This window comes from Neltuma alba, unplaced genomic scaffold (assembly GCF_004799145.2).
Source record: "Neltuma alba isolate B1F8T4 unplaced genomic scaffold, ASM479914v2 tig00010931_pilon, whole genome shotgun sequence".
In the NCBI taxonomy this organism is placed as follows: domain Eukaryota; kingdom Viridiplantae; phylum Streptophyta; class Magnoliopsida; order Fabales; family Fabaceae; genus Neltuma; species Neltuma alba.
The window spans coordinates 88693-220473 of record NW_021635706.1 but is presented as its reverse complement, the minus strand read 5'-3'; the positions used below and the strand labels follow the sequence as shown (position 1 = coordinate 220473).

Genomic DNA, 131781 nt, shown 5'->3' with positions numbered 1-131781 from the left:
AGAATTCGGATTATTTAAATGTCTTTTAAAGGATTTTCCTAATAAATTTTCTGGGATATATACTAACATGGAATATAATTTGTTTCAAAAATAAATCAATAATTAAACAACCTAACATGATTCTTTTTTAATTTGGTTTTAAAATATACCACATCTTATCTTTAATATAAGAGTTAATTTGACAAACTAAATATATGATTTTAATTTATTTTATCTCTCATATTTACCTCTTCTCTTTTTTAAGTAGACTAGCAAAACTAGTTCTAAATATATTATTTGTATTTTTTCTCTTTGAACTTTATATAACTTTTGGGTTAACATAATTTTTCGTTTCTTAAATTTGTTTTATTTTTTTTATTCCTCAATTCTCAATTGTTTTTATTTTGCTTTTGATTCCTCAAGTTTCAAATTATATATTTTAGTCCTTCAAAAACTAAAATAATTTTTTCATAATTTTTTTCTTTTAATTTATATTCATTTTAATTTTGATTTCTTAAATTTTAAATTATAGGTTTTGATTTTTAAAATTTTTTATTTAAAATATTAAGCCTTATAATTTAATAAAAAAATCTAAAAAATTATGATTTTTGACTCTCAAACTTATCATTATAAATCATTTAGGTTGTTGTGAGTTTTTTTTAGTAATTATTTTGAAACTCATTATAATTTCTAAAAAAAATTCATATTTAAGATTCACGCAGGCCCGCGTCGTTAAAAGTGGACCGGCGTTGCCAAATCAGAGATGACGCTGACATGGGAAATGAAAGGGAGGTTCCATTAATAACTGAGAAGCAATAGACGGCAAAAGAAAAAATAAAAAAAAAAACTGACAGATTTAAAAAAAAAATTAAAAAAAGGGAAAATCCCAATTAAATCTATCTAATAATAAAATTCCAATTAAGGCTTATACTTTTAACAAATTTCTAATTAGGCTAAGAGGCTTATTAGGGATTTTTAAATGTTGCTAAAAGACCGGAATGTCTCTTTGTAATCAAAAGAAAATTGAATGTGGTGTAAATCTAATTTTAGTTTTAATTATTCTAGTAGATTTACTAATGAGGACGTGGTCTTTCTTAATTTTATGTGTCAATGTGTGTTTTTGTAATTGTGAACCTGATGTCAACTCTAGAATTTATAGCCTTTTATTTTTTATATAATAAAAATTTGATATTGAATAAATGTTGAATATCGGAAAATTGAAGATGAATTAATGAGTCTCACTGTAAGTTGTGAAATAGTAAAATAATTTTGATAGATATTCAAAAATTCCATGAATCTTTGATTTGGTCTTTTCTTCATACAAACAAAAAAATCTTTGATCTTGTTAATCTTTTACATTTGAAATAGTAAAATTTTTATTAGTTCCCATATTTTTGCAATTCTATAGATATCTAGAAATTATTAGTTTTTTATCTTTTAATTTTCAATTATTTTTATGGCTATAATCGTTATTTTATTTTTTTGTTTTTATATGATAATGTTTTTGGCCAAGTTTTCATGTGATAATGTTTAAAGAAAAAATGTTAGTTAAATTCAATTAAAAGATTAAAACGAAAATTAGGCTTTTTAATTATGAGAGCATTTTGGTCTTTTAGCAACATTTAGAAATCCCCAGTTAGGCTCTTGGCCTAATTAAGAATTTGTTAAAAGTGTAGGTTTAAATTAGAATTTTGCTATTTCAAATAGATTTAATTAGAATTTTTCCCTTAAAAAAATAACTGTTAAGTTTACAATTATTTTATAATAATTTTGACTTCTTTTATAATAATTTATTAAGTTAAAATCTGTCAAATCACTTATTTACTATTTTAAAATTTAATAAGTATTTTTTTTAATATTCTTTTATTAAATTTTAGGTAATATATTGTCCGCTCATAAGAATATGAATTAAATAAATAAGCTGATAAATTAAAGGTAAAATTAGCCAAAAAAAAATCCCTGATAATAAAATTAATTGTGCAAATATATCAAGAATTTATTTAAAGACTCACGTACAACATATTTTCAATTACATTCAGAATGAAAACATTTACATACAGTTAAGAAATATTGCGCACAAAATTGAGTTATAATCGTTCAAGAACTTCGTTCATAAAGTATTTTTGCGTAATTAATTTTTTTAACTAGAGACTTTTGCTGATCAATTTTCCTCTGAATTAAATTGAGTATTACTGGTGGCAATGTTTTGGATCAAACGTTGAAGATAAGAAGAACATTAATGACAGTAAGGAAAAACATAACAAAGGTGGATATGACTTACAAGAGCAGCTTAAATTATTAATTGTAGCGACCAAACTACGAAATGATAGGTAGATGAGGAAAACAAGAGTACAATTTGTATTGCGCGTGACACACGCGGGTACATCTGTACAAGAAGAACCTAATTTAAAAAATGAGAGCAAGCAGAAGGTGGAGCTCGTGCCATTAATCTAAAGGATATCTTTGGTCCACCACACCACATATATATATATACTTCTTCAGTTCTTAATATAAGACATATTTAACTAATTTGATTAGATTAAAGAAGTTAGGTAAGTTAATTAATTATAAAAAATATAACATGTTTGTCCTAAAATACTATAATCATCTTCTTTAATATCCTTCCTTCCTTTTCTATTTGATTATTGTTAAGGTAGTATTTACAAGGATAATTTAGAAAAAATTGATAAATATATCTTATATTTATGATCAAAATCAACTCAACAATTAGATCCTATATGAAGGATCGGAGGAGTATATATATATTAATTTGATAATTACATTAAACTCCAACAAGTATGAAACAAATTAGGAAGGACCACAAGAGCCATTAATACGACCCCCGTTAGTTAAGTTGCGTGCATGTTTATGTTTAATATGATGGAAAAAGAAGATGACTGGGGCCGAATTAAAGTGAAATGACTAAATAATCCCCCTTGTTTTTCTCTGGGAGATTGATTGAGTGGGGATATAATAGTCTTTCTACTTCATTCATAGTTGGATGAAAAGGTTTGGGGTCTGTCTTTCCATGGATGGTGTTATGGAATCGGTAACATGGAAATTGGTGTATTTTGTGTGCCTTTCCATTTCATGTTCACTATATTCACAGGCATCAAACAGTTTGTTCTCATATATACATGTTGATACTATTATTACAAGAGAATCTTGATCGTTGCGAATTCAGTCATAAAAATAGGTTCCTCCAATTTGTTAGAAAAAATGTTTGATTTCTCATTACAACGAACGAAGAGATATTTCATATCAAGTGAACCACTTTAAAAACTCCCAGTTCATTGGGTATTTAGAAGCATCCAGAAGTGTTTTTTCGTAAAACGAAACAAACTCCTCCATATATTTACTTTGTATACTGTAAAAGTATTTTTAAAACTATGGTTTAGTTTCTATTCAAGTACCCCCTTAAACTACAATGTTGGGTCATGTGTGATTGACAGGTATTTTGCCCCTAATAAGATTAACCTAACCTTTTGCGTAAAATTTATTCACCGATATGAGAAAATCGCATTTGAAGCATTCTCCTAAATTCCTAATGGTACCTTATGAATGTGGGTTACTCAACTTACTTCACATTCTTAACACCTAAGTGAATTAGCATCTTAACAACATGATTGACTTATTAGCTTGTAAGTTTTAACCTAAACCACAGAAAAAATCACAACAAAAATCAGAGATACTATTTCTAGTAACGATACACATCATTCAAAATCTACAAAATAATATGAATTAATCTATAATTTGTATTTAAACTTCTAATTAATATGAGTGTGTATGTTAAGTTGCATTGGACACATATTATGAATATTAAATAATAATCTTTTAATTCTAAATATAAAACCTATTTTATATGTAAATTACATTACAAAATGAGTCTTATATTTAAAATTAGAAGAGTATAACTTAGTAGAAGTTCTCATAAACATATTTATTTATTTTGTTGACCCATCACACTTAAGCTTGGCACATGAATAATGTACATTCTGTATACGTTTTTTTTTTCCAGGCACATGTATCATTTTATTGTAGAAGGTTTTGTTTAAGATATTATTAGATACTAAATATGAGTACCTCTTATAATAAAGATTTGAATCTTAATTTATTACATTGTGAAATACTCCTCCAGTCCTTAATATAGGACACAATTCTTGAGTTGGTTTTAGTCCTAAATATAAGACCCATTTCTCATATTTATTAATTTTCTCTAAATTACCTATATGGATACTCTATCAACCATAATCAAGTAGAAAAGGGAGAGAGGTATTAAAAAAGATGATTATGGTGTTTTAGGAACCGAAAAATGTGTCACTTTTCTTATAATTAACTAACTTACCTAACTTTTTTAATCTAATTAAATTAGTTAAATAGGTCTTATATTAAGGACCGGAATAGTATTAGCCCATTCTATGAGACTCAAATCATTGCTCCGTATATATTTGATTGAAGTCTAAGGCGATTCAAACCCAACTACAAAATTTGAGGCTTGATTTGAATAGCTTATTTGGGCCAAAAAATGAAGGTTTTGAAGGCCCGTTTTCCTGGATTGGATTGATCCATCATCTCCTTGGCGAGCTTTCAGTTGTCTTTGATCCTATAGGTGTTTGGTGACTCTGGCACCGTGTTAGTTTATGCGAATCAGAGTGAAACAATAATATCATGCATGGAGGAAAAAGGAACCAGGGAATGTGATAGGATGACTTCTATAGTATATTTGACGCTAACAGTGACTAATTTTAGGGGGTCCAACGGTAATGATGCTTTAACTAGACACATATTATTCAGCTTTGATTTGATTGTGGAGGGCATCGTTATTTCTTTTCATAACTAATCAAATACACTCGTTTTATTTTGTAATGTAAATTATACTATAAAATAAATCTTATATTTTTTTTTATACTATAAAATGAATCTTATATCTAGGACTGAGGAAATAAAATATAAAACTCTATGTATTTCTAAATCATAACAAGTGTGACATATAATCTCCATGCGTAAGCTATATATAAAAGAAATTGAGAATTATCAAACTGCAATAGCCCTAGAGAGAAATGATAGTAGCAACTAATGAGCAAGCAGCTTAGCTAACAATAATAAAGGCTTGTTTTAACTAATGGCCTCAAGTTCAAATCATGATATACAATTGTGTGAGAAGATTCTCTTTTTTCACGAGTAATATTCCTATATACTCCCCTGATCAGATATAGACATAGAGAGAGTATTTTTCCCCCCCTTAATTTAAGTCACTTTGTTAAATTTATTATATAAATATATAATTTTACTCTTAATTTATTATTGGATTAATATAAACTTTGGTCCTTCAAGTTTACTTTCATTTTGGTTTTAGCCCCTCAAGTTTTAAACTATAAATTTTGGTCTCTCAAGTTTCTTTTCATTTAAAATATTGGTCCCTATAATCTAATAAAAATTTGGACTATTTTGCTTTTTAAGAAACCAAAACCTATATTTTGAAATTTGAGGGACTAAAACCAAAATAAAGGCAAAATTGAGGAACTAAAAATTATATCAATCATCTATTATTTTATAGTTTGCAATTTTCTCCAAAAAAAAAAAATTAAATTGGAGTAAAATTGAAAATTTATTAAATGTTAAGACGAGTTAACAAGATCTTTCTTTTTCCAATAAAACATATTCGGATTATCTTATACATATTTTCAGCGACAAAATAGTAAATACTTAACATGATAAAAGAATGGTTGTGAAGTTGAACACACTTGGAAAAAACTGGAAAAGCGAAAAGGAGAGAATCACTGGCCATGTATCTGCATCATGGGAACCCGGTCGAAAATGTCATTGTACTCCTCGTATGTGTTTGACTCGGAGTGGATTTGTCCGGTTCAATGTAGCTATACGGTCATACGTTGCATGTAGAAAAAAGGGAGGACGGGACGGAGAAAAGATGAGAGGATCAGAAAAATAAATTTGGATTTGTTAGCTGCATGAAGAAAAAGAAGACACAAAGCAGTTAAGGAAATCAATCACCGGAAGAGGGGCAAGAAGAAAAAGGAAGAAAAAAGGTGGTCCACAGCCGTAAGTCATGGCTTGATGAAGCACTTTTTCTTCTTCACAACAAAATCATGTTTTGTTACAAAAGCCTTCTCTTCTTTGGGACCCTTCAGTCTTCACACTCTTTGCTTTCTCAACTTGTCCTTCCATGGCGGAACGAGCTCTTCACTCCTCATTTTTCTTCTTCAGTATCATCTTCCTCAGCTTCTTCCCCTCCGCATTACTGCTTCTTAACCCAGAGGATCATGAACCTGGCCTCGCCGTCCAAGCCGACGACATCAACATTGTCCAGACCCGTGGAGATTTATGGAAGAAAAAATGTGACTTCTCCGTGGGAAAATGGGTTTACGATCAATCTTATCCTCTCTACGATTCTAGCTGTCCCTATCTGAGCACTGCCGTTACTTGTCAGAAGAACGGACGTCCTGATTCGGGTTATGAGAAGTGGAAGTGGAAGCCAAACGGTTGTTCTATCCCAAGGTATCTTTCTGTTCACATCACTATAACTGTTTGCTTAAATGCTCGATTGAACAGTTGCATTGTTGCTGCTTTGCTAGTTTGTCTGAAAATTCAGCCATTGCTCAAAACTTTTAGCATAGTGTACAATCTAATTGCTATATATTTTGGTATTTGATCGAGAGTTGACAATAAGAAGAAATGGAGAAACCTGTAGCAACTCGGTTTTAGTTTGCAGAGGTTGGGAGGATCAAAGCTCATAATTCTCATTTTTTCCCTCTAATTATCTGTGTTCAAAGCTTCTGGTTGAGACATGGGAATCTCGTGAAAATACAAGGCTGTAAATCAGTTTCATGCTAATGTCTAACTTACAAATGTGGCATCTTGGTAACACAGATTTGAGGCATTGAGGTTTCTTGCTAAAATGAGAAGGAAGAGAATAATGCTGGTGGGTGATTCTATCATGAGAAACCAATGGGAATCTCTTGTTTGCTTAGTACAAGGAGTTATTCCAACTGCTAGGAAGAGGGTAACCTACAATGGTCCTTCAATGGCTTTCCATGCTATGGTAAGACATCGATCAAACATTCTCTTTTTCCTCTCTAGTACTATAAGTGATTGATCCTGTAATTCTCACCGACAGGATTTTGAGACTTCAATTGAGTTCTTCTGGGCACCATTGTTGGTAGAACTCAAACGAGGGGCTGGAAAAAAGAGAATTTTGCATTTGGACTTGATTGAAGAGAATGCAAGATATTGGAAAGGAGCTGATGTTCTCGTGTTTGATTCAGCTCATTGGTGGACTCACTCTGATCAAACTAGCGCGTAAGAAAGCTTTCTCATAATCTCAATTTTCCCATTGAATTCTGCTTCTCAAGTTTTCTTTCCTTAAGTTCAGCTTCAGTTATCTATAAACATTGGTCTCTTCAACTTCTTCACCTTGAATGGTCGCCAAATTCAACATCCCAATAATCAAATCTTTTTTGACATAATCAGATGGGATTATTACATGGAAGGAAACAGTTTGATTCGAAACATGAACCCCATGGTTGCTTATCAGAAAGGACTCAGTACATGGGCAAAATGGGTGGATTTAAACCTTGATCCTCGTAAGACCCGAGTCATTTTCCGAAGCATGTCCCCAAGGCATAACAGGTACGAGTTACTCTCATTTGCCTCATATTTCACCTTGATCATCTCTTTCCTGTTAAAGATCACAGACACAACTCGAATAGAATACAAATCGGATAATTTACATCATCCATTCAAAAAATAACACCAAAAGTAAAACGGCGTATAGTTTACTTTACATCTTCACATCTTCACGCGCATTACTTTCCTATATATATATATATATATATATAAATATCATGCCACTGTCCAGATGCAATTAAAACTATCGTATTATACTTGATGGGAGTGTCAGACGTGCAAAATGATTCCAATATTTGCTGTACTCTGCTTTTCTGGATCATGGATTTTTCATGTGCAGGCAAAACGGATGGAAATGCTACAACCAGAAGCAGCCTCTGCCATTTTTCAGTCACCAGCATGTTCCTGAACCACTTTTAGTTCTACAAGGAGTGTTGAAGAGAATGCGTTTTCCAGTATATCTTCAGGATATTACAACAATGACAGCTTTCCGAAGAGATGGGCATCCTTCAATTTACAGAAAGTTGATAACCCAAGAACAGAAGCAGAAACTAGAAGGAGTTTCCTCCGATTGCAGCCACTGGTGCCTCCCTGGGGTTCCTGATATTTGGAATGAGATGTTGAATGCAATGCTCTAACTGTGGTCGACCTTTTCTGTGGTTTTTAAGTTTAACCAGTACAGTTCAACTACTCCAGGTCAGGATTTATCTTTATCATCTAGCTGGAGCCTCTCAAGGTTGGTCTGCTCTTGCTGGTACATTGGCTGATTTGGGTTTTCTATTTTTAGTTAATGTTATCATATGGATAACACTATGCTTGGATTTGTCAATCTAATTTTCACAAGCTGCCAAAGTATCTTCTCTTGTCATTTTGGAGCAAATGTTACATTTCATATATCTTCATGAGTGTGATGTAAGTAGAGTGGTGGATTTATTTATCATAAGTTACAAGCTTGTGAAATGTTTTAAAAGTAAGAGACATTTAAAGAAAAAGAAAATTGCATATAAAAAAGTGAGTTTCATACACAAATTAACATTGAAAAAGGCAATATATCCCTGGAAAGTCTTTGTTACCCTTTTTTTTTTTTTAGCGAAAAGGAAAAGAAAAGAAGGGTTAAAAATCAGTATTTGATTGGTGAAAGAGAATCAAAGAAAATGAATAAAAGAGAAGAGTCAATCAATCACTTTTTGAAGTTGATGACGCCTAAGATCACGGTTAGTTTGGTCCTCCAAGCTAAGAAATGGCACCAAGATGCGCATGGGAGACTATAAAGTCAGTCAAATAAGTGCAACAACCACATGTCCAACAAACACAATAGCATCATGCACCACAATAGCTTTTAGAGCAGTTGCCAACCCCCTTGAAATGATGTTGTCTTTTTGTTTTTTTGGCCTCCGAAATCATGTTCTCGATTAAAGGCACATTCATAGTATTAGCATCATATTTCAAATTCTCCAAATTATTGAAGTGTGAATTTGATTCAAGGGCGGATTATGGGAGACTCTCAATAACATAAGTACAGCCCAATTACTAGAATCACAAATTGACATGGCTAGATGTAGAGGATATTTGGATAGAAAGCAAGCAATGATTTTAGAAGTAATTTTATGATATACGAAATAAATATGTAAAAAAGTTTATTTCGATTATGAAAAAATGCTTTTAAAAAACACTTCTCCTAATTCCCAAACACCCTCATAAACTAGAATCACAAATTGGATTCACTAATTAATTGGTCTTAATGTTAATCATTTTCTTAAATTTATTTATGACTAGAAATCTAGAATCACGCAAAACTTAAAAAGGAAAAATCTGCATGTTCCAATAGTTTCATTCACGTGATTTTTAATAAGACTTTTGTAGTTTTTCTATGAAGTCCCTATAATTTTATCTAACTTTCTTCATAATTTATATTATATCTATAGTTTCACTTGATTTTTAATAAGGTCTTTATAGTTTTCAAGTAACTCCTAAAAAAACTATAGTACGTGATTAAAAATTAGTTGTAACTATAAGGATAATAAGATATGATAAAAATAAACAAACTATTGGAATCTAACCAAGCAAAACTACAATAATCTAATTAAAAAAAATGCAAGAATTTGATCAAAAGTTAAGTGAAATCAAAAAGCACAGATTAATTTTTCCAAACATTAATTTTATTATTATTATTACTACTACTACTGCTACTTTTTTGGGTGAGATATTATTATTACCACTGCTATTATTTTATAGTTTAAAATATCCATCTCTCTCCCTCCCTCCCTCCCTCCCTCTGACTTTAAACTTTAAAGAAGTCTTGCTCTGTCCTGTTATTCAGAAGGCAAGTGATCATCTTCCACCCAACACAAACACAAAAAGGAAGGACCAGTCTGGAAGTGGAAGACAGTTATGGTAACTTCGCAATGCAGCAAGATCAAATTATTTGAAATTTTGAATGGCATACAAACATTCAAATATACTTCCTCTGGCGAGCTCTTTTACAAATAATCATTATCAAGAATTGCTATGAAACATATTTTGTACTGTGTAAGATTCAGATCATCATTCCTGAAGCAACTTCTCTTTTGTTTTTCCCTCTCTGGCTTCCATCAAAACAATGAACAGATTATATTATAATATCTCTAAGAAGCAACAACACTTACCTTATACTTTCAGATTTCAGATTCACACAACACTTCATGATTATTTTTTAATTCAATACACATTTCTGTTTCCGTGTGTTTGTGTGAAGAATTGATGCGTGGCTACGCAAATCAGCTAGAAGAAAACCTTTTCCGTAACTTGTAAAGCTCCTTGGGGTTCAACCCAAAAGCCTTTTCCAGAAGCTCCATCTTGATTCCAGATCCAAAAACTGCACTAGGGATCTTCTGCAACCCAGGATTCTGGCTATCGAAGCTGCCCAGGATAGCCGCCGGCGAATCTCCGACGTTCATCTGGAAATGAAGCAGACCCCTTGGGAACACCATGACCTCTCCTTTCTCAATTACTTTCGCGAAAATCTTATTGTTCGTGTCAATGAATCCAGAATAAACCTTACCTTCAAGCACGTAAGCGATTTCCGTTGCCCTAGGATGGAAATGAGGCACATTGACGCCTCCAACATCGAAATCGGCACGCACGAACGACATTCCGAGAGTGTTGAGACCTGGAAAGAGCTTGTAATTCACAGCCGTGGCAGAAAACCCAGATTCCTTGAAGTTGCCGGGAAACTTTATTCCGGAAAATGTGAAGTCGTGGACTGTGGCTAAAGATGCGTTTTTGCAGGAGAAGGGGTTGGATGGTGAAACGGGTAAGCAGAAATCCATGACTGGATCTGAGTCAGAACCAAAAGCAACAATGAATTGAAGCAGGAAAAGAACTAACAGAGCCGTAATCTTCATTGCTAGTGTCGGCAATTTGAAAATGGCCCGTGAAAGAAATACAAGTTTGGCTCACAAAGATGGTGATTCAAACTGAGCTGAGACGACTACTGGTTGATTAGTGCGTCAATTATTGGGGAATGAATCTACTTATAGACTATAGTGAGAGGAACTGTTTGTTTGGATTGCAAGAAAGAGCCAAAGAGGGGCTAGAACTAGATGTACCAACTCAGCTCAGATTGAGTTGTTCCCTTCTCTTTTGAATTGATTTTAATATTGCTTAAAGCACACCTATCACATTGGCATCCCGGGGACCAATCGAGACATATCTCTATCTTTATCTTTATCTTTAGTGCTTGAAATTATTAGGAATTTGGTGGAGGGAAATGTATTCAAAATGATAAAGAAGAAAGAGTATTAATTGCTTGTTAGTTTGAGTAATGAATTTGATGTGAAAATCAAGTATCAAAGTAGTTGCAAAAGTCGACTCCTCTTTTTCGGAAGATGTACTTCAAGTATATTTGAGAGAATAAATCCTTTCTTACTGGTTCTAATATGGAAAAAAGACAGAAAAATGCAACTCCAACTCTAAAAGCCCAGAAACGTCCGTCCAATTCCACAAATCCCATTTTGGTACCATGAGACCAAATTGGGATTATTATGTGAAAGGAAAAGACCACATTGCCCTTCATTTTAAATATTATTTTTAAAATATCACAGCCCCTACTGGCCGGCCGGTCACCGGACCTCCGGTAGCGGCGGTCACCGGAGCTCCGGTGACCAGCCGACAATTGGTCACCGGAGCTCCGGCGGTCGGAATTTTTTTTTTGAAAATTTTTACAACTTCAATATAACGGTTAACAACTTTTGTAATGCTATTCACAACTTCAGTATAACAATTAACAACAGCTTTTCTGGAAAATTCAACAAACTCCGACGACCGGAAACAATTATTTTGAAAATTTTTACAACTTCAATATAACCGTTAACAACTTTTGTAATGCCATTCACAACTTCAATATAGCAATTAACAACAGCTTTTTTGGGAAATTCAACAAACTCCGGCGACCGGAAATAATTTTTTTGAAAATTTTTACAACTTCAGTATAGCGGCTAACAACTTTTGTAACCCTATTAACAACTTCAATATAGCGGTTAACAACAACAAACTCAAGCGACCGGAAACAATTTTTTTGAAAATTTTTACAACTTCAGTATAGCGGTTAACAACTTTTGTAACCCTATTAACAACTTCAGTATAGCGGTTAACAACAGGTTTTTGAGTTTGTTAAAGGCATTACTGAAGTTATAAAAATGTCACTTTTTGAATTTAAAAACTTGTTGTTAACTGCTATATCAAAGTTGTTAACCGTTATATTGGAGTTGTAAAAATTTTCAAAAAAACGTAATTGTGAACGTTATACTGAAGTTGAAAATTTTTACAACTCCAATATAACCGTTAACAACTTTTGTAATGCCATTCACAACTTCAATATAGCAATTAACAACAGCTTTTCTGGGATATTCAACAAACTCCGGCGACCGGAAACAATTTTTTTGAAAATTTTTACAACTTCAGTATAGCGGTTAACAACTTTTGTAACCATATTAACAACTTCAGTATAGCGGTTAACAACAGGTTTTTGAGTTTGTTAAAGGCATTACTGAAGTTATAAAAATGTCACTTTTTGAATTTAAAAACTTGTTGTTAACTGCTATATCAAAGTTGTTAACCGTTATATTGGAGTTGTAAAAATTTTCAAAAAAACGTAATTGTGAACGTTATACTGAAGTTGAAAATTTTTACAACTCCAATATAACCGTTAACAACTTTTGTAATGCCATTCACAACTTCAATATAGCAATTAACAACAGCTTTTCTGGGAAATTCAACAAACTCCGGCGACCGGAAACAATTTTTTTGAAAATTTTTACAACTTCAGTATAGCGGTTAACAACTTTTGTAACCATATTAACAACTTCAGTATAACGGTTAACAACAGGTTTTTGAGTTTGTTAAAGGCATTACTGAAGTTATAAAAATGTCACTTTTTGAATTTAAAAACTTGTTGTTAACTGCTATATCAAAGTTGTTAACCGTTATATTGGAGTTGTAAAAATTTTCAAAAAAACGTAATTGTGAACGTTATACTGAAGTTGAAAATTTTTATAACTCCAATATAACCGTTAACAACTTTTGTAATGCCATTCACAACTTCAATATAGCAATTAACAACAGCTTTTCTGGGAAATTCAACAAACTCCGGTGACCGGAAACAATTTTTTTGAAAATTTTTACAACTTCAGTATAGCGGTTAACAACTTTTGTAACCCTATTAACAACTTCAGTATAGCGGTTAACAACAGGTTTTTTCAACCGCTATACTGAAGTTGTTAATAGGGTTACAAAAGTTGTTAACGGTTATATTGAAGTTGTAAAAATTTTCAAAAAAATTGTTTCTGGTTGCCGGAGTTTGTTGAATTTTCCAGAAAAGCTGTTGTTAATTGCTATATTGAAGTTGTGAATGGCATTACAAAAGTTGTTAACGGTTATATTGGAGTTGTAAAAATTTTCAAAATAATTGTTTCCGGTCGCCGGAGTTTGTTGAATTTCCCAGAAAAGCTGTTGTTAATTGCTATACTGAAGTTGTGAATAGCATTACAAAAGTTGTTAACCGTTATATTGAAGTTGTAAAATTTTTCAAAAAAAAAAATTCCGACTGCCGGAGCTCCGGTGACCAATTGTCGGCTGGTCACCGGAGCTCCGGTGACCGCCGCTGCCGGAGGTCCGGTGACCGGCCGGCCAGTAGGGGCTGTGATATTTTAAAAATAATATTTAAAATGAAGGGCAATGTGGTCTTTTCCTTTCACATAATAATCCCAATTTGGTCTCATGGTACCAAAATGGGATTTGTGGAATTGGGCGGACGTTTTTGGGCTTTTGGAGTTGGAGGTGCATTTTTCTGTCTTTTTCCCTTCTAATATTGGATGATGATCATTGTTGCTACTATATAATAGTGCATGTTTGGAGCCACGTTTAAGTAGCTTTTAAGTAGCTTTTGGTTTTTAATACATTTGAATGTATTTGGAAGCGTTTAAAAAATTAAGAGCTTATGCTAAAATCACGTACTTAAACCAAAAGCTATAAATTGCCCTTTACAGAGTTGAAAAAGTGGAGAGAGAAAGACAAAATGTAGGTCTCATTTCTTTTACTCAAATAAATTTATTTTTACTCAATCATAATCAAAATAACTTTTTACTAATATCACTTTTATAAACTAACTTTTTTAAACACAATTCACTTTATCCAATTTAACTTTTACCAAATCTTATTTTTCTAAAAGTCAGATTAGAAATAAACTGATTTTTCTACTGCGAATCCAAACGGACCCTTAACTTTTTAACTCATCAAGCTTAGAAAAGTACAAGTTATTATTATAAATTTTATTATATATTGATATATTTTAATATAGATAAAAAGTATGAAATATGAAAGGAAAAATTATTCTTTTAGTTCTTTAACTTTTAATTTACTTATAATTCAGTCTCTCAACTATGACTCGTTGCGACTCAATTCCTCAACTTTTAACCCGTTTATAACTCAGCCTCTCATCTTATTTTTCAAAAAATGATTTTTATCGTTAATAAATTAGCCCAACTCATCCAACCTGTAGAAAAACCTTATTAACTCCGTTAATGATTGCTTATGTGGGTGCCAAGTCAAAGTCATGTGGAATTCATTTAAGATTTTAAAAAAAATTCAATTAAGGTAGGATTTTCAAAAAAAAAACAAGAAAGTGAAATAGAGGTGACATAGTAAAGACTACAACCAGAGAAGCGAAGAAAAAGGGGATAGGCAGAGGAAATACTAATTCAGACAAAGTGTAATGTAGACGCTACAGACGAAAACTCCCCACTATGAAAAAGACATACGGACACAAAGGACAACAAAGAAGAGAAAGCCAGAAAAGAAGAAGATTAGATGAAGAAGAAGATAAGACTTTAGAAGACTGCAAAGGAGTATTGGCAAGTGAAAATTATCTACTTTGTAGTAGTTTATCTATGTGCTTTATGCATTATAGGGAAAAATAATTCGCTAGTCCTTATAATTTTACCAAATTTTGAATCAAGTCCTTGTAATATTTTTTCTTTTTATTCAATCCTTATTGTTTGCACAGTTATCAGCACAAGTCCTTTTGTTTATAAAAATTCCAAGATTCCGTTAGTTTCCTTTGAGATGGGTGATGTGGTCCTTTGACAAAGGACCTACACTGATTTTCTAGAGTGATTGAGTACCATGTCCAATCCCTTCCCCTCAAAATGCAGCATTACAATTGGAATTTTTTGTTCATTCTTCACCTTCTCCATAAAACGGCAGGGTCCGAATCCTATTTCGTCTTCAATCTCACTCGCATGTTGTGAACTTGTTCGTCTTGGCAATTGAACTTGGCCACCATCAAGTCATATACGCTCACTAGCAATAGTGTGAATGGCATGTTGGAGCCAACAACCATACTGTCATTTCCCCTTTGGTCTAACCTCCTCAACATCTTCGATGTTGGAGTAGTTTTCTTCCCCATGAAGATTCTAGACCAACAATGTAAAATAAAGGTGTTTTGGATTTTCAAGCATCAGTGTGTATACAAATTGAACCAGTTCCCTATCAGTTCTCTCCTCGTCCTCCTCTCGTAATTGGAAAGAGAACGTCGCCAATTGAGCAGGAAGAGATAGCAATCCGTGATCGAATCTAGTGACTCCAACGAGTTTGTCGAGTGTGGTGTGCACACATTCAAAGGTGAAATTCTTGAGAATCAAAAAACACAGAGACAAAATCGTGAATCTGATAGAGACAAGCAATCAAGCTTCCAAGTTCCATCGACACACACGTGGCAAAACAGAGGGCAAGTGAAAGAAGAACAATTGTAGGTCTTAATGGATTCCAAGAGACACCAAGAAATTGCACAAAGATTGGAGGACAAGGGGGAAGTGTGAGCAGTGGTACGTGCAGGGTATTTATACTGAAGGGTGATGACTTGCTAGCCATGGAAGAGGTGCCTCGTAGCTTAGTCTTATTGTCCACTTTCTCAAAGGTGGATTTTTTTAATAATCTTTTTAATGACTCTCTTTCTTTGCTCAATCACTCATTCTTTCCTCCGCGTGTTAGTTTGCATGCTTGGTCAAATGCCACATCAGCCTATCTCAACATCAACTAACAGAATCTTCAAATTTGATAGACAGAAGGACTTGTATACATAACTGTGTAAACAATAAGGATTGAAAAAAAAAAGAAAAGAAACTATAGAGACTTGATTCAAAATTTAATAAAACTATAAGGACTAACGGATTAGTTTTCGCTCCATTATAAGGGCCCATTTAAAGCTCTCTTGTTTGGTGTGTCAGAGGCATACGTTCCTAGAACTTTTTTGCAATATATATGTGACAAAAGTATTTCTATTTCACATGGCAGAAGGTTTTAGTGGTCCCACTGATTTATTTGAGTAATACTTGTCATATTCATCGATTTTGGCTCTATCTTGACTCTATTTGGTGGTTCTTTTGTCTAATTTGACTGTATCAATTATCCATCTAGATTAATGAGAAGAAAATATATATAGAAAAATATTGATTTGCAATACATATAAATAAAGCCTTTGAATGATCATATGTTAGAAAAAAAATTGATGAATAATTCATTTAGCATCAGCATTGTCAATAGAGTCTAATATATTTTATGGTATTAGCATGAAAAACTTGTTCATTAGTTTTTGTTAGTTCTTGGCCAAGATACTAGAGTGTAAGATGCCTACTTTGTGTCCCTTGGTTTATGCAATCCAAATTCTAGTTACATCTTTTTTGCATTGTAACCATTTTATTAATTGTTCTGTTTTCTTTTTTTGGGCGTGAATATATAGATTTTCAAATACATGGATGTTTCAATTAGTATTGGTAAGTGATAGGTACTTCTGATTTATGTTAATATTATAATATAATTTGTGTTACTTAAGTGATGCCTACCCATATGAAATGAAAAATAGGGGGTCATGAATGGAGTAGTGACGAAGATGATGAGTCAAGTATTGAGGAAGATGATAAAACTTATTTTGAAGAAGATAACATGTCATTAGATAATGTGGATACCTTAACATTGGTTGATGAAGATGTGGGCTCTTTGTCATCTAATCACAAAACTGATTCATTAGAATCTATAGATGAAACTTGGATGAACAACTTAAAGAAAAATACTGCAATAAGGATGAACAACTTCTGTGCCAGATATCCCGCATCCCGCTCATCGACATATTCTGAGATACAATTATCCATGAGGTATTTATATGTCTACAATCTTGTTCCCAGGTACTCATTCGGTCCTAAATATAAGACTTTTATATTAGTGTGTGTAAGGGTCTTATATTTAGGACAAGAGGAGTATAATGTTTTGCTTGTTCATATAGATGCATCCAGAGACCATTATGCCTACATATAAATGTTTCTCAATATTAATTTTCTTACACTTTTGGAACCATTTCTTACATTGGTTAACCTTTTGGCGATTTTATATTAACAAAATTATTCGTTTTGTTGTGCTTTGGATTCCAGCGCGTTCTCTTCCCCTCTCTATTCTTTTAAGCCTATTTCTTTACCTTGTTTGTTGGTTTCTTTTTCATCGTGTCGATATTAATATAAATATATTGAGAAAGATAGTAATCAGAGAAAAATAGTATGATTACTATCTTTAGATACATTTAAATAATTTTTTTTAGAAATTACTGTGCACCAATTATGTGTGATTTTTTTTAAAACCTGAATTGAAAATGCTCCTTGTTGATTTGCATCTTGACAAAATCATTGTTATGAGTTCGAATGATGAAAATGAACAGAAATTACAATTATTTTGGTATTACCTGTGTTTACTTTTTGTATCTGTAATACAATATGTTGTATATATTTAACTAGTAACTTTATATTCTGCTTGTGTTAGTTTCCTAATGAAATTTATATGACTATAATTTGCAGCTTCATGAATTAAATTGAGGTAGCAATCTCATGTGTTTATACTAAATTAAATTATTATGAATATTTGATGACAGAATATAATGATGCAATTCTAGAAAACATTTGCTGTGCTTCAAAGCATTAATTCATTACCGTAGCTACTTTAATCACATATCCTACACTGAAACATTAACGATCTCAACGCTGTCCATTATATTCACAATTTCATTACTCCAAATGTTAGTTTAGTAACCCACTTGGTCTCAAATTTATGCAGGGATGAGGCTTCAGAAAGTTTTGTTTCTGCATCAGGTGTTTTGTGGCTCACACATTATTCAATCACGTAATGAGAAATTATTCACAAATAGTAATCATAAAGGTACACTTCTTGACAAGTTTCCTTCTATATAACAGATACCATTTCTTTCTCTGTTTTTTTTTTTTGTGTGGATAATTTATCTTACTTTGATTGAGTTTCTTTCTTCTTCTTTTTTCCTTTTTTTTATGGTGCTGGTGCAGGTAGAATCCAACATGGTCTGTTAGATCTAATCGATAAAGGAAACACAGAGTGACTCCTCTTCTTCTCAAAGTGTAGTGCTCTAATTAAGATCCTTCATATATTCATTCCCACTCTGAAGAGGTTTAAACGGAACTAAAGCCTTTGATTTTTTCTTTCTTTGGTAATCTGCTTGTTCAGTTATTATGCCCTATATTTGCTTTGATTGTGATTAACTTAGCAAGTTACTTGAGGATAATGGATTCCGATTTCCATTTTTTTAAATCTCTCTTGTGTTGTCTCTGAACTTCCCTTTCGTGTGCTTAAAGCACAGCATCAACAAGAGGGACAGAAAGGGATTTGCAGATTTGAACCTGCACTAAGAAGAAAAGCTCATCAAAATCCGATGAAGTCCATCATCTTAGCCTCTTGACAAAAAATTCTATGATTTGCTGGGAGTGTCCTCTGTATGATTCATCTGCATTAATTTTTTTTTTTTTTAACTTTTGAAGATACTTGCTGGGTGATTGTGTGCTATACATCTGTATATTGTTTTTCTTCTTCTTTTCTATTAGGTTTGGTGTGTAAATGATAGGAGGATGAGTTATGTATAATGTATTGTGAATATTCATTACTTACGAAAATTCTCAAGCTTCATGCTTGGGGAGAGGATGTAGAATTCAATTTTTTGAATCTGACCCTCTATTGTCATCTTATTTTATTTTCTTTTTATAATTTTAAATCACCAAAAAGATTATATGTTGAAAAGCAAGTAATTAGGTATATCACTTTGTTCAACCAAGTGAACAAGCTTGTTATGTTGAAAAATATATAACAGGAGTGAAGATGGAGCAGCTATGCCTAAGTTCTAAAGAAAAAGTCTTCAATGCCAAAAGCGTGTAATACAAATCTCTGGATTAGTCAGAAGTTTGTTGGATTCAAACCAGCTTCATGTACTACACCTTTAGAATATTTTACTCATTAATATAAAAACTAGATAACTAATTTAAAGATATTAAAAAAAAATTAGCTAAGTTAATTAATTATTAGTGTTAGTTTTTTTAAACTAACATTTTTAATCATGTGTATTGGGTGATTATAATTATCCCTTAGTAATAATTCCTTACAATTAAAAAATATTTTTGAAAAAAATAAGAGATAAAATAAATTGAGATTTTATAATTCCTGACTAACTCTTATATTAAGTATCAGAGATAGTAATATAAAGCAAAACTCCTATAAATAAACATAAATATTAACACAGCACATCAAAGGTCTATGTGGCATGGTTTAGCACCGATTGAATTATTTGGTTCCACTCGTTGTCAATTGGGCTAGCCAAAAATCAAAGTTGATATTACTGCATATATTCCAAGATGCTAGCCATATGGCAAAAGATGAGGGGTATATAAGTAATTTCACCATTAGATTTAGATCTATTCTTATGCAATCGAGACGCTAATCCTTTTCTCAAAAGGCAACGCGGCTTTCACATAGATCGATTACCGCCTGCTCTTTGCCTGTTTGGTATGGTGGAAGGGTTTTTGACGGAAGTGGAAGTGGAAGTGAAAATGAAAGTGAAAGTGAGTTTCAAAATATGTTTGGCAGGGTGGTGGAATTGGTATATAATTTTTAATTGAAATTTGTATTTACAATGTAAAAATACCAAAATATCCTTACCCCCAGAAAATCACAGCCCCCATCGGCACCGGAGGTCACAGCCATCATTGTTTCAGATCTATCAAAGACAAGAACCACCTTCGCTAGAAATATAGGAACCAAAATCGAACAGCCATTGAATCATAAGAAGCCAAAATCAAATCAGAAAAAAAAAGAAGGCTTCCACTGCAACTCATCACGAACTAAAAGCAAGGAATCGAACCTACACAAGCAAGAAAGCAAAGTTGATCTCATTTTTCAAAAAGCAAAACAAATAACTTGTAGTGGTTGGACTAGATCGGACTTCGAACTCGTGGTGGACGCTAGATCGGACTTCGAACTCGTGACGGAAGGTAAACGACGATGGTATGCCTGTTGACGGCAATGTCAACCATGGAAGGGGATGAAAGGCGACAAGCTTCAGCTTTTTACTTTGCGGTCGCAGCTGGAGGGGCTTGATGGTTGTCTCCGACCACAGCTTTGTCGTTGTCCATGGTTACCGACGCCACTCCGGTCATCCACATCTCTATCATCGTCATCACATGTCATTGTTTATGGCAATTGAATGTCTCTTGCACCGAGGGCTATTTGGTCTTTTAATTTCCAATTCCATGGAACTCAAGAAAGTTCCCTGGCTTAGGGCATGAAACCCACGTCCATTGTTTTTTATGGAAGTGGCTTCCACAAAAAAATGGAATCCATTACACCAAACGTGCTTAAAATGATTTCCATCGCCAGTTACACTTCCGTCTCCTTAGTTCAAATGTATCAAACGAGGCATACGTGTCTGCATCAAAATATCTCTTCACTTCATTCCCCCCAAAAAAAAAAAAAATCTCTTCACTTTTACAGTTTACTATAATTGTTTCCCCCATCAATTTAACTTTAGTTATTGCTCTTTTGCATTATTTTTATTTTTTTAAAAAAATATATGTAAATAAATTTAAAATAATATTTTATTATTTTGAAAGGTTTTAAGTCATGACCAGAGTGATAAAGTTGGCTGGTATGATTTGACACATGAGGGATAAAATCCCGAAGATAATTAATAATCCCCAGAAATTGTTGGATTTGTTTTGTGGTGAGATTATCGTCTGGGAATTTGAGTAATTCTTCTGCAATGTGTGGTCCAGGATAATACTGACCATTTTCAAAATGCATTCTACAGCACCATTTAAGAGGCTGCATCTTGTTTATTTCGTTGCATCACTTCATGGCCTTAGTTTTGTCACGGTCCAACCCACCATTCGTTTTTCGTTGTTGCCAAAGTCCAACCTATTATTCAAGGATTAGTTTTGCACCAAATCTAAGTTATTTTATTTCAAATTTTTAACAATTTTTTGTTTTCATAAATATAAAATCTTAAATAAAAATTATGCTTCTAATTGTTGTTATCGTTTAAAAGAAAGAACTTTTCAATTTTAAAAAAAATCATAAATAGAAAAATTTTAAATTTAGGCTATCTAACTTTAATTTGCAGTTAGGCATCACAACAATAATATTATTCTATTTCTGGGTCTTTCAAGAGCAGAAATCAGTACATTTGCAATGTTCATCCATACAATAATCTCTTCGGGTGGAAAAAGATTTAAAGGATATAAAAATGAAAATATTTAATAAAAAATATATCAGCAATATAAAGCCACCTTGACTAATGGCACACAAGGATAGGATGGAACATGAACAGTAGTATTGTTCAATTCCTCGTTATGCAATAAAGTAATTTATGTTCGTTCCGAGGAAAAAAATGAAGCTAAAATTCAAAATCAGGTTTTACAAGGACACTTTATTTAATGCTCACAATAATGAGTTTGTAAATTTAAATTCCAAGTGCTTTAAGGTCAAAAGAGTAATGTACATCCAAGTGCTTGAGATCGATGGCCAACAGCCTACTAATAGCTCACATTGAACGAAATTCGACATGGTTGGAATTCAACAATTAAAGCTTTTAAAGTCAAATAAATCGAGCCCAGGCCTGCATATTATTTCATGTGCCTTTTTGTGCAAAGTTCGCGAGCATTTTCACTATTTTCAGAAATATCACTCATCCCAAAGAGGTTATGGCTAGATCACTTGTAGGTGAAGCTCTTCTCCCCGGAGTTTTCAATGTGCTTCTGGACAGGTTAACCCCTAAGCAGGCTGACTTGATCAACTTCATTTGTGAAAAGAAGCTGGATAACAAGTTACTTCATCATTTGAAGCCATCCTTGATTGCTGCAAGAGCTGTGCTCAATGACGCGGTATTGAAACAGTTCACGGATCATGCTGTGAAAGATTGGCTAGATGAACTCAAAGATGTTGTTTATGAGTTGGAAGGCTTGATTGATGAAACTTTCACCACAGATGCCACTGAGAAAAAGGTGTGCTATTTCTCATTTGCTTCTCTTAATTTGCGTGGCACAAGCATGGCAAACAAGTTAGAAGCTTTCACTGACAGAATTGAACATATTGTGAGACAAAGTGATTACCTTAAATTGGAGAAGAGTAGTAGAAAAGAGACTATGTCATGGAGGCGTCAAGTTCCATATCGTGAAACGGAACTCTCTAATGTGTATGGAAGGAAGAAAGAAAAACAAGACATAATTAAGCTTATGTTTAATGGGGACCGTGATCAGTTGTTTGTAATCCCAATTGTGGGCATGGGTGGGGTTGGAAAGACCACCTTAGTTTACTTGGTATATAATGATAATTATGTGCAGCAAAAATTTGATTATACTGTATGGGTGTGCATTTCTAAAGCATTTGATCTCTTGAGAATAGTACAAACTATAATAAAATTTATCAGTCCTAATTTTGTCTGTGATAACATGGATGTAAATCTTCTTCAACTTAATTTGGCAGGAAAGTTAGAAAGAAAAAGGTTTTTAGTTGTTCTGGACGATTACTGGAACGAAAACTATACTGATTGGTTAATTTGAAAAATTTGCTTTACAATGGAGTGGAAGGATGTACAATTCTTCTCACAACTCACATAAAGCATGTGGCTTTGATGTTTAAAACTATCTCATCATTTTATCACCTAGATGCCTTGTCTGACAAAACTTGTTTGTCAATTTTTGCTGCACATGCTTTCAGTTTTAGAGATTTAATTGTGAATTCATCCTTAGAAAAAATTGGATAAGATGTTGCTAGCAAGTGCAAAGGATTACCTTTAGCTGCAAAAGTACTTGGGGGGCTTTTTCGATCAAAGTGTGACTTTGATGACTGGAATAGTATATTAGAAGACGCCATGTGGGATTCCTTGGACAATGAGATCATTCTAGCTTTCAAAATTAGTTATTATTATCTCCCTCGCCATTTAAAACAATGCTTTGCTTATTGTTCTTTATTTTCGGAGGATTATGTATTTGACAAGAAGGAACTAATCTTGATGTAGATGGCAGAAGGTTTGTTTTTTTTGCAATCATCAAAAAGGAACATGACTTTATAAGTTGGTTATGGGTATCTTGATGATTTAACTTCAAGATCATTCTTTCAATCCTTACCTAAAAATTATGTATACCTTGCACATGGGTATAATAAGAGAGATAGGTGCTTTGTTATGCATGATCTCTTCATGCATTAGCAACTCATGTTGCTAGAGACGTCTACCTTAGATTAGGGGAGAACATAAATGAAATTGGCACCATGACTCGTCATTTGTCTTGTGACTTTCAAAATTGTGATTGCTTAGACCAGGAGGTTTTCCAAAATTCAAAAGGTTTACGAACATTTATAGGATTTAATTTTTCCTATATCCTTAAGACTTTTATCGAATCTGAAGTACTTGCAACATTGTCACTTGCAGAATTGTCTACTTTAAAGATAGCTCATGAGTCAATTGAAAAATTTGTCCACTAGTGCTATTTAGATCTATCTGGCACAAGCATTGTAAATTTGCCCGATTCAATTTGTAAATTGTATAATTTACAAAGGGAAAACCATATTGGAGGTACCTGTATTTTTTGTAAATTTTCAATTTGGTACCCATGTGTTTTTTGTTCTTAACTAAATCTTTAATTTTGCTCAATTAACATCATTAATCCTTATATAGAGACTAAAAATGCCAATAGAACAAAGTTATGAGAGCTAATGTTGCTAAAAAAAAATAAAATTAAATGTTTAATCAAGAGGAAAAAACACATAGGTACCAAATTAAAAATTGAGAGAAAGTAGAGGTACCTATGATATGGTTTTCCCATTTACAAACACTGAAGTTGTGCTATTGTTATTTTCTCGTGTTCCTACCAAGTGACATGCAAGATCTTGTAAATCTTCGCTATTGGATTTGTCTTCATCAAGCAATATTGCAAGTTTGCCTCACTCGCTATCCAAATTATACAATCTACAAACATTGAGGTTGAAACATTGCAAGTCTTTAGAGATGCTACCAAATGATATGCAATATCTTGTAACTTTGCAGCATCTTGATGTTAGAGACACTAAATTGAAAGAAATGCCAAGGAGGTTAGGTAAATTAAAAGATTTGCAATTTCTAAGTGACTTCATTTTTGGCAAAGAACAAGACACCAAGATTGGTGAACTAGGAGGAATTTCAAAATTGAAGGGTTGGATTGCAGTTAGTAAGTTAGAGAATGTCAAGAATGGAAACAAAGCCTCTGATGCGAGAATGATGGAGAAGAAGCGAATTAAAAATTTAACACTATCATGGTCGGATTTCGGTGATGTGGAAGATACACGAACTGAGAAAGATGTTTTGGCCCATCTTCAACCTCATTGGGATTTAGAAGAACTCGAAATCAAATGTTACAGGGGCACCATATTTTCTGATTGGTTGGGAAGTCCTTCTTACCAAAAAATGACTCCTGTGCGACTGGAGAAGTGCACAAACTGTTGCATGCTTCCTCCCCCTGGGCAACTCCCTGCTCTGAAGAAATTATACATTATTAGATTAGAGAGTGTAGTAAGCATTGGTGATGAATTTTTGAAGGGTGATTATTGTGCTTCAATGATGCCATTTCCATCCCTTGAATATCTTCACTTTTCAAGGATGACTTCCTGGGAACAATGGTATTCTGTTGATACCGAAGCTTTCCCTAAACTCTAGGTAGTCACAGTATCATTTTGCAACAAATTAGCTGGAATTCTACCTCACCAACTTCTTTCTTTAGAAACTCTGGGAGATTAAATTTTGTTCATTGTTTTCTTCTTGTATTCCAAGGTGTCCCAAACTTCAGAACTTACATACATTCAAAAGTGGAAATATGGTATGGCAAGAGCAAGAATTACCTCCTTCCCTTTGCACTCTATATATTTCAGGATGTTGGATGTTGGAATCAATGTCGGAGGCACTCGCTAAACACTCGCATCTGCAACAATTAACTATCAGTGATTGCTCCAGCATATCACATTCAATGATTCATTTGCCCCCTTCATTACAAGAACTAAACGCACGATGGTGTAAAAATGTTAATTTTGTGATGAGTTCAACTGGTCCTCTTCAAAATCTCCAGTCTATTCATATAGGGGGTTGTGTTTTTCTGAAGTTTATATCAGATGACACGGAAAGTCTCCTCCCAAGTTTAAGAAAGCTAGGCATATATGGTGTTCGCAAGATGGAAGCATTTCCAGAAGGGATTGTGGTGTCGAGTTTGAGAAAACTTCATATTGAATGGTGTAATATGGAGTTCATGTTATCGCATCAAGCAGCATGGCACCTCCTAAGTAATATCACTTACCTTCGTATTTTTTTCCCACAAGATAACGATGTCAAGTGTTTCCCAGAGGGGTGTTCTCTTCCTACCACTCTTACCACCTTGGAACTCAATTCCTTTGGTGACTTTGAGACATTGAATTGCACAAGACTTCAACACCTGACCTCTCTCCAACATCTAAATGTCAAGTCTTGTCCCAGGCTGGAGAAAATGTTAGGAGAAAAGCTGCCTGCTTCTTTAGGCAAGCTTGATATTCAAGATTGTCCGTTGCTTGAAAAAAAATACCGTAACAAGGATGAACAACTTTTGCGTCAGATATCCCACATCCCACTCATCAATTCATCTGAGATATGAGATACAATATAATCATTCATGAGGTATTAATTGTCCACACTCTTGTTCCCGAGTACTACGTTTTGCTACTTCATGAACTAAATTGTGATGGCAATCTCGTGTGTTTATATTAAATTGTTACAAATATTTGATGACAGAATGAAAAATTGATGATGGTTCATATCATTAATTTGTTACTGTAGCTACCTTAATCACATATCCTGCACTGACATATTAACGATTTTAACTCGTTTATGTAGTCCATGATATTGACATTTTCATTACTTCAAAGATTAGTGAAGTAATCCATTTGGTTTCAAATTTATGCAGAGATGCAGACTCCACGAAGCTTATATCAAGAGCTCTTCTAAGACATGCTTCAAAGTTTCGTGTCTCATACTTTATTCAATCTTGTAATGAGGAAATCTTTGCAAATTGTAATCATGAAGGTACACTTGCAGACAAGTTTCTGTCTCTATTGCAAATACCATTTCTTTGTTTCTTTAAGCATTTTTTTCTTTAATCTTACCCGTTTGAGTTTTTCTTATTATGGGGTTGTTGCAAGTAAAGTCTGACATGGTTTTTTAGTTCTAATTGATAAAAGAAATGCAGTGCTTCTTCTTCAGAAAGTATAATGCTCAAATCAAGATCCTTCATATATTCCTATTGTATAGAGGTTTCAACTGAACCAAAGCTTTTGATTTCTTCTTTCCCTCGTAATTGCTTGTTTCATTATTATTGGTGTTGTCTCTTGACTTCCCTTTTGTTTGCCTAAAATGCAGCATCAAGAAGGACAGAAAGGGATTTGCAGACTTGAACCTGCACTAAGAAGAAATGCTTATCATCTTCTTGGGAAAAGATTCTCTGATTTGCTAGGAGTGCCCTTTGTGTGCTGTACATCACTCTATTGATTTCTTTCGTTTTGGGTCTGGTGTGTAAATAATAGGATGAGTTATGTATACTCATTACTTATAAAAATTCTCAAGCTTCATTCTTGGGGGTTGGATGTAGGATTCAATCTTTTGAATCCGAACCTCTATATATTATGGTGTCATCTTATTTTATTTTCTTTTTGAATTTCAAGTCATCAAACGGATTATATTTCCATTCAATAAAAGAGAGAACCATGGACTGATGCACAGAGCAGATCACTATGCATGTGCTGTTAATTTGATGCCAACATCCGGCTTATTCAAAGAAGCAGACAACCTCAATGATAAAATGCCCGTAAAACAGAGTAAACTCTTTTGGGCATCCTTAAGAAAATGAAAGAGGAGGGATATGCCTCAGACACAAACTTTGTCTTGCATTTGGAGTCGTTTCAACTCCACACCATGAACACCAATCAAGTTTTTTAAAAACCTGAGAACCTGTGTAGACTGTCACAGTGCTATCAAATATATCTCCAAGATTGTTCAGGGAAAGAAAATTGTGGCACATCAACTTAACTGACTTGCCAAGTGCAGTTTATGGTGTTCAATAATGACCAAGATGCATGCCATACAGGATTGGGCAACGAGAGGTCATCCAATGATATCTCATCTTTGAAGAAGTTCGCACTAAAAATCTTCTTGTAATAATGGATTAAAGACAATATATGTCAAGCCTTCTGTATTGATTTGTTGAAGAAAATTGAGGCAGGAAATTGTGGCTACTGAATAATTATAACAAATTATCTTAAACAAGCCATTTAGTCTTAAATATCATTTCATCTGTTTAAAGGACGGAAGAAACTTGGCCACCCTGAGAGTTATGACTAATATTCATGTGAGCATCTCACACATTGCTCATTGTGCGTTGGTGCTATCTCCCAACCTCCTAGGATCCTCTGGATTTGTCGTCGATGATGTCATTTCACTCAGAAAGTTCAATCTCATTTAAATGTTTATATTCGTATGTTAATGTAGTGGACAATAATTAGAATTCTCAACCTTTTATTTTAATGACATTTGATTTTTTTTCGTTCTTCATAAAAAGTAGTTATGATTTATGAAAGCAAGTGGGAACTGATTTATTAGTTTCAATTTGGAGAGGGATATTCTTGTGGAATCAGCACCAAGTGCGTTTACATTTTCCATGAGAATGACCAGCTCGAGCGTCACATTTTTCTTCGATCATGTTTAATTATTTATAATTATTTTGCTTTGGTCGGTCCACGTGGCCATGCTTATCACCAATCTCTTAGCCTAGTTTGTTTGCTCAGAGGACCTTGACGTTCCAAAATACCGAAACGACCGAAGATTAGTAAACAAAGATTAGGTATGTTAATTTTTTAATGATTCTTTTAATATATATAATACTAATTTATATTTGACTCATTACAAGTCTAAGTAAAGTTGATGTTTTTTACTGCCGGACAATTTGAGTTTTATATTCAGTAGATTAGCTGGAAGAAACTGACCGCATAATTTTCTAGTTCAATTTGGACGGAATATTTAATGCTTCTCACGTCCTTAATACGAGATTTTTTTTAGAAAAATAATGCAGAGTATCTTCAAGTTGATTGAGATTATCTCTGTTAGGCCAAAAGCATTAAAGTTAGAATCCTTTCAACAAGTATGCTTTTCGAGATTTGAACTTGTTTTTTTTTTTTATGGAGTGAGATTATTTACCATCTCAACTAACAACTTGTTGGTTTTAGATAGATCAAGAAAGTTAAAAGACTAGGCATGTTAATTTTTTTGACGATTTTTTTATGGTATGACACATGTTTTTTTACTTTTAAGCTTGTTGTTTAAGCGTTGTGTTCTTGTCAAGGTTTGTTTGATAATTGATACACAAGAGACGTGCACTGTCTTGGAAAAAGCAGCCACTCGCCTCAAATGTATTTTACATCTAGGAGAATTATAATGATATTTCAAAAAAAAAAAACTATTATAAAGTCTCAATGATGTGTTAGAAATTGTCATTTTTTATTTTAAAATTTGTTATTATAAGCTTTTCAGTAGTTAATAAAATTTTTTAGTAATTATATTTTTCTAGAGACTTTGTTACAGTTCTCCCTTTATATTTATGTTAATTTGAATTTGACGCATTGCAAGTCTAAGTAAGTTAGTAAGGTTTATGTTTTTATTGCCGGACAAATTAAATTATATATTGAGTACATTTAATGGGATTTATGGAAGAAAGTGACAGCATAATTTTCATTCCATCTCCCCGGCTGAGCATGCGTGACATATGCGTTACGTTTTAAAATCTACGAGTCAATAAGTTTGTGCGATCCCTTCGTGATTCTATATTATTCAAGGATTAGAAAGAAACAAAGCCCGACCCACTGTAAAGCGGAAAACCAGGACTTTAACCAGTTGTGGGGGCCACCTTTTTGTCATTTTCACCATTTTTTCCCCCTAGCTTTTGAAATCAGTCCCACCTGCATTATTTTATCTCTCTTGCTGTACGAGTTTATTTAATTGTTGAAGCTATCAAGTACAAAAGAAATATTGAAGGAAACTACTACGCGTTTGCAAGAACCCGTGAGATGCTAAAGTTTGATTGGCAAGTACAATTCAGCCATGTGTACAGAGAGGGCAATCAATGTGCGGACAAAATGGCTACTATAGGATTGGAACAAGTTGGAGAAAAACGCTACTGGCAGGTCCCCCGGATGAGCTTCAAAAGCTGCTACGTGATGATCTCATTGGCTTAGAAACTTTGGTAGGAGTAGAAGTTAGCGTCTTGAGTGTTGTCTTTTTGTATCTCTTGTCAACAAAAAAAAGAAGAAGAAGAAATATCACTCGTTCCCAAAGAGATCATGGCCGAAGCTCTACTTTCTGTTGCCTTCAATGTGCTTTTGGAGAGGTTAACCCCTGAACAGGCTGACTTGATCAACTTCATTTGCGGGAAGAAGCTGGATAACAAGTTACTTCATCATTTGAAGCCATCCTTGATTGCTGCAAGAGCTGTGCTCAACGATGCAGAACTCAAACAACTCACAGATCATGCTGTGAGAGATTGGTTAAATGAACTCAGAGATGCTGTTTATGAACTAGAAGACTTGATGGATGAAATTTCCACCCAAGCTGCCACTCAGAAACAGGTGCAATATTTCTCCTTTGCTTCCCTTAATTTGTGTGATACAAGCATGGCAAATAAGTTAAAACGTATAACCGATAGAATTGAATATATTGTGGGGCAAAAAGATGCCCTCAATTTGAAGAAGAGCAGTGGATCAGAAACTTTGTCATGGAGGCCTCCAGTTACATCTCATGTGAAAGCCTCTGAAGTATATGGAAGGAAGGAAGAAAAAGAAGAGATAATTAAGCTTATGTTTAATGGTGACGGTGGTCAGTTGTCTGTGATCCCCGTTGTGGGCATGGGTGGGGTTGGGAAGACCACGTTGGTTCAATTAATTTATAATGATGAAGATGTGAGGCAAAAATTTGATCTTACTATATGGGTTTGTGTTTCTGAAGCATTTGATCTTTTGAAAATTGCACAGACTATAATAAAATCCATTAGTCCTGGTTTTATCTGTGATAATATGGATTTAAATCTTCTCCAACCTCATTTGGCGGAGAAGTTGGAAAAAAAACAGTTTTTGGTTGTTCTTGATGATGTATGGAATGACAAATACACCGATTGGGATACTTTGAGGAATTTGCTTGACAATGGAGTGGAAGGATGTAAAATTCTTATTACAACTCGCCTAGAATGTGTCGCTTTGATGGTTAAAACTATCTCATCATTTTATCGCCTAGATGTTTTGTCTGACAAAGATTGTTTGTCAATTTTTGCTGCACATGCTTTCCATTTTAGAGATTCAACAGTGAATTCATGCTTAGGAAAAATTGAAAGAGATGTTGCTAACAAGTGCAAAGGATTGCCTTTAGCTGCAAAAGTACTTGGAGGACTTTTTCGATCAAGGCTTGACTTTGAAGACTGGAATGATATATTGAAAGATACCATGTGGGATTTATTGGACAATGAGATTATTCCAACTCTAAGAGTTAGTTATCATTATCTCCCTCCTCATTTAAAACAATGCTTTGCCTATTGTTCTTTATTTCCAAAGGATCATCTATTTGATAAGGAAGAATTAAGCTTGATGTGGATGGCAGAAGGTTTTTTGCGGCCATCAAAAGGGAACATGACCTTAGAAGAAGTTGGTTATGGGTACTTTGATGATTTAACTTCAAGATCTTTCTTTCAACCCTTACCTGAAAAAGATGTGCACTTTCCTCTTGCTCTTGGGCATGAAAAAAGAGATGGGTGTTTTGTCATGCATGATCTCATTCATGAGTTAGCCACTAATGTTGCTGGAGATTTTTACTTTAGACTAGAGAAGAAAGGAAACAAAATTGGCACCATGACACGCCATTTGTCATGCAACTTCCAAAATTATTTGTGCCTAGATCATGAGGTTTTTCCAAAAGCAAAAGACTTGCGAACATTTATAGGTTTGAATTTTTCCAATATCTCGCGGTTTATTGGAAATGCTTCTCATGTTCTACTATCAAATCTAAAGTGCTTACGTACATTGTCGCTTCGAGATCTGTCTGCTCTAAAGATAGTTCCTGAGACAGTTGGGGAATTCATCCATTTACGCTATTTGGATCTATCGAAGACATGTATTGCGGGTTTGCCTAATTCAATTTGTAAGTTGCATAATTTACAAACGTTGAAGTTGTGTGATTGTACTTTTCTCAAGGTTTTGCCGAGTGACTTGCAAGATCTTGTAAATCTTCGCCATCTGGATCTCTCTTGGTCAAGAAATATTGTAAGTTTGCCTTGCTCATTATGCAAATTATACAATCTAAAAACATTGAGGTTGCAACATTGTTGGTCTCTGAAGATGCTTCCGAGTGATATGCAAGATCTTGTCAACTTGCAGCATCTTGATGTCAGAGGCACTTGGTTGTTACAAATGCCTAGGGGAATGGGTAAATTAAAAGACTTGCAATTTTTGAGTGACTTCATCATTGGTAAGGAGCAAAGTACTGGGATTGAGGAACTGGGAGAAATCTCAAATTTGAAGGGTTGGATTGCAATTAGTAAATTGGAGAATGTCAAAAATGGAAACGAAGCCTATGAGGCGAGGATGATAGAGAAGAAGCACATTAAAGGTTTAATGTTAGCATGGTCAGATTATAGTGACGTGGAAGATACAAGGACTGAAAGAGATATTTTGGCAAATCTTCAACCTCATTGGGATTTAGAACAACTGAAAATTGATTGTTACAGGGGCACAATATTTCCAGATTGGTTGGGAAGTCCTTCCTATCACAACATGACTTGGTTGAAATTAGAGAATTGTAAAAGCTGTTGCATGCTTCCTCCCCTTGGGCAGCTCCCCGCTTTGAAGATATTAAAAATTAGCGGATTAGATGGGGTAGAAAGCATCGGTGATGAGTTGTTGAAGGGCAATGATTATGCTTCCATGATACCATTTCCATCCCTTGAATTTCTTCTATTTTCATACATGACTTCTTGGGAAAAATGGCATTCCGTTGACATGGAAGCTTTCCCTAAACTCCGACAGCTCAAAATATCATGTTGCGAGAAATTAGTTGGATATTTACCTTGCCAGTTGCTTTCTCTAGAAAATCTGCAAATAGGAGGTTGTCCATTATTTTCTTCTTGTATTCCAAGCTGTTCCAAACTTCAGAATTTAGAGATAGAACGAAGCGAAAATGTGGTATGGCAGGAGCAAGAGCTACCTCCTTTCCTTTGCAAGCTAGTAATTGTAGGTTGTCGGATGTTGGAATCAATGTTGGTAGCACTGTCCAAACATTCGCATCTACGACAATTTACCATCGATAATTTATCCAATATATCACATCCAATGATTCATTTGCCCCAGTCATTAGAACATTTAAACATACGCTGGTGCGAAAATGTTGACTTTGTGATGAGTTCAAATGCTCCTCTTCAAAATCTCCACTCTATTACTATTGAACGTTGTAATTTTCTGAAGTTTATGTCGGATGACATGGAAGGCCTTCTCCCGAATTTAAGAAAGCTGAGCATACAGAGTTGTCACAATGTGGAAGCATTTCCAGTAGGGGTCTTTATGCCCAGTTTGAGAGAACTCCATATTAATTGGTGTAATATGGAGTTCATATTATCCCTTCAAGCAGAGTGGCACCTCCTTCGTAATCTCACTTACCTTTCTATTTGTCTTCCACATGGTACTTATGTCAAGTGTTTCCCAGAGGGTTGTTCTCTTCCTACAACTCTTACTACCTTGGAACTCGATGGCTTTAATTGGTTAGAGACATTGAATTGCACAGGACTCCAGCACCTAACCTCTCTCCAACAACTCAAGATCATGCATTGTCCCAAGCTGGAGAAATGTCTGGAGAAAAGCTACCTGTTTCTTTGAAAAAGCTTCACATTTGGGAGTGCCCGTTGCTAGAAAAAAAATACATCAACAAGAATGAAAAACTTTTGCGCCAGATATCCCACATCCCACTCATCATTCCATTCCAGATATGAGATACAATAATGCACGAGGTATTTACTGGCCACACTCTTGTTGCCAAATACTACCTCCGGTCCTTAATATAAGAGCTAGTTAACTAATTTAGGAAGATTGAGAAAGTTAGTTAAGTTAGTTATTTGTAATAAATAGTTGTCTTTTCTAAAATACCTTTGCTAATAATGTGTATTAGAATTATTCTTTCATGGCAACTTTTAACATGTGCAACCAAATTGAAAGTGGTCCTATATAAGGACTACTTTGGAAAAATATGGATAAATATAAAAGAAAAAGTGAATTGGATTCTTATATTTAGGATCAAATTGAATGTCAAACTAGCTCTTATATTAAGAACTAGAGGTAATATTACATTTTGCTACTTTATAAATGCATTCAGAGACTATAAGTGTGCATATGCAGAACTAACTTATTTAATTTGTTATGTTTGATAAATTTAGACTTTATACTCTGTTTTTTATTATATTCCTAATGAAATTTAGATGACTATAAGTGTGCATATTCAGAACTAACTTCTTGTAATTTGGAAGTTCATGAATTAAACTGAGGTAGCAATCTCGTGTGTTTATGTTAAATTTATTTTTGATATTTGATGGTAGAATGATGGATTTTAATAAACAATTGATGTGGCTCAAAGCTTAATTCATTGCTTCAGCTGTTTTATATTACCTTTCTTTTACCGAAAGTAAATGATCTCACACGTTTACTTTTCCTACTCTTATATTTACATTTTCATTACATCCACTTGGTCTCAAAATTATGCAGAGATGAAGATTCCGCGAAGTCCAGATCATGCTTTAAAAAGTACTGTCTCCCCATCCACTGTTTTGTGGCTCATACAATATTCAATCATGTAATGAGGAATTATTGGAAAATGTAATTATGGAAGGTACACGTATACGCTAGTTTCTGTCTCTATAACAAACGCCATTTCTGTTTTCTTTTACACAAATTTTTGTTTATCTTCTGTGTTTGAGTTTTTCTTATTTTGGGGTTGTTGCAGCTAGAGTCTAACATGTTTTGTTCGTCCCAAGTGATAAAAGAAGTACGGTGCTTCTCCTTCAGAAAGTGTAACGCTCAAATCAAGATCCTTCACACATATATTCCTATTCTATAGAGGTTCGAACTGAATCAAAGCTTTCGATTTCTTCTTTCTCTCGTAATTGATTGTTTCGTTATTTTACCCTATATTTGCTATGATTGTGATTAACTTACCAAGTTACTTGAGGATAATGGAGTGCCATTTCCATTTTTTCTTTCACCTCTGGACTTCCCTCTCCTATGCTTAAAATGCAGCATATCAGCAAGGACAGGAAGAGAATTTGCATACTTGAACGTGAACTGAGAAGAAAAGCTCATCATCTACTTGACAAAAGATTCTCTGATATGTTGGGAGTGTCCTTTGTGTGACTCATGCGCATTAGATTTTTTTTCCTTTCAAAGATACTTTGGTGACAGCGTGCAATACATCTGCATATTGATGTTTTTCTTTGGTTTGGGGTGTAAATGATATGATGAATTATGCATATTGCATTATAAATAGTCATTACTTAACAAAATTCTCAAGCTTCATGCTTGGGGAGAGGATGTAGGATTCAATTTTTTGAATCCCAACCTCTATATATCATGGTGTCTTTTTTTTTTTTTTTTTTGAAATTTCAAATGTCATCAAAAGGATTGTATTTCCATCCCATAAAAGAGAACCATGGACTGATGCATACAGCAATATCACTATGCATGTGCTGTTAATTTGATGTCAAGATCTGTCTTATACAAAGAAGCAGAGAATAATCTCAATGATAAAATGCCCGTAAAATAAAGTAAATTCCGTTGGGCATCCTTAAGAAGATGAAAGAGGAGGGATATGCCTCAGACACAAACTTTGTGTTGCATTTGGAGTCGTTTCAACACCAATCAAGGTTTTTAAAAACTTGATGGCTTGTGCAGACTGTCTCACTGCTATCAAATACACCTCCAACATTGTTCAAAGGCAGATAATTGTGAGGGATTCAAATTGGATTCATTGTTTTAAAGATGGAAACTGCTCATGCAAAGACTATTGTTAATACTTCAATTGTACAGACTTGCCAAGTGTTCTTTATGGTGTTCAATAATTATCAAGTTGATTGCCATATAGGATTGGGATACTGAGAGGTCATCCAACGGTATCTTATCTTTAAAGAAATTTACACTAAAAATCTTCTAGTAATGATGGCTTAAAGACAATTTATGTCAAGCTTCTGTATTGAGTTGTTGAAGAGAAGTTGAGGCAGGAAATTGTGGCCACTGAACAATTCCTTCTGTTACGGTGAAAGTGACGAGGGTGGTAATGACCAAAACTACAGTGGTTTTTGATAATTTTGCTGATCTCAGGCTTCAGTTCAAAGTGACCACTCTAGTTCCCATTTCCTTCTGTAACACTTTTGTTCTGTTTCATCTTGAGATCGGGGGACTGGATTTCAGTTTAATACCCGCAGCAGAAACCTGCTCTAAACATAAAGCAGTTCTCTGTGGGCCAGCACTTTGTGAGCTCTGGTGTAGGCAGGAATTGGTCTTTGCCTAAATTGTAAACTGGATAGTGGAACTATACCTCGTAATGATTTACTTCTCCACTGTGCATTTGTGCTATCTCCTAGCCTCCTAGGACACTTTGGACATGCAATTATGAAAGCAAACAGAAGCAAACATCGTGCCAGTATTTTCCTCCTGATTCCTCGGCTCTCCACCTTTCTCCGTAGGTGCTGGATCACCGGCAGGAGGTTTCACTGTTTTCTGAAGCCATTGTGGGCCCTTTATTGTGTTGGTTTTCTTGAACGGACAATGTTCACGGTCATGGCCGTACCGCCCACAAGAGAAACAAATTAAATGAACTCCTTCATATTCCACTAGCTTCTCCATCCATTCATGAAGATCATCGGCAAGAGAGGCTTATTTAGATCAAGCTCAACATATCCTCGCAAACCGCCCTTTTGAATGCTTATATGTTGCTTTATTTAACTTTAGTACCTTCCCTACCTGACTACCTAGCATGAACAGAATTCCACTATCATAATAATCTAAAGGCGACTTAGGAATTCTAATCCATGCTGAGATTTTCGAGATAGATTCCACATCAGGGTCAAAGTCCTCCTACCACGGTTGTACAGCCAAGTAGTGATCCATAGTGAGCTAAGGACCCCCGGTCAAGGCAAAATCATAATCCAAGACTTTCTTGAATTTGATCATAAAGAACCAGCTCCACATCAATGGCATCAAATTGCTCACCATGTAAGCCCCATTTGTTGAAGCTTGTTCACCAAATAATCCTCCCGAACCTTTCTCCCTATAAGCTTCACAATCAAGGTCCTCTTCCACTTCCTATTTAGCTGTTTTTTCTCCTTTGGTGGGATAAGTACATTTGTCCTTTGGCTATATGTTCCACACAAATTCTCTCCTTCCAACGGTCATCACTCCACCAATCCTCTTCCTTAGCATCCTTCTCTCCATCCTCGCTCGATTTATCCCTTTGGACAAAAGCATCCTTATAGGACTTCTTTTCCTTAACCCCTTCTTCCGGTGGCGATGGAGAAGGCACTTCATCAGTAACAACCCCCTCCTCTTCCATCCATCCCTCAGTCCTTGGTGGTAGCGACTGAGCCTCTGTAAACTTCTCCTCGCCTTTTTGAAACTTTTTCCTACCGCGATCTAGATTGTTTGATTCCTTCGCCATAAGCGGCGGTCGAACTTTTTCTCCACTCCCGTTCTCTCCGCTCATACTTGGCTCAACTAATCATGATTATTTTTAAAATACTATTTATTGATTAGCCTTACGATGTTCATCACTGTAATAAGTATTGAAACTAGTTCTGCACTTTCAGCATGTTTTATATAAACTAAAAAAACCTTAAATTACATTAATTCTATTAAATATAATAAATTTTTTAATTTTACCTTTATTTAATGTATACATCTTTAAAAAATTAACTATGTATATTATAATAAATAAAGGATAAAAGAGTACATTTATACTAAAAATTTAATGAAATGACTTATAAATAGGACCAAAAAAACCCTCCTCTATCTGCCTTATAAATAGGATCTGAGAGTATGGTATCTTGGAAAATGCAACAAACAGCCTGAAATGTAATTCATATTTAACATATTACAAGTAATAAAGTTTATGTTTTTATTGGACAAACTAAATTTTATTATTTAGTAGATTAGCCGTGATTTAAGGAAGAAAGTGACCACATAATATTTAAGTTCAATTTGGACGGACCTTCTTTGAGAATAATTGATAATTTATTTCATCTCCCGTGCCGTGCATATCACTCTCCTGTCTTAAATATAAGAGCTATTTCATAATATAAATTATATTATAAAATTAATTTTACATTTAGAACCAGAAAAATAAGTTAATACTATTACGGGTTTGGTTTTAAAGTCTATGGGTCAATTAGTTTGCGCGATCAACTTTCGTGATCCGAGGATAGAAAGGGAAAAAATAGGGGTTAAGGTATATTTAATGCTTTGAAGTATTTTTTTTAGTCGAACATCTTAATGCATTTGGTAGTGTATGAAGCGGCCTAAAATATATTTTTTTTGCCCTGGCGCACTAAAAAATATTGTTAGATACTAAACACATCTAAAAAAATATTTTAAAGTACTGAACGTATTAAAAAACACTTTAAGATACTGAATGTACTCAAAAATATTTTAAAATTCTGAATATACCATAAAATATTTTAAAGTGTTAAATGTATCTAATAAAATATTTAGAGAAACTAGATGCATTTTAATTTAGAAAAACTAATTTGGAGATCCTTCTAATTTTCTTTAATTTAAAATTAAGTCCTTGTATTCTTTTTTTTCTTTTTTTATTGACTCCTTAAACTTTTCACCGTTAGATATGTTAGTCTTACTGTTAAATATATGCTAACACCTTTAAAAATATGTCTTGCTAGAACACCTTCACCTTCTTTCGTTCACACTACTAACTGCACCACCCTTCAATTACCGCACTACCCCTCACCTTCTACTCCTATTTTGTCTATCTCTCTCCTTGCTCTTTCATCAATATCTTCTCTGCGCCTTCATCCTAAGTTTTCTCCTATTGTTATTATATATATATATATATATATATATATATATTAGTGAGAAGATCACTAGGAACTGTTGAAACCAATACAACGCTTAAGTATACCATATCGTAATATCAAGCTGTTTATACATTTTTCCAAAAGAGAAAATGTGTGAATAAGTATATATAATGCATAATAATTCAAGCAAGACAAGAGAAAGAGGGGAAAAAAAAAAACCCAAAAAGAAAAATTGGAGGCATGCATAGATAAAAAAAAAAAAAACGAACAACACAGAGAGAATCTGGAAAGTAATCAAGGTGATAAAATAAATTAGAAGTGTAGAAAATGAAAATAATCGCTTGGTGATTGTAAAGTCATAAAGCTTGCCCTTATTTTTGTAATAGAAAAAGAGTTATTTTAAGGCATCGATGGAACAGATGCAATATAGTTACCACTTTTCAAATTTTTCTATTGAGGATAGCAAAAGTTGAAGGTGGGCTGTCTGAATTAGTATATCATGTCCAGGGGCAACACACATATCATCATGTTGAGAAAGGCCAATTGGACGATCAAGAATCTCATGAAAATCAGTTATCATTATACCCAAGTGTCTATTATACTCCCTCCGTTCCTTATTATAAAAAACATTTAATGTTTATGGCATGTTCTCATATATAAGAGACACTTAAAAGTTGTCTCTATTTTTTTGTATTGATTTCCTATTTTACCCCTATTTATTTTGTCTCCAACTCATACTCTTTCTTCCTCCCACTTCTCTTTCTTTTAATAATTTAATTGTTCTCTCTCATACTCTCTCTCCTTATTAATGGGGGCATTGTTGGAAAAATATTATACTTTTTACACATTAATTGTTCTCAACTAATTTTAACTGTTTTTTTATCAACATAATTTGGTTATTTGTCTCTTATAATAAGGAACGGAGGGAGTATTAAGTTGCCCAGAACCAATGCGCCCTTTACGGGCGAAAATAAACAGCAAACTGATGAAGATAGAAGACCGAACAATTTTTTTTTATTGACCAAGCAAGAAGTAGGCAAAGCAAGCTCGAGCACTGGAGGTTCCAAACAGCAATAATGTTGGGTGTTGAAGGGGAAGATGTTGAGGAATGAGCGAAGGAGTGGAAGAAGGTAGAAGGAGGTGCTTCAGATTTTCTGACAGAGATATTTAACGGTGTTAGCACTTATTTAACAGTAGGGATTAAGATATGTAACGGGTGAAAAGTTTAATGAGTCAATAAAAAGGAAAAAAATAGGGACCTGAGTCAAAATAAAAAAACTATTTTTCCTTTTGACCCAAATGGCCAACAAACTTTAAAGCAGAAAACCAAAACATTAATTAATTAATGGGAAAATTATTTTGTTAATATTTTAACTTTTAACTCATTTATAACTCAGTCCCTCAACCGTGACTCTCTGTGACTCAATTCCTCAATTTTTGACTTGGTTATAACTCAGCCTTTTATCTTGGGAGAATTACATGGAGGTCCCAAGCAAGGGAAAAAAAGTAAAAAACAAGTCCCAGAGGTTGTTATTCTTACTATAACAATTGTCATTATAAGCTGTTCAGGTTGTTATTGGGACTTTTTGGTAATTATTTCTCTTATGTGAAACTTGATTATACTTTCCCTTTTTATCTTTCCTATTTTTTAGAAAATAATTTTTTCTCATTAATAAATTAGCCCAACTCGTCCAATCTGTAAAAAAAGGTTATTAGCGCGGTTACTAATTACTTCTGTGGGTGCCAAGTCAGAGACGTGGAATTTGTTTTCCCTTGGGGGGGGGGGGGGACTGAAACAGAGGTGACCGAACAAAGGCTACGGGCAGAAGGGCGAAGAAGACGGGTTTTCTTTTTCATGGCGTCTATATTAAATGATTCAAAATATAGTTAACCAGAGAAAACAATTCAAATACTACTTCTGATCTTAATTATAAGAGCTAGTTAACTAATTTGAGGAAATTAAGAAGAAAAAATTAAGTTAGTTATTTGTAATAAATATGTATTATCTTTCCTAAAATATCCTTGTTAATCAAGTGTATTAAGTAGAACTACTATTATTAGAAGGATTATCTTGAAAAAAATACATAAATATTAGAGACAGCGGATTGGGATATTATATTTAGGATCAAAATAAAAATCAAATGAGGTCTTATATTAATGACCAGAAGTAGTATCTTAACAAAAACAATACTTTCTCCTGCCTCCCATGTGCAATCCACTATAAATATTCAATTCTTACAGCTTTGTTTTTTCAATCTATATAAAAAGTTTTTATCCTTGTTAAAATATGTTTAATGTCTGTCTCTTTTACTTCTCTATTCATAAGCGAGTATCAATACTAATACACTGTTAGATCCAACACTCTTACTGGCACCAATCAACTTACGCTTCAGTGGCAGGTTTTACTCAGTATCAGCAAGCTGAGCAGTGCCGTGAAAAACCGAAAATACGTAGTTTTACTTTTATCTTAACATTTGAAATATCCACCTTGGCGAAATTTATGTTAAAAGATCTTAAGAATCAACATCAATAATCAATTTAAATTATAAAACATATAGTACACTTTGTTATTTACAAATTGTGCAACACATTTATCAAATGAAAACTCCACCTAACTATAGCCATTTCCAATAACTGAAAATTACTCTCAAATTTTAAAGGCAATGATAAAGTTTTAAAGAAAGTTATAACCAAATTCTAAAAATTTTAATGTAAACTAAAACGTTGACCCATACATTGCACAAGTTAAACCATACTCGAGTGACGAGTCCCATGCGGGTGTCTCTTAGGTATTGTCTTGTGTAATCTAAGCATGAAACCCACAAACGTGACAAATTATAATTCCAAAAAGAATAAATTTTTCAAAAACTACTTGTCCAAAGCAAACCATATCTGTCAAATTCTACCATTTTTCATAAGCTTCCTAAAAACTAATGATTGTTTTTATTGAGTCTTTAACTACATAGTCTTCTTTACATGGTTATGAGCTATCCACTTGCATCTCTAAAGGAACTTGCATCAAAATTTATTTGCGGATGTACATATAAGAGCTGTGAAACAAATAGGTTTCATGAAGATCAGTACCAAAACCCTGCCCCGCAAACGATATTACTCTACAGTCCTTAGCTTTAGACAATCAACAAATAATCAAGTTCTATAGCCTATAATTGATGGCCAAAAAAGGAAAAAAGTTCTATAGCCTACAGTGTTTCACTCATTAACATTGAAAGAATAATCATCAGCTATCGTGATCATTCTGTGTTTCCAGCATATAATGAATAAATATACCCATAAAATATGAAATAATCGCAGAATTTCTCACGGAAATTAATACGATTATATAATTAACAATAAAAGTAGATACCCTAATCATTGGCCTAAGCATTCAACACCAATACGTATGTGGCAATCTCTTCGTTGCTGCTCAGCTTCCAAATCACAGAGCTCTAAGTTACTAGGCCGAGCCATTAGCATTCTTTGTGCTCTCTCTCACCATTGTCTGCACAAACAGCTCCCCGGCCCTGTATGAAGACCGCACCTGAAACACGATAAGGGATTTCAAGTGAGGATCTCATTAGTCCATAATGAAGATGAGATGATTACATATTTACAAACAGGGACTCTTGAGTTAGGTTGGTCCATATGTATACTCTGCCCTGCACAGTAGAGCTAGGCTTGAACCTAACATTTGGATTAGTGTTAGGTCTATGCACTATAAGTCCAAGTTGGTTTGAGCCAAAAAAATATAATTTTTTCGCTATTTAAATTTTGTATTATATCCATTCTTTACTTTCTGTTTCACCACTATATAAAAAAAACTATTTCTAATAAATCAACACAGATTTGAGATCAAAACTAAAACCTTATTGGACTTTGGCCCAAACCCAATCCAGCCCATATACGTATATATACAGATGGATATAGCACTGCTTATTGATCGTGGCCTATCTAGGACAATCTGTTGAAAGTACAAAGTACACTTAGTCCATTTGTCAATGGTTTGTCATTTAGTCCCAAAATGAGATCAAGAATGATCATGTATACAAGTCACGAAAAAAGAGAATGCTAGATTAGAATTTTATTGCATTGGTGATGAGCTTACCAGAGGTCCACTGGCTACATATCGGAAACCAATAGATTCCCCATATTCTCTCCAGAAAGCAAATTTCTCAGGACTGACATACTCTTTGACAGTCAAGTGCAATGGAGTCGGCTGCAATGAGAACATATTTTGAATTAACAAGAAAAGTAACAATTTGTAATGTCAGCCACGACAGTTGTACATTGCGCAAATTGTATATAACTCAGAACATGTTATGGTAATTCCAGGAGCTTCAAGATTGGAAAGAAATTTAAGATCCAATTTCTAATGTTTTTAGCCGGCTGGGACAGACAGAACCAATGTATTTTTAAATCAACGCACCTGCAAATACTGACCGAACGTCAGAATATCAACATCAATAGACCTTAAATCAGCCATAGCTTCCTTCACCTCATCATCGGACTCTCCTAGGCCCAGCATTATAGAAGTTTTTGTTATCATGCCCTCCTTGCTATGTTTTGCATGTTTTAGAACTGACAAGCTTTGTTCATACCTGCATAAGAGATGGGACCAAGCAAACGATAATTCAGAATGAAGCAAAACAAGCCTATGAGAAAAGATTGTTTACGCCTTCAATCATGCATCACTTGCCCAAGCCTAAGAGTCAAACATTTTTCAGAAGCAAAACAAGCCTAAAAGTCAAACAGGTTTCAGTACTTTTGTTCAGGCTTTGATATAATTCACGGTAATTTTTTAGATTTCTGAGACATTTTAACGCACATGAAAATTACTTTCACACATTCCAAAACTTTCCAAACCAGTTTAGAGCATTTGCTCAGAATCAGATAGGAAATGATTTGGCCAAATCAATTTGGGAGTATAGTTTAGAGATTCAGGTGCATATCACATAGATCCATATCTCAGCCAGGTCCAAGGATGTACTTGTCGTTGGTATTTTTCCACAACAAATAAAAATGGTTGATTTTCTTATTTTGTACGACAAAATAATTGGATTAGATCAGCAATGCAACTGACCCAGCCCTGGGATCTCTAACAATTCTTTGAAGCCGTTTCACTGTTTCAATGTTGTGAGCGAAGACATCTAAGCCTGAGTGAACCAGAGTCTCTACAGCCTTCAAGTCACCCCGGAAATCAGATGTTAAACACTCAACCATGATCTCTGGTTTCAACTTCTGCAAAAACAAGCATAGAAACAATTTTGCATCTGTTGGCAATAAATGTTAAAATGCATTTCAAACCAACAATCCAAAATATTAATGAACCTTCATAGCTTTGACAGTCTGAGCAAAATGTCCACTTCCTCCATCAGGTATGTCATCACGATCTACACTTGTTAGGACAATATAATCTACACTGAAAAAGTTGGAAACTTGTAATTAACAAGGAAGTACATCTTGTAAAATTCATACAAAGACTATAATAATCTTAGTAGATGTACATGAGTTGATAGGAAATGCATTAGCACAAAGGTGTGAGCTCTATAAGATTTCAAAAACTACAGGATTTTATGAAAATTTAGTTAGTGTTCTATATACACCTGTGCTGAAGGAACAAACCCTACCAAATGATTTCTTAGATCAGAAACGCTTGCCTATCAGCATAAAAGATATAAAGATTATGACAGGCATCTAGCAGTCATTAGGCTACATGGAAGAGATCAATATAACTGAACATATGCAAATGAGGACATCTGTGTGTTCCAGTCACTCTACATAGAAATTTAGGTCATTTAAAATTGATGACAGTTTCCCATACGAAAACGATATCAAGATTAAAACACCCATGTCAAGCTACAGCCACAGGAACCAAAGCTATTAAGAAAACAAATCCCCGGTCAAAAAACTACACATTTCATCAACCTGAAAATGCTGCACCAATGACGGTTCGCAATAATCTTACATTTGAAAAATTAGTCAAATATAGGGACAAATATGTTCGTTCTTATTGTGTTAGAAAGCTCCTTGCAGGCTCTCACATTATATTTGCACTTATTGTATATTTCTGTAAAAGAAATTTCATAAGAAAGAGGAAAAAAGGCACATAAATAAAAAGGAGGGAAAGATAAGACAAAATCTCATCAACAAAAACCACTTAGCAAAAGCACAACAATGAAACACAGCAGGGGGAGGGGGCTCGTAATAAAGCTCTCTAATACCTTATCTGTAAAAGACAGCCTTAAAGAACCATAGTCTGGGTGTGTAAAAAAAAAGCAACAAAAACAATACCATTCAACAACAAATCTACAGCTTATCCCTCTAAATTCAAGCATTTGATTTCAGACAAATGCACCAAGTAAAACTAAGAAAGTGCCACTTCTTTCCCTCCCAAGCATATTGCTGCGGCAAAATACAGACAACAGATGCATCACATCATCATCTAGACTAGTCGGGATTATGCTCAAGTTGTGATATGACCAGGATGTTAGTTAAAAAAATAAAAGTTTAAAAAGGAAAATGAAAACGCATTTCATTAATCATTACACACCCCCAGCTTGCAATGGCCTTGGCAGTATTTTCTGGTTCCATTGGATCAGGTGGCGCCGGATTTCTACTGGTCTTCACAGCACAAAATCTACACCCACGGGTGCAAGTATCTCCCAGAAGCATGATTGTTGCTGTTGCTATACCATCCCCCCCTCCATTCCAACACTATCCATTAGAATTCAAATGTCAATAACATTATTTTTACCCTTAAAAACACTAACCTAAAACATTTAATATAAGTATTCATTACATTTAATATGTGTGCACGTGTGCGTTCTATCTTGATTTCATTCCTTGATATCATATTGCTCAAAACAAAACGCAGAGAAAATAACATGCTTCGTCCTGAAGTGATGCAATTTCATAATATATCAATTTCTTACGCTGCCCAAATGATGAAGCAATTTACAGAGTCATTTTTCACCATTGAGTTGCTTACAATTCTCAAATGAATGAGTAAGCTAGTGCAGGATCAAATTTTGTAAACATTGCTTAAATATATAAGGAATCAACTCAACTCAATAATATACTTCAATAGAAGTTCCCAAAAAAAATAAATACATAATAAAACTTTCGCTCGCCTACTACGATTCTGCTGATCAAATCAGTCCTTATCAGTCATTAATGAATTTTGAGAATTTTCCTCTTTCTAGTGCTTAAGTAGAGAAAAGCTAGAAGATATGAAATTGAACTGGAAAAACGAGCAAGGATAATTGAATAAAATGAGAGCAATTAGCATTGAACCTCTCCAATATTCGGGCACTGAGCCTCCTCACAGACCGTGTTAAGTTTCAAATGGGACAACGATTTCTTAATCTCTTCAAACCGATCACCTTGAGGAGCTCTCTGCCTCAACCACGCTGGCTTCTTCACATTCGGGTCTCTTCCGGTGTACGGGCCCATCCCACCAGGGTACGACCCGCTCTTCTTCTCCGATTCCATCAACTTTGCCATCTCTGGAAGCGACGTCGTCGTTGACGACAATGACGCTCGTTCCCCACCAATCTTAGACGACGACAATGATGAATCCGCCGCTTCACAACGAATTAATGAAGGTAAGGGGTTATTATACAAGTTGCAACATTTGGGGACTCTTTGAAATGGGGTCGGGAATGAGACAGAAGAAGGTTTTATCAATATCGAATGCTGAATCATTTTTTTCCAAGAAAATTTAGTATGAATCCGACGGTGAAAGGGGAAGCTTTTCTTGAGCTTCAAAATACTCGCACGCTTCTTCGGTGAGTATCGTGAGGCAGCGGAATGAGTGAGGAAGAAGATGAGGGACAAAGAGTTGGTTGAAGTCTGCTGCTTGCTCCAGCAAATGATGCGGGAAGACTTCGGTTTCTCCGTCCAGGAAGCTCAACTACATTTTTATTGAAAAGGTGAAAAACTGAAAATGGATTCCTTCTCCAAACAGAAAGAAAGAAAGAAAGAAAATTTAGTGCTTTGCGCCCAAAAAAATTAGCACTCTTAATATGTATTTGTACAAGTGGAATCTACAAATCAATCCAATCCTTGGAACTTTTTGAGAGGAGAATCCCATTGACTCCCTCTTTAATATTCCATTTCTTCTTAAATAATCCTTTAATTACACATATTAAAAAAATTTCATTCAAATTTTTACGTAGTTGTCATTTTAAGAAAAATAATACTATCTCCTGTCCTTAATATAAAACTTTATTTGATTTTTATTTTAATCTTAAATATAAGACCCCAATCCACTTTATCTCTTATTTTTATATATTTTTTTCAAAGTAATTATTCTAACAATAATAGTTCTAGCCAATATACTTGATTAGTATGGATATTTTAGAAAATACAACACATATTTATTACAAATAACTAATTTAACTTATTTCCTTAATCTTCTCAAATTAGTCAACTAGCTCTTATAATTAGAACCGAAGGTAGTACTCATTTATTATAACTAATTAATTTAATTAATTTTTTTAATTTTTTAAAATTATTTCTCTAACTCTTACATTAAAAACTCTTCTAACACATCTCACAAATTAATATGAACATAAGCCGTGTTAGCTCTTCTCCGATTCAACTTGCTTCTTTTATTGATAAGAAAATATTGCCAAAAATAATAAAATTTAATATTACTCCGGTCCTAAATATAAGATCCACTTTATAGTATAATTTACTCTACAAAGTATATCTTATATTTAAGACCGGAGATGTATTATATGATATTCATTTTTTTTTCCAACAATAATAATATTCATTGTTAAGTAAATGTAATATATGCTTGGATATATTTTAACTTCTAATAAAAAATGTCTTGAAGTATTGCTACAAAAATTGAGCATAATAAGTGTTGGATATAAATGTATAAACATGGAAAATTAAAATTTTGTCCAAGTGAAAAATATATTTTGATACTTTTCCAATACATATCAACAAAATATATCGACGTGTTAGGTAACAGACACATATTGCATATGATACATCAAAAAGTTAAAGTATTAATGCTTTATAGGATATCATCCAAGAAGTGAAATTCTCTGTTTTGACTCCCACTCCTTTAACATCTGAAGGATTGTTCATGTTTGTTAAAAATGACAAGTTAATTGACCGATCTACTGCTATAATATATGACAGGGGCGTTGATAAATTGTATATAAAAGGCAAATTGTAGAAATTTGGAGCGTCTAATTTTCATTGCCAATGCCACATACCTCTATTACAATCTTATTGATGTGTCTACCTAATTCACCCTCTCTTTTTCAAAGTCATAAATGATATATAATCATGTTCCACCTCCTTCAAGAAACCAATCTTTGTGGAGCACAACTATTCTTTTTAAGGTCTGTACATAGAACACATCACATTTTGATTCTGAATTTAAAATTACATGCATTGAATCTTTCTTGGACAATTAAGCTTACTAATTAGTGCTAAAATTACATATAGCTTAGATTCATTTTTCATTCATTCAACATTAAGTTAAATCAAACAATATAAAAAAACCTTAATATAGTCAAGCCTGAAAAATTAGGCCGAGTCTTTTTCTTTTGCCTAGAAATATGCCTTATTTTGCTTTTTAAAAAGCTTGACCTGGGCCTTGATCAAGTTATGTCACAGGCTACTTGATAGGATCCTAACTAGAACTAGTAAAACATGAGCTAGCCCGTGATAATATGGACTGAAGTAACCTGCACCTTAGCAAAGCTGACTCGCTAGCCTGCCTAATTTCCCCCCCAGACAAAGCTATTATTATTGGTATAGATTTGGCCTATATAACCACACACAAATATAAAGTGCTTAATTACGTTTGCAAAGATATGAACGAGGCAATGTCTATATGAAATTTGAGGGTTAAAATCCTCCAACTATATTATATAACATATTGGGAATTTCATGAAAAAGTTTTTTTAAAAAAAAAAAAAAATCAGGCTAGCAGTGTGGCGGGCCAAAAATGGTGTGGGCTGGAGTAGTCTGCATCTTGACAAACTAGCAAAATGCCAACCCGAGCTCGCCGACTCAGCCCGTAATCCTAACCTATTTCCATCTCTAATCACGAGGCATGCAATAAAGCAACAAAGAGACGAAGAGTGTAACCATATAATGATATTTATACATGCTAAAATCAGGCATCAAATAAAACAAACTTCACTGAGCCTTGTAGGAGCACATTACATTAAAGTTCAAATATGAAATCAAGGACATCTTTTTATTTCAAAAAACTGTCACTTCTTCGATAAGTCATATGCAATTTCGAAGGATCACAAGGAATGGAAGAAAACTCAATTTTGCATGTCAATTTCAAACCTCAGAATCAATCTTTATTTTCCCATATTTGTAAACAACCATCCAAATACAGCACCAGAAGATGCAACGATCATCAAATAAGCCCCATATCCTATTTCAAAGGATCACAAGCATGTAAGAATAATTAAGGCAGCTTTGCATGTCAAGTTTAAGCCTCTAAAACAATCTCAATTTTCCCCCCTTAGCATCAAATGACGCATTGATCATCAAACATCACAAGTGCACAACCATGGAAAAGTTCACCAAGGGAGAAATACAGACCGTATGTAAGGAGTCTATAAAGCAGCAAAAACATAGGGAGTATAAGCTGAAGAGCAAAAATAGACCCCCATAGTTATATTTATGCACATTAGGATTAGGCATCACATGATATAGACTTCATTGAGCCTCGTAAGAATGCATTACATTACAAGTTCAAATATCAAACCAAGGACATCTTTTTATTTAAAGAAACTATCAATTTTGTTTTTTATTAAGCCACAGATGCAATTTCAAAGGAGGCATGGAAGAAAACACAAGATACCTTTGCATGTCAAGTTCAAGCCTTAGAATGAATCTTAATTTTCCCACATTTGTTTTCCTAGAATCCAAATGAAGCAATAAATGATGCCATGATCATCAAATAAGCTGTAAGCAATTTCAAATATCACAGGGCATGCAATAATTATTAAGGAAGTTTTGCATGTCAAGTTCAAGCCACTTAATACATCTCAATTATCCTGCGCTAGTAAATAGGCATCAAAATCGAGAATCAAATGATGCTTTGATCATCAATCTTTGCCCATCCACAAACATGAGAAATTCTCCACAAGGCAAACATCCAGCATACATGTATGGGGTCAATAAAGCAACAGAGACACAGAGAGTCTAAGTTGAAGAGAAAAAATAGACCCCAACAATTATATTTATGCACATTAAGATTAGGCATCAAATGACATAAATTTCATTGAGCTTCGTAGGAGTGCATTACATATACAAGTTCAAATACCAAAGCATCGGCATCTTTTTGGTTTAGAAAACTCATCTTTTTTCAATATGAGACATGCAATTTTGAAGGATCACAGGGCAAGCAAGAATAAATAAGATAGATTTGCACGTGAAGTTCAAGTATCAGAATCAATATCAATTTTCCAACATGGACATTGAAAAGAAGCATCAAATGATGCAATAAACACCAAATAAGTCACATATGCAATTTTGAAAGGTCACAACACATGCAAGAATGATTAAGTTTTGCGTTTCAAATTCAAGCCTTTGGATCAATATCAATTTTCCCATGTTACTAAATAGGCATCAAAATCAAACATCAAATGATGCAATGATTATCAACCTTTGCAAGTGCACAATCACGAGAAATTCACCAAAGGAGAAATATACTTCATATATGTAGGGTTCTGCAAAGCAGCAAAAATATGGGAGTCCAAGCTAAGGAGCAAAAGTAGACCCTAATAATGATATTTATGCACATCAGGTATCAAATAATACAAACTTCGATTAGCCTCGTAGGAATCCATTACAAATGCAAGTTTAAAATACCAAAGCAAGGACATCTTTTTATTTCAAAAAAACTCATTTTTTAGATAAGTCACCTGCAACTTCATATACTCACTAACATAGATTTCCCAGACACTACTTAGTGGAATATAAACAAAAAATGAAAGTGATATTTATCCTACTGCAGGTTCAGGGCTGCTTGTAGATCGTTTGTTAACCCAGACATTAAAAGCTTGACTAAAACAAGCATCCTTATCACATCCTTTATGCCATGACCCAAAATATTAAAGAGATAATAGCAAGGGAAAAAACATAGGACATCGCTTAAAAGGTGGTCATGCATTTTAATCCATCCAAATTCAATCTTATCTGCTAACCATATTGAATTTAATGTTGATGACCAGATGCTACTAGTATCAATCAATTCCGTCATCGTTATTCTCTTAAATTGCTATGATACTAATGAAGTTCCTCCTCCCAAAAGACACTGGCTTCATAGCGTGACAATCAAAAGTTGGTAATATATCGAACAACAAGGTAGATGTTGGGTTCATTTCATGTAACATCTAAAGAATGTCAGTTCCATTGTGATTATTCCCTTTTAAAAATGAAAAAGAACATATCATATTTCAGTCATCAACATCCCAAAAGTAATCGCTCAAAACAAATTTAGCTGCAGAATACTTTTTAAGTAGGACAACATCAAGCATTAAGACAGCCAGCACTGACTTGGTGGTGGAAGGTAACCTCGTCTAGAGGATGTTTTAACTAAGTTTTTTAAGAACAAAAAGCCCCATTAAGAAGAATTTTCATTCACAATTCAAAAAAGTTTTTGCTATGCTAACGTCAAAATACCAAGTCTTAAGAATCTTAGACAAATCATTATCTAGCATCAAACATACCTCACATCATCAGAAGAGAGTCGCCGAGGCAACTATCCATTCTTTGAACTTAACAGAACACGTGTGAAAGGAGAAATTCTACATCTAAGCTATCCTGTAATGTTTCCATTTGAAGCTGACAACACATGCGTCCAATAGGTAGGACATCAAAAGGAAAAAGCCAAACACATTGCTACAAATAATTCAGAGAACCCGGTCACAAGTCAAGGTCTGCCTCATACATGAGAAGGAAAGCATCAACAACAATAAGCCTTATTCTTTATTCTATTAAGTGGGATCAGCTATAGAAATCACATGATGCAATTATACTCCATTCAGAACCAATTCTTATATACTAGTCACCAATGGATCTCAATTGATAACTTCCTTAACTATCCTTGGTCTCTCTCTATATCTCTGTAACTTCCTTGATTGATAACTTTCTTGTCACACTTTAACAAAAGTGATGGTTTCATTATTCTTAATGGTTCACGTGATAAGGAAAGCATCCCTTGTCCTAAAATTTCATGAGATATTTTAGAGTGCAAATGACTGAATTTGGTAATCCATAGTGACAAAGTTACCCAACAAACCTTTGCATTTTGTCCAACTTCAGGCTACAACAAAATCAGGCAACAAAAATCATAGTTTCACAATGAAGTACAAAACCAATGGGCTTGAGCAAATAAGAGCCAAAGAAAGCAATGCCAATGCATGAGTTCTGACGCAACATTCTCATAAAAGAGGGTGTTGGAAAAAAAAGAGAATAGCACCATTGAGTCATTACAAACAATGTTATTATTAAGTCACTACGACCTAAAGTAAACGTTTTAGCTGATTAGTTCAATTCCTCGTGCAAAATTCTCAAGCCGCGCACTCCCATATCCTTCAAGGTGAAGATACTCCTGCAATTGATTGCCATTAAACAGCTTAACCACTAAACCAAAAAGAAACAATCTGTTCATAGGGACAGGTTGGAATAAGGGAACTAGCAATCTTCTTACCACTAAATCAAACTGACTTCCTTTGACAAATGCAACAACCTCTCAAGCTCCTTCCTAGACATCAAGTAGCTACCATGGTTTTCTAAAATATTCTTAACAGAATTAACAAGCACTCTGCTCCTTGAATGAGGAGCTGATTTTTTTTTTTTTGGGGGGGGGGGGACCTTGTTAGGATGGACATTCACTATGTTTGTACATCTACCTTTTATTCAATGACTGCCTTTGTTGACTAGAACCAGAAAGAAAGCAACCCAAAAATCTGGAACACAGTGAATCACTTGATGCATGATCAAATCTGCTACCACATCTTAGCAAGAGCCTCACCTAAGGACCCAAAAAAAATAATTAAGGAAAGGTTATAAGTTCTTATATAAAGGACATGCTACTGATCAACCAATTAAATAATAATACTAGTTTCAGAACAGCACCAGATCTCCAGCAAGCTTTTACAAAGATTCATTAAGGGTGGCCTTAGTTTCAGAACAGTACCAGATCTCCAGCAAGCTTTTACAAAGATTCATCTAGGGTGGCCTGCATATGTTTTGCAATCTTCATCATTGATATGGCTTGAATTGATCAAACACTAATGAAGACAAAATAAGCAAAACAATTTAGCTCAAAACTATAATAACCTTAAAGCACAGTACTAGCAGGGCCTTCGATTTCAGCAATCACCCTTTATATTTAAGATGGAATTAATAGATCATCTATTCTAAAGATCAGGATTTTCTCTTTGAAGAGAAGGACTTGGACATTAAAGGAACAAAGATATATTAAAAAAGAAGAAACACATAAGCCATAACGATTCCACAGGTTAAGGGTAAAATATATATATATATATATATATTTACATACACAAATATATAAAGGTAAAGTCATGCTTACGAGTATGTAGCAAGCACCAGTGCAGCACCATCTACGTTGAAAGCATTCTACAAACAATCTACTTTAAAAGAAGAGAAAATCGTCTATACAGTTAACATACAACAATAAAACAAGCGCTATAGTTTACACTAAGAACTAAGGTAAAATTCAGGTTACTTCATTTAGGAGAAGCAACAAAATAAAAAAAGATGTTCATAGGGGAGTTAATATATTCCTTTGCATTATAGAATAATAAAATTTTATTCAAGATAGCAGAGATTGTGTCATTCTAATTCTAATTCTAAATAGCTGTGCATCTAAACCATTGTTGTTTATAAGTTAGAAAGTGTGATCATTGTCAGGCTTCAATTTTCTTCATATCATTTGAAGAAGTAATTTAGAATAATCATAAAAGTGACAAGATTATTCCTCACTTTCAGGGTTAGAAACAAACTAGATAGAAATTTATGGGTGATACTGGCAACCAAAACATGTTTAGCTAAGGCTGCAAAGCGGATCCCAAAATTTATCTTTGCACCTTGCATTAGGCCACTGATAATTGAAGTTTATACAGCGCCTCACTACTAGTGCATTGTTGATTCGAAATATGATGCAAGAAATTCAATAGAAAACCACAGAAACATTTTACGTTAGGCAGAGAAGATATTGATATAAAACCAAAGGTTGAAACAAAAACGCAATAACATCAAAGCAAGAATAAATAAAAAGAGCGACAGGTCTTTCTGCCGGAATTGTAAGTTGAAAAGGTACAACAACAAAAATATAAGAACTAGATGGTAGACTGGACTAGAAAAATTTTGCTAGATCAGGGATAGCCAAGACACTCTGTGCTAGTAGACTTAACTGGTCACTGGGAGAAGAGATCGGGATCGATCTTGGCTCGAAAGTCCAGAGCGAAGAGAACTATTTGTAGCCGTTTGGTGATCTCTACGTTCCGCGCCCCCGAGAGTCGGCACATCGATTCGACCGTTGTGATTAGGGTTTTACATCAGAGAGGGCCGGTGCAAACAGGAACCTTTTAAATTCAATTTTCGCCAAACAAAAGATTAAAACAGCCTAGGCTGGCCCGACTCGTTTAGCCCCGCATGTCACAAACTAGTTAGTTTTTAAAGTCCGGTCCTTATGATGGGCCTTCAGGTCTGTTTAGAACCTTTTGCATTTTTTAAATATTTTAATATGAATAAAAGTACGATAATAAACTTCATAAAATTCATAATTCAAACCATTAATAATAGTAAAACAAAATGCTAATTTTTTATCTAAATTTTTAAAACTAAACCAAACTAAGGCATTCTCCTAAACATTGATAAATTGTTATTTAGAATTAAACAAATGACACAAAGCACAAACTAATCACTAAATAATGGCAACATCATATTGGACTTCATTATAAGTAGGCTCTTCTTTAGTGGTAAAAATATCAAATTTTCTTCTCCAAATAAATTCTATTTTTAAATTTTGTAGTCTAGTTATTATTTTACTTTAATTTGAAATACATTATTGTTGAAACTCATAAATTTCTATCTCAAATTATAAAAACATAAGTTATACAATTATAAAATACTCTCTTGTCAAATATATATAGTTTAAAAATATCAACACATATAATGTAAATCAAATTATTATCTAAAGTCCAAATTAATCCATTTTTAAAGTTTAATTCAACTAATTATTGTCCAAAACCAAATAAATCAAGCTATTTTATGAAATTTGATTTTCAAAATGATAATAACAACTACATATTTAAAATATTATTAACAATATAAAAAAGTTAATAATATTAGCATTATATAAAAAAATTTATTAAAAAAATATATAAAAGGGCCTAAACGACAAGCCAATCTTTTTAGGCACAAGAAAAAAATCCTAAACCCAGCCCTCACAATTTTTGAGGCTAAAAGAGCTGACCCGACAGGCTCGATCCATTTTTTTTTTTTTTTGGTAATCTAAGGCGAGTGACCCGCGATTCCCCCGGTATCTAGCGCCTTTTCCTGAGTCTCTGGCCTTCTAAACTGGACCAGGTAACCCGGGGCAACTAACTAATCCGGAGCGGGGTTGAGTTTAGGCATGCCCATTTAAGGTGCTTTGCACCAAAGGCGGTAAACCCCTCCCAACAAGCGCGGCTCCAGGTTCGAACCTTTGTCCGCCTGGAGCGTGTCAGGTGCCTTTACCACTGCACCCAACGCTTGTTGGTAGGCTCGATCCATTTTCTTAATTAGAGTTAATGTTATTCATTTATTTGTATTTATTAAAAGTATTAATGCATTAAGCAGAAGTCAGAGACTAAAACTTGTTTAGAAACAAGAATACACATTAAGTAAATGACTTAAGACATTAGGTGAAAACTCGGAGGTAAAAATACAAGTTCTTTTCAATACAGTTTGTCTTTTCAATACAGTTTGTGCTCTAATTGACATGGTTAAACGTAGGGGTGTTCATCAAGCCCGCTAGCCCGGTATGCCCGCCCGAGCCCGCAAGAAAATGGCCCTGCCCAGCCCGGAAAAAAAATAGCCCAAAAAAAAATGGGCATTTTTGGGCTGGGCATATTATGGGCAGGGCAGGGCTGCGGGCATGGTATGCTGCCCTGCCCATTTGGCCCTGCCCGTGATATATATATTTATAATTCTTTTTTTTTTGCCAAAAATACTTATAATAATATATAATATATAATAATATATATTATTCTCCCCTCTTTTATTTGCCATAAATACATTTAGTGGTATGCGTAATTCTTCCTTCTTAGTATCTTTTTAATTTTTTTTAATTTGGTTTAGTATCTTTTAGTTTGTTTTTATTGTTGGTTGTCTTGCAAAGATGCAAAAGCAAGCTCACTTTAGTGTTATATTAAAAGATATATCAATTTAAGACAAAGCAAAGTTATTGATTTGTTGAATTTATTGTTTATTCAAGTATTTATTTCTTTATAATTGTTATAAGATACCTTTACTTTAACTAAAAAATTTTCACCAAGGTATCACTATTTGGGCTTGGAAGCCCGCCCTGCCCAGCCCGTTATTGCCCAGCCCGAAAATGGTTAGGGCTTCTATGGGCAGGGCAGGGCAGCGGGCCGCAAAATGCAGCCCGCTCATTTTTCGGGCTGGGCATCGGGCAGGGGGCATGCCCTGCCCAGCCCTGCCCATGAACACCCCTAGTTAAACGTTAAGTAGAAAAAGAGATGAAAAACACTTCAAATGCCACAACAGAGCCTCATGCTAGGCTTAAGTTGTGTGTTAGTTGGTAGCTGTTTTCAGTTCAATTATTTCCTTGAGTTCTGTTAATGACAAGTCTCAAGCAGAGGACCCGTGTCAATTTAATTTCCCAACTTTATTTTGTGCGATAAGATTGGTCCAAATCTACTGCTAATGGGAAGAACTTCATTATGAACCTTTTAACAAATAATACAAACATCCAGAGCCATATATTAGAGATGGTGCCTGAAGATCATTCATAGTAGTTGTGTTTAGCACAACCACATTAGGAGCGTGAGCATCAATATTGGAAATTAAATACTCTACTGGTAGGTTAATATAGAGAGAATCTACACGTTTTGGAACTAATTAATGAGCTACTTCCTAACAAGAATTCAACGCAATAATAACCACTTTTCATAACACAACCATATCCAACGATTATGCAGATCAATCAAATCAACATAAACAAGTGCAAATAACTGGAAGAAACTGGCTAAAGACTGGCAAGTGTAGCATTGGTCAACCTCAATGACAATTTCCAACATACAGCAAGATTTAGGATATCAAGTTTCCTCTTAACTTTCTGTTTATGGCAAATACTTTAAGATAATACGTTTGTAATAACGAAAGGCAAGAAACCATTTGAATAAGTCACTAACTAATGCCATATGTCATATGCAGCACATCACACAGGTCAATCTAGATAAGCATTCCCTGTACATTTGAAATGCTTAACAAAGATACAAAAATATCTAATTCAAATCTGGAATGCAACTTCATAATGGAGAAAGATGATTATTTGTCTCTAAAATTCTGAAAATAAGCAAGACAAACATCCAAAGCAGGGACAGAGTCTGAAGAAGATTATTCATATTACTTCATGATAGCAAAAAAAAAAAAAATTAAATCTTTTCATGATATAACCATGCAATGATTATGTGGGTTCCCTATAGCTAACACAGACACGTGAAAATAGCATGAAGAAACCACCAAAAGGCCTTATATTAATTGAGCCTAATGGCAAGTGTAGCATGAGTAAACCTTGGAGATGGTTTCCAACATATGGAAGTTTTGGGAATAAATCTGCATATCAACCTTCTGTTTATATCATGTACTTTAGATGAATTAATATATGTGTGACAAAAACTAGTGTAATGTATTGGCACTTAACACCATTTTGCTACATATTTAATTATTTCTTCTTTCTTGTTTATCAAATGGAAAACCACGACTGTATTTGGTATGTTTATAGACTTCAAGCGAAGGAAGGAGCATAAAGTTCCTTCCGGCAGCGTGCTATTTTTGCACATTGTGGTGGCATTGATTAGAAGGGAATGCCGGTTTTAGTATGAAGTTTCTTCCTTCAAATCTTCCTTGGGAAATAGTTACTTTTGAAGCTTTCCTTTGGGTTATGATTTCAGCCAATGGTTTATTTGCAGGGTTTCTTTTGAGAATCTCTAAAGGCATTGCCAAACTCTTTTAAGTTGTTCTTTCTCATTCTTTGTCAAGGAGTACAACTTGTCTTTTGTTATTGTTTTGGTAAGGAATATCTGAAGCATGTCTGTGCGTTAAAGAAGAAGGTAGTGTAAATATATAACATGTAAGTCCAGCAGTGACCATAGAAACATTCAATGTGTGCCAACCCAATAAATGTTTTTGTCTCAAATTGTTTTCAAGAACGGCAGATTGCAAAATTGAAGAAGCTCAGGTTCAACCATCAAGCATGTGAATATACTGACCTGTGACCAAATATTCATTTGTTTGTCAATTACCACGCAAGAAAGTGATAGTAGAGGCTCGCTATTGTCATGAGATCTTACCCTTCAGGCTATTAGGTTGGACTTTGGAAGGATTAAGTGTAAAATATGGGCAAAACTGACGCAATACAAATCACAGAAAAAGAAGGGGCAATGCCAATGGGAATATCTGTCCCATATTAGAGCCATGTGAATTATTTTTTGCTGTAGCTAATAAGCAGCTCTCTTCGTTAAAGATCTTTTCCTACTATTTCCTTGTATTAATTCGCTTTTTTCAGGAGGCTCCAGCTGTGGCTAGAACTAATGGCATACAAACATTTGAAAGAAAGAATTATGCAGGAATCTCAGTCCACTCATCACGGCCTTCCATGCATATTGAGAGTGTTTTTGTCCCTTTTCGCAGCGGCTTTTGTAGGCCCCAGAGAGGTTATTTCTCTATCAGAGGCTCCACAAGAGCAGTTATTGACCGTAGCAACACAACAAGTAAGGACTTGGCTGTTAGCTTGTTCCAAATACAACTTCTCAGCATCAACTAGCTTCCACGCAAGATCAAGCTCTTAGAACTGCATTCTCAACGAGCCACCTAGTGTTTGAGTTGGGTTTCGAAGGCTCATGGATGGTCCAGAAGTTGGACCCCCAGCTGTGAAGAGATATCTCATTGGAGACAACGAAGAAAGGGGGTGCATGTGTTACCATGGAATGGCAGTGTCAAGAGACGGTGTTCACTAGACTAGAGGAATTCAAAATGCCAATTCAAGTAAAGATGCGGGCTGCGTGATGAAACCCGGCAACAAATGGTGGGCTTCAGATGCAGAAAGAACTAGACCTTCCCAGATGGTTGTCATGTCCAATCAACTTCACAGTTCTATGTACTGGCTTTACTACACAGTATATAGTTCTGAAGAAGTGAGCTTTTCTGGTTCAACAAATCCCATTGTTCAAGACCAAGAAAGAGTATTTTACCCTAAGTCAGAGAATTGGCAAAATTTTCAAGTCCCTTCTAGGTCTGGTCTAGCTTGCAGCAAGAATGGAAGGAGACCATCACAGTGGAGTAGTGCTTGTTGTTGGAACAGGCAATGATTGGAATAGTGAGTCATATTCCTATTGGCAATGGTATATAGATTGATCGGGTTCATCTTAGAGTTTTTTATAGAATTCACTCATTTAGACATAACAAGTTCAAAAATCAGAAGTAGAAAAAGCTCAGAAACCATCTGAGTAGTTTAATAAATAATATTATGTGGCATATGCTACACATTGTACAAAATCAATCTGGATAACCATTGGCCTGTCATTGCAATTTAGTAGTTGGCATTTTTCTAATTTCCAAAATCAAAGAGGCAAGAAATATTAAAGAGAAATTAGGGTATCATTTCACAAAACAGAACCATGTCCCTGCACTGATGATGCTCAATGCTGCATGTATAAAGGAGCACAACATTTGGTTTCAAAACCTGTTTGGAATGCTGATGGCTGATGATAAGTGAGAGAGATCATTTTTACAAGTACTTCACAGTACCTCGTAGTGTACAGGCAGTACAGCAGGCTCTTCAAAATGCGCTGCCTTCATGAAATCCTTCCATTTCTATTGGTGAAACTTAACAACTTCCATGACTTCCATCTTGCTTGAGTATAGATTCTCACTTAACAAGAAATAATCACCCTGAGATTAGCTTACCAAAAAAGTAAACTTTCATTGAAAAAATGTCAAACCTTTTGTGAGAGGGGTCATTTAATTTTCCTTCCCTATAATGTCAAAAATAATATTGAATTTTTGCATGATCCATATGACAAGAACTCAACCTGTTGATATAGTCTACAGAATAACCCATAACATTCAGTGTGGAAGTAGGCAACTCATATTACATGTTCGATATTTCCCCTTCAATTAGCTGATTTTGCAAAGCTGACACTTTCATGTCTACAATCTATGACACTTCACCTGGCTTCTTTGTAGGTCAAAACCCTTAGAAAATAGCAATTTCTAGAGATGGCAAATTTGCACTCTAATACCATTTCTCCACCAAATCTTAACTATTTACCTATGGTATGCAATGTGACCATGTGGGACTCCATCACCCTACCATTGATATTAGAGGTAAAATCAGAATTATCTTCTCTGTCTGGGGGGAAGGTTTAGAAAGAAGCAATTCTAGAATTGTAATTGAGAACAAAAACTTGGAAAACAAAATAAACATGACATGGATATACAATTTATTTGTCTACACATACAACTTTGTGAGAATGGAAAAAAAACCTAACCATCATACACAAAAACATCATATATGACAGAAATAGACCTCAAACAACTACTAAAAGACAGAGATCTAAATTCATGGAGAAAATGGGTTGTAAAACGATGGAACATATAGGTAATTGGCAATTTTAGATGGTGGTTGTGGCATCTCATATGCATCAATTCCCATATAACCTTCCATATTTCCTATGTCCATGCCATGTTGCAGATGTTGGTCAGTAAGATTTTCATTCTGTACATTAAATACCAAATCATTCAGATGTTGATGGGGTTGGAACATCTATTCTGAACTGCTGAAATTAGTCTGTCTTACTTCTTTGGCAGATTCTTGCTCAGTCCAGTTTATGTTCTTCAAAGTCTGCTCCGCTAACATCTTCATATCAGGCCAATCTTTTTGGGAGGGCATTGTTTTCCCAGCCATACAGAGGATCATAAGTTGGGAAATCTCCTCTCTATGGTTTTCTTCTCTTCTTCTCATCAGAAGTTCTTTCCCTTTGTTAATCCTCTTCTGTATCGATTCCTCCCCGTTCAAGTTCTTCTGCTTAGCTTGGCACCTCTCAATCACTTGCTCGACACCTTCATGGTCCGGCCAAACCTCTGGTTGAGGATCAGAGGGGCCATTGAAAACGATTGCCCCAGCCTCAACATCACAAAGGATGCTAAGTTCACGTACTTTTTTCATGATACTTGCTTTCCTTTTCACGAACGATGCTTTTCTTTTCAACTCATCAGTGATGTACTCATGTTTCACCACCTCTCTGGACATGGTTATGCTTAAGGAGACCAGTTTTTGTTTAGCACACTTATGTTTAGCACACTTATTCCTTGAGAATTGAGATCTACCCTGCCCTTTATATACAGCTATCTCATATTCTAAAGATGAAATTACAGCTGACTCATTAAATGGTGTCAGAGAATATTAGAATTTATGATGGGATCCATAGTCTGCTTTATTTCAGAAATCTGGAAACTATAGCCAGTATTAAGGATGAAATCTGTGGGTTGGATTAAAGGTGCTAAACTAATTAAATGTTTGATATTATTGAAAGGAGATGTGAAATCTGAAACTTGGATATTCCTAACAGTCCAAAATATAAGAATTGATTGAGAGATTCATTTTGGTCATAAATATATGCTCTCAATCTCTTTTGCCCTTCTGGTTGATTATTTTTTTTCATAAATAATCCTACAGTTAGATTTAAAGTTTAATGGCGAATTTATTTAATTTTCTAGATTAATTATCTAGCTTATATATTTTAGATCCAGGTAAGTATGTAAGAGTAGTGATGTAAGAAAAATTTGAGTACTTGACCGTTGAGATTGGAGATGGTACGGCACAATTGTTTTTGTGGGATGCTCTACCCTCATCTGGGATCAGAAGGAAAATATTAAAAGCCAGACCAATTATAATAAGACAGGCTCAAAATGATATACTACCTCTAATCCTAATTATAAGACTTCATTTGTAGTCTACATATGAGGTCTTATAATTAAAACCGGAGATAGTATTCTAAACTATATACTACCTCCGGTTCTTAATATAATACCCTATTTGACTTTTATTTTGGTCCTAAATATAAGACCCCAATCCACTTTTTCTCTCATATTTATGCATTTTTTTCCAAGATAGTCCTTCTAATAATTGTAGTTCTAGCTAATATAGTTGATTAATAAAGATATTTTAGAAAAGACAATACCTATTTATTACAAATAACTAACTTAACTTCTTTCCTTAATCTCCTCAAATTAGTCAACTGGGTCTTATAATTAGGACCGGAGGTAGTATTAACTAAGAAAGACAGGTTCAAATAAGAAAGACAAAATAATGGCAAAAGACATGAGAAGTTGATTCCAAATAAAATAAAATAAAATAAAAAGTGAGTGCAGATAAGAAATAAAAATATTATTTTCAAAAGTTGACAAATATTTTACAATTTAACAAATAAAACGAGAACATTATTAGATTTGAGATATTTATAATGCATATGCTTCTTTTATACTACCTCCAGTTCTTAATATAAGAGCTAGTTGATTAATTTGAGTAGATTAAGAAAACTAGTTAAGTTAGTTATTTGTAATACATAGGTATTATCTTTTCTAAAATATCCTTGCTAATCAAGTATATTGGTTGAAACTATCATTATTACGAATACTATTTTAAGAAAAAATGAATAACTATGAAAGACAAAGTGAATTGAATCTTATATTTAGAACTAAAATAAAAGTTAAACGAGCTCTTACATGAAGAACAAAAGGTAGTAATTTATAACTTTATAATACTTATAATTTCTTGTCCATTTGCCCATTCACCAGCTTTCTTTTCTTTTTTTTTTAGGGTTAGGCTTTATTACCTTGGTCAAAACTCAAAAGCATAGCGACTTTTTGTTTGGTGGAAAAAGTATTAACCATTTGCCGTGCAAGTAAAGCTTTGTTTTTCTATCTTACTTCCTCTTAAGTCTCATCAAAATTTGTGTCATAATTACATGAGAATAAATAAATGATATACATAAAAGGATCTTCATTAATTGCATTTATTGAATTTATGATGTATGAGCATTTAATAAATTTGATTCTGTATATTTATGAAAATTAAGAACTGATTCCAAAACAATACTATTAAAGTTGGATAGGATATTTGAATAAACTGGAAGGTCGATTTAATTAGCTTTTAAAAGAATTTCATAGAAATAAAAGCATTTAAATAACAAGTCTTGCTTTGCCTATATTTTGTATACCAAAAATTTATTCAAGTACAATATCCAGTTTTCACAAAACTAATGATTTATGTTGATTTCTTGGCTATTCAACTATTAATATTATTGATAGTATGATTATATTACAAAATTTCATACCCAAATTTTCATAAATAATTATATGACTATCTTAACCAACCTTTACTAGTATTTAAAAAATGGACTTAACTTTTTACTGTATTAGTTGTGACTATTTAGGTTTAGTTATTGTTTTGTATAATTGTTGTTTTTTAATATGAAGCAATCATTAATACAACACTTAAATCTCAAATTTACCTTTTCAAAGTATCAGTTGTCCTTGTTAAGGTATCATTGCTATTTCATATTACTCCGGTCCTAAATATAAGAGCTAGTTGACTAATTTAAGTAGATTAAGGAAATAAGTTAAGTTAGTTATTTGTTATAAATAGGTATTGTATTTTCTAAAATATCCTTACTAATCAAGTGTATTATTAGAACTACTATTATTAGAAGGACTATTTTGAAAAAAAAATGATTAAATATGAGAGATAAAATGAATTGGGGTCTTATACTTAGGACCAAAATAAAAAGTCAAACGAGATCTTATATTAAGGACCGGGGGTAATATAACTAAAATTATTATTTCTTAAAATGCGGTCATTGTCATTGATCTCCAGATCACTCCTTCCCAATAATTTTCCCACTGCTTATGTTAAAGCTTCGGTTTTTTTTTTTTAAAAAAAACCTTAATTTCAATTCAATTCCTAAAGGTTATAATGGGAATAAGGCATTTTAATGTATCAATTAATAATGGATTAATTTTGTGAGTTTCATGTCTTTTTTCCATTTAAAATAGAATTAGATCTAGTACAAAAGACTAATCTCTATTACAATAAAATGAACCAAATTTTAAATTTTTACTTAAAAAAGTCATATTTAATATCTATGTTATACAAGTATTGATGATTGATATTGAATATATATATATATATTAACTTGTACAAATTTCTGAGCCCTTTGAATTTTGAACATATATATATTGTTAAATATTTATATTATAATTTGACAGGCAGACTCATTAGATGTACATATCTCAAAGTAAATAAAAATAGGTTCTTATAGCTCTCTTTTTATTTTTTTTTGGCTCACCTTATAGTGCTCACTGAATATATATATATATATATATATATATATATATCTCCTCCGGTTAGGAGCTGACCTAGCTAAAGAATTGATGTGAGTCATATACGTAAGATTTACTCGACATGTTTATCATTTTTTTTTTTAAATTAATCCTATTGATATTCTCTTAATAATAATCAAGTAAGAGAGAGAAGGAAATAATCAAAATGCTTAGAATGTTTTAGAAAAAAAATATATTATATTAATCAATTTAAACAATATTCTTAAAGCCCGTTTAAAACAGCTTATAAGTAACTTTTCAATAGTAATTTACAGAATACGAGACAAGTATATGAGAAGAGTTTTGTCTCAACTTACGTGAAACGTGCTTATAAAGAATTTCCATCATGATTCCAAACATGCATTTAATCTACTCAAATTAGTTAATTAGTTCATATATTAAGAATCGAGAGAGTGTGTGTACGTGTATTGCTTCCTTCTTTTAAACGAGCACTAGAAGGCAGAGCTTGCAACTTTGACCACAAATTCAAGGGGGAAAACCAATCATATCTTTATCAAACTAGTCAGATTGTCAAGTATTTCAACGCATGAGAATAAAGAATCATATACCTAGCGCAAAAACATTACGTTATTGCGCCCTCATTATACTCACAAATCAGTTTTATCGTCGTCGTCGTCGTCCATAAATATTGTATTTCAAAATTCAAATAAGCTCTTAGAAACCACCTTGTTAGAATGCTCTGTCTCTAATCAGTCTCTAACTCTCTATAACCTGACTCATTTAAATTTTTGTTAATAATAATAATAATAATAGCAAACTCTAAAGAGAATCGACATGCAGCCCATCACACCCGTCTTTCTTTTATTAACACAGGACCCGTTTAGAATAGTTTATAAGTAACTTTTTAATCGTGATTTACGAAATACGAGACAAGTATGTGATAAGAGTTTTGTCTCAACTTATATAAAACATGCTTATAAGTGATTTTAATCATGATAGCAAACAGGACTACAAAGTGAACAAGCATACTTGAATGATGGACATCACCTTGAAAATTTCATCCAGCGCTTTTATGGTTTAAATTGCTGTCTCGCCATCTGAAATGAACGATAGCGCCATGTTGGAGCGGAAGTGTACAAATATACTTTCTGCCCAATGATACTATTAAGACATGAACAGCAACTTGTTCACTAATACTACCTCCTGTTCTAAATACAGGAGCTGAACAATTAGTTTATTTGATCCAAAATATAAAACATCATTTCGTTTTATCTTTTAAATTTATAATTTTCTTCAACATATTCTTATTGGTTGCATATAATAAAAGGTTTTCATAATTCCATAAAGAAATAATTATAATGCACATAATTATAAAGAGTATTTTGAAAAGGAAAAAAAAAACAATACACACTGCAAATTAGTTATCTAGCTTTTTATCACTAGAATTAAAAATAATTATCTAGTTTTTATATTAAATATCAAAAAGAGTATTATTACTTCCCTTGCTATGCAATCTTCAATTTCTAGTCCAATGAAGCAGTGTTTGACTTGTCTATTGATCACACACGGCATGTCGGCGGATAGAAACATCTGAATTTTATAAAGGGAAAAGTAATCTACTGGTCCTTAAAGTTCTATATGATTTTTAATCAGGTTCCCAAAGTTTTTTTTTTTTCAATTAAATCCTTATACTTATTAATGTTATAGCCGTTAATCCTTCAGACAAAAAACGTTATAAAATGTTAACAGATAGTAAACGGCACTGACATTGAGGTCCCTAGTGAACGTCTACTCTTTGCTGGAATTTTAATACAACTGCATCAAAGTAGAAAGAATTGGCTAACTTGATGAGACCGTTCATCAAGCGTCTTGGTCTATCATCCTCCCACTATTGTCATAATATATTTCTTCCTTTAATGCATATCCCAAAACTTTCTAATAATTAGCTACAGCAGCAGTATTATACAAACTGTTCCAATCATTACCTATGTTCAAAGTGCTATAGAAGAATCTCGTGATATATTTGGAGAATTGAAACATGAGTTTCTTCAATTCAAAGTGCAATACCCAGTCTTTACAAGCTGATAATTTTATCCCCCTACGCTGATTAAGAGTACCTGATACTTTTTAATATTATCTATTGGTTTTTCAATCTTACATTCTGGTAAATTGTATTACGCTGTTTATCCCTGTTTTTAAGGATAAAAAACAGAGGTAGGCTTAAAACCAATAAACATATAGTGCCCGTTTGGATCAGCGATTGGAAAAATAGCTTATAGAAAAAGTAGCTTATAGAAAAGTAAATTTAGTAAAAGTTAAATTGGATAAGCTGAATTGTGTTTAGATTGGAGTTCAGAAAAGTTAGTTTGTAAAAGTGAGATTAGTAAAAGGTTGTTTGGATCATAATTAAGTAAAAGTAAGTTTAGTTAAAAAATTACCAAAATGAGTATATGTTTTAACAAATAATGAAAAATAATAAAAAAAATGACTTCACATAATACAATGAAATTAAAGTAAATTAATATGAAAAAGTCAAATTTAATGAGTGAATTAAATTTTAAAATTTTAGAGAAATAAAAAAAAATATTTTAAATATAAAGTGAAACATGGGAAAAAAAAAAAGAATTGAGATAACATAATGAAGAAGTGAAATTTAATAAGTGAAGTAAAATTGAAAACTTTAGAGAAATCATAACAAATATTTTAAATATAAAGTAAAACATGATAAAAATAAATAAATTGACATAATACAATGAATTTAAATTAATTTAATATGAATAAGTGAAATTGATTAAGTGAATTAAATTTGAAAACACCATAAAAATGGGGAAAAAAAATAAGGCAAATATAAAGTGGGAGTTTTGGGTTGAAAAAAAAAGAAGAAGAAGTGAGCTTGAGGGAGGAAAAGGCAGATGGGAGAGAAAAAAAGGAATCTCATTCTCTAACATTGCTGAACGTCTAATATAAGCTCTTCTCATAGATGAATAAGCTCCTTCTTGGAGCTTATTTTAATTGGGCGTTTAGATAGCTTAAAAATGCACAAATCCAGTGAACTATAAGCTCTGCCAAACAGACCCTCACTGCAAACCCAGCTTATTTTAAAATTTAAGCTACTTTTGGGTTAGCATAAATAGACCCATAATAGATTACACAAGCATGAAGCTTTGGATCTTTTTTTTTTTTTTGGGCCTGAGCATGAAGCTTTGGATATGATCCAGTTTTTCAAAATTTCTATATACGTAAGTGTAACTCTTAGGTATTAAGCAAAACAATTTGTTGGATTCAATGGAGGAAAGGAAGGAATGGTCTAAACTCTGAAGCGGATTTTAGCTGGAAAACAACTGAGAATGGTAGTAACAAGTGTTATTTTTGTTCCCCTCGTTTGTGAAATTTATCAATGCCCAATGTCAGCATTCCTCACTCCCTCCCCTCACTGGGCAGGACTTGCTCTTCCTTGGACTTCCATGGTCATTGAAAAGTAGGCAATGGCTTCCTAGAGAAACATTTACTGGTGTTCCTTAGTGTTGAAGATCTTATACCCACCACTTCATCGAAGATGTATATCACGGCTCTTGAGTTTTCCACCTCAGTACCAATGCCGTTTTCAATCTGTTAACATTCTGTAATGTTTTTTGTCCGAAAGGATTAACGGCTATAACCTTAGTAAGTATAAAGATTTAATTTTAAAAAATAAAAAAACACTTCAGGTACCTAATTGAAAATCCTATAGAACTTTAAGGACCAGCAGATTACTTTTCTCTTTAATAAATAATCACTTCTCTTATACTTTCTCTCTCCCACTCCCTCTCTCTCTCCACACGCACGTGCCCCGGTGCACCCTACAAAAGCTGATATGTAGATGATCTATGATAAATGATCTGCAGAGAAGCCCAAAAACTGCAGCACAGAACTAACTTGAAAATCCACCCTCCAATGGCACCAGCAATGTGGTGTGGAAAATTCAAACAAGAACTTCACAAGACAGCAAGTTAAGACTGAGATTGGTTAATTATCAGATCTGTGTAACAATTCCAGGATAAAAGACTTGGTAATACAGGACAGAAATGACAGTTTAGAAGTACAAGAAATTATCAGGTAAAAAAACCATGAAAAAAAATGGACAAAGCAACTCATGTTTCCCTGCCCAACCCAAGCTTGAACTCTGATATCAAATGTTGACTCCAACATTCCAGGCATTACGACTCAGGAGCGATATAATAAGAATGTACAAATTTGAAGCAATTATGGTAGCTTCACTCACAGCGGAACATAACTACTGTCAGGAAGAAATGCAATCTCCACAAACACGGTAAAGAAAGTATCAGGCTTTAAAAATCATAGTAAAAAATTAAAATCTACTCCCCTTCAATTCATAACATGTCATCATTACAATATATCATTGAAGTTATTAACAAGCTACGAAATGAGTAAAATAAAGGGAGAGGCCACAAGAACTTGCAAATCCACGAAAAACGTGAGGAAATTTCCTCCTCAGCTCGACATAAACCCTAGAAATAATTCATCGATAAACTTGAATTAGTTAACCTCTTTAGCAGCCATATCACTTTGAAACAGTTACAGTGGTCTGCAATTTTGTGAAAACTTTTCAACATGCCGAGCCTATCTGAACGTCCTGAGATGCATGTAGACAAGTCATGACATAATAACTTGTATGAGAAAATTTACAAGTCAACAGCAATGACAACAGAAATAAGATGATCAAAATTTTTTCTTTTTTGATTAAACTGTAGCAGTTACAACCTGAGGGAATCCCTGAATGATATGAACAATTGAGGACTACACTTTTTTTTTTTTTTGGTTCTCTTTGGTTTTGTAGAGAAGTGTACAAAAAGAATGGGCATAATTACAAGTGCAAATAATCAGAGGTATAAATTCTATTAGCAGCTTCCTCTGACACAGCACCGTTTATATAAGTCAAACTGTCCATAGGAATGTATATGTCCTGGATTCTCCTTCATTAGAACATATTCAACTCAGACAGGTCATCCATTGGTATGTCTAGGCCCACTGCATCATGATCTTGTAAATTTTCGTCATCAATGTTCAACCAAGAGCCCAGGTCTTGATGCTCATTAAGTTCATTATCTACACCCAGTTCTATCGAGTCAAATTCATGCAAGTTAGAAAAGTCAATGTTTGGCCCCAGCTCCATGGATAAATTATTAGATGTATGGCCATGAGAAACAGACTCCATTTTACATTTTCTGGCGTTCCCTTTGTCATTCCCTTCACCAGAACCAAGAGTGAACAGGTGCTCAGAATCAGTACTTTCTGGCAACTTGCCAAGAGATCCATTTACAGATGCAGACAGTTGAGCTGTCTTCTGTTTGGGCTTTGCTTTTGTTTTACGCTCACCCCTAGAATAACCTACAGAGGGTCGACCAGTTTTAGCAACAGAATTTCTTCCTGAAGGGTCTTTGTCCTTCTCTCTCTCACTCCTCTTTCCCTTTGCTCCGCCCATGAAAGAATTGCCAAGAATTGGCACAGATCTCAAAGAAGCAGCAGCACCAACATCATCAAGCAGTAGTTCCTTTTTCTTCCCTCGGTTTAGTATTGGTCCTGTTCTGGCAAAATCATGGTCAGAGAGCTGGTTTAGATTCTCAAATACATCCACTGGACTACTGCCGATTTGATCATTTTCAAGACCATGTTGCTCCCTACAAGAGGTAAAACCTGCAAATGCCAAGCACCAAGTTATTAATTAGTATCGATCCCCTACATATAGCAGTTTGTGAACAAAATTACATAAATGAAAGTACTTCTAGACTGTCACAATCAGAGTAAATCATCTTCCCAAAGGAAAAGACTTAAATCATGGTCAAATTATACAACCTGAGAGCATAGCCTCTCCCTCAGAATTTTGAGTTTGTGGTAGATTGATGGCAGCAACTGAGCCAGCATAATTGTCATGAGCAGGTGCAGCCAAAAGAACATCTTTAAGCACAGGATCCATAAAGCAACTTCTCCCAGTATCCTCAAATTTCCTGCATCTAGCAAGAGTTCTCTTCATAAAAGCCAAGGCAACTTGCTTTGATACCTTCGGAAGTCCATTTCTTGCTGCACTACTTCCACGAGTAGCCTATCAAAATTAGAGACGGTCATTTCACACTGCAATTTTTTCTCGAAAGTTCCAAATGGAACACTGAAGACCGAAAAAAATATCACTGCATAATCATTAGAAAAGCTTAAAAGTCTAGAGCAAACAATACACGCTTTTGCAAATCACTTCTTTCCTGTGTCCTGACAACCCAAAGGAACAAATAAACCAACAAAGACGCATTCAACAGACAGAACTTATTATAAATTCAATTCAACTATTCAAAAATATATACACTACTTTCAACAGAACTTATTATCAAACATTTGTTATTTGACCCAAAACAAAGTTGCCTAAACAAATACTTCTGTTCAGCAAAGACACAACAATAATACTATTAACATTGCATTTTCTCATTCAATTAAATCAAATAGTTAAAATCTAGTAATGAATGCGCCTACAAAGGGAACTTGTTATTTAGTCCCAGAACAAGCAAGTCAATCCTGAAATATTCCAAAATTTCTCACACACTTTAAAAGGAAGGGAAGGGGAATGAAACATGCTATTTCTATTTCTATCGAAGAAAATATACTCCTAACTCAACTAAAATACAGAACAAAGGAAAAAAGTTACCAGCTTCTTTTTATAAGCCAATTCAACAAGTTTCTCCATAGCAACCGGCTCAAGGGCTCTGCAATACAATATGTTAAATATTCATGAGCATCAACAAAGGTACCTATATGCATACTCTTCATTACAATTTATACATCTCAAACGTTTGAAGACCTAATAAAATCTATACACCTAAACTACAATTATCCTACCGTTGTTCCGTTTCCCTGACTTTCTCCATTTCTGGAATAAGGTTCATTAAGTACTCTCTCTTCTTACAAACCTGTAAAGGTGGGCATATATAGACAATACACCTCAGAAAATATGACTAAATGAATGCCGTCCTTACACCTGAGCAAACATCAAACATTAATTTATTAAAAAAAAAAAAAAACCTGCTGGTTAAGACATTTCTGTAAATGAATAATATCTTGGTCAATAGGTTCACAGTCTCCATCAGCAAGATCAGGCTGTTAAAAGACAATCATAAAAAGATGAGTCAGTGATAGAAATTGAAAAAAATTACAAAATACTCAAAACCAAGCTTGATGATCATTAAACCCCACAAATACAAAGCCCACATGAAAAGGTCTGCTAAAAGAATCTTGTTTATGTTGCGTGTTTAGTGTTCGTACAAGATAAATGACATAAGAGGCAAGAAGGGACGGAAGCAGAGTGCTACAACAAACAAAAAGCACCAGTAAAGGGTGCTTTCATATCATGCAAAATCAAATTGAAAGCTCACCACTGCCTCTGGATATAGGCCAATGCTCTGCAGCTCCAGCAAGATTTTATCATCCAAACTCATGTTCTCAAATTGGCAATTAAAAGATAATGAAGACGAATCCATATTCACAGCTAGTAATCCACCGCTACCATTTTTAGATAACTTTGGGAACAATTCAGTGTCTGAATTTAATGGTGCCTGATGTATTGGTAAAAGATCATCAAGTTCTTGATCATGGATGTTCAAGCCATTAGTAAATGCAATATTCCCATTACAAGGTAACACATCTGAAGCACATTGAGTCCTAACTTCAGTACTAGATACACAATGATATTCAAATTCAGCCCCTATCACAGATTTGTGTTCAATATCCACAGAATCATCAGCCTCATCAACTTGATCTTCTAGGACAATAGCTGCCAAAACTCGCTGGTACAATGGTGCAACTTTGCTTTCCCCTGAATCTGCTTGTCTCTGCAAAAAGCCACCATCCACATGCTGACCATCCATGTCAATCATTGAAGATATTTCTTTTGAATTCATTTGACTTGAAATGCTTTTCTCCTTCTGACATTGTGACAGAGAGTTGTTCTTGAGCAAAAGTTCATCCTGAGCAGGGAAAAAAAGGACGCTTAAATAATACCCAGAATTATTTTCTCGGTTCATGTCTTCTTCAAGTAAGTTTCATATATGCTCCAGGGTTTTCCAAGACATAAGCCCAATTACGACACTTGGCATTAGGCGTCAAAAGTGTGTCAGTGAGTTGAAAGTTCATCACAATGAAACATCAAGAAAAAGAAAAAGAAAATAGGAAACATCAAGATGAAAAATATGCCAAGAGAAAGTATGCTAATAAATATATCACAAACCTTGAATTTGGGATTTATATTCACTAATATTGCAGATCAAGTTAAATGCAGACAAATGGTAGATAAATAAGAACCGAGAATTAGTATGCCAATCAAAGACTATAAATCCATAAGGAAGAGTTGGTTCAGGGAGTAAAACATTGATCACCAGTTACAAGGGTCAATTTCAGCAACTACAGTGAAATGCTGAAAAGCATAGCTTCTAAAGTATTACCGAGACATCATTTGTCAGACTAACTGTCTGAGACAAACCATGATCCTCCTCCATTGATTTAACCTGATGCAAAGAAAGCAAAGTTAAGCTCTGCTTAAATTTCACAAGAGCAAGAACATGATTGACACACCCACCAGCTGCTTCAAGTAATCTACATTTGCCAAGCTGAGAGGAGCGAAAATTGGTTCCAATTTCTTCCAGAATGAACTAGAACAGCCAGCATCTAACAAAGCAACATTTAAGCCATAAATACAGATAGATATATGAACAAATGCCAAAAACACAATCCAACTTCAAGTAGAGTTACATACAACTGGAATTGCTCGCAAAATTGGCCGCTTCTAACAATTCTTCTCGGTCATCATCCGACTCCCCTGAAAACAATGATAATAAAGCAAGTGCTAAAACTATTTATATCAAACAAGGATAATGCATATACTTCAAAAAACAAAATTAAGAGGAAAAAAACAATTTTTTACACTTATTCAGCACTGAGAAATGTTTTTCTCAATAGTTAATACCATAGCTGTATCAAAAAACTACCAAAAGTTTCCATCACCAATATATGCATACAAAAACACATTAACCTCCTTTCCGGAGGAAATTCTCCAGAAGCCAAAACCAAAAAACTACAGCAACATTAAGGAACCAATGAAGATGAAGAGGAAGATTGAAAAGAAAACATGAGATGCACAGGTGAGCCGCTATGCAACCAAAAAAAAAAAAAAAAACTCAGAGCAAAAGATCTCAGTATTTTGGCCCAGCTTAAAACATAAGGAGCTAATAGTCGTACCTATACTGGATAGACCAGAATTACTAGATTCGATAAGCTGTATGTAAATGCTATATCGGCTAACTTCACACTGTTGTCCACCCTCCCAACCCTAAAAAAAAAATTTTTTTATAAAAAAAAACCATACTCTCATTCCCAAGATAATGTTAGGAGCTTCTGCAGTCTGTGATCAAGGACAACTTTGCAGCAGCGGAAATCAAAACCATTATAACACAGTGACTTCATCCCACATATGTAGAATTAAGTTTAGTAGTTCATTAAAATGGATCTAATGCTTTTTTCTCAGTCATTGATCAGATTTCCGCTTTATTCAAGAAATTGCTTCCTTATTGGTTAAACCTTATGCTGTGGATGGAGAGAACATGAGGGAGAAAATAGGTGGAGAAGTGGGCTTTCCCCTGTTTGGATGAGAGAGGAAAAGCGGGAAGAAAGAAAAGCTGGGAGAAAATGGCACGGTCCCACACCCCATTTTCCCCCCAACTTTTCTCACCATAAATGAGAAGAAAATGCATCTTCCCTCTTTGCCCTTGCATTTTATAATTTTTTTAGCAAAATAATACGCCTATATATTTATTTATTTTCTTTTCTTCACTGCATTTATTATTTAATGTGATATTTAATTTGATTTTAATCATGCTACATTTTGACATAAGGATAACGGTAGTCCAGTCATTCATATATTTGCTCATTTCCTTTCCTCTCTATTTTCTCTTGTCCATACAAACAAGAGGAGTGATAATATTCTCTCTATTTTTCTCTGCTCTGCATTTTCTCTCTTCCATTTACTTTCCTCCCAACTTTTATTCCCGTCCAAACAGACGGTTACTGTACATTCAACTCCCAGGTGTAACACAACGAACCTTAGGTGACACCACTAATTTGCATTTGCCACTCACAGCACCCAAAAACGAGTAATAGCCTATACAGCATATCACACCCCATCCTAGCAAAGCCTCTTACCCTCACATACCCCACCTCCTATAAACTAAAGGATAGATTACCAGTCTTCCACCCTAGATCACGATCCCTGTACAAATCCTCTAATCTTACACTAGGAATAATCCTTCTGCTGTCCTGCATTAGTATTGCATCATCATCCTATTAGCAAGCACGCAACAATGCGTTCTATCTAAGAAACTACAGCCCTAGACTCAGATATCAGGAAGATATGAGGATATTCTTTGCAAAGAAGAAAAATAAGCAGCCATTTTCAAGATATATTTACAATCTTCATTCCAAATTTTAGCAAAACCATTCAGGCTGATTACATATATTTGGTGGGAGCTGGTCCTATAGCCAAGCACAGTACTGAATCCTGTCAGATTATTGGGCTACATGCTTCTTTTTCCCCCCCAATTCTGAATTCTTGAGCAATGTGTATAATTTTCAAAGCCCATAACACTGGCACTTTCTAGTAATGCCATAAATTTCATGTCTAAATTTGAGAATTAGATATTAGAGAAGATTGAAAGGAACACGTATATCTAGATAAGTGAACTGAATGGAATAATCAATGTCAGCTTCTGTTCAATATGTCTGAATTATCACTTTGAAGACAATGGTAAGCAAGCTGCTGAAATGCAGTCAGAGTTCAGGCGATCATAAGCCCTAACACTGTAATCCAATGAAAATGTTTGTTCAACACATAAATAACGCTTGGACAAGTGGCTCGTTAATCAAGTCAACAAACATCAAACACACTAAACAAATGGATTTGGTAGATCAGGAGCAAGAGCTGCAGTTCTGTATTTCTAAATTGTATAAACGATTGCAAGGACTTCCACTAAACAACTCAAGTTGTTGCTAATTGGAGATTTCCATCAGTTGAAGCATTCTATTATAAAGTTTGATACAGTCAGCGTAACTCGATGAATACTCTCAACATCGTATTTTTTATAAAATAAAATTTATGATGCGAACAACTCAAATATGAAAGATGCAAAACTTTAATCAGAATTACCACATTGTGCAAGAATTCCTTAACTAAGAGTGGTAATAAATGGATTGCATTAATTTTTTATGAAAAATCAACAATATTAAAGTTCACGTTTCTCTTCCCTTGTATAGTATTTCATGCAAAATACGGCAAAACAATTAAACATGAATTTAGATTTACTTGATTACATAACAATATGTCAATAAAAATAGAATTTAAGTATGATATATTATCAATATACTATTAAAAACAAATTCATTGCAGTAGTAGACTAAAACAAATTCATTACAGTAGTAGGCTAAGTTAAAATTGAAACACACAGGATAATAGAAATACCTGATAAATCAGGGGAATCACCAGTTGATGGATGCCCAAGGCGAGTAATAGATTTCCTATCAGAAGATTTCTTCAGAGGAGGACGTCCTGACTTACTGAAACAGATAAACCAATTGAAAGTTTAATAATTGATAAATTGAAATATCACCATAATATTTATCATTTCAAAAATCATTTCCATCGGGGGGGAAAAAGACGAAAACCAATAATACCCTCCATTCTTTTCAGAAATAGGCTTCGTATTTTTAAGTGGCTTGGCCAGGGTTGTAGTCTCAAACTTCTCTTTCGAGGGTGAGAAGCTAGTCCTCAATATTGATGATCCCCTATTACTCCTTCCTTGTCTCCGCAGGCCATCTCCAATCTCTTCTTTACTGGGCATCTTGTTTTTTCTTGTAGTTAAGACTGAATTTATATTCTGAGAATTATTACTAGCTTTTTCATCAGCCTCGCTGCTTTCCAATCCTTTCTCCTTTAATTTACTTTCAACAGCATCAGGTTCTTCACTGTCAGATAACATGGGTGGCAAGGAACCATTTTCATGTTTCACTCTACCTTGTTGGATGCCGTTCGCAGCACCCTTGGAAAAAAGTGATCCACTTGTAGCAATGGAAGTCATTCTGGTGCTAACATCAGAAGGAGAATAACATTCCAATGGCATCTGTCCTTCATCAGTATTCAGCACAGGAGATACCACATTTACTCTTCGAGTGCGGGAAATTTTTTGAGGCCTCTGTCCAACCCATTGGGCCATAGAGGGTGGGGAAGATCCTGTAGGCAAAGGTCGCTTGCGGTTGCTGTTCCCAGAAACCGACTGATGCTTGTTCATCTTTGAAGATCGTTCCCAGGAATCAAGTGCTTCACATGAACGAGATGCAATAGATGAGTTGGCAGCCACTAAGGGACCAGTTCTTGAGGCCCTTGAGGCCTTTCCTTTTGTCAATGGATAGGCACCACTAATATGATTATTATCACGAACATTAAACCTAAAAGGAAAAGAAAATATCATAAAGAAAATGTTAGGTGTCACAATCATATTATTTAAATGATAAATGCTTCAAGTCAACATATATCATGAACACAAAGGGGTTTATTAATACTTGTTTCCTCTCAGGATAATCCGTTCCTTATTTGATCCATCAACTGAATCCCTTTGGACTTTTTCCTGCTCATTCTTAGCAGTGGCACATCCATTTGAACTAGCAGGCAGAGAGGAAAGGTCAAGTTTGCTATTATTGCCAGATGATCCTGATCTGTAGAGACAGACAGTTCCAAGCAGTTTACTCTTTGCTGTTAGACACAAAAAGTCTATCAAAAGGCACAAAGCAACCACATTCAACATCATTTAAAACAAGTAGTGTCAACTAAAAGAAATGTAAGAATCACAACCGACAATCATCATGGATGCAGTTAGACGGTTGCAGGTTAAACAGGAAGAAAATAAGTGTGATAAAATCAGCTTAGTTTATGTGCAACTATATCACTCTCCAGATCTAATGAATCTTCATTTCACATCACCATTGAAATTCAAAGCATCTTATAAACTGGTGTTACCTCAAACCTTGAGTATCAGAGGACTGCAGACCAGATTCATTTGTTATCTTGAGATGCATAACCTTTTTCATTTCTCCTTCCCCATCAATAGATCTGGCAAAACTAGTCCCCATGGAACGTTTTCTTTTCATTTTTCTGTCCCAAGTTTCTCCTGCAGGCAATCTACGAATCTTCTCCTCAACAAAATCACAACATTCTGCACCGTCCCTAAGGGTATCTCTATCTTTACCAGCGACCAAAGGCTGCCTCAAGTTATTATTCTGTCCTTCAGCCTAGAGTTTTTCCGCACAAAAAAACGTGTAAATTCAGTAGAGCCATAATTAGATAGAAGATTGCTCATCTCTTGAGAATAAGGGGGGGAAAATTTAGAGCAATTTGATTAAGGAGAAAGCACTAGTTATTAACAAGCAGTATATATACTGGATTTAAACAAATCACAGAAGCAATCCAAAGCATCTCATTTTGAATTACTATATTTAAGGCAGATATAAAAGCAAGTTGAAAGGGCATCAATATAACAATACATCTGCTCATCTTCCTGAAAGTAGATATTCATTCACCTCTTAATTGTTAAATTATATATCTTTATACATCCTTTGATGGTCATGTATGAACACCACTTTCAGTGGTGTCAAGGTTGCCTCATGCTCACAACATAATACCCTTTACTCCAACTTCCTTTAACGCCCAACTCAGTCTTCCTTAAAATGCCAACATATATATTTTTACCCATAAGACTGAATGGAATTCATGCATTCTTCCCATTAGCCATTGAGGACTGTCGGCTTAAAATTAGTGTCTCTAAATGTTAAGAGAAACACGCCCAAGAAAACTAATTTTTTTAAATGAAAACGCCCACTAATGAGAAGGAAAAAAATATAATAACGGAAATAAAATATTGTATGCACCAAAATCAAGAGATGATGTCTTTCTTATCATGCTAGCCATCAGATTCGCATATCCTTACCCAAATTTCATATTACAATACACATACACTTATAATGTCTGGCACAATTGCCGACTCAATCCTCTACAACTTTATGGCAAGAAATGCAATATATCTAATCAATATGTTATGAGCAAATCAACAAGCATACCCGTATTTCAGCTATTGGTGTGCGAAAGCGCTTATTCAGAGTGACATTCTTGGACCTGTCTTCAAACCTTTGATTCACAAGTTCTGAAGCACTGCGGTGAATCTGACCTCCCATCTTTAACAAGTTCAACCCTCCCAACCTCTCATTTGGTAACATGTCATTCCTAAGTTGCTTTTTTGAGTTTAAAGCTTCACAATACTTGTTTAGCTTGTGCAGAGATTCATCCAACCTTTTTGATCTCCCCCTGAGAAGAATCTTCAAATTTAAGAACTTTTATACAGAATAACTACAGAAGTGAGAATAAAGCAAAAGGGGAAATATACCAGTTTTTAAGAAATTTATGGACCTCGCAACCCTAATTCTGATGACTTAGCAAAAAGCATTGAAAACAACATGCATTGGAGCATAACTGTCAAAGGAATGTGACCACCATTGCACAAAGCACTCTTGCAGCCATGCTTTGCAGCATGTGCCATCGTTCACAACAACATTAAAGCATCATGCACACAATTACGTAATCTAAAGTAAATATAAAAGACAAGCAGTACACACATGTACATAAATCTATTTCATTTATTTCTACCAAAAAATTATTTGATTAACTTATAGTTAAAATATACATCGAAAAATATATGAGAAATAAAAATGAAAATAAAAGAATAAAAAATATAGAAGAAGAGAAGAAGGAAAAAAGTTTAAAAAAAGGAAAATATATATAAAGGAAAAAAAAATAAGAAAGAGAACGCCGCATATGAAGAGAGGTAGATTCAGAGACAGAGCAGAACATAGAAATGATGAAACTAAATATGGCCGAAACTAAACAGGGAACAGAGAACAGAGACAGAAAGGAAGACTGAAAGAGAGCAAAGAGGTTGAAAACTCGGTGATAAAGGAAAGATTAAGAAGTAAGGGTCGGAAATGTGGCTCTTCCAAATGGCACCGGTAGCACTTGCCAAAGGCACTAGTGCAAGTTGTGCCATTTGAAATTTGCAGCACCACAGCTGTGGCCATGCCCAGCAAACCCTGGTGCTGCAGCCTACCTTTGCGTTCAAGTGCATACTGCATACGCAAACTCTCAATTCGACCTGGAAAGTTTATTGAATAAAGAAGAGTGGTTGGCACAATTTGAACTTTGAATAAACAATTGGTATTGCAAAGTGTTCCCTAAGTTACCTAGCCTTGACCGAAGCCTCTATTACACTTGCTTTGAATCGTTTCAGGTCCTCAGGAGCCACTGGAGAGGAAGGCTTCAGACTAGATGCTCCAAAAGAACAATCTTCAAGGGTGCTTCCGCAAGATATCCCCAGTGCCTTCTTTAATTCAGCTGACCGAATGTGTTTTTGATCTCCCATGCTAATAGGATCTAACATCAAACACTGAGATAGTGGAGGCAAGACCCACGCAGAAGTGGAATTTCCCCGGAACATAATAGCACCAGAAACAAACATCCGTCCCTCATTGCCCTCCAGAAAGCTTCCAGATCTGTCCAAACTGCCGCTCATCAAATTTCCCCTCTGCCCATTCAGAACGGTCCCTTTGAAAGCTAATTCCTCTGGACTAGCAGCACTAAAATCAAATCTAGAGTATCCCGACATATGTTAAAGATAATTGAACCAAGTCAAAAGTAGAGTATTTTCCAGCATATTACACCTTAGTGACTCATGCAATGTGTGGTCGCTTGGACAAGTAAATAAACCATAAACAAGTCAGAATTTTCCACCACATTCCACTTTAGTGACTCATGCAATGAGTAGCCGCTTAGACAAGTCACTAAACCAGAAACAAGTGAGTATTAAGATGCATGGAATATCTGCAATTCCCATTAATAGAATTATTTTAAAAGTTCATACAAGTTCTACCATTTCAAATTTAAAGAACTCAGTATAATTTGCCCGATAGAGTGAAAGGCATCCGCAATATCCAAATGTACACAAATTGGTGAAAGTAAGACAGTTTTGACGGCAATAAACCCACGTGAAGCTATTAAAATACGCAAATGTTTTTAAGAAAATAAATAACAAAAAGAGAGCAGACCTTATATTATCAATTGTAAATATGATTAAAGAATTAATGAATAGTCCTATTCAATGTCTAATTATAGTCACATTAAAAAACGAAAAAAAAAAAAAAATAGTCCGCGCTAGAATACCCAGTAGTGGAGGAAAATATGCATCACTAGGCAACCCACACACTATTGCCAAAAGAAAAGGCTTTATAGTATACCAGCGAAAAAAAAGGCTTTGTAAACAGAGTCTAGAAAAGTTCGAACCCAACCGTTAAAAACGGAAACAGAACGAAAATGTGGTTCAGCTCAGAGAGTCGAAAATTGAAAATTGAACCCCAAAGAAGGCAGCAAACAAACGTCACAGAGTTCGAAACCCTAACCCCATCGAAAATTACCAATTAGGGTTCCGTGAAATTTTACCCGCGAAATTCGTAACACGACAACAAAATTTCGAATTCGAAATTCCCGAAGAAGTCTAAAACAAGACCATTAGGTACCTGCATTGACGAGTCGATGGAGCAGGAGATCGAATTGTGGAGCAGGAGAAAAATGAGTGTACGCACAAGGAGTGGGAGATTGCACTCGAGCCCGGAACCGAGACGAGATTCTGCTACCGGGGAGAGAGAGGGGGGTCCCACAGAAATTTAGGGAGCCGAGAGAAGAGATGAATGAAGAAGATTGGCGCATGAGAAGAAATCAGGGCCCTTTATCTTGTTTGGGAAATGTGTCAGCGTCAACTCAAGGGTTGACGCTCGACATGCTGGGAGCTTCATTCTCCAATTCGGATACTCTTCGTTCAACTTATTTTCTCGCTTTTCATTATTTTGGATTTTTGGGTCACAATGATGACGTAATATTTTATTGGAGAATTTGTTTGACCAAGAAATCTTTTGTATTACACCCAAATTATTAAAAATCGTGGTTTTTATGAATATAAAAAAATTATTTTTTTACATTCTCCATCCAATAAAACAAGTCACGCCCTTATTATAATGGAAAAATCTCCCCAAAAAAATGCTTCTTAAATTTTAAAATTCTAAGGCAACCATACTTACTACACTTTAATGACAATTGATTACACTTAAAAACAAATGACAATACATTTTGTAGTGCTTTCTGAATTGAAATTTTAAAATTCAGAATATTATCAAGTAACTTTAAGTTTTAAACTAATCTTTGTTGGATGGGAGTGAGAGATACCCAATTTTAGTGCATAATAATATCTACAAGATTACCTCTAATAGAATAATACGCGTGCCTATAAAAACAAACATGGTATTTTGTGTTAAGAAAAAAGTAACCATTCGATTTTTAATGTAAAGCTCATTTAACTAATTTGATTAGATTAAGAAAGTTAGGTAAGTTAGTTAATTATAAAAAGTATGACTTTTTTTTAAAATAACATAATTATTTTCCTTAATATCTTATCTCCTTCTCCTACTTGATTGTAGTCGAGAAAGTATTAATGTGTTAATTTAAAAAAAATTAATAAATATAAAAAATAGGTTTTACATTTAGAATTAAAACTAACTCAACACTTTCATCATATATTAAGCACTAGATAAATAATTATGAGTGAATGTGTGTAAACAACCAATCATACAAGCACACCAAGCACATCCTTAAAAGTTGTATGGGAATCTCAAAAACAAATTTGGAATCCATAAAAATTTTAAAACCACGATATTTTGTTAAGATTAAAATTAAAATAATCTACTAAAGCCAAAAATCTCCTTCTAAACATGAATCAAAGTATTGTCAACACCTTGTACTAATGAAACATAGTGAAATCTCGCCGTATCCGTCAAATTTCATTTTCTCTTTTTGGGTGATGATATTTCTTTTTACAATATCATAGTGATCAATTCCAAGAGGAATTCGCATTAAACCATGTTTCATTCTTCCATTAATAATAGATTTGCAAAGACATAGTCAAGGCAATGCCATAAAAAAGACACTTCCCATGAACCAAATGGCTTCTCAAGGCAATGCCACAAAAAAGACATCTCCCATGAACCAAATGGCTTCTAACCCTTATATGTCAAGTTCTCAATGAGAAAAATCATCAATCATAGAATCACTAACATTAAAAGATCTCTGATCTGAAACACATAAATCAAATTGGTTAGTTCATCCCAATCCTTTGACCTGATGTTTCTCTAGGGTCTAAACACATAATTCACCCCTTTTAGAGGCACTCATAATGATTCCCATTCTATCCAATTTGGCATACACAAAATGAAATACTAACTCCGGTTCTTAATATAAAACCTCATTTGATTTTTATATTGGTTCTAAATGTAAGACCCCAATCCATTTTGTCTCTCATATTTACTCAATTTTTTTCAAGATAGTCTTTCTAATAATTATAGTTTTAGCCAACATACTTGATTAGTAAGAATATTTTAGAAAAAATAACATCTATTTATTACAAATAACTAATTTAACTTCTTTTCTTAATTCTCTTAAATTAGTCAACTGGTTCTTATAATTAGGAACGGAGGCAATAGTATTGATGTTCAAAGTTTAGTTATTTGTTTAAATAAATTAATAAGAGCTCTTAATACTCATACCATCCTATGTTAATTTTGAAAATAATTTTGTTACTTGAAGGTTCGTGCTTCACCTTATGCAATTAACATTTTTTTCATTTGAAGAAAGACCCACTAGTTCTATGAAATTTGAACCCATGGCTAGCTTTATGTCTAGATGTTTGCCACCAAGACAATGCGCCAAACACTTGTAGTGGGGTGAGAAATTCAGGAAAACCTATTTTGCAGTCTTATGTAAATACTACCTCCATACTTAGTATAATAACTGCTTAATTAATCTGAATATATTAATAAAATTAGTTGTTTGTAACAAGTTAATTTTCCTAAAATACCTTTTTAGTCATTATTAACCTTGAATAGAAGCACATTAACATGCATATTTAATAAAGATATTTTAAAGAATAAATTATAAATTTGAGATACAAGGTGAATTGATATCTTATATTTAAAATCAAATTTAATTCTCAATTAGCTCTTAATTTTAGCATAAAATACTAAAATTTTTTACAAGAAATAACATGTAAACATATCAATATTAAATTTAAATTAGAACCTCATCCAATTATAATAGGGGCATTGCAACTAACTTTTTGACGGGAGTTCGAGAATAATGTTAAAAGTTATTTAAATTTTATAATAAATTTAACATGATTAATATAATTTTTTTTATTCTTCAAATTTGTCCTTATTTTAAGGGGTATTTGAATAGAATCAAAACTATGGTTATAAAAATATCTTTACAGTATATAAGATAAATATGTGAAGGAATTTATCTTGATTTACAAAAAAAAGTGTTTTTACTTTTCACTAAAAACCCAAATTTCCTTTTAGTTTTCATCTCAACTTCTCAAATTTCAAATCAAAGGTTTTGGTTTCTCAAAAGATGAATTTTTTATATTTTTACTGAATTATAAAGATTAATATTTTAAATAAAAAGAAAGAAACTATAATTTAAAATTTAAAATTTGTATTTTTAGTTGTTTTTATTTACTAACCAGTTAATTCGGCCTTCGGCCGGTGGCTGTCTTGTTTCGCCTGGCAAGTGAAGTGACAACAGATATGGGGATGCAGGCTCAGTGGCCAGTTATCACAGGGAAGAGAAACGACTTATGCGTTTCCGGCTCCTGCCCGGAAAACGAGCAAGACTCGAGCATCCTTCTCACACGCAGCGGAGTAAACAATGCGCAAGGCTGGGGATGATGAAGAAATCGAAACGGGTGCTGTGGCAATTGAAAATGTCGGAGGCCGATCAACGGCGGTTAGATGCTTCTCAAAATATCCTCTGAAGTTCATCTTACCAAGAAAGGTTTCGATTCTTCTTATTTTCTCTCAGTAATGTTTTTCAACTACATAAGCTTGACGTTTGAGTTATGGGAAATGGCGATTTAGCTTAATATCTGACTTCACTGGTTGGCATTTTTACAGGTCGGTTCTTCCAAAACTGATGCTGTATGGATTTACACACTAACCTATGGAGGCGGAATTGTATCTGTATGCTCCTTCTCTTCTCTGGGGTTGCTCTTTTTTCTTAATGAGTTTGGTCATATATGCTCATTATTGGAGATCCTTTTATATGATGCAGGGTGATCGGATTTCATGCAAGCTTTCCGTGGGAAGTTCCTGCACTGCAGTGTTAACCACCCAAGCTTCCACTAAGGTCAACTAATTTCTGATTTTTTTTAAAAAAATCAATTTTTAATATTGAAATGAGTGGTTTTTAGATGTGTTTGCTTCTGTGACAGATGCACATCATTCATTGTCTGCTTGGTTGGAGAAATAACGGTTGCTTTGTACTTTTATAGGTTTATAAATCCGTGGGATCGAAGTGTTCTGGACAAATATTGGAGGTGAGGATGCTAATAAACCAAAAATTTACTTGGACAATCGTGTATTGTCCTGTATATTCGTTTATATTGACTGAGACCTGTGCTTGTCATTATTGGCTTGACTTACCAAGTCAACATTTTAAATGACAATGAAAGGCTTAAAATTGATTGTTTTTCCCTTGACATCACTCAATTTATTTTAAGACTCATGGTTTTGAGCTTGTAACATGGTATAATTTTTGGCAGGAGTATAATGAATTAGTAACATTTTGAGTTTTTCTGACATAGTACCAATAAGATGAAACACTTCTTTTTTGCAGGTGTATAGCATTTGTTTATATGATGTTGCTATTGACGTGTCTAATGGATTCAACTGACAAAAGCAGTGATAAATTTATCCCATGTCGTAGGCAAGAGTTGGGAGCAATGCATTCTTGGCCATCTTTCCAGATCCAGTTACATGCTTTTCAACGGCAAGATACTTTCAGAAACAAGTCTTCAGGGTTTCTTCAGACTCAAGTTTGGCCATTGTTGATTGGGTCACAAGTGGGCGCCATGAAAGTGGAGAAAAATGGGACTTCAATCTTTACAGAAGCACCAATAACATATTCTTAGAAGATGATCAACCGTTGCTTCTAGATACGGTAATGTTACCAATTCTTAGCATATAGCCTTTTTACATTTATTATGTTATTTTTTCTGGAAATTCTTAGATACGGCAGATTTGCAAACTGCAGAAATTTAACTTTTCCAAGAGTTTGCCTGTCTTTTCATTATTTCTACCGTGACTTAATGGACGAGAATCCTATCCTCTTTGGTCATATTTTTAACATGTCCTCTGATGAACTGAGAAGAATGTCAATGAGAAGAGGATAAGATGTCCTCTGAAACAATATAGCAAACGTATGAAATGAAGAATGCTAAACAAGCTGCAAAATTCAGCAAAACTGTCTAATCCAAGAATATAATAAGAAAATCTTAGGATTGCTAGTTTAAGGGTGAAGTTATTTCTTGAGAAGTTACTTTCTCCTTCTTTAGTCACCAACCTTTAGGAAATTTTTTGAGAAGGTATTTATTCTCCTTCCAATTCTGGAGGAATGATTGTGATTCGTATGGTTAATCTATTATTGACAAATATGGCAAGTTCTGTTTCATGCAAATTTTTAAGCTTAGCATTTTTTTTGGGTTCTGAAGAAAGAAAGTATGAATAGGAAAAGGGGAAGGGAAAAGAGAGGTGGAGTTAGAAACTCTACCAGAATCTGAAATCCTAGAGGGGGAGAGACAATAATTTTATTGGATAATACTTCATTCATGATGAGAAAGCAAGTACATAATTTGCTTAATTAGTCTGACATCATAACTCCAAATAACCACCTAAATTCTAGGATAGAAACCGAAAATAACTTGTCATTTAAAGCATAAAGCACGCAAAACTAAGAAGGATTCCCAGGCCTCTTCCTAGAGTAAACCAGTAAAGGACTCGACTCTAACAATTTTCTTGGTGGATAGGAAAACGTTAGGATTAATAAGATTGTGACGTAATGGAGATATCTAATTGTTGGATAAGTTCGGTACAATTTATGGAAAATAGAATAGAATGTGTCAGGAGAGAACAGCCCCTTTCCAGGTGAGTGTATGTGTAACCCAATGACAAAAGTTTCTGTGTCGGAACTGGAGCAAACTGACCTGAGTCAGAAGATATAGAGAATCAAGCTTAAACTATGATATCTCAAAGGTTCAAATATTAAAATAATTTTCAGAGGTTTCATTGAATCTGTCTGAGATTCAAATGATTTGAAATGCCCCTCTTTGCGTTTTGACAATTGGTCCATGGGGACGTGATTGATGCTTGTGAGCAAAGTCACATCCTTTAGTCCTTGCCATGAAACACCTCTGGGTGAGGAATCATTATCAAAGGCATTTGACCTTATCACCAATCTTCTCTGGAGTCTAATAAGTGAAGAAGTGGTCCTCTTTCAAATATTTTCAGAAGATACTAATCAAGTGTGGTATAAGGAAATGGTAGATATGGGAGTAGCAGATGGTTTCAAACATCTTATGTAACTTTTGCAGTTCATTTAATTATATCTGCCATGCCCCCTCTACAATCTAAAGTTAGGGGAAAATACTAGAGAGCTGTTGGCCCATAAAAGACGTTAAACAATTAATGTAAACAGATAGCTCAAGGGGACTTCAGATGATACTTGCAGCAAATACCATTCCTGATGACTGCCATGGGACCGTTTTGCATCTCTGTGTGTGTGTGTGTGTGTGATATACGTATTGTGCTTATCCTCCTTTTCTTTTCTTTTTATTCTACTGAGTATTCCCATTCATATATACAGATTTTATTAGATAAAGAAAAAGTTGGCTGTGTCGAAGGTTACATGCAGGACTACCAAGTAATTGCAATGATTGTACTTCTAGGGTGGGTGATTGTATTTTATGTTCTGATATTCTTTTATTACAAATTCCTGTACCTAATGCACTACTTTTTTAGGCCAAAGGTGCAGCATGTTCAGAACCTAGTGCAAGATGATGTGAAAAGAATAATGTCTGAGCAATTACTGCACCCTTCCACAACTTCTAGCCATCAAACTAAAAGAAATTCTGATTACCTCATGTCAAAACCAAGCTTCGTTGCTTCTTGCAGTTTCTTTGGTCCAGAGGTAGTTATTATTTTATTAACACATGAGCTTTGATAACATCCAGATAGTGGATTGTAGTGTCATTATTTGAAGGCATTTTGAGGTTATTTTTAAAGCAAAAATCTGACTTCAGTGGTTCTGGTTTCAAGTTCATCCAAAAGACAAATTCAATTAAATTTTACTGATTGGAGCTTGGAAGTGCTGAGTATTGAAGCGATACTATTGCTTTGTAGATGTTAATATTGGAATATGGAATGAAAAAAATATAAAATATCAGTGGTGTTACTTTATGCCCTTGTTGATCTTAGTATCTTACCCTAACGACTGTGGGACCCAGCAATGATTCCACGTTGATGGTATAATTCTTTGAGCCTGCTGGGTCTGGGATTCAATAAGTTCCGGAAGGACGATTTGGATAAACATCTTATGTATATGCTGTTATGTTCTCTCCCCAAAAAAAAGGGTCAAAGATATATGGATTTTTCTTAATAATTTTGCACTACAAGCTTAATCATCTCAAAAAAGTTCCTTCATAGGTTATATTTAGATTTTTGAATAAAAAACTCCATGCCTGAGAGCAAACACGTAAATAATTAAAATTTTGCACCTTGGAATATACTTAGTTACAAAAATTAGCATGGTGACTTGCTTTTTGACAGAGTAAACAGTTGGAAAAAATCATATTGGAAGATGGCCACTGATCAAGCGTGTTATTGATGTCACAACGTGAACAAATTGGCCATGTTTGAGTCAAAGGAAAATGTTGTGTCATATCCGGTAAATTTGTCAGATATGTATTAGACCTATGATTCTGGTTTTAAAGTTTTACTGCCTCAGATTGCTGCCCCCTCAAAACTTTCTTTCTGGTCATGCATGCTTAATGGCTGTCATATGATTTATGCACATTTTTAACTGCGACCTCATTTTTTGCAGAGAAACGGTCTTATTGTTCGGGTGGCTGCGGTGACAACTGAATCAGTTTATAAGTTTCTGCAACACCAATTGGCTCCCTTGGAGCCCATGCTAGGGATGCCACCATACGGATAAGTAATGCATTCTATATTGACAACCCATAATGAGTTTAAGTGGCCTTGTATTTTATGTAGTATAGGTTGTATTCCTTGTATTTACTGTTAGTGTCAATTCAACGTAAATGACCAAGTGTCCTCTGACTGTAGCATTAGAGTAACCACCTCCTGCATGTTACCATTCATCTGTGTTTTGTGAGAGGAAAATTGAGTTATGGCTAGCAGGCGGAGCAAATTCTAATGGGCTCTCCCTTGCTTCTGAACTAGTTTGGGCCTTCCCATAAGGCCACCATGTTTTGGTTAAGCAGTGGAATGTGATTTCCACTCATTCAGTATTTGTAATGTCTATTATGTTGTTTGGTTATTTGCTAATTTATATATATTTTTATTTTAAAGTAAATTCATATTATGTTCTATTTCATTTTATATATTGAAACAAGCCCCGAGTAAGCGTTTCTTGTAGAATTTGAATTCATGCCCCTGGCATCCATTAAGCGTATTTGGCCAGGATGTGAAAAGTAAAAGAACGCTCGTTGGTTTTTCTGTTTGACAAAGACATGAACTGATGAAGCTGTTTTTAAAATGATTACGGATTTTTGCCCCCCTTTGTATGACAACCGCAGTGAATAATAGGGAATTTTTATTTATAAAAAAAATTCATTCACAAATTTGTATGTCTCAAAATACGCATGTCTTGTGAAACTAAAATCTCGTCCGTCTTCATTTCTCGCATCCAATGACTAATTTACGTAAAAACCATAATTATTATCACGATTTTTGAGCTTAATTATCAATAAATATAAGATTATTTTAAGGTCTGATCAAATAATCTTGTCCTCCAGCTCATGATTAATTTATCCACAAGCAACATTGGTCTTTTGATTCATCTTTATCTAACAACATGTAATCATTTTTTCCAAGTGTGGACCCATCTTTAGCGCGACAGGTTAAATGTAACCAAAAAGGATTTGAACAAAAATAGATTTCCCATTTTCTAATTAAAATAAGAGTAAAATATATTGACTATCTTCTGTTTTACTTAAATTACAGAAACCTCTTTTTTATTTTGAAAATGTTTATAAACTTCCCTTCAAATTAAAATGTATATTACATAAACTTTCTTTATATTTTTAAGATTCAATTTCCATCCATTTAATCATTAGTTGACCTTTAAATTTGACTTTTAAATTTTTATTTTGATCAAAACTTCCCTCTTTATTATAAATGTTATTCAAACATTTATATCTATAAAAAATAATTTTTGATACAACAAAAAATAATTATAATACATGTATTTTCAAAATTTTTAATATGTTATAAAAATTTTAATTTCAATTATATTATAGAATTAAATAACTTTAGTTTCTCATGAAATATTGAAACTTAGGATTTTTTTTTAAATGACGAGAAAATATTTTGAATGCTTATTTTCTTATCACGTAATATAAATTATGCAAGTTTGGAAACTCATACAAATAATTTAAATGTATGTTTGTATTAACTAAATTACTTAATTTTTTGACCCAGTACGATAAAAACATTAAACAAACAACAATTTTTAAAAATAAAAAAATAAAAGTAAAAGAGAAAATTTTAAATTCTTCGAAATAGTTCTAACCTAGATTTTGAGATTTAGTATTATGAAGAGTAATTTGGCAAATAGAAAGTATTTTAATATAAATTTGAATTAAAAAATATCTTTTTAAAATAATCTTAACAGAGTTAATAGTTTAGATTTAAGTATATATTTTTAAAATAGAGGAAATGTCTGTGTAATTAAAACAAAATATAAGAAAATAAATATGATTGGATGACGGTAATCAAAATATAATAAAATGTGTCCATTCACACCTCAAGTGAAGCCAGCAACTAGGGGTGTGCATGGACTAGACTGGACCGGGTTTGTTATTAACCCGAAGTCTGGTCTAGTAAAGACCTCGGGCTGAAAAAAACAGCCCGAGGTCTGGTCCAGTCCAGTGCCAACCCGAGGTCGGGTTGGACTGGACTTGGTCCTCTGGACTGCCTGGACCAGTCCAGGCAGTCCAGAGCTAATTTTAATTTTTTTTAAAATTTTTTTTTCTTCAATAGGAGGCAAGATTGTAACTTACTATATAAAATTTTACACATATTTTAATTCAAAATTTATCAAATTTGATCATTCCTTTTCAATTTCCCAATGAAGTCATGTTTTATTAATTAATTCTCATCAATATAGATCTTAAATTGTAGAAAATATATATGCATGCTCATTACTTTGAAAGTTAATAGATAAATCTTAATTATTTGAATAGATAAAAAATTTATATAGAAAAATTAAATCAAATTAAAATTATATAAATAATAATTTAAAAAAATCGGGCTAGACTGGACTGGACCAACTGGTCTGAGGGGTCAGTCCCTAGTCCAGTCCAGCCCGATGAGACCAGTCCGGTCCAGTCTGGTCCAGTCTTGTTTCGGGCCAATTTTTTTTGGACCGGACTGGACCGGGTTTGTTCGGGTTGGACCGGACCATACCAGACCACCGGGTTTTTGCACAGCCCTACCAGCAACTTTCTGGTAAAAAAAAAAAAAAGAAGCGAAGCCAGCATTCCAGCAAGTAGTTGGCAATTAAAATAAAAAGCCAGCGAGTAGACACCTAACTTGCTTAATTAGATAATCAAATTTGCATTCCACCTCATGAAAATGACATTTTGATTCGGCCCTATCCAGTAGCTTTTAATTACAATTGTGATGGTCTCTCCCACATCTGCTCTGCTTTTGAACGCCTTTACCCGGGTTATTTTCCAAGATACCTCGGGTTACTTTTTAAGTTAGTAATTTCAAACAAGTTTGCCTATTAACTAGCCTGCACAAGTGGTCGGGTCTTTGGTTTCTGAGCCAATCCCTTCGATCCGGTTTTTAAAATTATACAATTAAGTGAATAAAATAATTACGGTTGGGATTAATTTTGATTGACTGACTTTTTTTTAGGAAAAATTTTGTTTGAGGATCACAATACAGAATTAATTTCAAAGAACCCTTAAAACTTTCTGAAATTTCACTGCAGAATCAAAAAGACAAACTGATATTAATTCCACAAAGAAAATAATGCTATTGCCCCTCATAATAAAAGTGAGAGAACCCATTTACAAGTGGGATGAGACAATTTGTAACATATATACATATATTTACAGTTAGAATTAGTCCCTTTACCACCTGAAGAAGGTGTCCGTAAGTGAACAAATGTAGGAGAACCCATTTACAAGTGGGACTAGACAATTTGCAACATACATATATTTATTTACAACTGGAATTTGTCTATTTACATGTCACCTCCTTCACCTGAAGAAGGTGTCAGTGAGTGAACAAGTGTGAAAAAGCCCATTTGCAAATGGGATTAGACAATTTACAACATACATACCTTTATTTACAACTGAAATTAGTCTATTTACATGTTAACCCATAATAAGTATTATGAGGGGCAATAACATCATTTTTTTTGTGGAATTAATAACAGTTTGTCCCTTTAATCCTGCAATGAAGTTTCATAAAGTTTTAAAGACTCTTTGAAATTAATTCTGTACTATGGTCCTTAAGCAAAATTTTCTCTCTCTCTCTCTCTTTTTAAATTTGATACAAGGACCAATATTTTTAATTGACATTTGAGAAGTTAATTTTTATGGCACTATATTATTTTTTTAAATTGGTTTTAAATTGTCATTTTCTCTAGGAAAAGAAGACAAAAAAAAAAGGAGTTGAATCTGACGTGGCTTTCAAGTGCAGTACACCTCTTTCAATAGGACGTCACTCATTCACGGTCACCTCCGGGCTACAGCAACTCTTTCCCCTTTGCAAAGAAAAAGACCCCGCCTCGTTAATTTTAGTCAAAACTACATCTAATGACCCATGGACTAACGGATTTATGTTGTTGCCAAAAAAAGACTAGCGTATTTATATTTAAAGAAATTAAAAGTAATAAAAACATCACCAAATTTCTAAAATATATTATTGTAATTTAAAGTATGACTGAATTTATACTTACGATTCTAAACAGTAATCAACATTTTAATCATGTTCATGAAAATGTTGCCCAAACAAATAAAAATACAATGCTAATTAAGTTACAATAAATTATCATACTCAAATTTAATATTAAATATAAAACTTTTAAAAAATCAGATCTCTTCTAAACCATTTAAGAAAATAATATTCATTCAAAAATTTATGAGTACGAAAAAAAATCTAATTATGTCACTCAAAATAACAATTTTTTTTAAAAAAAGATAGGCAGACTCTCAATTTAATCGATGCGTTCTTTCTTTTTTTTTTTTTTGCCAGAATTGAATGGATACATTCATTTATTATAAAAACTTCAAATATCAATTTGATTGATGAATTTAACAATAAAAAAGGGATAAAAAATTTTATTAAGATAAATAATATCATATAATGAAATGTACAAGTTGTGCTATTCAAGAAAGTGTAATTTCAATTCATGCATACAAATTTTACAAATTGAAATTATTTCTACCAAAGAAATTTGATTATAATTTCAATTTAATTTGTAAAAATAATCATAATAATTAACATTCTTTACACAAATTCTCTAAAATACTAAATACGAAGACGTAATTTTCACATTATTTTGCTCGTGGAGATTCTGATTTCTGATGCTCTGGGCTCCTCGACATTTCTCCTAACTCAGTTTCCCAGACGTCACCACTCACCCATCGCCACCTCTCTCTCTCCCCTCCGATCTTCGCATTCTCTCACCCATGGCTGCCGCCAAAGCCGTCCTTGCTCCTTCATTCACACCCCACCGCGCAACCGGGGCTCACGATCCGCTCTTTCTTCCTTCTCACTCATCATCCTTTGTTTCTCTTCACCAGTCCCGGAAAGATCTCTCCAGGAGAATGTAAGAAACGCCTGTCCTTTTCTCTCACTCATTCCTTCTTGCGCTGTTTGGTTTCCTCGAGTCCGAATGTGGGGTAAACAAAGTTCTATCTTCGTTTGTGCAGGGTTTGATCCTCTGAAGTTTTTTAGTTTGGAATTAGTGCGATTAGATGAATTGTGATGGCCTTTTTTGTTATTTTTTTTCCTTCCGAAATTTGGGTGCAAGCGAGTGGAATGAAATGTGATTTTCGCTAAGCAATGGAGTTGGACGAAAGTCGCCCATGATCGTCTTTTTGTTGTGGTGGTTTTGACGGAAAATGATCAGAACTTCAGAAGCGTGGTTTATTTATGTATATAAAGCAGAAGCACGTGCTTGTTTGTGAACTTAACTGAATGATTAGATTGAATTTATTGTTGTTGGGTGAAATTGAAGTTTATAGAATTTCTTTTGAAACTCTTGTTTTCCTCTTCTTTCCGTCTACTCCCGGGGGAACAAATCATTCCCGTTGTTTACTTCCCTTCCTTACCGGTCGCGTATCAAATGGATTCTGCCTTAATTTCCATCCCATCAACTTACCCGAAGCAGCTCTGTAATTAAGCTGTGCCATCTTTGCTTTGACTCTGTTTTCCTTTTGAATGTAATGATCCTTTATCATGCGAAATAAAGGTAAAAAGAGTTAACGAGTGATCTCATCATCATCATTATATTTGGTTTTTGGCCATAGAAACGCTGTATGGAGGAGTCAGCACATTGGGAGTATTTATATGCTTGTATTACTGTTATACTCTGTCATTTTTCTATCTGCTGTTTTCTAAGAATCTGCATGACAACTTTCTCCTCTTACGTTCTGCTATTCTCAATATTATATAGCCTTCCATCCACACACAGCCTCAAATTTGCATGTAGGAAAGGCTTTGTAGCTCTAAAATAGCTATTTTACTTGAGTTATTATTGTATTTTGTATTAGAACATGCATTCAATGCAGATGTTCCATCTGAGTGGCTGCTTTTTTATGTTTTTGTTAAGGCTGTTTTGCACAGAATTTCTCTCCCCTGTCAGCAATTTAGCCCAATTACTCCAAGTTGATGCTTTCATGGATGATATAGTATGTTACCCATTTAATTTGTTATAATCTGAAAAGTGAATGAAGTTGTCTTCATAATATAAAGCATAAACTGCTTATAAACCGAGATATGTCAAAAACTCAACTAAACAGTATGGTTGATTTGTGTTATGACTTTTTGAATTTCTTTTAGAACACTTCCTTTTGATATGGTTTTCATCAGAGCGATGATTTCTGAAAGTGAGATTGGCTAAGGTGAATCTTTAATTTTCTTTAATGAATTTATTGTGATCGATCTATATATTATTTCACTCTTACTATTAGTTTAAACGTTATGCAGGATTGTTATTAATGCATCTGCATATGATTTGAACGCAGTTGGTTCTGCTTCATTGGTAGGTGATTTGTTTATTTCCATCATTTCAGTTACGACTAATATTTGTGATTATCAAGGTGACAGGAGTTACGAGCTTATTTTCTTGATACTGGAGTTAGAATGTTTGTTGGTTGAAAGATTTGAAATCTGAAACATTCATTCCCATAGTATTAGCTACGATTCGAAAATTTTTCTTGGATGGTTGATGGAACAGGGCTGAACTAATTCATGCATGTGGATCATATGTCATATTGCAATAAGATGCAGCCGAGGCTATCACATCCTAACTTCTGTATTTTACTTGTCAATTTTTTATGATCTTTCCCTCTTGTATGCATGCAAGAACCCGTGTGGCTGTTGAGCCTGTTCACAACTAAATGGAGGATTGTCTCTGTTGAGCATATGATACTCGGATCTTCTATGTCTTACTGTCATGTGTACCCTCTGTGTTTTATGGTTTGTTATTTCACAAAACAAGGCTACGATATGCTTTTATGCATGCTTACAGCTGAACATGCGTTTGGCAAATTCTTATTGCAGAAGTCTGGTGAAAGTCTTGATAGTGTTCCGATGCCAGTAGTTCTGATAGATCAAGATTCAGATTCTGATGCAACCATTGTTCAGATTAGCTTTGGTGATCGCCTTGGAGCTCTTGTTGACACAGTAATGTGGCTATTAATAACTCGATGTGCCTAGTCTTTTGAATTCCTGCAGTATAGTAGGATCGCTTAATGCATTCTTGATGTGATATCTTGGAGGCGTGATTCTGTTACTTAAGAGATGCTCACACTACTTGATCGAGATTGTTAAAGAGGATTTGCTCTTGCTACTATCCTAAGTATTAGTAAGCTTTTCACATACACGTACACACTTGTGTGGGTGGGTATGTAAAGAATGGTGCACTTGGTTCTATCCTAGACTATGTCTATTAGTAAGGGTTTTTCTCATGCCCACACACATGCCTACACAATCCTCTCCTACTCATCATCCCTTCTTTTACTTTGTTTTCTCCTTTCCTCATTATCATTGACAAAAGAAAAACTCGAATGATCATGATGGTGGGAAGGTTGACATTAAACTATTTATTTGTGATTTTGATGGAAAATCACTTGTTTTACCAAAACATGTTCTTATTAAGTTGCCTAAGGGTTCTGTTCTACATGCATGTAGATATGAGCTTATTTCTCTTTCTAAACCATTAGTAATTATTAATAAATTATAATTAATAATTGACTCGTGTTTATGTCAAGGCAGATTAATGCATTAAAAGAGTTGGGATTGGCCGTCTCAAAGGGAACCGTTTCCACTGAAGGATCTGTTAAGCAAACAGAATTCTTTATCACTCAATTGTGAGTGTCCGTATTCTCCTTTATTGAATATTGCCTCTTGGATAGTGAAAACATGTAACATGAAAAGAAAAGGGCTTGTGGTTTAATGGAGTTGTGAAGTTGTTATATTAATTACTATCAGATGTATCATTATAATCAACATTGCTTTTAATATGGCAAAGTTGAATATATCGGGTTTTTATATATTGGTTTTGATTATTTTATTTTGCAGAGACACTGGACGCAAAGTTGAAGATCCTGACATGCTCGAGAGCATTCGACTTACCATTATTGGCAATTTGTTGAAGTACCATCCTGTAAGTATACTTGATACATGTTTATTTTGGGGTTTTCATCTGGTGTATGCATATGAGTTTTTCTCATTATGTACAATTTTCAAATGCTTTTCACTTATAAGCACTTTATACTTTTTATAGGAGTGCAGCGCACAGTTAGCCATGGGTGAGGTGTTTGGAATTAAACCTCCAGAAAAGAAGGTGATTGGTACCTTTCCAGTTTAGCCTTCCTTCATGACTGCTTCTGGAGAGATTGCTGCTTTGGAACTGGATTGTTTTAAGATCCTTTTTTTCCCCCTCTAACCATTGGAGAGCAAATATTTGATTTTTTTTTTTTATTTGCTTTGGATATACTATAGATCAGAGCTTTTTGTAAAATCTTTCTTATGTCATATTTGGTTCATTTGTGCATTTCTGTCACAAGCAATAACTTCCCTTTGTTGTTTTATGTAGCTTGATGTTGATATTGCAACCCATATACGTGTCAAGGAAGATGGACCTAAGAGGAGGTCTGTGGCTTATGATTTTACAGAGTTACAGTTCATTTTGGCATCTTCTGTTTTGACGTGTTTTGGGTGCTGAAAATTAGAAATATAATTTGCAATGTTAAACCCATCCAGAAGACCTATAGTTGAATAAAATAAGTGGAGGAGAAAGTATGTGGATTTGCGGAGAATGAATCAACAGATGTCCTGCCTTTTTCATGTGCTTAGCTTTAGTTAGGCTACTCTACTAACTGTTTTACTGCCTTTTTCTTGTGTTGTTGGCGTTAGGTGTTTGTATCCATACTAAGGACTCTATCTCTTATGGCTCCTTTAGTTTATAGAACAGAGGGGAATGTAATGAAAAAGGAATTGCAAAAAGTAATTTTGAGAGCACAAAATGACCTTGTATCCCTATTTTTTAAAAAAATAAAAAGAGGATAAAAGTTTTGACATAATAGTTACAAGGGTAGAATAGATATTACTAAGATATGAAGGATAGAGAATCCCTCCCCCCATCTATTACACGGGGCATTACTGTGAGTGTGTCATGGAACTTCTCTGAACTCTCTTGATCAATAATATTTGGCAGTGCTATCATAATTGGTGCTTGATGTAACTTAATGCATTTTCTATTCAATTTTTACCAGCTTGCTATGCATAGAGACAGCAGACAGAGCGGGGTTGCTAGGCGAAATTATCAGTGTCATTGCAGACATAAACATTGATGTTGAATCGGCAGAGATCGATACAGAAGTATTACTTCGCCCTGTCTTCCTTTTCTCTCTTCTTCTATTCTGAGATAATCAACGTCACCTTTCATCTTTCAGGGTTTGGTTGCCAAGGATAAGTTTCATGTCAGCTATGGAGGTGCAGCATTAAACGATTCAATGTCTCAGGTACATTTAGAATTCATTCTAAATGGAGACTCGGTCAATTTCCTTACAGTTTCTGGGGCAGTAGGTTTTTCACCTTTGGTGCTGCAATGTAGGAATTAGTTGTCTGTTTCTGTAAAATTCAAGATAAAAGCTGAAATATGATGAATAGGAAGGCTAGCACACGCCTCCGTTACGTAGCAGCCCCTCTTCTCTTCTTTGTGATTATTCTGAACAATAGAGATTAATTACTAGATAAGCTTCTTCGGGGAAATGAAAGACACTGAGACACTAATAAACTCTACCACTCTTCTAATTTGTGATGTCTCGTTATAGAGAAGTATGAAGTGACAGAAGTTGATTTTGATGAGGTAAAGTAATCTTCGTTTTTATTTAAAAAATAATAATAAAGGAGACTAAAGGCATGATCCTTTCGTTTGTCTCTGCCAAATAGGGCATTAAGTGGGGCAGTACGTGGAATTTTAATTCTTTAGGAACTTGAAAACCTATTTATTTACCTGTTGTATGTGTCCTAAATAAAATGTAAATACTGATTCGTTTCATATATCTAATACTCAAGTTTTCTTTGAATAGAAATTCAATTTTCAATTAAAAATCAAGATGTTCACTTATCAAACATAACCATTCTTGTTATGGAACCAGAATAGCTCATATTTGGAACCCTAAATATCTTGTGCTTGGATGTGCAGGTTTTAGTGAACTGTCTGCGTTACTACCTGCGGAGGCCAGAGACAGATATTGATAGCTACTGAGGATAGATGGGTGAGCCAATTTTAGAATATAGTTATAAAATAATAATAAGTCAATGTAAACTGTTCTTGTAACCCATCATCAATGATCTCAAGATCTATACATGTCTTTCTGCTGTCTGGATTCTATGGAACAAAACCTTCCATTGATCTTCCTTGAAGATAGACTCGCGAGTGGAAAAATCTAGATCCTGGGCTTTGCCTCATATTACTCCCCAGATTTGTAATATCATCAATTTATTATAATTAAAAACCGTTTGATATGTTATCTTGATCCTTATACTTTGAATGTCCGATAATGCCCAAAACCAGGATTATTTTTATGGTGGTGACACCATTTTGAGTGGCATCTTTTATGAATTATTACTTAAAAAAAAAAATTATGGAGCAATGATGATCAGCCTGTTTATTTTGGTAAAATGAGTCTAGTTATACAATCAATGTTACATGAACCAACGATATCTTGCGTTCGAGTAAGAAGGCTAATGGCATATATAATGTTAGTTGAGAAGAAAAATGGCAAATCAAGAAAACTAAATGACAAAAATGAACTGTATCTTAAACGACTTTGTTACTCTAATTTTAGCATTATTTACTGAACATTCACGCCTCAATCCAAATCCAAAGAATAAGATTGAAAGGTAGCAAGATGATGATGGAGAGCAAAATATGGAGGCTGAAAGTAAAAGGACGAAGATTTATGAGAAGCTACGAAGATGCAAGCTTCAGATGGATGAATCTCGGCGAGTGTTGCAGAACAATGTGGGAGACACGATGCAATTATTGAAGAATGAAGGAGCCAATAGCTCATCGCCGACGACGACGAAGAGCCCAAGAAGATTGACGAGAATGATCTCTGCGGTGCGAAAGGCCGTCAAAACTGAGAAAAATCAGCCGTCTCAAAGTTCTGATGCTGTAATGGATGGCGATGAAGATAGGGGCTATGATCTTCTTCGAGGTCTGAGGGAGGGAAGTGACTCCGGCTGCAATTAGAAATCGGAATTCGCATGGGTAATTTAATCGATACTATTTCTTCATCAAAACGTATGTGAGGAAGTTCCTTTCCTAAGAGTTGTTTGGATTGGATATAAAACCAATGATATTTATAAATTTATTAATCGTTAATATTGATTCTTAATCTGTATATCTCTTTCTAATTATAAACTTTTCATATTTTTTTATGCATTAAGATTCTGAATCACTCCTCTTCTTTTTTTTTTTAAAATACCACTTTCAATAAGTTTTAAGCTGTGCTTGGATGAGAAGAAAGTTGGGAGGATCAAAAATGGGAAAAGAAAAAAATAGAGAGACAGGGAATTAAAGAGAAAATGCTATTATTTCTCTTATTTGGATAGATGGAAGGAAATAAGGAGCAAAGAAAATGAGTAAATATCAAAATGTCCAAAATATTCTTTTCGAAATATATATTACAATAGGAAAATTATACTAACATCAGCATTATTAAATAATTTAAAATCAAATTATTTAATTTTTATATATTTTCAAATGATGATATTTTAAAATCAAATTATTTAATAAAAACATTATTTTAAGATAAAAATTAAAAAATGAATATGGAGAGAAAGAACTTAAGAATGCACCAGAGTCAATCACTAAAATCTTGTTTTCCTCCCCAAATCTTTTCATATGTTAAAAAAAAAAAAAAGATATGAGGTCCCCTTCATTTTTCCACATACTTTTCCTTCCTCCCCATTTTCTTTTCTCCTAATAGAGAAAAACTTATTTCTCCTCCTATTTTTCTCTTTTTCCTAATTTTCTCTCCATCTAAGTATTTAGCTCTTTTTCAATATGTATGTGTGTGTGTGTTTTGTAAAAAAACAACAATCTACATAATAGTAAATTAAAAATAATATTATATATTCAGATAATAAAAATAATGAGAAAAAATACTCTTAATTTATACCTCTCTGGTTCTTAATATATAATCTAAGTGTGAAGTTGATTTTGATCCTAAATATAAGACCTAATTCTCCTATTTATCATTTTTTTTAAATTATTCCTATTGACACTCCCTCAACCATATCAAAGAGGAGAGGGAGTGAGGATATAAAAAAATAATTATAGTGTTTTAGGAAAAACATGTTATATTTCTTATAATTAACTAATTTGCCTAACTTTCTTAATCTAATCAAATTAGTTAGATAGGTCTTATATTAAGAATCGGTGAAGTACAAGGATAAGCATTAAAAAAAAAACAAGCATATAGAGGAATATTAGAACGCTAAGTATATAATAATTAAACTTTGAGTTATATAATATAATGCTGCATAATAATATTATGCTAAATAATTATTTTTAACGTTTTTCATTTTGGTTTTCTTCTCATCAAACCACGTATATGGAGAATTAAGATAAAGAGGAGGATCCCAACCAAAAAAAGGTAAGATTATTCTGTTTATTGATAAGTTGAAAAAATATTAAATTCTTATGATTTCCATTTTAATTTTCAAATTAATCATATTATTAAATCTTTATCAATATATTAAAAAGTTAAGATTCCAATCCCCTAAAGCATTTTTCCAGGGATACTAAGTATTTCAAAGTATTTTATGATATAATTTTGTCATTAATTTTTTTTCAGGAAACAATTTTAACCTAACTGTTCATTCCCAAAGAATCGGCTAAATAAATACACCTTAGGTACCCTAACTCCTAGTACTTCAAAAATTCTCCGAAACCATGAAGAGTAGAGACACATGAAAAAAAAAAAAAAAAACTCAATCAACCACAAAATAGTAGTGCATAATGCAGCTGGGAAATTAACTGCAAAGCCTAAGGTGTAGGAGAAAGGAAAGCATCTCCTGGAAGTTAGCGGTAAGCCAACGTTGTTCCTGCCTCTCTCTCGCCCACACACGCAGACAGTGACTGCTTTGGTTCTCTTGATCTTGAGGATCAGTTCCTGCAATTACTGATTGCCTGAGGCCAATTTGGTCAACCATCTGCGAACTTTCTTTCTAAAGCGTGTCTATCTTAGTTTCTCATTTCTTTTTGGGGCCGTTTTCTTCCCTAGAAGCTTGTGAATCTAATAAATTTCTGACTCTCTTGTTTTCCTCATTCTTGTTGTTTTGAAATTATAGAGAAAATGGGTGTGGGTATCTCTGTTCTGATAGGGTTGAAAGCTACTATACTATTTCTGAGTTTTGTATACCTTCGAAGCCTAGGTTTCATGCTGTTAACTATCCCTTTCCTCTATGCCTCTTTGGTATCATTTTTGCTATCGATTGCTTCTCACCCATCAATCAATCTGCCGATCCTTTTGGGGAAGAACACAGATGGGAGCTTCCCTATTTGGGCATTAATCATGTTCAGCCCTTATTTGTACTTTGTTCGACTTTTCTCGACATTAAGGAGAATGAGAAGTCGGGAAGCACCTTACAGTGAAATTTCTGAGGGACTTTATGTTGGTGGGTGGCCATCTTCACGTGAGAAATTGCCACCAGGGGATCCAGCCATTATTGATTGCACCTGTGAACTGCCTAGAAAGTCAGAATTCTCGGGCTTGTCGTATATGTGCGTTCCAACTTGGGACACCAGATCTCCTCAACCTGCTGAAATAGAAACCGCTGTTAAGTGGGCTATTCGTAAGAGAGAGCTCAAAAGGCCCATTTTCATCCACTGTGCATATGGTAAGCCGTAGACGTTTATTAGCAAAGCATTTTGGACTGCTTGCATTGGCCTTTCATGAAGTCTTGTTTAGCTTTCTAGTTTCTTCCCTAGTATATGTTCTGTAACTTACGTCTAGATGTGTTTTACTTGCACAAGGGCATGAGAATTGGCGATAAATTATCAACCGCAGTGGTGTGCCAGTCATTAATCATCTGCATATCGTGATTTACTGATACTCATGACTTTCAATGGATCTGATTGTTTTCCTCCTTGCGGTAGTTTGTCATTTATGGATCTATCACTGGGGCATACACTGATCTTCTCAATTTTCTTTTGTTAAAAAATTTGAAACTCTACATAATCAATCAAATGTTGGCCGGGTTCTTTTCGTAACATATGATATAGATTAAGCAGAGAATCATTATGTGGACTTAACTCTCGATGTCTCCCGTAAAAAAATTGCTGGTTCTGAACTTACGATTGTTGCCATACCGTAACTCTGATCTCAACATCCTGCAAGCACCTCTTTTTTGCACCAATCCTTTAGGTTCGTCAAACATGATATCTTATCTACATTGTGACTTTCAACATTGGAAAATGATGGTTTTCTGTTAACAGACTTGTCTATTTCACGTGATCATGTGTCTTGCTGTTGCTATGACTTATTCTCCTTGTAACTTATTCTGTAGTCGGGCTGTCTTATGCTAATAAATGGCAATTTAAAAGTGCTGAGCAAAAGTAAAATTGGCTGTTAGTCTATGCTTCAGCAGCCAGGGAAGTTGCATATTGGCCAAAAAGAATAGAAACAAATAAATAAATAAAAGACAGTCAAGCTGCATTTCTTTATCTTCACGTCACAATAACACATGATTGCATTCATTTCTGTTCTAGTTTCACATTTTCTCTTAAAGTCTAGCATATTCATAATCCTTCATAAATATGCTTGTCTGTATGTTATGGTTCAACTTGTTGGTTATTTCCTCCTTTATTGCTTTGCCCCCATCTTGAGATGGTGCTTGGTTCTGCCTTGAATTTGGAGATGGTGCTTAACCATTGCTATGCTCTTCGCTCTATCATAGCTCAAATGCTTAACTACGCTCCCACCATGTTTCATTAAACGATTGGGATAAAATTACTTTTGGCCTCTTTATGGACTCCTGTTGGTAGGTTTCTTTGGTGACTGTCTTTGTCAGATTAGCTAAGCTCGTATGAGTTGATATCTTGTAGTCTTTGTTTCTCTCTTTCTTCCCCCTCTCCCTTATTTTTGTCTTTAAATTTCTGTTTCTCAGGCCTTCTATAGGAATATTCAGTTTAGAGGCCAAGGATTGCACACAACTCCCCCCCCCCCCCCCCCCGGGGGGGGGGGAGGTGCTTGTGGTTTTTCCCCCTGCCAGCCATATTTCTTCTTTGCTTTCACAGATTTTGTCATGATGATGAAAATAGGTTCATTTATAGATTTACAGCAACGTTACTAGATGACCTGGACTCTTTCTTTGCAATCTTCACTCTGCCCATGTTCCTTCTCTTCTCTGCACTACTTTTTTCTTCTAGAGCAAATATAGGTGAGAATCATGAGTATATTTGCAAGGAGCCACAAGTGGAATAGCAAATTGAGTTTGTGAAGTCTCACTGGGATTAAAAGGTGGGTGTTGCTTTGGAGGCTGGGAAAGAAGAATGTACTGTGGTGCGGCAGCTGCTGCTGGGTGGTATTGCAGTCAAGAGAGTTATCAAGTGTTTTGAAGTATGTCTCAAGGTCAATGAACTTTATTCCGGGTCGTTTTGGGGCTTCTCGCCTCATGCTATTTTCTAGAGAATCTAATGGTTCAGGGTGTATTTTGTCTTATTTAATCAATCTAGGGCGCCTAGGTGTTTAAGGATAGCTGGAAGTAAACTTTATCCAGTCAAATTTCTTAGGATCTAATTCAGAAAATGTGAGCTAACCTGATCCAAGTAAGAGAATGATCTCAAGACTATTAGGATACAGAATGTTTCAATAAATAAGGAAATGAACAATATTTATTGAAGTTAACTACCATAAAACGCTGCAGATATGGATTTTGGCCATTATTGGGCTTTTGAGCAGTTAGCCCAATTACTTCCAAGAAGCCCCATAAGCGTTCATTGCTTGATATTATAGCTAGTGGTCAGTGGTTGTAAATTGAGCTACCTGTGGTGGGTTCTAACCAACGAGAAAGCAGGTGGGGTATTGGAGAACATAGCGGTGGGGATTTGGACTCTTTAAGGATAGCCAATTGATAGAGACCAAGGTAGCGTGAGATAAAGAATCCCAAGTTAGTACTATAGAATGCTCTTTATGGTACTTAAGTAAGTTGGCTATTCCATCTCAATAGTCAGTTTTAACTATCTGGAGGAGCATTCCCATCTTATGTGGGTGCCCGTCAATTCAGGACTTGAATAAAGCCTTTTGGGCCCTGTATTTTTTCTTTAAATATGCATCTGTTCAGTAGTTGTTGATTCACTTATTCTTGATTATGAGTATATTTAACTGATCTTGCATTTTGAGAAATTTCTCTTTCCTCTTCGGCGTCATAGTGCATGTAGAGCCATTGAGCCAACCTATAATGAACTGAGAGAGAGAGAAAGCTCCCATTTGTCCTTGCCTCTACATAGTCCTATACAGTCACATAAATTTTCTGGATTTTGCCTGGAAAAATTCTTTTTTACTATAATGAATATATTGTAGAGAACTTTTCGTCGCAATTCTTTCCTCGATGTGAATGTGAAAAACATTTTTCAGATTGATTAATTGAATTCTTTGGTCAAAATGAAATTGCAGTTATAAACCCTGTGATCTTACGCTGCTACTTTCTTCAAGTCAAATGATAATGAGATGTTATAGCTATTTAAAATATTTCTCCTGTCTCACAGGTCATGGAAGAAGTGTTGCTGTTATGTGTGCACTGTTAGTGGCACTAGGTATTGCAGAAGATTGGAAAAATGCCGAGAAGTTGATCAAGCAAAAGCGGCCTTACATCCGGATGAATGCTCTCCATCGGAAGGCACTCGGAGAATGGTCGAAGCACCGGTTATCGATGCCGAAGAAGAAAGGAGAGATGGGTGTGAGTTCCTTGAGTCAATCACAGTTTGGTGGTCTTTCAAATGGCAGTTCATGAAGACAACTGAAAGCCATACGTTCTCCTAATTTCCTTTTGAGCTATTGTTTCCATGTCCTAATCAATGTACTTCATTGTCGTATTCTTGGGGCTCAGATAACTTGGAATGACCAGAAGCAAAACAAAGCTAACCTGTTAGCAGCACCAAAGAGTTTCAAGTCCAAGAAGATATTGTCATGAATTGCTGATAACTTTTTAAAGAAGAATCTCATTTTATCTTATTTTAAAGGATTAATATAATTTTTGGTTTTTTAAGTTTGCTTTCATTTTGGTTTTGGTCTCTCAAATTTCAAGTAATAGGTTTTGGTCTCTCAAATTTCTTTTCATTAACATTGGTTCTTATAATTTAATAAAAAAATGGTTTGTTTTGCCCAAGAAGGTTTAAAACTTATGGTTTAAATTTTGAAGAATTAAAACTAAAATAAAGATAAATTTGAGAGACTAAAAATTATATTAATTCTATTTTAAAATATGCTTTTATTATTTGCTTTTATTTTTTTTTTCTCTTCTAGATTATTTTATTTTGATTCTTAAACTTTTGAAAATTAATCAAATGTGTGTTTTTCAATTTTTGTCAGGAGAAATTTGTGTCACAAGTTGTATTCATAGGCAATAATATGTGAACGTTGTCTCAAATTTATAAAACTAAACATGGATCCAATTTGTGTGGAAATGCCAAAAGCAAATCGCAATATTCATAGCCAATGAATAATATTGCATTTTTTTATAGATCATAAACATGCATTTAATATTAATATTGATATTCATGCAGTGATTATTGAGTTGGCAATTATTGTAAGAGATTTCTTGTTAAACATCTTCGTAACTAACTGGATTTGTTTTTTTAAAAAAAGTTGGATGACCAAATTAAAACTAATTTATAAAATGAAAGTAGACTTTGAGACGTTTAACAAGTTACATTGAGACAAATGGAGTAGTTGACACTTGACAATTTGCTTCATAGATCATGTATGTATGTGCATGTGTGTGTGTGTTCACATATATATGTGTGTGTATCAATATATACACAAACATGTAAACACACAAAAATTAATTTTTTAAAGCATCATATTTGAATTTAGTTCTTCAAATTTATAAAGTGTATTTTTAGTTCATTAATTTTAACAATATTAGTAATGATTAAAGAACTGGACCGGACTGGACGGTCAAACCGGTTGAACCGTCAACGGACTCGTTAACGACTCGGTTTGGACTAAAAAACATTCACATGGTTGAGCCAGATTGGACCAAAGTTGAGCCATCATTAAGCCGGAAACCGGAGTTGGACCGAAAACCAAAGCGGTTTTTAGAAAACCGGACAGTTTTTTAGCCTGACTGAAAAAAATACTAAATTTTTTTAATAAAATAGAAGAAAAATAAAAAAATTGACCCCCTAAATATCCTAATATATTTTTAGACTATTTATAATCATATAGTACTATTTCATTGAAAATTTCATATATTGTGATGTTAAAACTGTGAGTCGCTAGTCTTTTTGTTTCGATATCTGGTTTATCTTTTAAAACAATGTTTTGATTTGAATGAATTGATAATTTTTAATATCATTAAATATTTTAAACATACATAAATTTAAATATATAAGGTTTTAGTCCATTTTCAATTATTTCATTATAATTTTAGATTAGTTAAATACATTTCTAAATTATTTAATAATTTGATATTTTTCATATATATTAATTATATGTATATAATATTGTTTCAAATTAATTATTACGTCACCGGTTTGATCGAACGGTTTGACCGATTTGACCGATTGAACCATAACCCGTTGATCTTTCCGGATCGACTTCTGGTCCAGCTTTTAAAACATTGAATACTAGTTTTATTTAACCAAAAATACAAACTAGACAAATTTACATGTTGACTTGGTACTTAAATGCCGAAGAAGATAGGTAAATTTACTAAATTTGAAATTTTTTTTTTGGTTAAACAAGAGACTAACTGTAACACCTGATGTAATTATATCCACATACGCAATAAAATATTTCATTTAAAAGTCCATACGTATTTTTAACATTCAAAACATGACATAATTTCAAAGCATTTTTCTGACATGACTTAACAAAATAAACTATTGAAATGTTATAGTCATGGCAAATAAAAATATAACATAGCATGCGCTTGAGGAGTATAGAAGCCTTCATTGCTCACTTTATTAGTGCCTTTTCTTGATTCCTACTAGATCCTTTGCCTGAAAATGTTAATATAGGGATGAGATCTAACGTCTTATTAATTACTAAAATTCTAACCTATATAAGTAAATTATATATGACAAACAAAAATCCGATTATATGTATTTGTGTATGGAAATTACGAATGTATACATTCAACTTAATTTCATTTTCAATTTAACAATATGCCAGCATGATTTTCCAATACAAAAATAATGCAATTTGCATCCTCCCTCATATCACCATCCACCCTTATACTATTGATTGGAGTCATAGACTAACACATAATTCAATAGGAACTAATCTATTTTACTGAATTATTCTAAGCTCACCGATACTTGAGATATATTCCCAAAGATATAGAGCTAAAGTTCACATAATGATTAGCTTACAAATATTTACACAATGATTATTTTTTAGATTTACCTAGAGATATATCCAGTCAAAGATATAGAGTTACTCATTACTTTTTAGCTTACAGATATTCACACAATGATTACTCCAAAATTTTTAAGAGTCCACAAAATTACATATAAATATTTATTAATATATAACTCAAATTATTCTAAAATTCTAAAGCTACCCTCTAAAATTAAAATTACAAAAAAAATATATTAATTCTCCCAGATCTAGCTATTTATAATAGATACAATATTATTTTGAAAATAAAATTTTCATATAATACTATTTGAATTTCATAACTTAAATAGATATATTTGTTACCTAAAATATAAATATTTGAAATTAAAATCTCAATTATTTATTATAGTCTCGTTTAAAATTTTTCCTCAACCAAACAACTCCTTTGAAGTATAAATGAATTTTAATTTTTATAAAATTCTCAATTTACAATTCTTTAAGCTTTCAAAAACATATCTTTAACCTATTTAACATTCTTGGACCAAAAAAAAAACCTATTTAACATTCAAACCGATTAAAACCTCAATAATATATTAAATAACTCAAATGAATTATTTAACTTAAATTTAATCTGTACAAACATTCTATATGTCTTAAATAACAAATTTTTTAACTAAAATCTTAATTTAAAATTCTCAAAACAATCAATGAACAAATATAAACTAATTAAAATTTCTTAATAATGTATCTTTAAATTTCTACAGTCATATATTGTCAAAACTCTATATTTAATCCATACGGTAAAATTTTCTCTAAACATTATAATAAAACTAATAATATAAAACTCTAAATATATAGAAAATAGTCATTAAAAAATTTAATAAAAAGAAGTATATTTGTGTACATAATAATTCCTAAATCTTGTCTTATTTTTTAAAGGGAAAAGTAATCTGCAAGTCCTTATATTTTCATTCTGTTTTTAATCAGGTCCCTCTAAATTTTTTATTTTTTATTAGATCCTTGAAGTTATCTCTGTTAGAAGTGTTAATCCTTCCGTCTAGAACTGTTAAAAGACGGCCTCAAACAACGTTAAGACATGGTGAGTTGGCTGAAAAGCATCCAGGTGTTAAAGAAGGATTGGACAAGTATTATCCTTTGACCCAAACGAACTCTAGTGGCCAATGAGTCTCTCCCTTCCGTAAGCGTGTGGGCAAGGTATGATTCGGTATGAAATTGTAAACAATGAAGTTTTTGTTCTCCTCCTGTATATATAATCCTCTCAGACCTCATGGATATTTTTGCATCACCCTTCCAAGTACTTCCACTTCCACTGCAAATTTCATCATTGTTGCTCCGATCGTCATCTTCCGTTGCTTCACTACTATCTAAAATCATGTACATATATATATATATATACATATATGTATGTATGAATGTTTAATCATTGAATATGGCTTAGTTATAGAAATCAGAATGAAAGATGCAAGATATATGAATATTATATATACTTATTCGATCCCCATCAACACTTCCAAAGCCACCATATCTTCTGGTTTTTTAGAAGAATTTCCATATCACGGCAATCATTATCTCCAAAGCACAAAAACTTAAACTGCAAAGCGCTTTTTCGAGTGTCGAGATGGCTTTGAGCATATTTTGAGCATTGTCACCCGAAATTGCCGTTCAACGCAGTCATAAGATGGGAGAAACTTCACAAGTGATACTGCATCAACATCCAACGTGCGCCTAACTTGTCTGTTGTTTGGTTCAACTCCTCTTGGGTGGGATGGATTAGATGGAGATGGGCCTCTCCCTTGTCAAGCCGGATAATGATCCTGATGATAGCTCCAGCAACTTGAATGATGATAAGGGTAATGATATACTTGGAGAGCCGGAAACCCTAATGGCAATGGCGGAAAGGAGAAATTTTACTTTGAAGTGAAATCACTCAAAGCAGAAATGACTGTCACATCAAAAACCCCAAATGCTGGAGGCTAAAGGAATGGGGACCATCGGAAGATTGCTACGAACATTCATGGAATATGGTCGCCGTCATGGCCTCACTTCAACGGCCGTTAGGAGGCGTCTTTTGTGTTTTAATAGTTTTTAGACTGAGGGATTAATTCTTGTGACAGAAATAAGTTTAAGGATCTAATAAAAAAGAAAAAATTTAGAGGGACCTGATTAAAAACTGAATGAAACTAAAAGGATTAGCAGATTACTTTTTCCTTTTTTAAATAGCACATACTTTTACTTTCTTTTGATTTTCCTCTACCTTTCGCTCTCTCATTCTCTCCTCTCACTCTCGTTTTTTTTCTACCTCCCACTCTCTTTTATTCTATCACTACTCCATCTTCCAACCACTTCTTTTCCCCTTTTTTCTTCCTCAATTAATACTCCTCCCCCAAATTCTCCCTTCTTAAATTGCTTGAGCTTTTTCACGGAATTCAATGGAAAAGCTGGTTGTTGTTGTTTTTTTTTTTTTTAATTTAATAATAATAAAATATTTTTTTATTTTTTTAATTACAAACTTTTTTCTAAAAAAAATAGTATGTTACACTAACCAATTTAAGGGATTAAAATATATTTTATAAATTAAAAAGTTAAATTGAAAGTTAACATAAATTTAAAAAATCAAACGTATATTTAGCTCAAAAAAAAAAAAGCAATATCCACAAGCAAGTTGAAAAATATTGATGGAGTGGTCCCTTGGTCAAATGTACAGCCAATTCAGGAGAAGTCACCTTACGATGAGCAAGACCAAGCCGTCCCCCTAAACATCCAAAAGTCACTTTCTCGCATAAAGCCCGCCTTCCTTCGCTGTTATAAATACTGTGGGTGTGCGCGTGCGAGTACGTGTGCGTTAGTGCGTATTACTACACTTCCCCAAACGTCCAGCACCTTCCTTTCTCATTCCTTGCGTTTTTAGACGGTGAGTTTTGCTCTCCTTTCTCTTCTCCTGTTTCCGCATCTGATCTCTTGTGTTCTTCTCTGCTCTTGATTGATTCATTCGGCGATTTTGTTTACTTTTGTAATCGAAGCTAAAATACTTGTATGTGTTTCTTGCGATGCCTGATTTTTTTTAATTACCAACGGTTTTGGCTTTTGTTATTGTGTATCGCCTGGTTCTCTGTGGATTGTTGAGTATTGATGATCCTATGGACAATTTTGTTGTTGTCTTGAGCTTCTGATCGATTTCCAGTTCCTCTATTTCTACGGGGTTATTACTGCTTTTGCTAAACCAAGAGGTGCAAAAATCGTGGCATGTTTATTTGATGATCTAGATTCTTTGAAATTCATAAATTTGATTCAGTTGCAAATATTGTTGTGCTTTCACTCTTCCAAACCTCTGGAAAGCTGGCTTCTTGAACAGTGGCACAGTCAGGATCATGATTTAGGAGTTGACTTGATGGCGATGATTGCTTAACAAATAATATATATAGGCGGGAAATGACACGATGAGAGACTAGAAGGGTCCTTTCATTGTTAAGAATCTTATTTAATACTACGTCCAATCTTATATAAAAACCAGTTTGACATTCAATTTGATCGTAAATATAAGACAAAATCTATTTTGACTATCATATTTATCTTTTTTTTTCAAAGTACTCTTTGTAATAATTTCATGTTAAAAGTTTTATTAAATGATAATTCTAACTAATATACATGATTAGTGAAGATATTTTAGGAAAAACGACACGTACGAGTAGCTCTTATTGATAAGAGCTAACTGGCTGATTTGAATAATTAAAAAAACTAGTTAGGTTAGTTATTTGTGATACACAAGTGTTGTCTTTTTTAAAATATCCTTACTATCAAGTATATTAATTAAAACTACCATTATTACAAGAATTATCTTTTAAAAAAAGAAGATAAATATAAGAGACAAAGTGGATTGAGATTTTATATTTATAATCAAAATAAAAATAAAACAAGTTCTATTAATGACAGGAGGTAGTAATTAATGCAAGCTTTTCTTGTCCTGTTCTGGAAGTGACCACTCTGTGAAATATTTAGAATTCTGAGTTATTAGCAAGTTTAGCTATAAAAATACTGTATTACTTGCGATGGTGTGTGGACAATTAAGTTATAACAAGACAGTGATAGAATAGTATAAAGAAGAGTAGTTACCATTGCTTGGTTGTTGATTGATAGCGGTTGCCATTGCATTTTATGAGTTCATAAACGTTAGTATGGTAGGTCCAACTTGATGATATGATTGACAAGGCCACATTTCTGAATCACGGATTAACCTTCTTGATTCTATCAACTGTAACTAAGTAATTCTCTTGTGTGTTTCTATTTGTTTTTATCCGAGAAGGACAAATTGTCTAAATTGATATGGATTCAGGTGCAAGATGTCAGTTGTGAACGTGTCCAATGTGAGAGTTCCAGCAGCTTCCTTGCCCAGAACCCCACCCACAAGGAGATCTTGCGCTCTTTTTAAGAGTGGGTCGTCCTTAGGCTCTGTGAAGAGTGTTTCTAAGCTTTTTGGGTTGAAATCTGAATCCTTCAGAGTTTCTGCCATGGCTGTGTACAAAGTGAAACTGATTGGACCTGATGGCAGTGAGAATGAGTTTGAAGCTCCTGATGACTCTTACATTCTGGACTCAGCTGAAAATGCAGGGGTGGAGCTGCCTTACTCATGCAGAGCCGGCGCCTGCTCTACGTGTGCAGGCCAAGTGGTTACAGGATCAGTGGACCAATCAGATCAATCCTTTTTAGATGAGAAGCAGATGGAGCAGGGATATATTCTGACCTGTGTTTCATATCCAACCTCAGATTGTGTGATTCACACCCACAAGGAGAGTGAGCTCTGCTAATCAAATTTATGGTTTTGATTAGTCTTATATGAGCTAGAATATGTGTCAGTCTAGTAAGGAATTGTGAGATTGTTCTGGTGCTTGTACTAGTTTCCCAATGATTTTATAATGATCTTGAGATTGATCCCAGAATATGTTGGGACTGCAACTTCGTCAATATTAATAAAAGTCGTGATCAATCGTAGAGTCCGCGGTATTATTTTAGTGTTCTTGTTATGGCCTATTTATTGAATGAACGAGTAGTTCAACCATCTTATTTTAATAATTTCATATTAAGGACATTCATAGAGCTGGACGATGTGGTTGTCATTTGAACATTCCAAGTATGATACCGTTGAAATATTATCATCGTATGCTATATGTTTCATTGTTTTGTAACATGCTTGAGTAATTAAATACTTGACCGTTGCTTTATTAACATAAATTTTATAATAACGATCATTTAGTTGACATGCCTCATTCTTTTTTTTTTTTTTGGCCCACACATACTTCATTCCTACCAAATTTGTTATAATAATTTTGTAATAAAAGAACTTCGATTACATAGAGGGGTCCGTTTATTGCCAAGTTTTCAACAAAAAACGTAACATGTGAATTTTTTCAAATTTTTGTGGGCAATTTTTTGTTTAAAAATATTTAACGATTTGTCATTGAGCTGTAAGGATTAAAAATAAGCATATTTTTACATGTTTTTTTGTATTTAATTATTTTTTAGGGTATCACAATCTCTATGTTGAGAATTATAATTAGTGGGTTATTCTAACTCTTCAGTAATAACATATGATTAAATATATAATCAATCGATGTAAAATTTAATAATTCCAAGAAATATATATTGTATGCTGTTATATTTATGAACTTTTGATTTTATATTAATTTTCTAAAAAAAATACATAAACAATTCTCAAAATTATGTCCCGCCAGAAAAGAGAACCCCATTAAGTACGTTCCCGCCCTTTCTTTCTCCATTCCTCACTGAACACCGTCGAGGCGGCCACGGGAAAGAACGCGATCGAGTTCCCGGTTTTTGCATCGGTCACAGGTAAGAGAGTCTGTGTTCCCTTCTGCTTCGAAAATGTCTTCTCTTTCTCTGAATATTTTTGCATTGCGATCTTCTTGCTAACGTTTCTTTCGGGTTGATTTTATTTAAATTCATAAAGTTAATCTTCTCAGAAGTTCCTCTTCCCATCATTTTCTTCCTTTTGAAAGTTGTTTGGTTTTGAATGTTTGAATTGTTGATTGTTTGTGAAGTCCTGATTTGATTCGTTCACCGGAAAAAGGGGGAAAAACAAGGGTTCTGTTTTGGCTTTTGATTCAGATCCTTTGAAAGGAGACTGGCTCTGACATCGAATTATGGGTTCGGGTTTACATCATCCTTTTGATTTCAAGACACTGCCTTTGTGCTGTGTTTTGGTTTTTTCCCCTATTTTCATGTGAGATGTGTCTGATGAATTGTGGATTCTGGCTTTTCTTCTTTGCACTTGTTCTATTTGTGGAAATTCCTGTATGACTGTACGACTCGCGATTCTTCTTTCTAGATTTTTTCATCCTTTTTTTTTAATTTTTTTTTTAAGGTTCAACGTAATCTGATATGGTTTGGAGCAGATTTTTGAATCATATCAACAAATTGCTCAATATTTTCTATTTTCTTACCAACACAAGGAAAATCAGCATAACAACGTCAAAGCAATCATGTCACTGAAAAAAAAAAAAAAGAGAGAGAGAGAGAGAGAACAACAACAACAAAATCATTTACCCTTACTTCTATTTGGGCATGTTTTCATGATATATTCAACATGTCATTAGACAACTTGCGTAGAGCTCCATCTCAAGCCGTTATTGTTTAACTAGTAGACGTGTTTCGGGATTTTCATCATCATAATTAAAGCATTAGAGTAAGAATCACGAGATGCATTTCATGGTGAAAAAGATTGCCCTGTCTCCGTGGAACAACGAAATGCATCAAGGACATTAGACCTTACCTACTTCTTTTCACTTGGATTGCTTCCTGATTTCAGGCCATGGACACGTCAAATCCTGCAGCATTTGTAAATGCGGAGTTGCTTCCCAATTTCATAGGGAAGAAAGTTCGAACCGTGGTTCAAGTTCATCAATCTGATGGTGGTGTTGCCGTTGGAAAATCCACAGATGACCGTCAGCTAACTGTGAAAGGATTGCCACAGGTTCCTGCTATGAATTATGTTGAGGTGATTGGTATTGCAGAGAGCGGCCAATTGATTAATGCTGAGATATGGACTGACTTTGGCAACACATTCGGTATGAAGCCCTATTAAACGTTTTTGACTTTTCATTTCCTTCGCTATAAACTTTTATTTTTCATGATGAGTTTTAAGTTGTTAATTACTGCAGAAATCTTAAGAACTAAGTTTGATTGTATTGTACTCATCTAAGCGCGTAAAGTCATTGATAATATAGAAGCAAGTCAGTCCAGTGTTCTTTTTTCTTTATACCTAGTTCTATCATCGGTACTAACAGTGCCATTATGCTAATACTGATGATCGAAAGCGGAGAAATCTCTTAATAATATTCAAGCAACTCTATGGAGTGGGTTTTTTTTTCACTAAATGCATTTTGAGATTATAGTGTGATTGAAAAAACTAGAGCGACAATCTCAATATGCATGTATTGGTGCAAAGGCTCAATCTTTCAAGGCAAAACGAGAAATTCTTAAATAAATTCGGACTTCAAAGTATATAGGTCAGATCTTATCATCAGTATATATATAGATCAGATCATCTATAAATAGACATGCGAACACAGTATTTACTTTTGGCATAGTTTTTTTGTCATTCGCTTGTCTTGATTATTTTTGGGGGATCAGATCAATTTAAGGATTTCTTGAGGAGAACATTTCGTGACTCCAGGAAATTACCCGATATTTTTGTTATCAATATTCATAGTATTTGAAAATGATTACTCATGCATCATGATGCTTGATACATCCAACTCATGTCATTGCCTATGTATATTGATTTTGATGTTCCCTTCTTTGCAGACACTGGCTCGTATAATAAATTATGCCAACTCGCAAATGGGGAATTCAGAAGTCTGTTTCTGTAGAGACATTGACAGATGCTGAAGAGCCTATGATGGTAAGGAGTTGCAGCTTTCAAGCTAAAGCGCACCTTCTATCATCTAAGTGGCATATGTTTGAAGTATTTATGAGGACTGAGGAATGTTTTTGTTCCCAGAAAAGTAATAGATCAATGCATAGTAGGAAGTCTGTCCCATATTTGGAGTTCTATTAACTTATCACTTTGCTATATATAACGTTTAGTTTTTATTTGATTGTGGTTGCCCTCTTTTTTAAATGTGAAATCAGTTTACTGTCGCACGAAACACAATGTTCAAGATTAGGGGAAAAACTGCCGAGTGTGTAATTTTGGTACTGACATACACATCAAAATTGATAATTGGCAACAATGCTAAATTTGTTTGGAAAACTTTAGAATAAACTGAAATAAGCTTCCTCACATTTTACAAGGCAAAATCAAAATAAGTTAATCCAGATACATACTTAGCATCAAATCATATAATTTTAATGTTTGTTTTCAATTGTCTTTTTCAGTACAATTACGGATACAAACTGATTTAGCTGTGATGTAGTTTCTATGATGGTAGTGGTGAGTTAAGAAAGCGGTAAATCTTGGCAGGACTAGTGGATACTCGGATCTATTAATTATGAAAAAGTTCGTCTTTTTTATAATCAGAAATTAATAGTGGAGAACAGATAGAGTAATGGTGAGTGGGTGTGTGAATATTTAATGTTTTATGATTTTGTATTTTACAAAGCTTGTGTTGATTTTATTTTATTTTTTTGTTTTGTTTCTTCTTTACGAGCTCCACGAAGAAAGGGACTGGCTGTCGCATTCTTCCCCATCTACTAATCCCTTATCATGCGGGGGAAGTAGTCCCCTTTGTGAAAGAAACATGCCAATTTTCCACAATAGTGATGTTTGTGATAATGCCTTTTCCAATAGCAAATGGCATTTCCAGGTTAATGAAACGACAAATGGAAGAAACATGATACAGCTAACTTGACATTTTAATTTTGAGTTTTCATGAGGCAATATTTAATAAATGAACTATAATTTATGGAAATTAGGTTCCACTAATAAAGTATAGAATTGGAGAAAATCTACTTTAAAATGCAAGCCCACCAATATACAATAGCTTTTCCTTCTTCCAAGATATACCTTCAATTTTTTTGACCGAAAGAGAGATGTATCTCAAACTTCAGAAATTAGAAGTTTCCCATCGTCATTTTTTCACAAAAATATAAAAAGTAGGCCTCTTTATTTTCAAGGGAAAATTTCAGTTAGTCCCCTCCAAAGTGATCTAATTTCCAACAGTCCTTATAAGATTCTGAAACTTCATTTTAACCCCTACGGCCAAAATAAAATTAAATTTTATAGATGAAACTACGCCCTTGCATTATATTTTTTTTTTTTAAAAAAATCAACCTTGCTTGAGTTTCTCTAGCCAAAGAAGTTTTTTTTTTTTTAAAAAAAAAAGATGGCTGAAGGATTTGAACCCATAACCTCTTGGCATAATAAAAACATTATAACTACCAAATCATCTAATCTATTTAATAAAGCAACGAAAATATATATCATAAAACAAATGCAATTATCCATGTGTAATTGAACAACTGAAATAAGACAATTCACAATATATACTAGACAATTTACAAGTAGTATATAAGAATTCACAACTTTATCTGAGATCATGTGGAATAAAAAATTAAATGTTAAGGTTTGTATGAATAACTGAAATTAAACTATTTACAACACAAATTAAGTAATTTGCAAAAGATTTATCAGGGAACATTGACAATAAATGGCATTTCAAGGTTAATGAAAGGATAAATGAAAGAAACATGATACTGCTAACTGGACATTCTAATTTTGAGTTTTCATGAGGCAAAATTTAATAAATGAACTATAATTTATGGAAATTAGGTTCCACTGTAATTTGAGAAAAATATACTTTAAAATTCAAGCCCAGCAATATCGAATAGCTTTTCCTTCTTCCAAGATATGCCTTCAAATTTTTTTGACCAAAAGAAAGATGTGCCTCTAACTTCAGAAATTAAAAGTGTCCCATCTTCATTTTTTCAGAAAAATATAAAAAGTGAAGCTCCTTATTTTCACTTCATATTGATTTAGCAGGTTCTATATTTCCCCCTTCTACTTTTCTCTCTCTACTTAACTTTTAATTGTTTTAAGGATCCAAAGTTTCCCTTTCCCCATCGAAATTTTTATTCTTATATCCTCAAAAGATTGCTGTTAAGAAGGAACAATTTCTAATTCAATCCCTCTCTTTGTCATGTTTCATTATGATGGGAAGAGGTTTAAAAAAGAGAGAGTAAAGAGAGAAAATAACTCAGAGGTTGCTTGATTATGTTTTGTTAATGGGTGATTTATTATAAGCGGGGGAATGAACTGGGATATAATGAAATGAAAATAATGTTAGTGGACATGAGGGGGAATGGCAACCAAAGAATGAGAGGATTGGGGGAAGGGACAATATAATGAATTGAGACTTATTTCCTTCCATTTTTGGAAACGCCATTTCCATGTTTATGGGAATGGTGCTTCCATAGGAGAGGGCAATATTGTGTTTCCATAGAAAGCTCATTTTCATGTGAAATACTCCTCCAGTCCTAAATATAAGACTTTTATACTAATGTGTATAAGGGTCTTACATTTAGGACCGGAAGAGTAACTAATTATTTAGTTCATGTAGTTTTAATTCAATTACATGCAACTCAATCCTTAAAGTTTAATTTGATGCAGTTTAATTTCTGAATTTTTTTGTCGCAATTCATATACACATAACTCTTATAAAGAATCCGAACTCACAATCACACGTTTAAGAAAGACTTAAAAGTTTTAATCATTTAATTTTTGGTTTCTAAACTAAAAAAAAAAAAGTTAAGGTAACCAGTCAAATTTTAGAGATTGGATTATAATTAAATCAAAATTATAGAGGCAAAAAAAAAATCATTTTCTTTGATCCTATATAACTTTTGACGAAAATGTGCCTCACCTATTTCTCTTCTACACAAAATCACAAATCACAGTCATCAACTCATTATTATTCTCCGTCACCATCCTCTCACCACAGTCCGTATATGTCATCACAAAATATGGATGGATGTGGAAAAGTCTTCCCAATTCTAACTTTAACCATCATCATCATTCAGATGCATTTTCCATTTAAGTGATTATATCTTTTTTTTTTTGGAGGACTCATTATATCTTCAACGCCTACTTATTAGAAGACGGCGGCCTCTAACTCTAACTTTAACTTGTCCCCCCTCGTGATTCGTCCCTATACATAGATAATTTCTATAACAATATTTTCATTCACTGCATTTGTTAATTTTACGAAAACTAGATAAAGCAACTGAAATTAGATGCTGGATTCTTTTTAATCAAATTGAAGATATTAAAAGAAAGAATGAATTGATTTTCTATCTTTAATTTTAAAGCAGTTTTCCATCAGAAGCACTGATATTAATACCCACAATTATTGTAGCAGTGATAAACCAAATCATATAAACTAGTTTATGCATCCTATATGTATAGTCACACAAATATATACACTACGATTTGATTAAATTATAATATTATGATGAATTCTTGTGGCTCAGAAATAGTGGCTTCAGCTTCCAACTGCTGGCCGTCAGACAAACCCATTTCCAAAAGATTCCACAATCTTCATTATTTAACACACGGACCACTACCTTACCAGTAATCACAATGCTCTCGTTTTATAAAGCTACTTTTTTCACTCAAGATAAGGATCAAATAATTACAAACTATGGATTTTTTTTTTCATATATCAATACTTTTTATTTGTAATTGATGTAATCTGTTGATTAAATTAATCCTAGGCTCTGCTTTTGCAAAGATTCTACACCAAAAAAATCATATTTAAACAGCAGTTTTGCCTGCCATTATCTATCTCTCAGTGCTGCAAGACCTTCAAGACTCAAGCTTTCAAGGAAACGAAAGATCATTGAGGAGGTGACGCAGATCATCTGCATCTGTATGAATCTCTGAAAAAAAAAAATCAAAAAACAGGCAAATGGGTGTCAGAGAATTGGGATTTTCTATTATCTTATTCATGCTTCTTCTTCATTCTGTGTCCCCTTCTCGAGTTCAGAAGAGCTTGACTTCAGGTACTGTTCTTATCAAGCATATACATATCTTACCCTTTTCTCTTCACTACAGATGCAGTCTTGCAAAACTTGCAAGTTATCTGCTAGTGACCATCTCATAGTAAATGTTATAATAGAGATTTGAGACAAACATCATATCTGCAGAAAGTGATTTCTTGCCAAGAGATCCTTCAGAAAGTAAATCAGTCATTGAAGGAAAGATGACTGGGAATTCTGTTATTTAGTTCACGCTATCACATCATGTTATTGTGTGTTTCACCTGCATATAGACCATCTGGAATTATGGCAAGAAGACGGGTGAGTAGTTGCAGATTCCGTAGACTTGATCGTTGTTAGAAGAAATCCTGTTTTAAGGTATTAGGGAGGAATCTTTTTGAGTGACTTTGAATTTGTGCGGTAGATCATTGTGCTTTCTTGTCGCCCATTAATCAAGGTATCATACGCTAGCTCTTGCTGAAATTGACAAGGCATCAGAACTATAGATTCTGAACAGTCAAACTAAAAGTTTCTGTAGTTAATGTTCATATGCCTTCCTTTTCCCGAGAAAGCTGTTCTTTTGAGAGAACCCAATACCCCAGTATGTATCCCTACCTTCAGTATTGCCTTTTCAGCATCCTACTACAGCACGTCCACATTTCAATCAATGAATTATATCAAACTGCAAGTTTTTTGTCTTCTTTTTCAAAATACAGGTAGACCCAGTCTTTTTCTTGTTATTATGCCAGTTTCCTTCTGAAGCACATGAAGCAAACAAAAAAGAGTGCGTCTAAAATTGTGATGCTTACCTTGTCTGCAGAATTGATGCAGAAAAGCAAGGTAGAAGAAGACAGACATGTTTATGGAGGAAGTAAGATAGAAGGAGGAGGCATTGGTCATGGGGGTACAAGTGGTGGCAGAGTACCCAGCAATGGTGAAAATGGTAATACACACGGAGGTGGTGCAGCAGTCATCCCTGTTTATGCAGCCGGTGCCGCCAACCATCATCACAACCACCGTGGAGCTGCCACCGGCAACCTTAAAAGACTCGGGTTTCCTACTTTGATTATGATGGTCATGGGGGTCTTTACTCTTGTACAGTTATGTTTGTTCACATAGAAAACGAAAGCTATTGGCGAAAGTTATTTGGTTTCTCAAACCTTTTTGGTTCTTCAGAGTTTTTTTTTTTTTTTTTACTCCAAAATGTTTTACTGTGTCAATGTACTTCAATGTGGTGTGTCTGGTTTGGGATGTATCTGCTTAATTTTATTTTTTTTGGGAATTAAAGGCAACGCAAAACGCCAAAAAAATTACCTAGTTACTGGGAGTCTAGAGTTCGAATCTTCGAAGAGAAAAGCTCTACACCCTACAGAGGAAATACTGATGATGATAATTTTAGCATTCATTTGATAATTTTGGCAAGTCAAAGATCATCTGCTTGATTTTAATCGCTTGATTTTAAGCCAAAGAATTGAGCTGTAGATTATAATAAAAGTATTCATTTGGCCCTCACAAACAATACTTATATTTATTAAATAACAGAAATATAATAGACATCTAAATGATCGAATGGTTTAGTTAAGCTGAAAATTGACTGAATCACTTTTATATAAGCTATGTTGCTTAATCAGCCCACAAATTACACGCGACTAATATAAAATCTTATCAAGATGAATCTAATGACATACAAAGTGTCTGTGAAGAAAGTCTCTGAACTCGTTGCATGCTTCATGTAACTTAACTAAGAAATTTCTAAAAATGTTGCAGAGAAATCTACCTATCAAAATTAGGATCAGAAATCAGTAACAATCTCAAGCTTCCGAGTCTGGAAAAACCTACTGCGACCTTTGCCACTTGATTCTATTTCTTCACTTTTTCTCTTGGTCGTGGTGAAACCTACATTTCTTAATTTCAATTGCCGCTTGCCACTGTTGCTACCGCCTTCCCCTTCTTCTTCCATTTTATCAGATTCCCTACAACATAATTACCAGTGTGAATGAGGAAAGACTAGCATAAACAATCCCCACATAAAGCTTGTAACACAGAAGATACAAAACGTATGAAAAAGAGGAAGGAGTAACATGAATAAATGGCCATAAAAATGAATGGAATTTCATCCTGCGACCTACTAAGAGGGATCCAAAGGAAATAAGCCCATAAAGAATTCAAGTCCAGCTTCTGCTTTTTTTAATCTTTTCAATCCCAAAAAAGATTAGAGAGGGAGGTTGGTGAGGAGAGAATGAAAGCTTGTACTTATTAAATAGAGAGAGAACAACTCATGAAACCCATAAATTTTCTTAAAATTCATAAGCATATAGTGTCCTGCTGCAAGAACTTAACGACAAAAGCAAATTATACGAAGAGATGTCGGTTTGAATTTGAGACGGCAATAAAATGTTGCAGCCCCAAAAATATTGTCATGTAATCGGTCTGCGTAAATTGGGAGGCTGACCATGAGTTAGTTTCTTCCCAGGAAACAGATTCAATTACTTCCCTCCAAAGACGGTTGCAGGGTAGAGGCAACCCCAATATATGCTTCAGCCTTCATCCTTTCCCCTCGACTCTACCATTTCTACCATTACTTTCTATCCCACCCCTTGTTTTACAACAAGCATTTGTAAACTTTCTTCATGCCTATGACAATTTCTACACATTTATTTGGTTTGAATATGAAACTTTAATAGAAATTAAAGTTACAGAGAAAGAAATAAATCAAGCTGATGTCAACAAGAAAGGCAACATTCATAACAACATACCAAATGACCATTTGTATTGCTGGAAATAAAAGAACTCCAAGATAGATGTTGGAATTCTTTTCATAAACATAAAAATCACACATCCAGGATGCTACCCAGCCATTTTAATGATAGCAAATACTCAATTCACCGCTACTTTGTTCACCGCCTTATATGGGGCACAGATTGCAGCTTGGATGGTGAGATATTTACATAATTAGTGGTAATATGCAAACATAATAATATGAATGCGTTAACAAATACGAAGGGCAACAAACTCATGGATCACATGCTATATATAAAGATTTCTGAAAAGATGTAGATTTCTGACTGACCATGAGACTTCCACAATATCTTTAAAATATGTAGTGCAGGTTCCCCAGCTGAATCTGACCAAGGTTGGGAATCCAAAGACAGAATGTTTGTGATGTTCTAACCAGGATTTGGTTTGGGGGTCTGTGCAAATGAAAATATACCCAGGCTTTTCATAAGCAAAATAATCTTGCGATAGATGAAGAACATATATTCATCAAGACAAGAACATAGCTTGAGATGGACTCATGTCCTTCTCACCTCCAGGATATCCGGACCCAAAGTTCCTGTGCATGTTTTCAGCAGTCTCATCAAGCACCCATTCACGCAAAGCTCGGTCTCTTGTGACCTAAATAGTAAAAATTAAAAAAGTTGATGCTTGTGCGCTAACAGATTTTGCACCATAAGTAATAAAAAGGAAGACCAGTACCTTAGCAACTATGCTAGCACCACTCACAACAGGATAGAGACTATCAGCCTTCTTTGCAACCACAAATTTAATAGATGGAAAATTTTTTGATAGCATAATTTCATATTTTCCTGGATCTCCAACGGTATCTATATAGACCTGAAAAGCATAAACAAAATTTTGCTTACCCTTTTATTTACTAATTGCGGTACATTTGCATTAACGTGACATCCCAAAAAACATAACAGTGATAAACGCATGCTTCTGCACTCAAATTATCCTCAAAATCTGCAAAAAGATATCCCTAAAAGGAACTTTGTAAAGAAGAGTGTATGCAAGAGCTTCTGCTTCAGGACTTAATAATCATTTAATTCATTCTTAATTGATAAGTGGTTGTAGAGGATTTGAATATCAAGTTGCAACCTAGGAATTTTTCTAAAAAGGATGATGGTTTTGAAGTATGCTGGATATATTAATAATACCTCATTGACCTTAACTAATAGCCTATCCTCCATGTTGGATGTGATTCTTAACATGATACCCAAGTCTCAAGGACCAAGTGGTCAAAAGTTTGATCCTTGCCACCCATTTTTCACAATTAAAATTGAAATTTCAGCACCAAGTAGGTCAGTTCAAACTTAGTCTGCACTCCAGCCCAGGGGTCCTTCACATGAAGAGGAATACTAGATATATTGGTCAAACCAATCATCATCCTCCACTGAACATCTAAAGGTTTTGGGCAGAGTATTACTTGAGAAAGTACACAGGTAATGAAAGAATCGCATAGAAAGATGAAAAATAAGATTGGAATACACAGAAATATGAGAAAAAGGAAGAATAACATCAACCAAGTTTTCAACAGTCTGTGCAACTGCTACATGCAATTAAAAGAAACTAAAATTGATTAATCTTTCCTTGAAAGACACGAACTATAGTTCAGTTAACTTGTATTTGATATTGAAAAAAGTTGAGCAAAGTTTTACCTCAGTCAGAAGAACTCCCATCTTCAGTACCCTATCAATCAAGCCCATTGCAGATTGATGCGATATCTCATTCAGGTTTATCTTGTTCCTGTTAAAACCATGACAAGGAAAGACCTTAAGAAAAGAAAATCATTGTAGAACTAATGAAGAACTAAGTTATGTTCGATTCACCTCTTCAACATTTTAGCTGAGAGTTCCCTTGGGTCTAAGACATCAACTGCCCATCCAATCGATTCATTTCCCTTTAGATTATCAAATAATTCTTCCCTCTTCTCTTCTTTTAGCGTCTTCGAATCTGCACCAGAAAAGTGGCAAACGATAATACAGAAGCCCAGTGAAATAAAAAACAACAGAACATTAATGCCCTAATTTGCAACGCAGTTTTGTAAATCATATGTGTCCATGCATGAGCACTGGTTAGTCTTGAATTCTGTTTAAAGCTATTGTTCAAACCCAAAATTTTTTTTTTTGAGCTACCAATCCCCAAGAAAAAAAATCCTGTTATTGTAATTTGAAGTTTTGATTACGTCTTTATTGGATAATTAACTTAGATATCACTAAGTCGGCATGACTAGACCATATCGACGATCTATCAGCATCCCAACAAGAATTGCATCTTATTACAAATTTCACTCGACTTCTGGAGACCAAATTTCTAAGAATTCCAGCAGTGCCACATAGGCATTCAATTGACTTTTACAAGGAAAATGAGATACTAACCGTTGCAATAATTAGGATAGGGGGTTGCCACATTTCAGTGAGTCTTATGAAAATTATGATTATTATATAAAAGCTTTCATCTTTTCCTTTGTATCCAAAAAAAAAGGCTTTCAACTTCAGCTCTATCATCATTCTTCTCGCACAACAATCACCGGCATCACATGATCACCACAAAGTGAACAAAAGAGTTGAGGCTGAACTTACCAGCAAAACTCAAAGTTGCGAGGGTCTTCTGATAGGAGCGAGCACAATACAAGCATCCATACACCATAGGCCCTGAAATTTTTCCCCGAAATGACAGAACAAGAATCCACTATGAAATTCAGATTTTTTTAAAATACAAAAATCGAAAACCCAAGCTCAAAAAGCTGAATTGTAATGGGAAAAAAAAAAAAACAGTAATCAGTTTGAGAAAGAACCTAAAACGGGTCCTCGGCCAGCTTCATCGATTCCCATGATACAAGGCTGGGATGCCCATTTCGGGAGAAGGGTCGCTTCAGAGCCCATTGCGAGTTTCTTCCCGGGGTTATTCGGCGACTCAGGATATGCCCGAGCTTTTTAGTTTCCCGCCATGAAGATATCACCCGCGAGTCTAGTCTCTCGCCTCCCGAGCACAAGATACCCGTCATCAAACTCCGCCATAGAAGAATGGAATATGTTTACTTTATCAAAAAAAAAAAGAAAAGAAAAATGAGTGGAATATGTTTATGTCAAATTTTATTTATAAATGGGTAGGATGACTAATAATTTTCTGAGAAAATATATTTGCAGGTCTTTATAGTTTGATCAGATTTTGAATTAGGTCCTTATAGTTTTTTTTTTTTATTGAATCGTTGTAGCTAATTTTGTTAAATTTACAAGTCCTTCCGTGACTAATGTTGCAAACGCTGTTAACCCATAATAGTAAAGGATGATCTGGCAGCGCGTTCTCTCTCTCTCCTCCCCCAACTTTGTGTGTCTCTCTCAATCACCTTTCGCTCTCATATGTTAAAGATAACCACGATGAGCTTGATGACACCCAAAAGGAGTGAAGAAGGACTGCCTTTTCGATTGGTTCTACTCCTCATCAACATGAACACTCTGCTTCTATGTGGTTATAAGTTTGATTACGCCAAGACTGAGTATAATGAGAATTGGCATTCAGCATTGTACCCATGGCAATTTTTTCGGCGAACTTCTATGCCCACTTTCATTAGCACCGTTGCTTCTGTCTTTTGTTATACATAAGCAAGATTTGATGAATTCAGGTCTTAGAGAAAAACTAATTGCCATATATATATATATATATATCATGGATCATGGAAATACGATAAATATGAAACTTGCCAAAAACACAATGTGCTAGCTCAAGTAGACTAGAATTAGAGTGATATGAAAAGGAGGTTATATATATGCCAGAAATATTATTACAAAGTGAAGAAATAAAGTCTAAGATGCGGAAAAAATTTCATCAATTCCTCCCATAAGACTCTGATCAAAGCTTATTCTTTCTGATATATTATAACAGCATAGAAGCAACGTGCCCATGTTGATGAGGAGTAGGACCAACTGAAGAGGCAGTCCTTCTTCACTCCTTTTGGGTGTCATCAAGCTCATCGTGGTTATCTTTAACATATGAGAGCGAAAGGTGATTGAGAGAGACACACAAAGTTGGGGGAGGAGAGAGAGAGAACGCACTACCAGATCATCCTCTGCTATTATGGGTTAACAGTGTTTGCAACATTAGCTATGGAAGGACTTGTAAATTTAACAAAATTAGCTACAAGGATTCAATAAAAAGAAATAAAACTATAAGGACCTAATTCAAAATCTGATCAAACTATAAGGACCTGCAAATATATTTTCTCTAATTTTCCTTATGTTTGAAACGATAAGATCGGCATGGTCAACCAAAAAAAAAAAACAATAAGATCAACGGAAAAACGGTAATTTGTTTTTCAAACAAAATTTGTAAATATATATATAAAGTATTTAAAATGAGAAATAAAAATATTAAATCTAACAATAAGACATAAATGAAAAATATTCTCCTTCTATTTGAATTTATAAACTATTTTTTTAGAAACCCTTCATATTTTTATTTATAAGTTATTGTGAAAAATCCATGAAATAAGTACTATTTTTAATATATTTAAAAAAGTGGTCATCTTATTAAAACTATTTTAATAGATTTATTAATTTTAATTATATTTCCTGATTTATATGAAAATGATTAGTTATTTTTTTATTAAAAAAATTCAAAAAAAAAGTTTACAAAAATTTTAGATAAAGAGTTGGGCTCAGTCTCAAGTAGAGCCAGTAATATAGACCAACCCGTCAGTTATGGGTTGGTCCGTGACGGGCTCAAGGACTGACGGGCCGATCCTAAAAAGATCGATTTTTGGTGGGCCGCTACTTTTTTTTTAAAAAAAATTTTGTGCCTTTTGTTTTCTTTTAATAAAATTTATTCTAATTCTTTAACACCTAAAATAAATATGCATATAGAAATTATTATAAATAAAATATGAAATCTAAAGTTCCAAACATTCCAAAATACTACTATAAGCTTATACATCATCCTAAATGATTAAACATACATCCCAAATTAAAACATAACAAATCTAAATTAATAATAATACAAATACAATGTTACAAATCACTATGAGCCACCATTTAATGTTGATATAGTTCAAAAATGATATGAAGACATGAAATTATTTGGTTAAGCTTCATAAGGAGAATCACCTTTTTTTTTTTTTTTTTGCTCAACTAACTTTGCCACAAATAAAATTCATAATACAAAGTAAAAGATATATTACATTATGTTAATTTTAAATAATAAGAATGAGATAAAGGATCAAAGGAGTAAACATAATTATATTTGAGGGAAAAAAAATTTAAAAAAATTAAAATAAAATAAAACATGCCAGCCCCCAACCCTACAGGTTAGCTTGCTACGGGTTCGGTTTTCGTGGTTACGGGCTCAAAAAATCCATTTTAAAACGAGCCTAATTTTCATCAACCCAACCCCCTATTTCTTGGTGGGTTAGGGGGTTGAGCCCGTGTATGACCGGCTATACTCCCAAGTCAAGAATAAGAAAATCAATCTATCACACACAATTCATTCGTTTGTCAGTCACATGCTACCCATGAGGGCCATATTAGCTACTATTTTCGATTCTAAATATAAGAACTAATTGATTAATTTGAGTAGATTAAGGAAATTAGTTAATTTAGTTATTTATAATAAAGATGTGTTGTCTTTTTTAAAATATCTTTACTAATCAAGTTTATTAGCTAAAACTATTATTATTAGAAAGACTATCTTGGAAAAAAATAAATGAATATGAGAGATAAAATATATTAGGATCTTATATTTAGGATCAAATAAAATCTTATATTAAAGATTGGAGTTAGTACGTAAAAATTTAACTTTAAGTGACATGCTCCACTTGGCCGTGAAAACCGTCAGTGTTTGTAGGAATTGATTCCCCCCTCTCTTTTTTTTCCCCCCCTTTTAAATAAGAGTGTCCAACTCTTGGATTTAGGATGAAAAAAGAGTTAAACAGGATGGGAGAAAGTACACCCTGGTTTTATCAAAGGGGAAAAAAGATACCTTGGCTAAACTGGAATCCGAGTGGTGTTGAATAATAGCCACGAACCAATTTCTTAACGGATTCACTTGGTGGAGATTTGGTTGTTTTTGGGTCCAACATATGGTTGAAGGAAAGTGGGCCTATTTTGTTGGGGTTTGATGTCCGTCCACACATCATTAATCCTTTGTCCAGTTCTTCATTTTCATTCTGTTGTCTTTTCATGGACTTGGACTTTGTGCTTTCCTTGGATGCTTCCTACCTTCTCATTTCCTCTAATCCCTTTTCTTCTTTTCCCACATGCCCTCCCGTAAAAATTGACTATTCATTCATTCATTCCTCACCCCAACAAGAAAAGGAAAAATATATCTGTTTGAGGAGCTAAAATCACTGTCCCTTTACAGAAAGGATTAAGCTTCAAAAATTGGGAAAACCACCCCACAGCTTATTTTAATGCATCATATCTCAACATCTTTGTTGGACCAAGACTTTTCAAGATATACTACCTCCAGTTCTAATTATAAGAGCCAGTTGACTAATTTGATGAGATAAAATAAGGAAGTTAAATTATTTATTTGTCATAAATAGGTATTGTCTTTCCTGAAATATTCTTGTTAAATAAGTGTATTGGCTAGAATTACTATTGTTAGAAGGACTATCTTGGAAAAAATATATAAATATTAGAGACAAAGTGGATTAAAATATTATATTTAGAACCAAAATAAAAGTTAAATGATGTCCTATATTAGGGACAGGAGGTAGTATTTATTAGAAGACAGCGTACTAGTTTTCAACATATTTGTTGGAACAAGGCTTTTCAATATATAAAACATAGAGTATGTGTTAGGATATCTGTTCCATTGCAACCAGTTTTTTCTCACACAAGAGATCAATATAAAAGTATGTTTTACTTTTCACAACAATACAGCATTGTACTACAACCTAAAGACTTGTATTAACAGTAATCATTTTTTTGTGAATTTTTCATGATAAAAAGGAGTAAGAATAAAGAAAGGTGAAGTTGGTTTTTTATCGTAAACAAGGAAAAGGTAAAGAAAGATGGCAACACATGATTTTTTTATATGGTAAACAAAGTTAAGGTGTAACGTAACTTGTGTTAATTAGGTTTAGTGGTTAGGATGTAATTACTAAGAGACATAAAATGTAACAATCAAATTTAATATGAATTTTTTTTTAAATAAAAAGAGGATTAGGAAAAGATGAATGGGGTAGTAAAATTGAAAGCTGAAGACTAGAGAGAGGTGGTTGGTGGTCGCAATGGTAGTATGTGAAGTGATGGTGAAATATTAGCTTTGTGTTTTTGATGTGAATGTGATGTGTGAGTAACAAGTTATCCCCACAACTATGAAATAATAATAATAATAATAATAATAATAATAATTATAATTATTATTATTATTATTATTATTATTATTATTATTATTATTATTATTATTATTATTATGTGTTAGACCCATGATTTATTAAATTATGAATTTGAGGTGTTGGGGGGACAATCATTCACAACTTAAATCATTTACCATGTAGTGCTCTACACGTTTGCTATGTTTATTTTATTTTTTTTAAAAAAAACTAAGTAATTAATTTTACGTTATAGTTGTCAACATTTTAATCATTAGGTTCTCTACTTTGAGAATAATATATTTAATATTGAAAATGACTTTTTTAATTAAATTAATTTTATCAAAATACTCGAGAAGAGGTTTTGGATTTTCTCTCTATATTGGACGTCAACTCTTGACCTGAACTTTTTTTATTATAAAAGAAATTCAAAATCTGACGAAGTTTGATTCCCAATCTCTCGAGTCTTACCTCCAGTCCTTAGTTTTACTAATTAACTAATTTAAATATATTAAAAAAATTAATTTAATTAGTTATTTATAATAAATAAGTGTTATGTTTTTAAAATATCTTTACTAATCAAATATATTAACTAGAACTACTATTATTACAAAAACAAATATTAAAAAATTAATAAATATAAAAGACAAAATAAATTAAAATCTTATATTTATAACCAATATTAAAATCAAACTAGTTTATATATTAAAGACCGAAGATAGTAATTACAGTAAAGTCGTGTTTGTGTGTGTGTGTGAGATGGTTTTCACTTTTTAGGTGGATATAAATAAATTCCGCGCATGATTTAGGCTAGTAATCCCAGTTTGCGCCTTTATATTGCTAACATATAATTATATATGCAAAATTATTATTTTAATATAAAGAAAAGTTAAAGGGGAAAGAGACTGTTGATGGAGATAAAAAGGAAGGCGGAAGTGCCGTAGCCGCAAGGTTATAGCCTGAAACAAGAAAGGCCGTAATTTTGTTCACGAATGCAATTAATGGGATCACCAAAACTCCCTGCAAATTTCTTGTGAATGTTTTTATAATTATTGGTCGTTCTTCCCTCTTCATTAACATAAAATTAAAAAAAAAAAAACTCTTTTGCCATGTAAAAACTCTTCTCACAGATTATCTTGTACGGCATAAAATCATTTAAAATAAACTCACCCAAACACCCTCCAAAACAAAGCAAAACACAGACCGTTAAAATTTGGGGGAACAAAAGAAGAAGACAAGGGTACAGAGAGATGGAATATGGGAACCTCTTCATGTGACAACCTTATCCAAAAAGTAAAAAGAGAGTGAGAACAAGTGCCCTTCTTTCTCCAAAGGCCAGGTTGACAGATTCACAGTAACATGCACTAATCCACAAAAGAAGAGGTCACCATGATTGCATATACATGTGCTTCGTTCATCAACCAGCACACCACAAATTCTCAAAAATAAGTAAATAACTTCAATCTTTTTTTATAAAACTAATCCCTAACATATTTTTCGTGGCCTTTGACTTGAACTTTTTCTATACATAAAGTGGGGTTGGGAATTCATCACTGTCACTGAACAATCATCTGAAGCATGGATTCCATTTTTTCTCTGTTTCTGCAACTGCGGATCAAGTCCAGGTACTGCATAGCATCATGAGGTGGCAGCCCTTCCAGAAAGAACTTGAATAAACGATTGTGTGTGGCTTGCATCAGCTCAAAGCATTGTTCCACTGCGCTCTGTTCCTCCTCTCTGCTCATCTCCACTGCCTCCATTAATGGAA

At 33.9% G+C, this 131781-nt stretch overlaps 14 protein-coding genes and 1 long non-coding RNA gene across 21 annotated transcripts in view; 8 read left to right on the top strand and 7 right to left on the bottom strand.

Moving 5' to 3' along the window:
• The first annotated feature begins 6143 nt into the window (after positions 1-6143).
• On the top strand, positions 6144-8496 carry LOC114760089 (protein trichome birefringence-like 36). Of its 2 annotated transcripts, XR_003742019.1 has the most exons (6): positions 6144-6495; positions 6868-7039; positions 7115-7296; positions 7468-7626; positions 7964-8319; positions 8411-8496. XR_003742019.1 is itself a non-coding variant. In XM_028949342.1 (5 exons), exons 1-5 carry the CDS (start codon positions 6164-6166, stop codon positions 8259-8261), a joined length of 1143 nt encoding a protein of 380 aa, XP_028805175.1. In that variant the 5' UTR covers positions 6144-6163; the 3' UTR covers positions 8262-8385. The 2 variants fall into 2 exon arrangements, 1 of the variants encoding a protein (XP_028805175.1); XM_028949342.1 differs by lacking the exon at positions 8411-8496 and having other exon boundaries at positions 7964-8385.
• Positions 8497-10209: 1713 nt separating this feature from the next.
• On the bottom strand, positions 10210-11022 carry LOC114760090 (germin-like protein subfamily 3 member 2). The gene has a single exon (XM_028949343.1). The coding sequence runs from the start codon at positions 11004-11006 to the stop codon at positions 10380-10382; it is 627 nt and encodes a 208-aa protein (XP_028805176.1). The 5' UTR covers positions 11007-11022; the 3' UTR covers positions 10210-10379.
• Positions 11023-29871: 18849 nt separating this feature from the next.
• Positions 29872-35081, top strand: LOC114760114 (putative disease resistance RPP13-like protein 1). Its single transcript, XM_028949375.1, has 4 exons — positions 29872-33572; positions 34321-34444; positions 34559-34674; positions 34852-35081. The coding sequence occupies exon 1, from the start codon at positions 29872-29874 to the stop codon at positions 33439-33441; it is 3570 nt and encodes a 1189-aa protein (XP_028805208.1). The 3' UTR covers positions 33442-33572; positions 34321-34444; positions 34559-34674; positions 34852-35081.
• Positions 35082-41646: 6565 nt separating this feature from the next.
• Positions 41647-46488, bottom strand: LOC114760087 (lipoyl synthase, chloroplastic). The gene is made up of 7 exons (XM_028949341.1): positions 45924-46488; positions 45181-45344; positions 43959-44049; positions 43711-43868; positions 43057-43228; positions 42736-42846; positions 41647-42171 (listed from the first exon to the last, which is right to left on the bottom strand). The coding sequence occupies exons 1-7, from the start codon at positions 46332-46334 to the stop codon at positions 42088-42090; spliced, it is 1191 nt and encodes a 396-aa protein (XP_028805174.1). The 5' UTR covers positions 46335-46488; the 3' UTR covers positions 41647-42087.
• A 6112-nt stretch (positions 46489-52600) lies between these two features.
• LOC114760086 (uncharacterized) lies at positions 52601-53155 on the bottom strand. The gene is made up of 3 exons (XR_003742018.1): positions 52968-53155; positions 52764-52866; positions 52601-52659 (listed from the first exon to the last, which is right to left on the bottom strand). It is a non-coding gene; the product is annotated as an uncharacterized LOC114760086 (long non-coding RNA).
• Positions 53156-60501: 7346 nt separating this feature from the next.
• On the bottom strand, positions 60502-61191 carry LOC114760104 (agamous-like MADS-box protein AGL80). The gene is made up of 2 exons (XM_028949355.1): positions 60739-61191; positions 60502-60657 (listed from the first exon to the last, which is right to left on the bottom strand). Exons 1-2 carry the CDS (start codon positions 61189-61191, stop codon positions 60502-60504), a joined length of 609 nt encoding a protein of 202 aa, XP_028805188.1.
• A 7795-nt stretch (positions 61192-68986) lies between these two features.
• LOC114760105 (uncharacterized) lies at positions 68987-81176 on the bottom strand. Of its 6 annotated transcripts, XM_028949360.1 has the most exons (17): positions 80979-81113; positions 79650-79958; positions 79517-79561; positions 78477-78720; positions 77380-77651; positions 76926-77078; positions 76041-76811; positions 75829-75923; positions 73075-73137; positions 72898-72986; positions 72764-72826; positions 71699-72289; positions 71349-71423; positions 71166-71236; positions 70975-71032; positions 70137-70383; positions 68987-69977 (listed from the first exon to the last, which is right to left on the bottom strand). In XM_028949360.1, exons 4-17 carry the CDS (start codon positions 78630-78632, stop codon positions 69262-69264), a joined length of 3420 nt encoding a protein of 1139 aa, XP_028805193.1. In that variant the 5' UTR covers positions 78633-78720; positions 79517-79561; positions 79650-79958; positions 80979-81113; the 3' UTR covers positions 68987-69261. The 6 variants fall into 6 exon arrangements, with proteins under 6 accessions (XP_028805193.1, XP_028805189.1, XP_028805190.1 ...); XM_028949356.1 differs by lacking the exon at positions 79517-79561 and having other exon boundaries at positions 79650-80064; positions 80979-81176; XM_028949357.1 differs by lacking the exon at positions 79517-79561 and having other exon boundaries at positions 79650-80028; positions 80979-81176.
• A 2925-nt stretch (positions 81177-84101) lies between these two features.
• Positions 84102-88905, top strand: LOC114760106 (urease accessory protein D). The gene is made up of 8 exons (XM_028949362.1): positions 84102-84339; positions 84459-84524; positions 84616-84690; positions 84836-84880; positions 85270-85503; positions 87205-87287; positions 87360-87528; positions 88441-88905. Exons 1-8 carry the CDS (start codon positions 84214-84216, stop codon positions 88552-88554), a joined length of 912 nt encoding a protein of 303 aa, XP_028805195.1. The 5' UTR covers positions 84102-84213; the 3' UTR covers positions 88555-88905.
• A 4319-nt stretch (positions 88906-93224) lies between these two features.
• On the top strand, positions 93225-98869 carry LOC114760091 (ACT domain-containing protein ACR12). Its single transcript, XM_028949344.1, has 10 exons — positions 93225-93429; positions 94812-94866; positions 95388-95510; positions 96102-96196; positions 96408-96492; positions 96613-96672; positions 96925-96980; positions 97604-97709; positions 97784-97852; positions 98539-98869. Exons 1-10 carry the CDS (start codon positions 93290-93292, stop codon positions 98599-98601), a joined length of 852 nt encoding a protein of 283 aa, XP_028805177.1. The 5' UTR covers positions 93225-93289; the 3' UTR covers positions 98602-98869.
• A 2517-nt stretch (positions 98870-101386) lies between these two features.
• On the top strand, positions 101387-105583 carry LOC114760093 (uncharacterized protein YnbD). Its single transcript, XM_028949345.1, has 2 exons — positions 101387-102245; positions 105115-105583. Exons 1-2 carry the CDS (start codon positions 101702-101704, stop codon positions 105357-105359), a joined length of 789 nt encoding a protein of 262 aa, XP_028805178.1. The 5' UTR covers positions 101387-101701; the 3' UTR covers positions 105360-105583.
• On the top strand, positions 103930-121230 carry LOC114760095 (uncharacterized). Its single transcript, XM_028949347.1, has 3 exons — positions 103930-103939; positions 119768-119944; positions 120741-121230. Exons 2-3 carry the CDS (start codon positions 119851-119853, stop codon positions 121037-121039), a joined length of 393 nt encoding a protein of 130 aa, XP_028805180.1. The 5' UTR covers positions 103930-103939; positions 119768-119850; the 3' UTR covers positions 121040-121230.
• LOC114760094 (ferredoxin, root R-B2-like) lies at positions 110759-113092 on the top strand. Its single transcript, XM_028949346.1, has 2 exons — positions 110759-110843; positions 112263-113092. Exon 2 carries the CDS (start codon positions 112270-112272, stop codon positions 112732-112734), a length of 465 nt encoding a protein of 154 aa, XP_028805179.1. The 5' UTR covers positions 110759-110843; positions 112263-112269; the 3' UTR covers positions 112735-113092.
• LOC114760096 (replication protein A 14 kDa subunit B-like) lies at positions 113725-116045 on the top strand. The gene is made up of 3 exons (XM_028949349.1): positions 113725-113776; positions 114753-115011; positions 115751-116045. The coding sequence occupies exons 2-3, from the start codon at positions 114756-114758 to the stop codon at positions 115813-115815; spliced, it is 321 nt and encodes a 106-aa protein (XP_028805182.1). The 5' UTR covers positions 113725-113776; positions 114753-114755; the 3' UTR covers positions 115816-116045.
• Positions 121231-121450: 220 nt separating the features above from the next.
• On the bottom strand, positions 121451-125689 carry LOC114760112 (ribonuclease H2 subunit A). The gene is made up of 8 exons (XM_028949369.1): positions 125499-125689; positions 125284-125355; positions 124531-124654; positions 124360-124447; positions 123398-123535; positions 123229-123316; positions 122991-123111; positions 121451-121893 (listed from the first exon to the last, which is right to left on the bottom strand). The coding sequence occupies exons 1-8, from the start codon at positions 125584-125586 to the stop codon at positions 121713-121715; spliced, it is 900 nt and encodes a 299-aa protein (XP_028805202.1). The 5' UTR covers positions 125587-125689; the 3' UTR covers positions 121451-121712.
• Positions 125690-131202: 5513 nt separating this feature from the next.
• Positions 131203-131781, bottom strand: part of LOC114760108 (uncharacterized) — a 2762-nt gene continuing 2183 nt past the window's right edge. The window contains exon 3 of the mRNA XM_028949366.1: positions 131203-131781. This exon is cut by the window's right edge and continues 43 nt beyond it. Within this exon, the coding sequence (XP_028805199.1) occupies positions 131570-131781 (212 nt within the window). The 3' untranslated portion in view covers positions 131203-131569.

Bases quoted from the DNA above. Each gene is read 5' to 3' on its own strand.
- LOC114760091 (XM_028949344.1), top strand. From the start codon at position 93,290: ATGGCTGCCGCCAAAGCCGTCCTTGCTCCTTCATTCACACCCCACCGC. The intron at 93,430-94,811 runs GTAAGAAACGCC...AACGTTATGCAG, and splicing joins AAAGATCTCTCCAGGAGAAT to GATTGTTATTAATGCATCTG. The intron at 96,197-96,407 runs GTGAGTGTCCGT...TTTATTTTGCAG, and splicing joins GAATTCTTTATCACTCAATT to AGACACTGGACGCAAAGTTG.
- LOC114760095 (XM_028949347.1), top strand. From the start codon at position 119,851: ATGGGTGTCAGAGAATTGGGATTTTCTATTATCTTATTCATGCTTCTT. The intron at 119,945-120,740 runs GTACTGTTCTTA...CCTTGTCTGCAG, and splicing joins TCAGAAGAGCTTGACTTCAG to AATTGATGCAGAAAAGCAAG.
- LOC114760106 (XM_028949362.1), top strand. From the start codon at position 84,214: ATGCGCAAGGCTGGGGATGATGAAGAAATCGAAACGGGTGCTGTGGCA. The intron at 84,340-84,458 runs GTTTCGATTCTT...GCATTTTTACAG, and splicing joins AGTTCATCTTACCAAGAAAG to GTCGGTTCTTCCAAAACTGA. The intron at 87,529-88,440 runs GTAGTTATTATT...CATTTTTTGCAG, and splicing joins GCAGTTTCTTTGGTCCAGAG to AGAAACGGTCTTATTGTTCG.
- LOC114760087 (XM_028949341.1), bottom strand. From the start codon at position 46,334: ATGATTCAGCATTCGATATTGATAAAACCTTCTTCTGTCTCATTCCCG. The intron at 44,050-45,180 runs GTGTGTAATGAT...CAACTTTTTCAG, and splicing joins AAGGCCATTGCAAGCTGGGG to TGTAGATTATATTGTCCTAA. The intron at 43,869-43,958 runs GTTCATTAATAT...TTGTTTTTGCAG, and splicing joins AGACTGTCAAAGCTATGAAG to AAGTTGAAACCAGAGATCAT.
- LOC114760089 (XM_028949342.1), top strand. From the start codon at position 6,164: ATGGCGGAACGAGCTCTTCACTCCTCATTTTTCTTCTTCAGTATCATC. The intron at 7,297-7,467 runs GTAAGAAAGCTT...TGACATAATCAG, and splicing joins CACTCTGATCAAACTAGCGC to ATGGGATTATTACATGGAAG. The intron at 7,627-7,963 runs GTACGAGTTACT...TTTCATGTGCAG, and splicing joins ATGTCCCCAAGGCATAACAG to GCAAAACGGATGGAAATGCT.
- LOC114760114 (XM_028949375.1), top strand. From the start codon at position 29,872: ATGGCCGAAGCTCTACTTTCTGTTGCCTTCAATGTGCTTTTGGAGAGG.
- LOC114760105 (XM_028949356.1), bottom strand. From the start codon at position 81,168: ATGCGCCAATCTTCTTCATTCATCTCTTCTCTCGGCTCCCTAAATTTC. The intron at 72,827-72,897 runs GTGGGTGTGTCA...TCTTTGCATCAG, and splicing joins TAGATTACTTGAAGCAGCTG to GTTAAATCAATGGAGGAGGA. The intron at 69,978-70,136 runs GTTGTATAATTT...TGGCATTTGCAG, and splicing joins GGGAGAGGCTATGCTCTCAG to GTTTTACCTCTTGTAGGGAG.
- LOC114760094 (XM_028949346.1), top strand. From the start codon at position 112,270: ATGTCAGTTGTGAACGTGTCCAATGTGAGAGTTCCAGCAGCTTCCTTG.
- LOC114760112 (XM_028949369.1), bottom strand. From the start codon at position 125,586: ATGGGCTCTGAAGCGACCCTTCTCCCGAAATGGGCATCCCAGCCTTGT. The intron at 124,655-125,283 runs GTAAGTTCAGCC...TTTCTGGTGCAG, and splicing joins CGCAACTTTGAGTTTTGCTG to ATTCGAAGACGCTAAAAGAA. The intron at 121,894-122,990 runs GTCAGTCAGAAA...ATTATGTTGTAG, and splicing joins GATATTGTGGAAGTCTCATG to GGAATCTGATAAAATGGAAG.
- LOC114760093 (XM_028949345.1), top strand. From the start codon at position 101,702: ATGGGTGTGGGTATCTCTGTTCTGATAGGGTTGAAAGCTACTATACTA. The intron at 102,246-105,114 runs GTAAGCCGTAGA...CCTGTCTCACAG, and splicing joins TTTCATCCACTGTGCATATG to GTCATGGAAGAAGTGTTGCT.
- LOC114760096 (XM_028949349.1), top strand. From the start codon at position 114,756: ATGGACACGTCAAATCCTGCAGCATTTGTAAATGCGGAGTTGCTTCCC. The intron at 115,012-115,750 runs GTATGAAGCCCT...CCTTCTTTGCAG, and splicing joins TGACTTTGGCAACACATTCG to ACACTGGCTCGTATAATAAA.
- LOC114760090 (XM_028949343.1), bottom strand. From the start codon at position 11,006: ATGAAGATTACGGCTCTGTTAGTTCTTTTCCTGCTTCAATTCATTGTT.
- LOC114760104 (XM_028949355.1), bottom strand. From the start codon at position 61,191: ATGTCCAGAGAGGTGGTGAAACATGAGTACATCACTGATGAGTTGAAA. The intron at 60,658-60,738 runs GTAAGACAGACT...TTTAATGTACAG, and splicing joins AGCAAGAATCTGCCAAAGAA to AATGAAAATCTTACTGACCA.